We start from the raw sequence: 144,179 nt of genomic DNA, 5'->3' as shown, positions 1-144,179 counted from the left end.
TAGTTGTGTCTTAAGACTTTTCTTTTTGCATTTAGTGACTCTCGTAGGAAGTGGAAAACATTTTACAATTCCTGGTTTGGGTTGATTTTTACTTTTCTCTGGATAAAAGTCATGCGAGAGCAATTTCCAAAGCTTGGCAATTCTTGTCAGCCTGGAACCTGGAGTTAGCAATGAATGAAAACTTGAATGAGCAGGATTTGGCAACTTGACAGAGTTGTGAATGACAAGGCATGATGTTTACTAACCACCATCTCTATTTTCTGATCTGGGTCAAGTTACTAACTTTTTTGTTGAGGCATTTAGTATTTCAACACAATGGACTTAACGATAACCTAGAAAACTAAACACTGTCTTCTCAGAATTGTGGTTTTAATATTTTATGCTATTGTCAGCTTGAAAATAGAAAATATAACCAGGCAAATTCTTCAGCAAAAGGGCAAGCTATATAAATAATGTAACTGCAGTCGGGTGTTGCAGTACTCACAAATACAGGCAAATGAGCAACATATCTGTTGATTCAGATGATAGAGTAAATCTGAAGATACAGGAGCACAGGACTGGAAGCAAATGGGACTTAACGATCTTGATATTGCAGTGTGTCTGTGATATTGTAACTGCTACATCATGCGATCCCTTACAGAAACTAATCTGTCTCTACTTTTCTTCTGCTCTTGTTGAGAAGTTGTTCAGGAACCTCACTCTGAGAAGTTTTATGAGAAGTAGAGGATGGCCATAGTGCATGAGATTGAAAATCCATCCAGTTCTTTAGGTGGTTGTTATTATTATTATTATTGTTGTTATTATTGTTATTATTGTTATTATTATTTAGTTTATTATCTGAGAGCAGCTTAGGCAAGCATGTTAACATGGGCCAAGTATACACTGGTACTTCCTCAGCTGAGCCTTCCACTGCAGCAATTTATGTATTGCCAAATTTTTCTTTCCTTATTGCTCTGGTCACTTTTGGAACCCACATAACTATGTTACGTGGAGGAAGATCGCTTTGCTTTTTTGAACCTGATAACTGCTAGTTTCACTTTGTGCCCTGTTTTTCATTTTGTTTAGTGTTTGCTTCATTTGTTTTTTTTAAGAAACAACCATGCTCATTTCACCAGCTTCTGTCACTCAGCATTCTTCTTTTAGACTTCTATTCTCTCTCCCCTTTAATCATGCCTTTCCAAGATGAAGAGTTTTGGATGTGAGAAAACTTAGTACCATTAGTCATCTTTCTCTGTGTCTTTTCCAGTTCGGCTCGATTGTTTTTAAACTGAGAGGAATCAAAACTGCATCCTGTGTTCAACATACTGGCATAGCATAGGCTGATGCAGTGGCAAGATTTTGTAAAAACATTGACTTTTCCCAATTCTTAAACTAAAATTATTCCTGACATCTGTTTTTGGCCCAGTTGAGTTTTCCAGCTTAAATAGCTTTTCTTTTTCTCCACTGTTTATGTTATTTAGGTGTTTGAAAAGAGCCATCAATTTCTCTCTCTGCAGTTATTTCAAGCCCTTTCTGGGACAAGGTTACATTGAGTTGCTGCTGGGCTACAGAAGACTGTTCCCATGAGTTGTCCTATGCAAAACGTCCACTTGTTTCTAAACAGTGGGGCTGGAGGGCTGCCCAGTGCATCTGCACAGCGTGGTTGCTTGGAAACACCGAAGTCGCTGGCACAAGACTCCTTTGGAAAGGCTCTTCCAGTGCTTGCTTTGCTATCAGCTTCTTAGAGACGCACAGACCTGTCACTGCACTGCACAGCCTGGTGTAAGGACCGTGTGGGCTTGCCTGTCCTCTGCCAAACCCTTGTATCTGAGGGGTGAGGTATTTGGGTGTGGGACTAGCAGTTTTCCCCAAGGCTCATCTGCTCTGACCTAGCAGCTCACAAAAGGCAGAGCAGCACTCCTCCCTATCCAGGAGGTGGCACGCAGCCCTCTTTCCCTGGACCTTTCCTCCCCTTCTCTCCATCTTGTCCAGCCCTTCTTCCCAGCATGATCCAGCCTGGCCTGGTATCCTCAGCACAGCTATATGGGGCAAGACACTTCACTGCGTGGTGTTGGGAGAACAAGGAGCTGTTTAGATGTGAAGTCTCTTCCCCCATGGCCCCAAGTCATGGGAAGAAAAGAAAACCTATGCAATGGATTTCCCATGGCAGGGGGGAGTTGTAGTCTAGTGGAAAAAACACTGGCCTAATGCATGAGTCCCATGTCTGGTTTTGTTTACGGAATAACCTTTAGCAAATCATATCTCTTTGTACCTCAGCTTCCCCCTCAATCACATTTTACTGCTCTCTGTTGTTGAGCATTTGAATGTCAATTGATGACAGAGTCTGTGGGCTGTGCCATATTGCATTCCGGAGACATCACAAGCACTTGCACGAGGGACATGCCTGCTATTAACTGCTGTTGTTATTCTGTCCTTTCTAACATAAAGAAGAGTTCCTTACTAAAACCAATCTTTGCTCACTGATGTTACATCTGGGATGCAGCCAGTAGTTTGTTCTGGATATGGGAGAAATGGGAAACCTCAAACCTTAGGAAAACTTTTCTAGGGATTTACTGAGGAGAAGATGTTATACACTGGCCTCATCTGTGGCTCCAATACCTTCAGAACCGGGGGGAAGATTTCAAGGGAGCTCTGCGACACTCATCTCCCGGCAGCATCCTACAGAATCCTCTTAGGCAGATTTGAGCAAACTCAGGCTGAAAACCAGCTCTGCCAGGGAAGCGGTGGAGCTGTGCTTGAGCTAAATAGCAAGCTATTAGCTTAGACCTGGTGCTACATTAACATGACTACGCGTCTTCTGAGTGGTAGCTGGCTTGCTTGCGGCTGGTTCCCAGGATGCACGGAGCTTGCTTGTGTCTCCCCACAATGGGCAGACAGTTTGATGGAACTGTTCAAATCCAGTTTGAGAGCGATGATGATCTTCAGGCTTGATAACAAAATGTAAGGCTTCCTGTGGGCTGGATCTGACGTGGAATCTGAATTTGCCATCCCTCAGCTGGAGACCGCTGTGAGTGGTACCCCCAAGCCCCTATGTTGCTTTCCCCCAGCCTTGCCTGTGGTGCCTGACTGGACCTCTGCTCAGATGCACACTTGGCTGCATCCTTGTGGCCACGGTTCCTGCAGTGCCTTGAGCTTGTGGCACAACCGTGCTCCCAGGGGCTTGCTAACCTCTAGCCCATGGCGATGGATGGGATTGTTACCAGCACTGTGAAATACGGGGTGGTTGGGCTCTTGTCCCTGTATGGAGGTGGTGTGCCACAGACAGAAATGGTGTTGCCAGCAACTGTCCTTTCTTTTTTTTCACCTCCACCCTCTTCTGAAGTCAAGGAGAGTGTCTGAAATCCCTCAGTGGGATTAAGATATATGTTGGGGTAGTGCAAGTCAGACTTCTGTCCATGCTCCAAGCCATTGCTGGGTAAGTTAGTCCAACTGGAAAGTCGTAAAGCTGGATTTGTGTACATTGACTTTAAGTAGCCCCCAAAAGATAATTAGAATTTCTTTTCAGCCACAAGAAAGGACGTGGTTCCCGACCTATGGTCCAGTGTATTTATCTTGATTAAAATGGATTGATGAGTGGTCAAACAGGCTCTCATTTTTGTTGCATGCTTGTAAATACTGATTAGAGATTTAATTTGCTTGACTGTGTGTATGAAAATGCAGAAACATTTAGAGAGAAAAATTAACGTGATGTATTTTCCTGGGGCCCAGTTCATGTGCATGCAGAACTATCTGTTTATCTTCCTTCTCCCTTCTGTCCTGGGGAATAGGCAGAATCAAACACAAGCTCGTCCTAGGCTGTTAAACAAATACAGCTTTTCTAGAGAACTCTGCACTACCAGGGAGAGATAGATGAGGTGCTTAATACACAAGTGATTTAACTTTTGGGATTTGGAAACCTCTAACTTGTGTTCAGGCATAAGACTTTCTGATTTACTGGATTTTTTGGCAAAATATCTTTGCCTATTTCAACTAAATCCTTCATTTACCAAATAAAGGACTGGAACCGTGCATGGAGCCATGGTCAAAACACTCCTTGAAAAAATGCAAAGTTCTCTGCCATTGATTCCTTAATAGGCTGAATATTTTCTGAACTTTTTTTTTCATATAAAATGGTATAAAAAGGTTATGGTGGGCAGTGTACGATATAATGATAGCTGTGAAATATTAAATGGCAAAGATTTGATTCATAGCTCTATTTTTCTTGTCTCTGTTACATTCAGGAGAAAACTACTTAGATTAATTTCATGGTGTTTACTTTGTAAACCACTAACACTCATGCAAAACAAAGACCACAGTGGCCCTGAATACATTTCTGTAATGTGAAAAATGAATTGTGCCCAAAATGCTTATTGATACTGACACTGTTTTAAAATCAGATTGTTCCACTGAGTTTCAGTTAGTTTAAGATTCCCAGGATTTCTAACACAATTCAATCTTTAATGCCCAGATTTGTTCCAGAAAACGCTGCTTTTTTTTTAATGGACTTGCTTTTTCCCATTTTCTTGGCCTTTTTTATGCTTGGATTACACTGAGGAAGATGCTTTTGTTTCTCAAGGCTCTTGAGGCCAGGTTTGTCAAGTGTTGTAAAAGTGTATGTTGTACCAGCATACAAAGATTGAAGTCTCTTCAGGCTCTCAAAAGAGTTGAAAGCGACAGCAACTGAGGACCTAGCTGCTTCTGCAAATCTCACTTCTCTTATGGAAAGTTTAGGTACCTATAAAAGCTTCCTGTAGCCTAACACCACCCGAGTGCACAAAATTGTCCAAAAATCTGGTCTTTGGTGATTGCATCTACCTATGACAGCTTTTTGTTGTTTCAGCCTTAGGCTGAAATTCTGTAACTGACAGTGAAAATCCTACATATCTTTTTCTAGTTTGTTATGGTATTTGGTTATTTAATAATTTAATGCTACTTTTAATTCTTTTGGAACTGGATCCACTTTTAACTTATTATTCAAAAGCAAGGTATAACCTAGTGCTGAGGTGGTGCTGAAGGGGGAAATAAACTCATTTTTTGCCCACATGGACTGTGGGAGTGAGACTCCATCTCTTTCCACTCCTGTTCTTTCCCCTCAGTCTCATTCTTGCCACTGCTTTTGCCAGCCCACTGACCACCTCGTTAGTCTGATGCGACTCTGTGTGACAAATTGTGCCTATTCCTCTTCCATACCTGCTGCCTAAAGGAGGTTGTAAGTGGTAGCCCTCTCTTTTTTATGTCTGGACAGCCTTTCTTTTTCTGCCCCCTTGATTCATAACCCTCAGGATGTTAAAAAAACCTTGTTTGGAGATTAACCCATGTTCTACAGATTAATGTGTAGGCTTGCAGAACGCGTTCAGACAAATTTTAGTTCGTAATTTTAGTTCCTATTTCTTTGTCTAGCAATGACATGTATGTGCCGACATTATCTGCTGTGACACTGGATTCATGGAGATACATTAACTGAAAGTAAATTAGCCAAACTGTCACGGAAGTGTTCATCATCATCTTTAGCCAGATCAAAAACAACTCCCAAACCCTTAAAAGCGCAAAATTCAATTGCTTATGTATACTGTTGATCCTGGCATTTTCAATATGCATTCAGTTAAATGCCCTAAAACAATTTATTTATATGGATTACACCCTGGAATCTGCCTGTACCTTGAAATCTGTGTTTTTGCAGATATATCTCCTTCTGTAAATTTTATTTTTGGGGACAACAGGTGGTAACATGAATAAAAGCAGCAGAAGTGTGCTAGCATGAGCCTCTTGCTGCTTAGCACATTGTGCTACCCTTTCTAGCTGGAGTTATGCAAAACATTAAAAAGGAAGAATAATGATTTAATATTCTAATTGAAAGAAAGAAATGACTCATTCAGAGCAAGCTGATCTAATTTAGAATAATACAGGTTATGTGAAATTAATCACACCTAACTAAATCATGGTACAATAGATTCTTAGCAGGGTCACCAGTCCCAACAGTATTAAAGAACACTTAAAAGATACACAGGTTATAGCCAAAGAGCCTGATTATCACTCACATGAGCCCCACATTGCATGTGCCTGGCCATATTAAGGGGCCTGTGATTTATCCCTACTTGAATACTGTGTGAATTGTTTAGAGTGGTGTACAGGGGATTTCATAAACTGATTTTTTTCTCCTTTCTGAAATACTGTAATCATCTTTAAATTACAAAAATGCTGCCAATCAGACCAAACATCTAGGGGATAGAACATGTTTTGATATAATAAAACCTTCTGGAGTTTAGAGGGACCAATCCAGCTGCTATTCAAATCATGGCAAAGTAGCGAACACCCAGATCAAAAAGAGTAGGATTAGCCATTCCTGAGATTTTTGTAAGTGGTAGTGTACACAGCCTTTCACTGAGACTGATACTTGTTAAGTCATCAGATGGTCTTTGAAAATCTAGTCCATGGCTTTCGTAGAAGTGTGATTGTTTTAATTACCTTCTCAGAGAAAGTGCAGATTAATCACAGTAGGAAGACTCTTATATGAAAAAAAGCCTGAAAGTCTAATTCTAATTTCATCAAAAAGGATAAGAAATATTTTATCTCCAGGTGGGCAGCCTTCATCTCACTCTATCTGTGGATGTGCTCGGAAGGCTCTTTTGTGGAAGGGAACTATGGGGCCAAGCAATACTACCAGATTTTGTTAATACTTCAATGTTGATCTCCCCTAGTTATTTCTATTGCAGTCTATCTTTCCAAGGTTTCTTATTCTATTAATCAGCTTTCTTCCAAGTAATTTCTCAGCAACATTGTCTTGCATTTGAAGTGGTTATTTTTTCCTTTGTAAATCCTTTGTAACTTGTAAAAGGATTTTTAAAGGGTTGCAAGTACTGATCTTTTATAGAAAAATTCATCAAATAGAAGTAAATATGACATATTCTGTTCAATTGTCACTGTTGGCATTTGGTCCAACAGGAGTTATGATTTTAAGTGTATTTGCAAGGTGAGGGTAAAAAGGGAGTCATTCAATTGCTTTGCTCCAGAATATGGAATATCCAGCCTTTAAAGCCTGTAAAATGTCAGAACATATATTAACTATTTTTTCCAGTATCTTTTCAGAAAGCAAAAGCCATTCTACAAGATGTAGCAGCTATAATGCATGAAATCTACTGTCCTAAAGCAAAAGATGGATCATTGCAGTGACCTATGACAAGTGAACTATGCTGAACTCTTTCTAGGACTAACAAAATTGTTGCCTACCCTTGGATGGGCATGGGTGGCATGTTTCCTACAGTCTGCTGTCAGTGTGGTGTGGCATTTGGTAACTATTCCCAGTATCAGAGTACAAAAGGCAGAATAATCTGCCAATTAATGAACGCTGCTGCAGATCTCAAGCTCTTTTGGTGAGCTGGGTGTATGTACTGCAGCATGGCTTCCTGGAAGACAGAAGCTGTTGGCTTGAGCTTTTAAGTGAGAAGTAATGGAAATGTTATCTTGCATCTGAGGTGCCTTACCATCCATTGAGTCCTCCCGTATCCAGAATGGGACAGACTCTCTTCCCTCTGGAAATTATTGAATTATGGGGAGCAGAGTCTTGTTCCACTCTCTTCCAGATGAAACAATGGAAACATTTCTGTTTGCAGTTGGCTGTTGCCAAATGATTCCCCTGGAGATGGCAGATTCATTGGAAGGGCTACTCACTTTCTTGTTTTCTGCTGTCCAGTATGAGGTGATTTCTGTAGGTTGAGCTCCAAGAACTGTGTTTAGTATTGCTTCCATCAGCTCTGCTGATACTTAACAGGAGCAGGGTGAAGCGCTGAGTTAATATTTTTTCCTTTGCTGGTGGTAGGGTTTCTGCTGCAAAGGAGGACCGATGTATTACATCAAAGAGAAGGTAGATTTTGAGTCTTAAGTCAGCACTCTCACTGAAGCTGACAGAGGACAGGTTTTTTCACCCTGTGCCTCTCCTGAAATGTCCAGTGCCTGGAGTTCATGGTTGCTGCAGTAGCAAGAGAAATAATCAAAGTGTGTAAGGCAGGCTAGAGGGCCACCTTGACCTTTGTCTGGCTTTGTAAAATTATGCCCCTGTGCTCCTCTTTGATAACCTGAGGTGACCCAACAAGAAAGACAATTGCTCTGTATTTTTCAATCTCAGAGGCTGGCACTTGGCCACACGTATCTGAAGGAACCCAAGAAACGTTTCTCCTCAAGCTGGTGTATGTGTATTTTTGAGGACTCAGACCAGTGGAAGACATTTGACGGACTTGAATTTCTTGCATAGCTCAAACAGCAGGGAAGCAGGATTGGCATGAAAATGCAAGTGTTTGAACTTGAAACGAGGTGGCTGATACCTCTTTTTAATGCAATTGGAGTTAATTTGGAGCGGCTGGCAACTTCCACAGAGTATTCCTATGGGTCTAGGTTGTGGTGAGGTTAATCTTGGCTAGATCACAATCTGACTTGTTTTCCACTGTGAGGTGACGGAAAGTTTTCACCCCCAGAACATTAGCAATTGAGACACAACTGAGCTCTTACAAGCTGAATGCTGTTTGATGCCAGGGTTGGTACCAAAACTACAACTGCACTTGGTAATAATGAGGAGAACAAGAAAAGGTGATGATGAAAGACCAGCCTTTTTGATGCTTCACTTAACTGACTGCGTGTTGCCTTTGATGTTAAGACTGAGGTCAGTGCTGGTAAGGCTGCCATACCATGACTGATATCGATGCTTATACTAGCACTGAATCTTCTCAGCATAGCAATTGCCTGTATGATCAATGGGTCATTAGCCCACACTAATTTGTCTATTAACTGGGTTTTAGAACTTATTATTTTGGGACTGAGTTTGTTTCTTAAAGACAGAGCCAGACAGTGGATCATCAGCCTCATATACTACTTGTAATTCTTCACAAAGCATTCAGGCAACACGAGCTTCATATTGGCAGCTGCCTGTTAAGGAAAATTAGTGTACGTGCCTGACCAGTGATGCGCTGTTGTGAGGCTGTGGAGGTTGTGTTTAAGACTCCGACTTCAGGCATGGTTTAGAGTTTTCATGAACTCTTTCTCCTTCATGTCTATTATTAAAGTGTATTTATTACCTTTTGGTTTATAGCTTTTAGTAATTATCTAGTGATACCTGATACAAATGCAAAGCACAAGAAAATGGACCTAGTTTTCAATAAGCTTTTCAAAAGATGATTGGTGAATCAGTAAGTTTTCACTTGGCAAGAAGGTAGGATCCTAGTATCTTGCTTACAGAAGAGCAACAGAGCTCATTTCACTTTTTAAAGAACATTTTCTAACATAGATTTCTCTTTCAGAAATAATTTAGAGTCATTTATATAACTGAATACTTGACATATAGAACTGCAGCATTGTATTCTTTAGGAAAGAACTTTCCCTAAGTTGTATTTGATACTTGAAAATGAGTGACTGAAATTTTGTCAGATATTCATTATAGGTCAAACAGCTTAAATCTCTACTTGAAAACATAAAATTAATGATTATGAATAGAAACATTCAAAGTTATTGAGAGCATTACAGTATGATAATCTTCATATCAAAGTATTTTAATAATATTTAATGCAGCAAATCATGACTGTAAGTTAATGATGGTTCTTATAAGTGCTTTCTTCCAAAATGGTACAGCTTTCCTTGTGAATCCCTGTAACACCATAGTCTGCATTTCCCTGGAAATGCTTAGATCCAAAGATTCCCTCGGTTTTTACTTGGCATCTAGGGCTGAATCTGTTGTTTTGTGATAAATGGCTCTTTACTTGAGAAGGAAAAGAGAGAAGATGATAGTGTAGTACAGACATGTAATAACAATGTTTTGCAAATGACAAGGCTGAATACTAGTACCAATAGAAAGAAAGAAAGAAAAATGAGAATTGGACTATCAGGAAATGAAATTACTTTTATATTTTATTTCTTGAATGAAAGTGTGGAAATTACCCTGTATGCTCTAAGATGGACAATTCATTCTTGTGCAAGCTGAATAGAGGGCTAACAGCTAAAAGTTGTGCAAGGTAATAGGCCTTTTACAATTAGATAAGGCTTTGTGTGACAGTCAAAGTCTTAAAAAATAGTACAAAAATGGCGACTTAAAGTAGACAAACAAGCAAGAGTTATTCAGGATTTCTGATACATTTGGGGCTGACCAGACAGCTAGCTGAAAGATTTTAGATGAAAGAAAATATTTACTATTGGAATTCTTTCACTGTAATTGTAAATGAGGTTTACATGAAGTTTAGAACTGATTTTTGGATACGAGTAATCTGGAAATCATTGAAAGAAATGAAAAGGACATGAGGACTACAAGGAGTGAGGATATTTGCATCATGGTGCTGTCCCCATTGTTTCCCGACATTCATTACAACTGATAAGAGGACAACAGAAATAGATTTGTGGCTGGTCATGGTGAAAACTGTTGAGGAATTTGTGACTATTTCTAATGAGTGGGACTGCGGCAGGGTTTAGACTTGATATTGAATCAGAAGATGAGGAAATTTAATTTCACATTGGGGGAAACTGTGGCAGTTGATAACTGTTGGCAAAAAGTAGCTGGTTTTCTGTGTATGTGAATAAAAGAGAATACCAATTGGAATTGTCACTGGAAAGAGAAAAGATTTAGAGAAATGAGGATGGATTAACTGCTTCTCAGCACAAGCACGTGAAAGGAACTTAAAAATCTAATGAATATATGGCTTAGCATTTTGGCATGTAAGTGAATGATACTTGCACATATGTACATAATCACTACTTAATTTTTTAGATTAAACCCACTCTTCAATTAAAAAAACCCAACAAGTTAAATACTATATTTTTTTAAGCTGTGGAGCTATTGACTGTCTTCTTTTTTTTTTTTTTTGCTTCATTTGCATGACAAGAGAGAATAGGGGAGGGAAGGAAGGAGAGTAGAAGAAAACAAATACATTTAAATTCTTTCCTTTGAGTATTCTGCTTGCTGCAGCTTATTTTTGGTTCCACAACTTGTTCACTAAACATTTCTGGATGACAAATGGCAGGAGAAGTCCAAGTGTCTAAAAGAATAAGTCATAGTCCAACACAGATTTTGGGAGAAAAGTCTTCATTTGCGGTAGGAAGAAAACCCAGGAAGGAGCCCGAGGGAAGAAAATGGGGTAAAAAGTAAATGTAGGTAAGCGTCACATGCATTGGGACCTATTAAAATGTGTTCTTTTGAGGGAAGGGATCAATTTGTCAAGGTGATTTTAAAAGGCTCTTGCTCAATGAACCAATTTCTGAGCCTGCTGTACAATTTGAGGGGCTGGGATACAGTGAAGAGGATAGAAACTGTAAATCAAGTAATGCCAAAACAGTCTTAGCAACAAAGTCTTGATTTGGGTGAATAAGTACCTGCACTGGGGTGGGTTGCTACTTTTTGCCTAAGACATAAAGTTAGTCTCCATGTTAATACTTTAAGATGCATTGGTGTTACAGTTGCATGGTTCCATGGTGAATTGTTGGTGTATCTGAAGTCCTTAGCAGGGTACACAGGGGAGTTGTGCCAGGCATGCAGCAGCTGCCTGACTGAGAACCCTGCATTCTGGAGACACGATTGTGCAGCACGCCCCTGTGACAGACACTGGTGGATCTATGGTTCCTCTTCAAAGACAGGACTAGTGAGGTCAAGCTTCCCTAGCTTAAACAAAGAGACTCATGCATGCAGTAGTTCTTGTTTAATCGCTGTGTCAAATATGGCTAGCAAGTTGTACAGGGCCGTAGGGTTTGTGTCTCTCATACACCTGTGTATTCACTGTACATTAATATCACTGACAGATGGGGCTGGGTTATAAAACTAAGTGTGGATCACTAAATCTAGAGCTGTGCATGAACCCAACCATGGAGACATAAGGCTCCACAAGAATAAAGATTTTCAGCCAGCAGTGTTTATCAGCAGAGTCACACAGTATGAGACAAAACATTTTGGAGTTAGCTGGCAGACTAGGTTAACGTAATTTATTTCCTGTTCAACCACTCCAACATACTTTGCAACTGTGTGCAACTCTGTTTTAAATATTGATGCTTTTCTTAATAAATATTGTTTTGTGGAAGCTGCCTGTCATCACAAGTGATGGAAGGTAAAGCATGCATGGCATGATAATACCAACCTTGAGCTGTATCCTTAGTTACTAAGATTCTAGTCCGATTAGTGTCGAGTTTTCCCTTATCTAAGAGAATTTACAGTTTGTTTGTCTAAATGTATAAAAGCATGTAAACCTAAAGATGAGGATTTAGCCTCAGTGCTCTCCCCAAACATATGTTCTCAATAAACAGCAAATGCTCTAACTAAATTTATGTTTCAGATGCTGCTTTGACAATTCTAATAGCTACCTTATCTTTGACTTAACCTAAAATTACCTAACGATGATGGTAAGCTGTTCCACTCCTTTGAAGAATGATCCTAAAAGCTGTGGTACTAGTATGGATTAGAGGTGAGTGCATCCCCAACATACCTTTCAAAGGATCCAAGGCTAATAAGGTTTACTAGTCCTTAGTTGCAGTGGCTGTTTAAAAGCTGGTAACATGGATCTGAAAGGAAATATCTCTTCCAAAGTCTTCTGCAATGTCAAGGGAGTGAAAGAGGAGGAGGAAAGGGATTTTTTCTGTTAGTAGTTTTGTCATCTATTTATTTTGCGTGAACTAGACAATGTGAGTAGAGATTTGGAAGGAAAAAAAGTTTGGTTTAAAATTTCTGTTTTAGGATTACACAATAAGTATTTGGTATCTCAATGTTCAAAATACGTGCTGTTCACAGTTTTTACAAACTTCACGCTCAGTTTACAAAACTTATGCAAAACTATGTATGCACATTCTTTGTTGTTGGCTTTTTTCACAGTAGCCATACCCAGATCTTATTGCTTGCTACTAAAAGGGAAAGAGATGCAATTATAGCTTCTTTTAGCTTTGTAAGAGAAAAGGTTACCACCTGTGCACAAACTGACTGGCAGTATTTTTCAGTCTGCAGAAAATTCACTGTCCTTTTTGAATGAAAAGAAAATGTCATACTGATGAATCATCTAGGCAAAAAAATTAGCATATGGTGGCATGAAGAAATGAGTGTTTTTGACAGAGCGCAGTCTGTTACAACTCATATTTCACCACTTTTTGGGCTTATCAGTCTTTAGATTTGTGACAAAAGAATATATAATTTGTTTGAAATCAAAGTAAAATTAGTGGCAAACCCAAGACTTGATCTGCGTTCAAGTTGCAAGGTTGTTTCGCTGAGATTCTAGACACAGAAGTAAAATATTTCTAGATATTTCATTAGTAGGAGGATTAATTTTTTCAGTTAAGAATAATGAAAAATGCACTGTTTCTGTATAGTCAATTATTTGTTAGAATATTTTGGTATTTTCAAACCCTGCTTTATATTTGTAAACACATCACTTTCACAAATAATAATCAGATGAACAGGAAGTGCCTTGTAATTTATTATTATCTATAAAGGTGTGTACAGGCTAGTAATAGTCTTAATTTTACAGCACACTACAGCTTCTCAAATTTAGAACAGAGATTAATTTGTTAAGTATTACAAAGATTATGTAACGGCATGACCTATGTCGCATTGACATAAATATCAAAACTCTATAGACTTCAGTAGAAACAGAAGTGGATTTGAAGGCAGATGATAAAAGACATGGAAAATTATCATTAAAAACTAAAGAAAAGTCATTCAGGAGAATACAAGATATGTGTGTGTATATATATAGATATATAGGCAAGCGAGGGAGCAGTGAAGTCGCTCAAATCGACAAAGAAAGTCAGTCAATTAGGGAAAAAGAAACCCGTTTGTTTCAAAAGGCTGTTTTATACCTCTTCTTGGTTAAGAACCAAGACAGGACTCCCTTCTTACCCATGCACGCTCTCTCTTTCCATTTCTAGAGAAAACACATTTACGCGATGGGTCAGTTTACTCCAGAGCTCAATGACAGTGGGAGAGTCAGAGCAGCCCCATATTGCTTTGTTTTGTGGACTGCAGGAAGCAGCAGGGGCCAGCAGTGCCCACGGGGTGCAGGATAAAGCAGAACACTTGTTGCCTGCCCCGAAAAGCAAGGAACACTCTTCCCTACCTACCAATCATTTGTAGCCCAGGGAAGCAGAGAAGTCATTTCAGTAATTTCAGCAGGTTTTAGATGAGGTCACCTTTTGTAACTCAACCCTTTTTACTCCAAATATAATTTTATTCAGGTCAAGGAGCTGGGTAATACGATTACTAGTGATTTGCTGTATCACTTGTATGATGTCCATGCTGTTATTGCTTCAGCCAAGAGGATTCATAGTGCTCATAGAGAATGAAAGTTTCTGTAAATCCTACATTTATCTTCTCCATGTGGGTAAATATTCAAGAAAAATGTTATCTGTAAAATCACCTGCATCAAGCCTTTCTTTGCACACAAAAAACAGCTAAATCTGCAGCAGATGTAATGGCATACTTCCATAGCCTACAGCTTCAAGATTTGTTTATATTATGTAGATTAACCATTCAGACATTTTTCACTTTTAATGCTGTTTGATTAGTTGTAATGAGCAATCATGGTAATAAATTAAGAATAGATGCAAAACAAATGTCCATGTTAACCATAAACCCTGATTATTTGCAGTATTTAGGTGAGAGCTTATTCCCGTTTAAGTTCCTGATACGCTTGGATGCTTTTGCAATGAATAACACAACACTGCAGTCCACGATGACAAAGACTGGCCTTCTCCATGTTTGGCCCTTCTGTATTTATAATAGGAATGAAATCTGCTGAAATGCATCTGGTTTGTTAATTAATAGAAGAGCTTCTAAATGAGGTTTCTGTTATTAACACAGTGCTGGGGGGAGAAGAGGGAAAAGAAAAACAGGTATAGGAAAGGGTGTATGAACAGAGTACATGAAGGTGACTTTAAGGCTACACCTGGTGTAGTTAGTGTATAGTCCAAGGGAAGGTACTGGGAAAATCAAACCCAAAAGAAGTCTGTCTGCTTTAAGGAACATAAGCTCAGCAGGATCATTATAGGACTAAAAGAGCAAGCTTTCCTAGCCCACAAGGCAGGCCTAAGAGAAGGTGAAAGGGGCTGTCTGAATGTCAGGAACTAAGTTGGTCTGATGAGCGTTTGCCTTCCAGAAAAAGGCTTAAAAAGCCTGTCAGAGGGGAAGCCTGACTACATTGGTCTCAAGAGGAAAACGCAGGTCCATACTGCACCAAGGAAGGGCCCTTTCACGATGGGGTAATAAAGAGAATCTTAATTCTTTGCCATGGAGCTGTATCTTAAAAGAGGATTTTCAGCATTTGGAGGACAGGCGTGCAGATTGGAATACATACATAAGAGCGCAGGCATGGGGACTTCTCTCCATTGATTTCCAGTTAAACATTTTCTTTCAAAGATGACACAAAATATCTTTGCTCTTGTTGTGAACATTCATTTTGCTGAGAACGACTTGGTAGTGAATTCTTCCCTCTCCAATTTTCCTTGGCAAGCCAGCAACATATACCTAATAAATAGACAGCTTTTGCTAGAGTTTTCTTTATTCTATCTTCTACTTCCCTTGTACAGATAAAGACATGTACCCAGGGCAAGGAGAACCCTTTCTGTACAAAATCTAATTTTGCAGCATTCTCCCAGGTGATGTTTCCTTATGAAACATCTATCATGGGGAGAGAAAACTGCTGCCAGAACAGTTTTCCATATTGTTATTGCCTTCTCTGGATCCTTCTCAGTAATTCATTATGTGACTGATTAAAAACAAGTTGTTGCTATTAAATATATTATCATACGGTACAAAGAGGGTATACCTGCACTAGCGAGAAAGCTGTACTGGGCAATTTAAAACAGGTTGGAAGACAAATCAATGCATATTTTCAACTTGACCTCTCTGTTAGACCTCAACTCCCATTATTACCCACATTTAAACTGCAGTGGCATTTTCTCGACTACAGTTGCAGCCAGCTAGCTAAGTGCACCGTAGTAGCCTGTGTAACCTTACCTAAGTAGCCTAGCCAGTAGGTTGAGTGGGATGGGATTCTGTCAAGCCTCCTCCGGGAAGAGTGGTTATACTGCTGGTGAACATCTGCCTGGCAAAGGAATCTTCAGGAGCCTCCTGGGATCTCAGGGAGCTCAATGACCAGAAGTTTGGAAAATGACTTTGTTTGAGCTTTGGCTCATCATCACATGAGGACTGGCAGCGGTGTTGGCGCAGACGGGTCTGGAAGGGCGGATAAAATCTCCCCGCTGCCTCGTTCGGGCTGGGCACGGACCAGCAGCAGCATGACCCGCCATGGGTGGCATGAGTCTCCCCTCACGCAGAAGGGCACGTACCTACTACACAATCTCTTTTATTTCCCTCTCGGCCTGACCCAAACGTGACGAGAGGTTGGCTTAGTAGCTTCTGTTCCCACCGTGGGTATTTCGAGCCTCCGCTGGGGGACACCCGCCGTGAATGACGGCCAGCTGCCGCCGGGCTCCCGAGGGCACGGCGGGGCAGGGCTGCCAAGGGCGCCGGGCGCTCCCTCAGGCAGAAAGCCGTTTAACGGCCGTCCCGCTCCACAACGGCGGGGCCGGGGCGGACCCGCGCTGCGCGCTGATTGGCTGCCGCCCCCCCCCCCCCCGCCCGGGGCCCGCTGGCCATAGCAGTCAGCGGAGGCTGCGGGCGGCACCGCTGCCTCGAAGTTTGCCGCCGGGCGGAGCTGGTCGCGCTGCCGCCGTCCCGTCCCTCGCGGGCTGCTCCCGGCTCCGAGTGCCCCTGCCTCCGCTTCTCCGCCCTCTTCCCCGCGCTGGGTCCGGTCCGGCGCTGGCTGCTTCGCCCCGCGCCCCAGCAGAGCGCCGGAGGGGCGGCGGTCCAGCCATGGCGGGGCGCGGGTGGCGGCGCTGAGGGGGCTGAGGAGGGAGTGGGGAGGACGGCGCCATGCGGTCCCTGAACATCACCCCGGAGCAGTTCGCGCAGCTCCTGCGGGACAACAACGTAACGCGGGAGCAGTTCATCGCTCTCTACGGGCTTCAGCCGCTGGTGTACATCCCGGAGCTGCCGGGGCGCACCAAGGTGGCCTTCGTCCTCATCTGCGTGCTCATCTTCGCCCTGGCGCTCTTCGGCAACTGCCTGGTGCTCTACGTGGTGACCCGCAGCAAAGCCATGAGGACCGTCACCAACATCTTCATCTGCTCCCTGGCGCTCAGCGACCTTCTCATCGCCTTTTTCTGCGTCCCCTTCACCATGCTGCAGAACATCTCCTCGAACTGGCTCGGCGGTGGGTGCCGGCGCCGGGTCGGGCAGTCCCGGGCCGTTACGGGCTCGGCGGCCGCGGGAGGGAGGTGGCGGGCGATGAGGCGCCGGGGTGCGGCAGTGCTTGTGGCCAGCGCCCGCTGTGAGGGACCCCCCTCCTTCCCGCCCCCTCGTGAGGGACCCCCCTCGTGAGGGACCCCCCTCCTTCCCGCCCCCTCGTGAGGGACCCCCCTCGTGAGGGACCCCCCTCCTTCCCGCCCCCTCGTGAGGGACCCCCCTCCTTCCCGCCCCCTCGTGAGGGACCCCCCTCCTTCCCGCCCCCTCGTGAGGGACCCCCCTCCTTCCCGCCCCCGGTGAGCTGCGGACAGCCTCGGCCGCTGGGGCCGGCCCTCCGCTGAGGAGGAGCGCGGCCGCCCCGCTGTGAGGGGGCTGCTGACCTCCCCGAGGGCAGCGTTATTCCCGCGCACCCTTGGCAGAGCTCTTCCTCCTCGAACTGCGCTTAAACTCTTCGGTAAAAACTTGAAACGTCCGCTCTCCCTGGAGCCGCTGGTCGAGTTCAGGCGTTCGTAGTCCTTTATCGCAGGACTGGGGCGCTATCTCCAGGTGTGTAGTTCAGTAACCTCAGCCTGCCGCCAGCTGCTTTTCCGCAGAGTTCAATAATGGCTACACCACTTCCTCAGGTTATGTTAAACCCAGTGCGCTTTTGTGCTTGTTTTCGTTAAAAGTTGTAGTATGTGTGTGAGAAACTATACATTGTGTGGTGCTGATGAGGTAGTCTTGAGGTACTTTTTTTTTTCTAAGTAATAAAATCTGTCTGCCAAGTGAAATATCAGTCTTTATTCAGCTTAAGTTCCTCTGACAGCAGTCAACTCAGAGTCAGACCTCCTTAACCTTTTACGAGGAAAAAGAATGCGTCCTTGGAGAAATAGGGGAGTGAGAGAACATGCAGAATTTATGTTGAAATGATACATTATTTTCAAGATATGCTTATATCTGGGGAATTATGTTGAATTCCCATTGATGTGAAGGACCTTTGGCCAAGGCCTCCCTGATGCCTAGAAAGAATTATTGGTTTTTTGTTTTTTATACATCTCAGTTCCAAAGTAGTAAAGTAGCAAAAAGACAAAGGTGAAGTAACAGTTCAAGTGGTATTTATCTTCCTTTTCTTGGTCTTAAAACAGTGTTTGACAATCATAACTAGAAAAATAAGAGGGATGGTTTTACAGCAAGTAGCAGACATCTTGACAATCACAAATTGAAATATTTTTCAGAATATTTCAATATGAACAGAAAGAATGTTCATAAAGTGACACAGTTATGTTTCAGTTTCTAAGGCTTCCTGTGCTTCTGTTGTTGGGAGACAGTGAAGGTTACCTTCAGAACGTGGAGATTTAATTCCAGTAAATCCCGTGGACTAGAATGCAAGGTGGGAATTAACAGGTCAGAGGAGACTTGAAAAGCCTTTGGATACCTAACCCTATGTGAAGTGGGCTTTACTTTTGTCTGAAAAACAGGAGCTTTGTGGGAGAAGTGGTGAATACAAAACTCCAGGGGCCACTGATAGTAAAGATCACTGTTCTATTATGAGTTGTCTTTGGGGAAGTAACTACTGTTTAAGACAGTACAGACGTTGAACCCCAAAACTAATAAGGATGTGTAAATAAAAACAATGGAATAAATTGATAGTGCCTTTGACTACTGTAGTTCTAGTTTTCCTTGCTCAAAGAAGAATACAGCACAAAGTTAGTGGTGGCATCAAGAGATTGCATAAAGGGGGAGAGGACTGAATTGAGTAGCTTTCCTGAAAGATAAGAGATGTGATCCTTCTCACTTGTAAGGAAGACCCTGGTCTGTCAGCTTGATCGTACATCTGTCCAGAATCAACTAAAAGTTGGGTGGGATGAAGCCTCCACCTGAGGTGAATTACAGCAGATACGGTGCAGGCATGTGGAACAGTACAGGGAAAGGATGTATGTTTCCATTTACCTTCTGTTACTGAGGATGCTTGACAAAAATCTGGAAGTAAAAGGTTGCACAACTACCTTCAGATAATCAGTAGTTGGATACTTTAAAGTATACTGTTCTGGGGGTTTTACTGTACTTCTTGTCTACCCTCTTTGCTGTGCTAGAGCACCTTCGGTACAAGTGGATCCATAGATCCCATTGACTTTGATAGCAGCCTTTATGGTCCTGGTAAGATGATTAGCTTTAACGCAGTATTGGGAGGACATAATTGATGGGTATTACCCTTCACTGGTGGGGGTGTGTGTGTGTGAAGTAAAATTCAGGAAAACAAATGAGCTGTTGTAAACTGATTGTATCCCAAGGATATCTGATTCCTGAGGCTTACACTGTGAAGCATGAGTGGTGATTACAGTTATACTGCAAATCAGAGCCTGCCGGTCTGGGAGGATTCTTTTTCTTGCTAGCTTTACTGGTTTAATTTTCCTTTTGCCTTTCGTTTTACGGTCTGAAAAAGCTTACTCTCAACCACCTTAATGCAGCATCTCAGAGTAGTGTAAGCTCCAACTCTGTTAAGAAAAAGGCAATTTAACTATGTAATATATTCCTGCTGGAAAAAGTGGTGCATCCTGAGACACTTGATGCTAGAAATATCTTTGCGTTTCTGAGCATTTAGTCACTTTATATCTTGATTTAGCTTCACTTGCATCACTACAACAAGCATCTGTTCTAGGTGATGTGAATTGAAACATGAGTATGTTTTGTACTTGTCTTTGATTTGGAACTGCCCATGCTTGTATATGTGTGTTTGTGTTTCTTTATCTTCTTTTCCTCTTCAGAAACCCACAGCAGAATGGGAGAGGTGAGGGGAAAGCTGCAAACACTCTGTACTGTAGAGGCAGAACATACAAACATAAGAACACACAGTTTCAGAGAAGCTGTTATCTTTTAAGACCTTATGGGATGCTATCAGAAAGGACTAACTACCATTTTGGCCCTTCTAAAGTGAAGGGTGAAACACTTTCACCCCAAAGGGTTCCAGGTGTGCATAGTTTACAATAGGACTCCAAGGAGAATGTTGATAGCTGGTGATGTAAAGTAGTTCAAATTGTGGATGGTAGAGTGGCTCCTCTAATAGATAGTGCTTGTCAGAATTCTTTAGAAACTGAAGATTTCTCATGTTCACTGTATTATGCTTATCAGACCTTAATTCAGTTCTGACAGAGATGGGAAAAACTAAAGCACTGGCATGATGTTTTGCACAGTATGTTCATTAATACATCTTAACTTCACCTGCAGTTTAACAGCTGCAGGTTCAAGAAACTAAATGTGTGCCTCACTTTGCCTGGTGATTATGCAGCATTAACACAGACTTTGCAAATAAAATGGCTGTAATTTCTAGGGTAACTTTTAAGAAAAATCCTGCAAGCTAATCTCTCTAATGTGGAAGATAACTGTGGAAGAAAATAAAAATTGTGGCTTTGGCATAAATGGTGACTGGCATCACATTTATTGGTAAGAGGAAGATAAAATGGGAACTTGAGTAAGGGGTAAATTGATGCATACAGCAAAGGTAGTCTTGGTGCAAACTGAAGCAGTTGAGGATTTGCTCTCATATGATCATAGGAGGCAGCAGTAGTGGTCTCATTGTCATACTGATGGCAGCGGTGTTAAAGATGAATTTGCGCTTTTGTCTCTGGGCCAAAAAATCACAAGAGTCGCTTTGCTTGCTGACACTGCGTAGTTAGCTGAGTAACAGCAATATCTTTACAGAAATGCCTGGAGCGACTGGAGAATTACTTTTAATGTTTTGTAATATACTAGCCCTGGCAAAAGATAAGGGCAAAACGTGAGCTTACGGTAGACCTAGCGCTGTGCTACATCTTTCTTGTGAATTTGACATCTTATCAATTAGAATATGTATTCTCAAGACAGGTGTCAGAGGGTGGCTTTTCCTGTCATTTAGAGAGTAGTGAGTTATCGGAGGCACTACTTGAACACACAGCAGCATTTCAGATGCCCTCACGTATCTTGCCTGGCCTCCAGCTGCCACTCAGGAGAGGGGTGGGTCTTCTGTACATGGTTGTCATATCTGGTGCTCCTTGACATGGCAGTTTCCTCTTCTCTAAAGGCTTGATTGAAAACCAAGTGGCATCTTATACCCAGTTGAGAATTTAGGTACTTTCTGTTCTTCACCAAACATCTTGCATCAAGCAGTGTGTTACCTTACTTACAACTTTCCTGTGTGAGAATGCATAAACATTCCTTACTGAGGGATTAAAATTAAGTTTTAGCAATGAAAATCACTCGGCCTTTTGCTTTTGTGTCTGATATTCTTGGATACATCTGTAAAATCTCATTTCTGTTCTTCAGCGAGACATTAGAAACTTCTTCACTTTGACTTGCTTCTGGAATGTTCTTTGATACTGAAGAGTTTTCAAATACTCTCAAACTCCGCTGACATGCTCTTAGTGTTAATACTAGACAATAAAGCTGGACGTGAGAGATCCAGTTATTTGAAAGCTTTTTTTAAACTTTCTAATTGAAGTTGTCTAGACTTGCTGTAAATCACGTCAGGGACACAAGAGCACTCTTCATTTGCCTCCTGCAGTGTGAGAGGTTATGTCTCAGGATTGATCTGCTTCTGTAAGAGCAGGATGGTGATTTTTGTAGTTCTATCTGTAATGGTGAAATCTTGCCTTACCCTTCATTCTCCATGCCCTGCTATTGTGTATTTTTGGGTATTTGCTTACAAGTAGGGCAGGAATAAAATCTTTTATGAAGATGGTTTGAGAAAGGGTTATATATAATATATTGGCCAGGTGTTTTGCTTAAAAGCAGCAAAACAATGCTGACAAAAGGGGACATTCTACTCACATGTTCAGTACAGGGAATTTCTTACTGAAAGTTGTGCATGTCATTAATTAGTGTAAATATTAAACACTATGACTGATGTGAAATATTTGCTGTTGCATTGATTGGGCAAAGAAACAAAGCAAGTTTTAGGATGCGGATAGATTGTTTAGTGTTTCATGTGAGGTGGTGGTGATGTCCTTTTCCTTGGTAAAAATACCTGGTGATCTCTGCCTTGCCTCGAGTGAACAGGACTGTGTTTGCCCTGTCCTGTTTTGTTCCCTGCTAGTGAGTCCCCTTTCTCTCTTCAGACGAGATGCGTATCTTTAAACTCTATCCCTGCCAAAAATACTCACCTGTACTACTTGTTTGTACCACAGTTGCAGACAGTATGCTGCAGTAGTTCTGCGTTCTAGTAGCAGTGCTGTGCTGCACAGCTATCCTGCATCTTCTCATGTTTCTATTTGTTTTTACTCACCGATTGCTGCCTTTTTAAATAAGCTGCTGATCCAAGTTTGCCTGAAGACTGTGGTGCCCATTTCAGTGGCTTTGTAAACCCACAGGCTGAGAAGCTGCATGTGAGCCTTGGAGGGAAGGGAGAAGGAGGGTAGACAGGGTGGAATACCTTGGTCAGCTAGCCCAAGGTATGCAGTCCACACTTTGAAATTACAGGATAGAGGGAATGGTGTGGACTCCATCTTGCATCGGTAAATAAACTATAGGCTATCCGAGGTGCAAGGTCTAATTGCATGGGCTCATGCCGTACCATTTTATCTCATCTGTTGTAGTTGACCATAAACAGACTTAACTACCACAGGCCTACTACCAAGTGCTACACTCGTGCTACACTCATGCCTTTTTCTGGGCAGATATATGTATAACGTTCTTTATTCTCTATAGGTAACGTGAGAGACTTGTGCATCGCGGATCGTAAACTACTAAGGATGCAAAATTCCTGTATACCCAAGAATTGATATAAAACAATCCATTGCCCAAGTATTAAAGACCCTTAAGGATATTATCTGAAGATATAAAACATAAAACTTACCTTGCTTGTCTCAAGTGAGCTGGAGAGAACTGGTTTATAATCTGTGACAGAGACTTCAGTGCAAGGGCTTGGTCAACAACATCTTGGTAACAGAGGAAGGAACAATTTAACTTTTATCCAAGAATGGTTTTAGGATTTTGCCTTTGTTACCCTAATAAAGGAAAAACTGATGTTTTAAATGGGCGATGAAATGGCTAAATCATAGTTACAGGCACAACATCTGATATTGAAGGCATGAAGACTTGTTTAAGGGAATACCATTTATATTTGCAGCCTTCTGAATGTGTTATCATTGGGGAAACTAATTGCTTGAATAATCTATGCAGTTTTCAGCAGTGCATAAGGAAGACTTTTGAAAATGTCTTGGCTTTTTGAAAAAGAGAAACAATTGGTTATTTTCATTTCCAGCGTTCCTCTGCGATTGATTTTCTTTCCCAATTGGAAATGGTCAGTATTAAATGCTGCAGAGCTGTCTTCACTAACAATCTATTGGAAGTGTTTGCTGAAAGCCTTACCTTGTAGAAGCTAAACATTTTGATACATGTTTAAGATATTAGGTAAAGTATTATTATTAATATTATTGTTTAAAATATTCAAAAAAGTCACATGTTTCTGTACTGGGGGGATGTAAGTGGAAAATGAGCAGGCAAAAAAGGAGATACTTTTCCAGCAAGTCTTTCGGAGAAAAAATATTTTTAAACAGCCTTTAGAAAGTCTTTGAAAAATATTAATCAGATTCTTTCTGATTTAGGATACTAGATGCCTAAAATTACTTCATAGATTGCAAAAGAACTGAAGAAAAATTATGTTCTGAAAGATTCAGTGTAGCCACAGCAAAAAAACCCACAACCCTCATGAACCAGAATCTGACAAATAGACTAAAGTTTTCCCAGTGCCTAGTTTTAGCACCAGAAGGCTTCAGTGCTGGGATCATATCAGAATGCTTAATGTACTGGATCTCTGTTTATCTTTGCATTTGGAGGCATTACATACGTGTTACGTATTTTTGTGCAGTAGAGTATAAAAACGTCCCAGGTGTCTCAAAGACCTGGAATAAGTCTAGCTGTGTGTTTTGCATTGGGAAGAGGTAAGTAGCACCATTTTTCCTCAAGCTGTCTAGAGTTTGGCTCATTTAATGTTCATTAATGACCTCAAGTAGCTGGTGTCCACACCAATTTTGGAGTCAAGCTCAAGAATTTAAACTTCATTTTAAGTGAGGATCTAGCCAGACTTTTCATATGAGTCAAACTAAACATTTTCAAGAATAAGTCAGTGATTGCATTAATCCTGGATTTTTATCATTATGTCCCGATCCTGATTTAGGGGCAAGGGGGGAATGCCTTTGGTTCTGAAAGTGGCTGGTTAACTCAAGGATGGGATGCACATAAGCAGGCAATCGAAGAGGAATTTGTGTTTCAAAGTTGCTCTCACTTTTTAATCCTGTATAGTGTATTTACCAGATGATCTGTCATTGTGAAGTCTGAGAGGAAATCCAATTTGGGTCAATTAACAGCAATACATAGGGAAGCAGAGTAGTCCATGTAGACTGCTTTATCTTCGGAGAGTGGATGACTATGACTAGGACCGGGAATGCAAGGATGTGAGTTTGCTGTGTCAGGTGGGCTTTAGCTGCCAAATCCTGCTGGAATTGTATATTATGCCTGCTTTTTTGCCTGCTTTTATTGCACTTCTCTTCATTGAAAGAAGAGGTGAATTATGATTTTGGTTTGTTTTCAATGATTTAAAGGCTGTAGAGTTTTAAGATAATTAGTAATAACAGAACAAGATGGTCAGCTTGGAAGAAAGTGAATGATTGAGCTTCTCTTAAATTCTTTCACTTAACACTGGAGGTGGCTTTAGTAATTAATGATTTAAATCAGCAGTTAAGAAGCATTGGTTTATATAAATTTTTATGTTGTTTGAAATCTGCACTTCATAGCTATTTTTCTAGATAAGAGTTGCACCTTTCCAGTTAATCATTAAAATGTGAGGTGTCTGTTTAATTAGAGAGAGATCTTTTTACAAGGTAGGAAACTACTTTTTGATAACTAAGAGGATATTTTAAATGTATGCGTGTATTAAGTTTTTTCCCTTAGGGAAACTTAATTAATCACTAATTTCTAATGTAATTTATTATATGGTTGTCATTTACTCACTATTGTGAAGTTGTTGGATGGAAGTTGTAGTGTAACTGAAGTGCAGGAGTACAGCATTGTTTTCAGGAGTTACCTGTAGGCAGTGAATGTACTGTTCTAATCGATGTATCAGTCAGATTTATTTGAAGCAAATAGGTCTTGTCCTTTTTTTAGCTCATTTTTCTTCATAGGTTTGAAGAAGAGTGCATATTTCCCTGCTTCTTAACTCTGTTTCTCGCTTCTGAAGGACAAATATCTCTAATTTCTTTCTTTCATCTCACAAGCTACTTGCCTCTTCTAATCTCTTTATTACAATTTGGGGTGCTGTTTTCTTGACAGCTGCTGTAGGTTTATGTTGATGACTGGTCTGTCTCAGGACAACTTTTAAACATTGTTTCTAAAAAGCTGTCTAAAACTGTTTTTGCTTTTTCAGCATTATTTCAGTGTGTATAGAGCTAAGAAACACTTCATGTTCCCTTCCTTCCTCCATTAAAATGAAGTGACTTCTTTCTTTGGCAAAGACGACTTCTTTCTTTTAGGGCTACAAAGATGATTAGGGGACTGGAACATCTTTCTTATGAGGAAAGGCTGAGGGACTTGGGTCTTTTTAATCTGGAGAAGACAGAGGGGGGAATCTTTTTAATGCTTATAAATACTTAAGGGGTGGGTACCAGGAGGATGGGTCCAGTCTTTTTTCAGTGGTGCCCAGTGACAGGACCAGAGGTAATGAACACAAACTTGGTCATAGGAAGTTCCATCTAAACATGAGGAGGAACTTTTTTACTGTGAGGGTGGTAGAGCACTGGAACAGGCTGCCCAGAGAGGTTGTGGAGTCTCCTTCTCTGGAGATACTCAAAACTCGCCTGGATGCATTCCTGTGCAACCTGCTGTGGGTGAACCTGGTCTGGCGGGGTGGTTGGACTAGATGATCTTCAGAGGTCCCTTCCAACCCCTGTCATTCTGTGATTCTGTGAAGTGCTTCCTTTATCCAAATGCTGATTAGCTTAATGACTCCAAAAACACTGTAAGGAGTGAGACTGAAATAATGTTGACTGAAACTCACTTAAGTGGGCTTTTGTTCTTTAGTTTTGTACGTTACTCTTTCACTAATTGTCCTCTTTAGATAGCATCTGAAACTATGTTTTGAACAATATGTTGTTTAAAAAGAAATAAGTAACAAAATAAAGCTGTTCAATGTCTTTATCATAAAGATAAAAAGCAAATCCATTCTTATTTTCAGATTGGTTGGGAGAGATGGAACTTCATTGTATTCTTAATCCAATGTTGATTTATTATAAGTGAGTGTATTATGACAAGGACATAGTGCCTGATACAAATAACTAAAATATCTAGCAGCCATGTTGGAGAATGGAAAGAAAACTTGAATAATACTAGCTATTAAACCATATTCTCTCCAAGCCATGTTCTAAACAGCTACGTTTTTATCAGCTTAATTAGAAAAAAGGTGTAAACTAGTATATTCCTTTGAAATCTTCTGTTACTCTGTGATAAGTCTGAACACAAACATGTGAAAACTAACTTGACGTTACCTAGCTTGGTTTTTATATATCACAGTGTTCCACACAGCTGTTTTTTGTATTATTTTAATTGCACTGTCTAAACTGTGGTGCAGTAGCATAATTTATTTTTGTTTGATTTTTTTTTCTGCAAAACTTAACATGTCTTGCTTATAGTAAAAATCAGCTTTTTTCCTTGAGAATGGGGTTGCATCAGTTTCTTCGTGCTGCAGGTGAAGCTTGCTTTACACAAATGGGTTAAATATTAAGTGAAATGTGCATGTATTATTGGATGAGGGACTAGACATCAGTACCTGTTTCCCTGATAATTAGTATGCAAGTTTGCAGGTATTGGGTTTTTTTTTTCTGGCTATGAAGATCCGTAAGTATTCTTGTTGGATGGTCCATTTCAGAGGAAGGTCCTGACAGTGTGTTACCGAAAATCGTAATGAAGAAAACTCTCCAAACCAAATGGGTTCTAATGGTAAGGCTTTCTTCTTGAGGTTGGACAGCCAGGATTCCAGGCTCCCTTTTCCACACTTCCCTTGTTCAGTGATTACAGCATTCAATCAATTTAAGAGAAGGAAGAAGAGATGCATCATCTGTGTTTTGTGAAGGCTTAGATCTAGTAAAACCTACTTTGCCTGTTAAATCGAGTCTCACAAGCAAGGTTGTGTTTAGTGTCCAGAATACTGTGTCCAGTTTTGGACCCACAGTACAAGAAAGATATTGATAAACTGGTATGAGTTCAGCAGAGGGCCAGCCAGATGTCAGGGGTAGGGGCAGCTGCCCTATATGGGTGGAAAAGCTGAGGGAATGGAGCTTCTTCAGCCTGGAGAAGGGGCCTTCAGCCTGGTTTTGGGGCAACCTAGCAGCATTTGGCAGTGCATACAAGGAGAGGTTATTAAGAAGGTGGATCCAGGCTCTTCACAGCAGTGTGTGGCAGGAGGATGAGAGGCAAAAGGCTTCAACTGAAACAAGAAGGTCAGATGTGATATGAGGAAAATCTTTTTGCATGTGAGGACAGTCAAACAGAAGAAGAGGCTGACCCAGGGAGGGGTGTGTTGTCTTCAGCCTTGGAGATTTTCGACATCTGAATCCTCTGGTCTGGCTTGGTTGCTGATCCCGCTGTGAGCCACAAGGTCAGATTAGAGATCTTCTGAGTTTGTTTCCAACCAGCATTACTCCGTGGTTCTCCAGTTCTCTTCTGTGCTTGTCAAGACTGACTGAGACAACTCTGTGAGGCCATGCTGGGAACCTGTAGCCTGGAAGTATCTGAAGGAACAGGGCAATAGAATCAACACCTTGGATGTTAGGCAGCTAAATCCCAAAGAATAAAATGACGGCTGGGCTTCCATAAAGGACTTCTGAAGTCCTTTCAGTAATCTAATTCCAATTCAACAACAACAAGCTTTCTGTTAGGAAAGAATGTGATTTAGGGTTTGTGGACTCAGAGACAGTGTTTTGAAAAGATCTACTGAAGAGTTGCTCTCCATATAGATGTTCTGTTTCAGAATATCCCTGGAATAACCAGTGTGGTCACTCTGAGCTTCTTAGTATTCTGAAATAATAGTTTCAGGCTGTCTTTTACTTTTTTCTCTACACTGCCCCAACCCAACAGCCACCATTCTGAAATAGTTATCTTACTTAACAATAAATGATTCTCATTTTCCATGTGTACGAAAGCTGATAGTGTCTGTAGTTTGAAAAAATAAGCTATATAATTTATAGTATTAAAAGACTTGGAGAAAGTCTTTAGTAATTATCTAAGCAGTATGGAATGGCTGGTATGTTTTTATAAATAAAATAACAAAAGTTTTGAAAACTGAGAACAGGCTTTATGGGGAAAACATTCCCTATTCTGTCAAGTACAATGACCCCTGGTATCTCAGGATTGAATCCCATTCAAACACATTAAGGATGGTGGAGGTGGATCTCAAATATGTTGACATCAGATTTCCATTGAAATTGATGACTTTTCAATTGGCCATGACATTCTAAACACTGCATGTATTTCTTTTTTTCCCCAAACATATCTGTTTCAAACACTCATGCAAATGTGAGTTGATTTCCTTGCTAAATGGTCACTTAACCTTGGTGAAGTTTTGCATTTGAAACACCAGTGCCTCCTTATTTCAGAAGATTGGAAGCACTTGTATAGTGAGTGACAGTTCAGGGCAAGCGAAAGAGCCCTAAAGCAATATGGTAATGTTAATACAAGTTGATAGAGACCCTGGTCTTGGTGGCGTGAGAAGCTTCAGGGAGGCTGAAATGCTGTTATATTTTTACTATTGATATATAGAGGCTTTTTGAGTAGCTTTTAGCTATTGTCCTTCTGAAAATTTCATGTTATTTCTTGGTTATAATAACGTGTGTGGCTGGCCTCTCACTACGAGGAGGACATTGAGTTGCTGGAGCGTGTCCAGAGAACCGCAATGAAGCTGGCGAGGGGTCTGGAGAGCAAGCCTTACGAGGAGCAGCTGAGGGAACTGGGGTTGTTCAGTCTGGAGAAGAGGAGGCTGAGGGGAGACCTTATCGCTCTCTACAATTACCTGAAAGGGGGCTGTGGGGAGGGGGGTGTTGGTCTCTTCTCCCATGTAACTAGTGATAGAACGAGAGGAAATGGCCTCAAGTTGCACCAGGGGAGGTTTAGACTGGATATTAGGAAAAATTTCTTTACCGAGAGGGTGGTCAAACACTGGAAGAGGCTGCCTAGGGAAGTGGTGGAGTCACCATCACTGGAGGTGTTCAAAGAACGTGTAGACGTGGCATTGCGGGATATGGTTTAGTGGGCATGGTGGTGTTGGGTTGATGGTTGGGCTTGATGATCTTACAGGTCTTTTCCAACCTTAATGATTCTGTGATTCTGTTCAGTCCACCGAGGAACCAAAATGTGTGCCATGTGACTCAGAGCAGGTGTTTTTATTTCAGCCAACTGTGTCTAATGAAAAACATGCTGCTGTTTCACATTTCTGGAAGTGCTACTGTCACTCCTCCTTCAGCTTAGTAGGATGAATCTGTAGACGTTATGTAGATTCTTCCTTTTACAACCTTTTTAACAGTTATTTTACATATAGCTTAAGTGATCACATACTGTGCATTTGTCTTCAAAGAGATGAAATAAGGAGTTTCTGCAGCCTTTTCTCCTGGGGGTTCAGCTAAAGGCATAGCTGTAGTCTGTGCTCTTTAACAGTATAGTTATTGGGAAGAAAATGAGATGATATCAGTAAAAGGCAATGAAAATTTGGAGTTTGGGAGTTACTACCTGATGAACTCGGGTATTCTGTTTGCTCTTTGAATAGTTGGGCACAAGCTGGAAATTCTACCAGACTCTCATAACTTCAGTGAAAGTCGCTGTCTCATTTTGTTGCTGAAGTAGAGTAATAGACTGATACCTCTTTGCTTCCTAAGAATACCCTGGAATGCTGGGACTTCAGTTATGGAATAGTGCATTACAGGAAAACCCCTATAATAGAGTATAGTTCAGGTGGATTTAACTTTATTTAACTCTGATTTTTTTCAAACTATAAGAAACAGCATATGGTGAAAGTTTTCTTTGGCCACAGCTCGGGCACTCAAACTTGAATTCCTTTCTGTAGTGAAACAGGAACTTAAACATGTCTTTCATGCACGAATTTTGCTTTTCTGTTCATGATATTTGTATTAGGAGTCACTTCTACCTTAGTCAGTGAAGAAAAAACTTGAAACCAATAGTGGAAACTCTGTCCTTTTGATTCAAAGTAGTAGGATTTGGATTTGGCTGAAGATCATTTTCTCTCTGCTTTACTCACAGCAGTAAGTCAGAGATTGTGTGCCATAGCCTGTTCTTTGGTTCTGTTCACCATTTGCCATGTGCCAAAGAAGGTATGATTTGAGCTTGCTTTTTGTCATCTAACTACAGAAGTTTCAACACACTGGTTGAAGAACTATAAATTTGACTGAGTGGGTCTGGTGCTTATATGTATAGCACATACTGTACTGGGTGAGGTGAGAAACTGATGAGATGCTCATCAATAAGATATTGGCTGTGTTTCATGAGGGGTTTACTTTGTGCTTACTAAAGCAAGGAAGAAGTGGGGGGAATTTTACTGTATAAATTACAGTTGATGCCATATGTCAAGATGTCTTGTCTTGCTCTTTCTGACACCCTGTCAAAATACATACTAGGTTAGAAACAGACATGCAGCCCAGTGCATCTTCTTGCATGTAGTTCCTGCTGACCATGCTAAGATTTCATTCAAGTAGCTTGAATTTGGGCAGCATGGTATATTTTTATTCTGTTTTAAGCCAGATCTGCGTGCACATTCACGGTGTTGCTGGTGTTGAGTATGTTCTTGAAAGGTACTTGACTTCCATCCTTTGCCCCTTGCCCTCCCCTTCCCCTTTTGGAACCATGGAAAAAGTGATTTTTTTTTTTTTTTTTTGGGGGGGGGGGGGCAGGGGGAAGCATCTAGAATTCATAAGAGCAGTAGCAAACCAGTTCCTTTTTGTAAGCTACAGTGGCTTTTAGCCTGACCTAGGAGGCAGAAGTTTCCCTGTTCCTTGTTCCCTTCATGGAGGGCAGGATTAAGTTTTGGTAGTTTCCTGTTCATTTTCTTTCTGTTTTCTCTGCTTTTACTGCTTAAGGTGTCTGTGGCCTCTTAAAGCTTGACTTACAATTGGATCAGGTATTCTTTTGGCTATTTTGAGTTCATGGATTATATCTGGGTAAAGTATAATTAATGATCAAGTAAGGGAAATAACCCCAGCTATTGCTGAAATGAATAGCTGATACTGAACTGTAAGAATGTGAGGGAACTGTGAGAATGCGGTCATACAAAATTATCTCAGGGTCAGAAATATGGTCAGAAAATGAGTAAATGAGAAGTAGGTTGGGAAAGGCATTAACATAAGATTTTTGAGAGAGTAATTTACAGCACAGTTTCTAAGATGGTTGGGACTTGAGGATGAGTAATGGAGAATGACTAGTATGTTAAGAATTGAACATGTACTTTTGGGAAGCTATAGCAGCAATGAAATCTGAAGATCTGTGCTGGCTGTGCATAAATACTCACAGTGGGAACCTATACAACTGTGAAAATGCAGGCAGGAAATCGCATTTAATTTGGACAGTGTCATTAACATAATGTGTTAATCAGGAAAGAGGGAGGCTTGGAGAATGGAAAGATGATTAAGAGATTTAATTTCTCCTTTTATGTTACACCTCTTAGAGGACTTATATATATTGCTTGGCAGAATGATGGATTAAGTGCCAAAGTGTAAATAGAGTGGTATTTAAATGAAAAGAAGCAATGTATTTGCAACAGCAGAAATGGTAAAGTAAACAGATAACACTAAGACATTCATAAAACTGGGGAGTAACCTGCCAAGATAAAAATATAATAAATATCCCTGTAACTTGGCACATTTGTAAACAGATGATGGAAGAATTGATCAAAAGTGAAATAGCAGTAAGTCTCGGACTGATACAGAGCAACCACATATGTTCTTAGAAGTCTTGGTTTTGCAGATGTAATGTGTAAAATGGAAGAATGACTGCTGAAAGCTGCATTTGATGAATAGCTTAAATAGGTGACTTATATTTATTTTAACAGCTAAACTGATAAGAATATTAGTCTGTTCTTTTTGCACAATAGCACTTTAGTAATGAACTCATTATTAATAATAGCCTTTTCATGAACTGCAACAGTTGCATACCTTACTTTCTGACTATTGCAGGTGCCTTCGCTTGCAAGATGGTGCCATTTGTTCAATCCACTGCTATTGTAACTGAGATTCTTACAATGACCTGCATTGCTGTGGAAAGACACCAGGGAATTGTGCATCCACTAAAAATGAAATGGCAGTACACCAATAAAAGAGCTTTCACCATGCTTGGTAAGATTTTAGGCATCTCCAGTAATCGTGTGTATAGAGAAATAATCTTCAGTGTAGCTGGTGTAGATGACGTGACAGAACAAAAGGCACTGTTACGACCAGTGATTCAGAGGTAAAGTTAATGATAAGTCTGGTAATGTTTATCAAATAGCTCAAGGATAGTGCCTATATGTATAGTAATTACTAGCCAAAACCTTGACAATAAACTTAGACTCTGAAGTCAAAGATTTACTTAACCAAGACTCTGATAAACCTTTGGCAGCATTTTGTTTCTTTCTTTTTAAAGAAAGGTTCAAAATGTACAAGCCCTGTTAAAACAATGTCACAGCTGTAAATGGTCCTTCCATTGTAACACAAAGAGAACATACATAACGCTGCTCATGCAAATTAAGTTGCCTTTACACTTGAATACCAATAAATGAAGGTAGTTTGAGGAAAGAAAATGGATAACAAAAGAGCATGCTGTTATTGATGTGAATGTTGACTGGTGTATGCCTCATATAGAAAACTTTGTTCTTTATTTAAATTGTCTACTTTGCCTGACTTTTTAAAGATGAAGCTGTTAAACTGTTCATACCAAAACTTATGCTGCTTGTTGTACAAAGTATTAAAAATTGTATTTGTTTACAGGCATAGTCTGGTTGCTGGCAGTTATTGTTGGGTCACCTATGTGGCATGTGCAACGGCTTGAGGTATGTTAGGTGAAATGGGAATTTACCTTTTAAACTCAGTTCTTGCTGGCTCCTTTTGTACCTTTAGCAATGAAATTGAATAAACTCCTAAGAAATGAGAGTGGAGTAAGAGAAGCGAAGCTTTTGTTCTGTGTGCCAGCATGAGAAAAGCTAAGGATTAGGATGTGCACGCACTGGAAGAAGGACTACCAGCAGGGACTAGTCGTGTCTACCCTCCCCAATTATGTCAAAGAGCTGTAATTGCATCTATGACTTCCACTGTGGCTTCCTTCAGTTTATAGCTGCACTGGCACACAGCAGTGTAGGGCTTAGATTACTCTTTCAGGATGACAGTGTTCCCCAAGATTTGGAAGAGTTGTCCCTAGTTTAAAATGTAATTAGCTCCCATTATAGTTTAAGGAGTTACTGTACACTTTTGGAGGAAAAACAGCTTGTCAGAATCTGCTGCTTATAAGTCTGAATATTAACAAATCCTTTTTTTTTTTTTTCCAAAGTGACTAATATGTGAGGTTTCTCTACAGCCATCTTTACTTGCAAAATGCATAGCCAAGGTCTCCTTTGAAAATCCTCATTTAAAAAAAAAGTTTTGAGGAGGACTGCAAATCAGAGCATCTCCTGGCCTGTCTTTGTCAACTTGGGTCAACCCAACACTTCATGTGGAACAGTGCTTGGAAGAATTTTGTCACTTTGAAAAGTCTCTCTGTTGAATTTTGGTTGTTGTATTAAGGGCAAGGAATATTTGAATGTGCTTGGTTTTTACACTTGTGCTAACTGCTGTAGTGACTCATCTCCTTTACACTTGTTACAGGTTAAATATGACTTTCTATATGAAAAAGTGTATGTTTGTTGCTTGGAAGAATGGGCGAGTCCGATTTATCAGAAGATATATACGACCTTTATTCTTGTTATACTTTTCCTTCTTCCACTGATGTTGATGCTTTTTTTGTACACTAAAATTGGCTATGAACTCTGGATTAAGAAACGAGTGGGAGATGCTTCAGTTCTTCAAACTATTCATGGGAGTGAAATGTCTAAAATATCAAGGTTTGTAAAGTAAAATACATTTGGAACTTTGACTTCTAGAAATCTTTTTTTTCCTGACTGTTCTGGAAAACCAGTGCAAAAAAAAAAAAAATCTGTCTTTCCTTATCCATTGGGAAGTCTACAAGCATAGACCAGATTTTTAAAGCTAGCTAGTTATTTAACACTTAGATACCCAATTTAAGGCAACTTAAACAAATTGTTTTCTTCAAAGTATAGTATAGCCACACCTTGGAAGTGAAGCCCTTTCAATACATCTCATATTATACATTGTGAAATGCTTGTTTTTAAGAGATGTAGGCCATGAGTTAGAAGATGACTTGAGGAAAATGCTGCTACATTATTTCCATATGTTCTATGGAAAGTTCTTTATATAATTCTGAGACTGTGAATACTGCTTTATGATCCCATTACAAGTTAAATTGGCATATGGGAAAAAATCAGAATTCATTTAAAAACTACTTTGGTACAGTTTAACTTGTTATAGCTTCCAAAGAGTTTTGAGTGTTCTCAGATGTGTTTGTGTGAGACTATCCAGATGGTAATGCTCATCTGAAAAGTTAATGAAAATCAATAATTATCAGCTTTGCTATTTAGCACTAAATGTGGGCTACCCTTAATATTGCCTCATGTGTTTTCCTTTCATTTGGTAAATCAATCTGTTGTCTGATGTGCTAGAAACCTCTAACAGTTCTGCTCATTGGGGAGAGTATCACCTTAAGTATCACCTGTAAGGAAAATACTGTCAAGCAGCTTAAATGATTCCTTAGAAATAACAAAGTGCTGAAGGAAGTGGATCCTTGTAAGTCAAAACTGAAAGAGGGTGCAATCTCACAGGAATTAAGGTGACATGTAATCTTTGGGCTACTCTGCGGTTTATTTTCACACAGTGGGGAGAAGATCCTGTAACTGCTACCAGTGAAGTGCTGCTTCTTTAGCTCAGGTGAGAGATCCGTCTTGGGATCTATAAATGTAGTTATATGAATTATATATCAATTTGGGGATGATGATAAATTCATATATACCTTGAGTTTGTGAGATATTACAGTGGGGGGAAGGAGTGTGTTTCTTGCTCTTATTCCAGCACTTCACCTACCAGCAAAGGTTGAATGTTGCAAGTGTAGTTTCACTTACGCTCTGTCAAATTCTCTATGTAATTAGGTGCTGCAGGTATGGTCAGTGCTCCCAGATCCAGAAAGGGACTCTTGTTTTTTGAGCTATTAATGGTATTTCATGTGGGTTTTTCCCCCCCATCTCTTACTATTGCATCTGCCTGAATCAAGTGAAAATGCCTTGTGAGATATGCTAATGTCACTGCTTGCTGCAGCTGCAGAGTGCATTGCTTTCCCAAAAGAGAGAAATAAAAGGTATTAATTGATGTACTACACTTATGCTGCATTTTTTGTTTCAAAGGGAACTGTGTACTTCTGAGCATACTTCCAGGGTTTTATTTGCATCTGCAACCATCAGAACACATTTACAGATCTAACTTGAAGAGACACATCTACCTACCAGTCAATTCTTAGTCATTCAGTATGGAATATCTTGATGCAATTTCAGGAAGAAGAAGCGAGCAATTGTTATGATGGTGACAGTGGTGTTTCTCTTTGCAGTCTGTTGGGCCCCTTTCCATGTGATTCACATGATGATAGAATACAGTGAGTATCTGCTATGTGTTATACAATAAAGCCTTTCTTTTTTTTTTTGATAATGGAACTATGGGTTTGGAAAAGCTAGTGCTGCTGCAGCATTCAGCTATAGAACACCTTCTGCTAGCAAAGGTTAATGTGCTTATAAATCCTGGATCACTGTTGTGTAATGGAGATACATATCCAACAACAGATGAATTACTCTGAAGTCTACAAGTGATAGACAGATCTGCAGTGCTCACAGAAGATGAGTACATTTCAAAAAACCTCTTATCAGGTGTAGTGTTTGGGAGATAACTTATACCTGAGATACACTTGTGTGTCAGCCAGATCTTTTCTTCCTTGCTGTGTGAATTAGAAAAATAAAATAATAAAAAAAATCTTTGTGTCTTGCTGCAAACCCTACTGAATGTTGGTGCCCAAACTTTCTACCAGCTCCTTTAGAATGTAAGCTCTTTAGAGAGGAGATTGTCATTCCTTCTCACTTTGTACGTCACAAACCCAGTCCTGAAAAGGAGGTTTGCTAGGCCTTACAAGACTCAAGAAAAAGCAAGACTATTAGGATGGTGAGCATAACTCTGTAGATTATTTTTCTTTCTGTCTGTCATGCTATCTTCATTTGCTGAAAGGTCGAAAATACCTCTCTGGAAGGTAAAAGTTATTTCCAAGTATAAAACTTCTTGAACAAGTAACTTCTTTATTCAAATTTAATTTTAATTTAATGTGTGAAGACTTGTATTTGCATCTACTTCAGTTGTCATACTGCTTTGAGTTAAACTGCTATGAAATTTATCTCTTCACTTGCCCTGGTTTTAACGAGGTAGACATATTGGAAATATAAATACTGGACATCATAGTGATAATACCCAGTGAATCCAGCTGAACTTCTTCAGTGTTCTGGTCTGGATACTAGCTTGGAAATGCCCTCATTGCTTGTTGCATTTGCCTTTTGGTATTTGCCCTATTCTCTGGGGTCTTGCACTGTTCGTCTCCCATCTCCTGCATGGGTACTGGGATAGCATGTGGGACTATGCAGCAGGCTATCTGTAGGAACAAGAGGAATTTTTCAGTAGTTGTACTCAACTTGCCAAGGGCAGCAGCTGGTTTCTTTGTCTTCTATCACAAATAAGGTTGTAGCAGATAAATCAGTAGTCCTGCAGCCAGTCAGCTGAACCAAGTTATGTTTATGCCTGGGCAGAATCAGAAGCGCAGAAGCTGTAACTATTAAAATTGTCTGGGTTGTCCCATGTTAAGGTTGCCCATAACACTCCATGAACTGTGTGCTTTCTTTTCATTTCTAATTTCAGGAATTATTTCAGGTGCAACAAGGCCTTTATTTTACTTGCCATGTGTACCTTTGTAGTGCTTATCTGAAGTTTGGTCGCTGAGTATTTGAATTCAAGGAATTCAGTCCTCTGATCTCAATGATTAAAGACTGCAAGATGTGACCAAGGAGATGCATTTTTACCTCCATGAGCTGGTCTGTGTTAGCACAGAGAAAGAAGCCGTGTATGGTCAGTGAGAAGACAGGGATTGGTGTTAAAGTACTTACTCATTTGATATGGACATGAAATGCAGAACCAGAAGAACAACTTGAATAAAGAAGGCCTATACTTTGCAGACTGGAAACTTTCTGTTGCTTGGCCATTGGGCAAGCTTTTTTGGCTCATGAATTGCCTCTTTTGAATGACTGTCCTTATTTATGTATACACAAAGCAGGGCTATATGGTAGATCTTGGTCTTTCCTTGCTGATGAAACCCTGTTGCTAATATTAAGAACATCCAGCAAGGTAGCTTGTTGATTTTTAAACAAAAGCTTCTGATGCCAGGCTGGATATAAATAGGCTAAGTAGTAGGCATTTATGCCATTCTGTGCTTACAGCATATTTCCTTTTTCCTTTCCAGGTAATTTTGAAAAGGAGTATGATGATGTGACAGTCAAAATGATCTTTGCAATCGTCCAGATTATAGGATTCTTCAATTCTATTTGCAACCCTATTGTGTATGCTTTCATGAATGAAAACTTCAAGAAAAATTTTTTGTCTGCCATCTGCTTCTGCATTGTCAAAGAAAATGCATCACCAACCAGGCAACTTGGGAATTCGGGGATTACTATGAGGCGGCAAAAGGCAAGTGTTTCTCAAAGAGATCCCATGGATTCGGACGATGCCAGGCGGGAGGCATTCAGCGATGGCAACATTGAAGTAAAGTTCTGTGATCAGCCAGCTTCAAAAAGGAATTTGAAAAGGCATCTTGCCTTATTCAGCTCTGAGCTTACTGTGCATTCTGGAAATGGACATTAGCAGCTGTGGACATAACCATTACTGTACGTTAGGAAATGGACAGTAGCATCACAAAAGTTTTGAGAATGGAAGAAGCATTCTCTTTACATGATAACTTTGAATAAGCCATTTAAAATAGTTTTCTACTTTGCATGCTGAAATGGCGGGAAAAGTATTTTGTGAATTATTATAATTTTGGGATAATGGTTGAGAAAAAAATGTATTGTATTTTATAAGGATGAGGAGTAAAACTTTGGAGAACAGTATTACTGGATGATTTTCAGGGAGGGGAAAAAAAACCCCCAAACCAAAAACCAAAACATTTTTCTTCCTAAGCTAATTTAGGGCTTGTTTGCCCTCTGCTTTAGGTAAACCAAAAAACTATTGCTTGTTGTGTTTATTCTGTGACTGGATGCTGGTACACTGCTGGACCATACACAGCTGAATGCCAGAAGACAGGAGCTATGGAGAGAGTGCACACTTTTTTTGGATGACTTGGAAATCTGACATGGGTCTAACATTGTAAGATCTGCTCTCTGCAGCTCTGAGGACGGAGGAGCTTCGGATCTGAGTTCGGGGAAAAATGCAGACTGAGGTGCAATTCTGTTTTGGAAACAAAGTATATGAAAGAGCCAGCCAGAATTTGGCTCTGAAGAGATTAAGATTTAAAAATTGCATGCATGTTCAGATTTTGTTAACAGGAAACATATTAGAAATTAACAATGCATGCGTAATTAATGTGCTGTTTTTACAGGTTAATTCTTGGGTACAAATTTAAATGCCAGTGTACTGCCCTGTAAACTGCATTGTTCTGCTGAAAAATGTAGAAACTGAAAAAAGTGCTGTACAAGAGTGTAAAGATGCTGGAGGTGTGGTCTATAGAGTAGACACTGGGTTGAACTTAGTCATGCTTGAATTTGTGACTTAGGGGTTGAAAGTGTGGTGTTGCCATTTTCTGGAGGGATACAAGGGCGAGATCCAGAGCCTGTTGGGACTCTGCGGAAGACTTTCAATTGAGTATCACGGTCTTTTGACCAGCTACTTCTCTGAAGACATGCACAATTTTTTCTGTCTCTCCATCATCTTCAAAGTGGATTCATTACTGTCTAAGAACAGGGCCAGTGTTCTGTTATTTTTAGGCTTCACAGTAGATTATGGGGTTGAAATCCTTATAAACTCTAAACATTTTTATTCTCAGTGGGTCACACTCAAAAATTATAAAAGGATGATTACAAGTGTGGGACTGGGGGAAAAGTGTGATCTAGAACGGTGCACTGTGATCTGGTCCTGTAAGTGAGGCTTTGAAATACGTAATTTGCAACTACAGCTGAGGTTAGGTTGGATCCTTTAATAGCCTGTGAAATGTTGGTGCTCTCTTCTGTCATCCCTTGCCTCACTTAAGGGACCTTGGTGGTCCCTTGGCAGTAAATTTTAAGATGCTTTTACATTGCTACTTTACACTTCATTGTAAATGAAAACTTAATCTAAATTATCCTTGCTTAAATTTGAATTAATCTGATCCATCTGTAATGTTCACAAATTTCCATTGGGTAAGGCATGGTTTGTGGCGTACTCTTTATTTACATATATATTATTTATATTGTATATGATATACTCCCATGCAATGACAGGGGAAGATTCCTGATCTGTCCTGACAGCCAGGAATTAAGAGCACTCCTATTTACATAAGCATATGTATTAGACAGAATAACAATTTTGGAGAGCTATGTCTGGGTAAAACAACATGAGTGAGGTCAGGTTCTGCTTTATGCAGTCATGCAGACATGGCCCTGTCCATTACCTTTGAATAATGCTATAAGCAGCAGCAACAATTTTTGCCTGCAATTACAACTGTGACTTCCTTTGAAGGCCATTTCTGTCTTAGCTTGTCTTTCATCTTTGTAGACAGGGGTCTTTTACTAAAAGTTTTCTGCCCAGGAGAATGGGGGCTAATGGTAGTTTATTATGATAGTTTTCCTCAGTTGGTGTAAAGTTTATCTGGCTGATGATGAGAACTATGTGTTTTGACAGATTCTGTAACTGAAAAAAAAATACCTATTTTAAGCTTTTTATTTATTCGCACTGCTAATATCAATGACAGATTTTAACAAAAATTTCCAAGTAGTTTATGGTTTCATCTTACATGTTTCTTCTGTTGTCTCATAAAATGTTACGTCAACGAGAAACTGTTTTAGTATTGTATTAATTTTTTCATTAAAATTTCTTTCTGGTGTTGCTGGTGCTGTTTTGCACTGGGAGCATCTGCTATATACTTCATTCTTTGAGTCTCTCTTTGTTTAAAGATTCATATAAGCTTGTATGTGCTTTTTTTAGTGATTAAATTCCAGTCCTGTTACAGGTGCCAGCTGTTACTGTAATCCTGAGAGATGTGATTGAACGGTCTTTACAGAATAAGGTGAGAGAGGGGAAAAAAACTTCTGGTCTCTTGGTAGGAGAGAAGTGGTAAATGTTTCAGCACAGATATATGCAGCTACAGTTAGATTAAATATAAACCAAACTACTAAAGACAATTCTTGTTCTGTCCTTAATAGTAACTATATTATTTGTGCATTTTTGACACAATATTTTTCTCAGAGCCAGATAATCTTGTGAGAAGTCCTAGCTGCAGGGAACAGAAAACCCTTTATTGACTTAAGCGGAACCAAGATTTTGCCCATGCTTTTTCTTTTAGTACGTCAGAGCCTTGGCTTTGATTTAAATAACAAAACAAATTGTTCTATTGAATCAGGTCAATTGTCAGTCCAGGCTAGTAGCCTGTCTCTTGCATTGGCTCATATCATACGTTTCTGAGTGTGTGGCTGTAACTGAGTACTTCAAACCAGTGAAAGCTAGCGCTGCTGTGGAAAGAACAGCCCTGCTGTCCTCCCAGCTTGCTTGCTTGCTTGTTCCTATCTTATATTAACAGAATTGCACAGTGAATCTGATCAGAAAAATTTCTAGCTAATGATTTTACTGGAGAACACAAAAGATAACCATGCTCATTTCCCTAAACTGAGAACATTTATCAAAACTGTTGTGTTCTTTAAGGGGGAAAAATGCTTCATCAAAAAAGTTTCTTTCTAATATCTTAGTTACGAATCGCTTATTTCTTTGACTTCGATCAAATTAAAGAGAAACTTATTTTATTCTCAGCTGTAACAGCCTAAGCCTTAAAGTTACGATGAGATGATGCCAGGAACTGGCATGTGGATGAAGACAGGAGGCTGAAAGGACACGTTCAGCTGACCAGAGACTGGAAATTTGAAGGGACCAGGAAAAAGTGTCAGATGTGTGGTCTTGCTCAACTGAAATCAGTGTATAAACAAGGAAAATAGTGAGTAGATGGAAGTGAACCCTCTCAGTAACTGTCTGTAACAGTGCATTTGCTACAGAATTCCCATTCTTTGGGAGGAAAAAAATAAAAAGGGTAAATATTAAGTGAGATTTCTTCCTAGCAGAATTCTTTTATTGTTTTTGGGGGGAATTAGTTTCAGAGGACATCAGATGGATTCATTTGTGAATATGGTTTTAAGCTTTAGAAATAGGTACTGGGCTGATGAATAGACAGGGAACTATGCTTTTATTGAGGAGATTTAGTGCTGTTATGGCCTAACACAATGCTATGCAGTCACTAAATAATCTGAAAATGATGAACAACTAAATGGAGAACTTGCAGTTCCCCTGTAGCATTGACAATGTTTTCATAAGATATTTTTGGTATTGAGTGAGGGGGGCATTTAGGTGCAGACCAGGAGATGTCCATTTGAAGTTTCATAGTTTCATTCTGTTTTCAGGTAGGCTTTGATTGTTCCCTAGACAAGGATAACAAAGAGTAGCAGAGAAGATGCTGTGTCTCAATCTGGCAGTGTGTGCTCAGAACATCCTCAGCCAAATTCTCAACAAAAACCAAGCTCCAAAGATGATCAGACCTTGGGTTATGGTTAGCATTTAGAGGCGTGCTGCCTAGTCTTTGCAAAATGAGTTTATGTAAAAATGTTTGTAGATCAACTGTAAACCTGCAAGTTGCTGGTTCTCAGTCAAGAAGAAAAAACTTGTCTCTTGCTGAAGCTACTTTGCTCTGGTAGAATACCTCTGAGAAATTATCTGTTTGGAGGGAATGGTAGTGGTGGTAAGGATTTAGAATGGAGTATGCCCTAAATGTAAGGGAGATGTTGGAGGGAAAGGTGGACAAATGCTTGAAGGCTGATGACATGAGCAAAACAGAGATGAGCTGTTGAAAAGTACACCTAAGTAGGTGTAAACCCTTGTCCGGGGTTCAGCTGTCCAAGGCTCAGTTATGAAGCACAGATGCAAGTCCTTTCCTTAGCTTTGCTGAAAAAGTTGCTGAGCTGAGAGTACGTGTTCTAAAGACATGTAATAAAACAATTACATTTTTTTTGTTTTTTCTAAGATAGTAATGGCAACTCATGGAGATAAGAAATTCAAATTGAGGCATGAGAGGAAAGATTTTTTTGGGAGAGTTAGAAGATAGCAATTTAAAAATATTGAATATCAGCCTGTTCCAAGGAATAATGGGAGGCAGCCTTGCTCCATGTATCTCATGATTGCCAAGGCAGCAGAGATCTGCGATGTGCCTACATCAAGGGGTAAGTATGTAAGTTCTTAGCTTGGCAATGTGTTAGTAATGTCTATATGCTGATTACATGCTTAGCTAATGTGTAATGGTTGTATGTGCTGCTTGCAGAGTCTTTGAGTATGGTAGAAGCTATTAAAACAAGTGATCCTGTAGAGGGGAATGGACACCTGAGAGGTGAGAGAATTACGCAAAGAGTGTTGAAGATGAGGACAAGATTATTATTGCCCGGGAAAAAAAAGGAATAAGTAGATGAAAGGATTTAGTAGAGCTGGTGACTTAGAGAGATGGGATAGGAAGACAATCATGGCAAGCTATATTTTTATATAGATTAGGAATGATTTGATTGTTATAAAATTTGGGAAAGTCTAGAAACTATTTAGACAGCAGTTCTGGGACCAGGACAGCATCTAAATGCACAGGGCAAAAGGCTGGGAAGAGTGAAAGCTGCCTTTCTGGTGTTCCTCTGAGTGGGAGCTGTGGAATGGAGCTCAGCCAGGGCAAGGAGGAGACAGCATTGGGAGCACGGTCTGATTGCATCAGACTTACCTGGTGAGAAGAGGAGGAGGTTTTCCTGAAACAGCAGAAAGAGGAGGATTAGAATTATTTTTCCCTGCACCCTGGTTAGCAGATTATACCTCATGTTTGTTTTAAGGTTTTCAAAGCTACAGGTTTTCAAAGTAGGTTCTCCTTTATGTTGTAGATGAATTCTGATTAACAGCAACGTTCTAAAGCTTACATCTTTTAGAGAAACAGTGATTTAATGCAGAAACACAGCAGGGGGTTAGATTGTATATATTCCTTCAGAAACATTCACATAAGGATTTATTTCTGTCTATACTGAAAGTCCTGCTTTGACACCTCAAAACAGGCTTCCAGGAGTTTTGCTGGAAATTCAAGCCATTGTTAGCTTCCGCTGTTGAAGTGCCAGTGAAATTGATGGATTATGAAGTTATTTTAAAAATCTGGTTGTTTGATAAGATAAAGAATCCATGCTATTATTATTTAGCTAATAACTTATTGCAAGTGGCTCTAGTTCCTCAAAACTGTCAAGATGTGAAGTCCTGCTCAAATGTTACACAGATTTTCTCTGATCCTATAATAGAACCTGATTTTAATTACTATCTCCAATGCTGCTATTAGGATGTGATGCTGTTTTTACCAGCTTCTGATTACTGCTGCTTGCATGGGTATTGTTTCCAGTTCTGGGACTTCTGGGTTTTGCTCTGTCTTGCCAAAAGTAGCAATTTTTGTCTTACTGACTTGTCTGTAAGCAGCTGCAGTGATTAGAGCTGCCTCATCCAGAATTCATTTTATAGAGGCATGTCTGTTTTAAAAAATTATGCTTAAATATTTATGATTCTTGCATTAAAAAAGAAAAATCACACTGGAGTAAATTAGTGTTTAGGGTACTCCTTGACCTGATGCAACTGTAGGTGAAGCTTGCTGCACTTCATCAGATTGAGCAGAACTAATGCTGAAATAGGTGCTTACCTTGGATTTAGCAACTGATCTGTAACCCTGTAATAGGGACAGCTGGAGGAATAAATTAAGAGTGTGCTCTCCTCCAGAGTCATATACTGTTTTATTATGAGACTTTAACCTCCCTAAACTTTTCAGCCACATCAGTACAACAAAACACGGTCAATCAACAGCAGTAAAACCTGGTTCCTTTCATTCCTAGAAATAAAGACTAACAGTCCTGCAAGTCAAGCTGAGATAGCATCCATTTTGCTGCAGAAGTGCTGTCCTACAAGCCAGGATTGTTTTTGAGAAGGTTTAAGGATATTTAAGGCTTCTAGAAATTTAGTAGAGGTACAAACAGACTTCTAGAAATTGTATCTATGTCCTGTAGGATGCTTAAAGCTCAAATCAAGACTTGAAAGATGTCTGCTGCCTGAAAAATGTTACTTGAATTTTGTTGACAGATAAGCCTCCTGTGGAATACAAAGCTTTCTATGAAGAGCTCTTATTTCCTTATGTTTTCCAGGGTTTTTTCTCAAAGCAGAAACTTCTGCTTATTTCTCATTCTTTGGAAAAATAATCTTAAAACCTTTGTCCCAAACATCATCCATTTATGTCACTTGCTGGTGAGAAAATGGGAAAACCTCAACTTGAAATGTTCCCACTGGAGGGGGTGGGAGGGAAGGTATTTCAAGCCATATCAAAAGAAACAACTTCAGAGCTTCAGTAATGTATACAAGTATTTGTGTGTGTTTTGAAGCAGCCCTGTGTAGCTGGACAGCAGAAGCACTCTGTAGGGGTGTGTGTGTTGGGGGTGAGGGAGAAACTTGGAAATACTCAGCAGAACTTGAATTCTTTGTTTTTTCTCTAGTCTGCTCTCATTTGCAAAGGTGCCCAGATTCAGATAAGAATGTAAAAACTTCAGGTGCCAGTATAGTCCTTTCCCTCCTTCAAAAGGAAGAAATCGTTCATCTGCCTCTGCATTTTTTTCAATCCTCATGTGCTCATTCCTATATAATTGCTGACCTGTAAGAGTTATCACTTTCAGGCTTAAATTCCATGTCAGCACAGTGTCAGTCCATCCATTTTCTTCTACTGCTAACAGAAGATACCTTGTCTCACAGACCATAGCCAGGTGTTTTTACAGATGTCCTTTTATTAAGCACCTGGATAGAAAAATGTAATTAAGATCAACTGCTGAAGACAAAGTCTTTCTTGATTTCAAAAATCTTGTTCACGTTCAGAAAGCCTTAACCTGTTTCTTATACACACTGACCACAACTTTTTCCTTCTCATCCAAAATAAATCCCTGCAGCTACATATCACATTGGCCTATAACCTTTCTGGTCCCATTGCACAGTGGCCTTACCATGTTTTCACTGCCCTTTTTTTTTTTTTTTGGTCTGGTATAATCCAAGTTAGCCTCCTATAAATTTACTTTGATACCTAGTTCTGTTCATGATTTTTCTTTCTTTTACATCTATAAATCTAGCTGTTTGTACTATCACTGCTCAAACAGTTCTTGTGGGTGTGATGTGTTTTTTCCCAATTGTTACTAGGAAATTATTACATGACTTTGAAAATGGCATATCTTGGAATTTTTTACTGTTGTGAATTTATGTATATATATCTCTTTGTATGATGGTAACAGTGAAAATTAAAGTTAAATACAAAGTTAGCATGAAGCAATCATATTTAAAATACTGTATCACCATTTTCTGATACAATCTTATATGGTACCTCTAAGAGGTTTGCTTGGGAATATACGTAAGCGGTGTAGCTCACTGGGTTCAGCTGCTGTTTGTGGAATATGGTCAGTTTATGAAAGGGACTCTATCCTAAAATGACATAAGACTTTTTTAGATCAGCACTCCTTTCTTATAGGAAGATTTCTTTTTTAAATTTCTGGTTGAAATGTCTTTATAGCTTTCTAGTTTTTGTTTGCTCTTTCCAATGGCAGCACTCATTTTTTCTAAATTAATCACACCAAGGTTTCTTGGGACCCTCTCTTGTCAGGTAAGTTTAATGTTCTCTTGCTCATGGTTCTTCTCTATTCCTTTCCAAATGCGCATGATTTAAATTGTATGCAACGTTTCAGCTGAGGCTTTAACAGTGCCTCATGGAATAAATATTTAGTCTTTCCTGACAGCTATATCTTTGTTTGCTCTGTTTGCTGGAATACAAGTGCCTTTGGATGCTTAACTTTTTCGTTGTACAGAATTCACAATGTGTGAGTGTAAATGTGTATCTTTATGCTTATTTATAAACTGGAAATGCCTCTTTATAAACTGGAAGTCCTGTTTTCAGACTTGACATGATTTTTCCTACATCTTAAACTTACAGCTTTAATCACATTCAATTTCTTATTTAGACCATCTTTCCCCCTTGCCCCTGAGCAAAGCCTTAATTAAATAATTTAAGACAAGGTGTCCACAATTCTCTCGTTATGTCTTGGAAATAAATGAGAAGGATTTCAGGCTTTTTCAGTGCACTTGTAGATGATAACAGAAACTCCAGTATAAACCAAACCTGAATGACTACTATTTGCAGCAGAGTCTGAAGTAAAGCATTCAACAGAGGTGAGATGAAAAGCTAGCAGTACTGGGAAGGTTATTGGTCAGGTGGGAGCTTACATGCTTTCTGCTGTGGAGCAGATTTGATTTTAAGATAGGTGGAGGAGGGGGTATAAGTGTGGGAAGATAAGTGTTCCAATTAATATATACTGAGTTGGGATCTAGATGGAGGCAGTCTCTTTGCATGGAAACATGTACCCATAATGAAATGTCTGAGTAGGTAACATAGAATTGGGTAATAAATTAAAAAACAAAACAAGAACAAAATAAACTGTGCTGTACTGTGAAAGATCTGCTCTACAAATCAGCTTTAACAAGCTTATGAATTGCCTACTCTTCATTTTAGATGTCTTTCCCTAGTGTCCGGATTCGGCTGTGAAGGGTGAGAAAACTGCCAACTCGACTGCGCTGGATTCACTCAGTGAAGAGACTCAATCATCGTTCTCAGTTTGTATGAGGGCTACTTCCTGTACGCCGCTTTTCATATTCTAGTGACATCCTCGGGAGCCTTGTGCATTCATAGAGTCACTGAACTCTGTGGTTACCTATTGCTTAAGATCACTCTCTCCTAACAGTCAGCTTTGTTTAGTGGGAAGTTGAGATTTGGCTTCTGCCTTTTGCCTTGCTCCTTTTCTTCTTCTCGCCTCATGGGTTTGTTTTACTTTTTCACTTAGCCTCTATCCTTTTCTTTTTTTCTATTGCTTTCCCTGAAGCAATTCCTTGAGTTCCCTGTGACCCGCTTATCTCTTTTATACAGATTAGAATAACCAGGCAATGAATTTTGATGATGAAGTGACACAGTCCTGTGTTTCAGAGTTTGCATTCCATCACGGCTGACTTTCAGATGTATGAACTGCATTTCCAGTCCTTACTTCAGGCTATCTGCACCCTTGGGAAGACCTTGCCCACTGTACTGGTTACATTTGGCTTGCATATGGTAAGAAAGCTTGCAATTACTGAGACACCTGCACTTACCTAACAAAAGGCTTACATGTATTAGTGAAGCTCCAGCTCCCCTAAGAGAAGTGCATGCAGCTGTCAGGCACACTTGGCATCAGGCCTGAGTGCAGCTGTAACAACAGTGAAGGTGGTGAGGTGGGGCAGTGTGGAGAGATGTGCAGTGATGCATGATGTGGGCCGAGTCAGGCGGCACTGGTAGAGTTGTTAAGGCCCCTGTGGTAAAATAGATGAGCTCCACTTGACATCGTTGGCATAAACAAGGGATGTTTTCTGCCTTTCCATCTGGCCCGCTGAGTACATAAAGAAAATGTAACTTGCATCAGCTCAAGCTTCCAGGTGCTTATTAATGCTCTCTTTCTGGTAGCTTGCATGTAGTATCTATTGTTATTTCTGAATATGACTTTAGATATTTATATTGACATTCTATTTCTAATGCTACTTATTGACGTATTTCTATTTTTATATTCTATTTCTTTGATTTTACATATTTCTAATTCCTAGGAAGTAAGGCTACTCAATGATGTGCCAGCTGCACTGGGAGAGTTGATTTTTCTTGCTTCAAATAACAAGTGTGGATGTCCATCTTGATTGTACAGATGACAGCTGAACTACGGCTTATAAAAAGGTCCAGTAACTTTCTTCTGGGAGTCTGTAAAATACGCTCTGTGTAGTGTCGTGTGTGAGTGTGACAACAGAAATGCAATGTTCTGCTTCTCACCTCTTGCCTCTAACATATGGTTTCCATAGGCACATCTGTTAAGCACCCGACTTATCTTTGGATCCATAGCTGAAGGGTCTTAAAGACCATGCAATCTGAGAACAAATAGCTAGAAAACATATAGCCTCTCCATGGGTAAAGTATAAAAATATATCCCACGAAATATCATGTTAAAGCTGCGTCCTCAGTCAAACTTGAATTGCAGATTTGTGGCAAAAACGTCTGAAAAACGTCTTTGCCCGCGGCAGCTCCGTACATACATTGTGTTCTGGCTTCTCTCAGGCTGTAGATGGCACTGTTGCTGCACACGAAAAGCTGTCTTGGGTTTAGCTTGCTTTTCCAGTCCCGTTACTCCTAAGAGAATCGTTGTCCTACAGGCTTTTGAAAGCATCTGTTTGATTATAGGATTTGGTAAGGGTTTGATAGATCTCCCCTCTCCCTAGAATTAATATTAGGAAAAACATGGAGAGAGGTGTTGGATTTTTTTTTTTTCTTTCGTGCGATGGTGCTTTGAAACGCATAGGTTACGCAGCTCTTTCTCTCTGATAGTGCTAATAAAGACTGGGTTTCTTATTCTGGTTCCTAGTGAAAGCTGCATGTGACAAGGAATTTCTTAAAGGATTTCCTTATTTTCATCTCTGGGATTTCTGTGATATTTTCTGTGACGCTCTTAAAAAGGCTATAATAGCCATGATGTATTTTGGAGGATACTGAAGTTGAAAGCCTACACTTCTCTGATTTTTACTGGCTTAAACATCTAAATCCAGTCTTGGAACTTTAAAATTTTGTTTTTCCTTGCAGAAAGAGGATGTCACTGGCAGGAAAGGGAATGGGTCTGCTCCAATATGAGGGAGGGTGCAATATAAGGTCATTTGAGCTTAACCATGCCCTGAAACAGTGGGGGGACAAAAACCTGAGCTAAGGAATGAGAGCTGATGAGTGACCAAGGATCAACGGTATAAACAATCTGATAGAAATTGGTTTTATTGGGGTGTTTTTTTTCCGAGTCTTACCTGAGATGTTTTAAGTTTTCCTTTCTGAGAGGAACATGTGAAAGTCCCCCCCTTTGCTTTGGAAAACTTCTGTTTTCCAAAACAAACAAATACCACACTTAGGTCTGTCTGTCTTGTTTCTGAAACTGAGCACTTGAAACATAAATTAGTGAATGGACCTACAAAAAAATAGAGATCAATGCACTCTGAAATCCTTCAGACAGCTCTTTTCCAGACTCCCTGGAGTGTACTAAAAGGCCCATAGCTGTAGACATCCTGCTTCCCAAATCTGGTGATATAGTGGGGGGAAGCCAAAGGGGAAACTTGGCGAGGTGGAATATAGAGTTATTTATTAGCAATTGGGAGAAATCTTAGTTCTGAAGTGGTGAACTTTAAAGTGTAAAGGATCTCAAAAAGTGATCTGTTTTTATTACAGTCTCCACACATTCATTAGAACATGTTATGCACAAAAAAAGCCTCTAAAATCTCAAAGGGAGCGGGGGGAACATTGCTATTAAAGTTAAAAAAGAAAAAAAATACCCTTGTGTAGGGAAACAAATTTAGCAGCTTGTCAAGATCATCTGTAAAATACAAGTCTTGCCATAGTGATATAAATTAAAGCTCCACAAATACTAGGGCAAATGAACAAATTATTATTTGAACCTGTTAAGAGTGTAAATGGAGGATAAGAATCCTGGCTATCCCAGGTAACACAAACCATGAGAAAAAGTGGGAAGTCTTTGTCATAATTTGCACCATGCTCATGAAATGATAAAGTTCTTCAAAGAGTCGTTGATGTATGTTTATAAAGTCTGAAGTGGAATAAACCCACTTTACTACCTCTGCATAAAATATATGAAGCCTTATGCTAAATAGTCTTATTTTTACTCATCCATGCAGAATAACTTAGTTGCTTATTCTAGGAAATGTAAAATGACTACCTCTTAGGGATTGTATTTGGACATGTTATAGGCTGTTGCTACTGCTATCATGGTTATAATGTACAAATCAATCAGATAAAACCCTTTAACTCCACCTGAGACCATAGTCACATTTTGTATTAACTGTATACTGGGTAAATAGACCCAACATGATATATGTGCTATACTTTTTATTAAATAGTCTCTATATTATACTGGGGTGTGTGTGTATATTATATATCCTAAACTTTTTGTCCCATAAAGCCAGTATTTGGCCTGTAAGAGAGATGGCACACAAAGCCCTCATATTTCCCATATACAAGCTAGTTACAGCTATATTCCCATTTTAAGTGGAGATATTTTAAATTTGATTTTTGTTTTCTATTTTAGTTAGCAGCAGAAGTCCTTTCTATGTAACATTTTTGAATGGCATTTGAAATTATTTTATTTTAAAGGCTATGCATAAATATAGATATTTTTTTTTTTCCCCCCCCTTTGATCTTATGCATAGGACTTGGTGTCAGCCAGCATGGCTGTTTCTTGGAGAGGAACCACCTTTAGAGAGCGAGCAGCCTTCCTGCAGGAGTGTGCAGAAGTCTTCTCTCAGCGGGTCTTAACTCTTTGCTACTATCTGGAAAGTCTCTTCAGTCTCAAAAATAGTCATGGGAAGCTCTAGAAGTGTCCTTGTTCTAGCTTTCCTCCCAATCTTTTGTTCAGCTGCTGTCCTAAGCATAAAGGCAGCATGTAACCCTTCCAGTTCTATCATATGGTTGTAAGCCTTTTGTGGGTGGCCAGCAGCGGAGCACCCACACAGCTGCTTGATCACTTCCCCCCCCAGCATGCTCCCCCCAGCCTTTATTGCTGAGCATGATGTTTTGGGGAAACTTTGGTAAGTTTTCTACCTAGAAACATCTAGTTAGACGTGCCATGAGGACCTTACCTTCTGCTGTTTTTTCAAGCTCTTCCTTGCACAAAATACTTGTTGAACCATTGCCATTAGCTGGATGAGTCCCTTTAGAGGGCAAAATTGGCTGTTCAGATATGACCTTTTAGAGATGTTTTCCTGGCACAATCTTTTATTTCAGGATCTGTAAGGACAGAATACAACTTTTTAGTAGACTTAAGCCTGAACCATGAATCCACAGCCCTAATTCTTATTTTAGGTGTACAATTTAGTGCAGTTTTGTGATGACAAATTGGAAAAAAAAGCCCTGTGTGGCTTCATTCCTGTTTAAGAATCTCTGTCTGGGCTGGATTGTGTAGTGAGGACAAGGTTCATTTGCATGTACATTGCCTGCTATTGCTTTGCAAAGATTTGGTGGATTGTCTTGGCTTTCCTGCTTCTCTTGAAGAATGAAAGAAGAGGGGAGTGATCATTTAAGGGATTCTATCAAAGAAATAAGGGACAGTCCCTAAAAGCTAAAAATGAATCAACTTAGGTCGGTCCTATGCATCACAGCATGGGCATGTAGGACTTGGCTGCTTGCATTGTGTGGGTCATTATTTGGAAGCTGACATGTAGCACGGGGTGGGGTGAATTGATTAATTTCTGCAGCAATTGACTACTACTACTGGCTGCTAGGCAATAGGCAATGTAAGTCATTACATCTGGTGTATTTGAGTCTTTTTGGAGCAGGTTAGTGCTAGGTCAGTGATATGCCTCTGCACTGTTCATCTGTGAGTAAATATGTCATCTACTAAGGCTGTAAATCATTGATTTTTCAGAGAATAGGAAAAATTTGGCACTGAAATGTAATTTCTACTTGAGAGCTCTGTGTCAAAGATGTTTTTCAAATGTTAATTAACCCTTATCTCAAGTGAGATGTGATTTCCCCCCCCCTCCCCAAGAATGGGAAATATGGGGGGAGGTGGAAGGGGGAATAATTATTTGTTTATCCAACAAAGTAGTTTTGAATTCATACTTTGTTCATACAGTGTTCAATAGAAAGGACCTTAAGCGATAACTGTAAATGAGAATACTAGCGTGCCATTGTATCTGATGATAACAGATATTTGCAAAACATCTGTGTAGCTTTCAGGGATAGGTGTGATTGGTAAAAGATGGGTATAAAACTGTGAGTGATGAAAATAAAATAAAATGAGACAAAACATCTTTCGTGGTATTAGTGTGGAACTGAGGCAGAGCTGATGATTGATTTTGTTCCTCTTTCTGTATTAGGAGTCTGAAAAGGGGGCAGTGCCTCTTCTGCTGACACCCACTATGTAAAACGTAAAACCCATCACAAATTTTTTGAGCTGGTTCATTAAAAGTTGATGCCTAAAGTTGACTTGCATTTTCCATTGATCCGTATGTACTTGGTTAAGTCGCTGTTCAAATTATTGCTTAGCTGTTTAATATGCCACAACTTAAAGGACAGCACTGCACAAGCACGCTTCTGCTCAGACATTAACTCTTTTTCATGTTTTCAAAGCTGTCTATAACACGCTTCATAGGAAGGGGAAGCAAAAATTGGGGGGGATGTTTGAGGAGGATTTTGGCTGATGCATCTCTAGTGACACCTTGTGGGATGTTTCACAGAATCGTCTATAACTCATTTTTGAGGAGGAAATAAACTGAAAGGCTTGTTGGGAAAAATGTTGCCCAAATAATCCACATGGGATATGTTTAAATTTCTGCACCTGTCTATAGTTTTTCAGGATTGTCTTTGTAACTTGTAGTTAGTAGACAGGATGAAATACACAACATCAAAGATGCTGTTTGGCAACTAAGGACAGCAGAGAACTGAAAGATGACACTTTTGTTGTCAGATTTTATGGTGACTGTTGGATTTGCCTTCAATGCAGTTTCTGGAATTACTACCAGCCAAATCTTCAGGTTTAAAATTGAGATTTCAGAACTGATAAAGCAAATTGTTTGAATAAGTAGTTAATCAAATCAGCTAAGCAGAAATCTAGGAATTCTTAGGATTTTCATTGCTATAGAAATTCCATTTCTTTATACATTACAAGCAAAAAATATTAGACTATTTGTCTTAATAACAATTAAATCAGTTAAGATTGATATTCTGTACTGTTGTCTCTTGGAATAATTTATGCTCTAACTCCAGCATAAAGTCTCATTTTATATTTTTTTTAATTAGAATGCTGGAAGGAGACAGCCATACAAACTTGCCTTTGGATGAAAACAAAGCTGAAATATTTGCATGTTGCTTTTTTTATTTTTCAACCGGTTCAGTTTAAAGTCTGACGCTACCTCTTCAAGACATCCTTAAACATCACCAAAGTGATTTCTCCATTATCCTCAACATATAGTATTACTTAAATAGATCAAAATGTTCATGTTTACTCTTACAGTCCAGAGATGGATTTGAGTTTCCCCAGGTACTAGTCAGGACTGTGCAGTTCATTATGCACTGACAATGTCTGTACAGGCATTTAGCGACTTGCCTCTCTCTTAAATTGTTTGATCTTGTACTTGGGCCTTCCAGCAGACTTAGCAGATTGGCATACTCCATGAGCATGCTGGGTACATTGCCTTGTAAGAAACATTTTGCTGTTGCTACAGAGGCAGTTCGGATGGAGACTCTATAGCCTGGTAAACAGGACTTTTGCCGTTAGTAGTAAAAGGCCATAGGTGTCTCAGGGCGTCTGGCCTTTGCTGTGGATGTTGCTTAATAGCCAGGCAATTGTTTATTGCTGATGTATCTGAGCTTTGCTCTGTAAAAACTATTTATATAAATATCTGAGAACCTAGATGTAATCGTTTAACAAACAGTAATCCTTTATGTTAGTTGGGACTGGGGTGGACCGTGTTGTAATTTGAAACTTAAACTGGTAGCTGAGTACAAGAGAGTTGTCTGTGTTAAGAAAACATAAACATAACCCAGAGGGACCCCCAACACCAGTGATGAACTCCTCCCAGTGAAGAACTTGGGATGCTGCTGATAAGCTGCCATATTCCCTGGTGTTTCGGAATGAAGACGACTGGTGCTGTCCTGTTAGTTAGACTGCTAAGGTTTTAATTAAATTAACTGTTCCCCTGGACTTTAGACGTATATAGCATATACAGTACTCTTTATAGAACCGCTGAAAGTAATTACTGTTCTTACTGAATTCTTTGGTTATACAATCAGACCCCCAGTCCTGCTTCCTGGAACACAAAAAGTACCAAAACGTTTAACTGAGCTTTCACAAACAGCAGTTAAAGTGGAAATTCTGTAAACAGCCTCCTGGCTTTTGATTTTTGACACAGACTTTTTTTTTTCCTAAGGTGAAAGGATAATGTCATTTGAAGCAACTTCGCAATGCAGACCCAGCTACTAATTTAACAAGAGTTCAAATTAGACTGGTCTTCTAATGACATATTCTCAGTGCAGAGCGATAGAGGCAATGCATCTGAAATAAGCGGGTCCTGTGGACTTGTAACTGACACTGAAGCTTGTTTTTTCCTTGAAACATTAAACACAATACAGGCCAGCACCCCAAAAAAAAAAAGAGTAGATGAAGACATATTTGACTGTTCAAAGCACTTCGGCATGCTTCTTCAACTTTGTTTCCTTGTTTTCTACTGCACCAAGGTAGAGTAACTTAATTTTCATTTCTTCAGCTATGAAATCTAGTAACTCAGCAGCTTTAAAAATGATGACTATTACAGTTTCATCTTCACTGGCTATGTGCCACTGAAATTCTTCCTAGATTTTGAGGACTAGCAGTAGTCTTAAATCCATAAGAAGGCTGTAGATTGAAAGTTGCCCTTTTCCTCTGCAGGGCATGTGAGTGATATGAAAAATGACGTTTGTTTCTGCTCCAGTGAGTGTAATAGTGAACTTTATCTCTCAGTTCAGTGTGTTCAGGACCACGCTGCAGATGCAGGACAGATGCAGGGTAGGAGATGAGGGCTGGAGAAGACCATTCCCAAAGATGCTCAAAATCCAAGTGCGCACAGCTGATGAGGCAAACCTGGGCAGTGGGGAGAACAAGATGAGTGGTAAAAACAGTTGTTATTTTTTTTTGCAGGCTAATATTTGAGAAAACGAGTGTTTTGCTGAGCCAAGTCTGTTGCACCCCAGAAATAGCAGGGTCCTGTGTGTGTGTGGCATACCTGCATATACAACAAGCCAATATCTATTATAAGCCCTTCTTTAAAATAAAAAGTAACTGTTAGTAAAGAATAAGATTAATTGTGGTAATAAAAGAAGAGAAATACTGTGGTTTCACTGAACATTCCTTCCAAATTCCTGCTTCATTTGCTTTTCTTTTATATGGAGAACATTTTTCTGCTCTCTACTATTTCTGGGTAATTTGGTACTAAGTTTTGTGGTATTTTTTTTTCTTCACAACATGTTGGCCTCTCCTTTGGCATAACAAGATCCATTATGTAAAATAACAAGATTCATTATGTAAAACACATTTCAGTTGGCTGATGTAAAACTCAGTATCTGGCTCATAGTTAATAATAGGAGAAAACATAGTGATGTAATGCATTCAAGGCCTACATGAAATGGTCTCACTGAGATTATTTATACATTATTTATACATATTATCTCCTTTATAAATGCTAACATTTTCTGTGAAGGAAATATCTTTCATAATGAATTTTCTTGTCCTGCAGTGCTTTGAGGATAACTTAGAAGTTTTCTTCACTACAGCTCTGAAAACTGCTGCAAACCCTGAAAACATGAATGTCAACCTGTTAAATGGTTGATACATCCAGTTACTTGATTTACGTGCTAAGTACACTAAAAATGTCTTTTAATTGCCTGCTGGTGCTAAATGAGGGCATGAGAAAAATAGCACAATAGGGAAATTGAAGAGTAGCAGAATTCCTTTTTAACACTTGAATCAATATACGATATTATTGGGGTGATTAGTGTAACTGAACTAAAAATGCAAGGGGCAAAATTATATTGATTTCTATAGTGAATGGTATATTTTATATTTAGATGTTAAACAAATACACACACTCATGCTCCTTCTAGTGAATGTATATCTGGTATTTAGTCAATTCAGTTTGCTGGTTTGATTATAAGCTTTTTCCAAGAGACAGCCTGATGAATGGCATGAATAGGAATTCATTGCTTCCCAGAAACATGTTAAAAATAAGCTATAGAGATACACTTCCTCATGTTGAATTTGCTCTTCCTTAGTCCATTGAGGTGTTACGCACTTTATTCTGTGTATGTGTATACATATGGTATTATTTAGAAATAAATTTTAACTTTTTAAATACATTTAGATTCACTTTAGAGTGAAACATTCAGAAATAGAAATTATGAGAATCAGTTGCAGCTGACATGATTTAGATGGGTTCACTACATAGCTCATTATCCTGTCTGGTAAAGGTTTGCTGTTCTAAGGAAAAACCAGTAGGGACAAAATCCCAAACAATTACAATTTTTTTTTTTTTGTTCAAAAAGGAGTATTTAGAAAACTTTAATCAACATCTTACTATCCAAGAGTTCATTTTTTACAACCGTCTGATTTTCACCTACTGTTTGTAAGGACCTTTTTCCCTATTTAGTGATACTGGAGTAACTATTTTGGCTACATGTGTGTACAGCACCACTTATGAAATGGATCTCTTTTCTGTCCTCAGTTATACACTGGTTGCAGCTTCACCTGTCTGGCATCTCAGCCTGCTTGCCTTGTCAGAAGAATATGAATCCCAGCTAACCCTGGGGGAACAAAGCAGGTGAGACTGAGCAGGCTAAAAGAGGCTGCATCAAGTTCTGACACTAGCAAGAGCCTGATCTCCAGCAGCTTGCCTCTGCAAATGGCTCTTGATGTGAATTCTCACACTGGAGCTTTTTGCTGGCAGAAGGCCCTCGCTTGGCACGAGCTCTGTCATTTGGTTGGGCACCACAGGAGAGGACTACTGGAGAATAGACCTCAGGAGCTCTGATCCCAGAAAGGCTTGCAATCGAGTGTGTTTTGGATGTATAGCTAACTGATTTCAGCGGAATTTTGAAGCCAGTTGCAATGGTTTTCCAGATGCGAAGCAGTAATACTAGACTGGAGGAGGATGACCAAGCAGAGGCTATACTGCATGCACACTCAGAAGCAGGTAGACGACTGGGAACACAAAATGAGATGCTGCCTGGCAGGCAGGCTTTCAAGCCGTGGACATGATCAGAGACCAGCATAAGAAAGCCTGTTTTGCCTGGGGAGGGGAAGAGTAGTTGTCTTTATCTGGATTGCGTGATTTAACACAATTGTAATAATAGTTGGGACCTTTTTAAGGGAATATTTTTGCAGAAAAATGCTGACTTGGTGAAATAGAAGCTAGTCCCACTGTCTCTTGCGGTGAAGAAAGTTCTTTTCTCAGATCTAACGAGGAGTGAGGGAGGACTGGGCTGCCATTGCAGGGGCTGCAGGAGGGATGGAGGTGCGAAGGATACTCTCCAAGTGCTGCTCTGCAACAAACGGTTCAGGAGCTGGTTGAGACACAAATGCAGCAGGGGCAGCAACAAATTTGGAGCGAGGCTGTTAGTTCCCAACAATTGCCTTTTCTTGTGCTTGGGGTAAGGAGGTCAGAGCACCTGGCTGCATAGGGGGCTGGAAAGGGGGCAAATGGGTGGGTAGCAGGTTCCAGTTTCTTCTTGTGCCTCACTTTGCCTGAAAGCAGAAGCACTGATCTCAGTTCACTTTTCTGCAAGGTGGGGGGGGAGGCAAAGTACTTGTCCAGTGTGTGTGAAGAGTGGCAAATTAAAGGCTAGCTGTTGTCTGAGCTAGAGTGCCCAAAGCATATGCATATTGATTGATCTGAGTCCAGTGGTTATATGTCCTACTCCTTCCCTTTGGCCCAGTATTTGTTCCCTTTTCGTTTTCACTAGAAAATTAATTCTGCACCCAGTAAAACTTCTGTTGTAATTAGTATGTTTCTGCAGAAGAGTTATGGTTTTAATGAATTATCATTTTCAAACAGACCAGTTTTTAGAACATTTTCAACCAGCTTTATTGCTGGGCCTACAGGTGAGGAGACTGTAGTGGGGGAGGTGTAGCAAGATAAATTGCTTGAAGAAGAGCGATTGGAAAAGAAGACTGAAAAGAGATTTGAAAAAGATTTACTGTTTCTTTCTTGCCCAGCAGAATGTCTTATCTGCTTGTGTATAAATATAATGAATGTAAATTTAATTTGCTCCTTTACTGACTGAGAAGGAAGAATTGGAGACTTCCAAGAAAATGCTGTGGATTCTCTTCTAGCATAGCATAGCTGTACTGATTTTTTTCTTTTTTGTTGCTTTGTCTCAACACACAGTCCCTCCTTTCCTTGCCTCTGGCATTTTCCCCCTCTCTTCCTTAGCCACCCCAGGCCTCTTTGCTTCTATGGGGTTGTGTGATTAGTCTTTTAATTGATTCCCTTGATTCCATTGATAGTTTTCTTTGTTTATGTGTCTTTTCTCTAGATGCAAGCATTGGGCCATCTGAGCCTGAGAAAAGTAAAAAGGAGTCTCTAATACCTGAATCTAGAAGTCAATCCAGAGGACCTGTTCTATTAAAAAGCCATCCACAAAACTCTGCTATGAAATAACAGTTTTATAAAGGGGTGAGTTTGGCCTCTTCTGATTTATATAGTCATTAAGACTTCAGAAACAAGTTGGTGAAAGTGTTGGCCAGTTCTCCTGCAGGAGCTGCTGTGGAGAAATAGAGCTGTTTGATACCCCTCATACTGCTTTCCTTTTAATTAACGTACACTCGCACTGCCTGATTACCTCTCGCTTTCTATGCCTGGCATTTGAAAGTGAGATATTTGAATTGTTGCTCAATTTCATGGTGTTTTGGTTTTGTGCTAACAGCACAGGTAGATGGCAGAGACAGAAGACATTTTGCTATTGCCTCCTTGTTCCCATCTCACTGTAGTGAAGAAGTAGAACTTACGTAGCTAAACTCAGTACAAAGATGATACCTAAAAACAACTATACTCAGTCAGCAGTAATATCTTTTGTTGGAGGATACAGCGCAGTAGGAACATTAAGCTGCACAATTTTCTTATGCCTCCTGGACGGAAATAGACAGATGGTGTGACTTGGTGAGGTAGCACTGTGGTTCAGTGGCAGAACAACCCCCAGTTTTATCCTCTGCCTGCTGAGCTTCCCCCCAATTACAGGATGCCACCACGAACGTACTGATGCACCAGTGCTCTGTGAGAACCTCACGCACTGGGCTGTCACCCAGTTACTAAAAATCCTAATTGCTGGCATTTGTATTCAAGGCAAAAGGCGTCCCCTGTTTGTACAGCCTACATATGAAACATCCCACATAGTTTGTAACCATCCTCCTGCTTTCACTGTGTGTGGGAGTTTATCTTTCCTAGAAACAGTAATTGCAAAAATGACCTTCATACTTACTGAAAGCAGTAGACTGCTCCGCTCTGACTCATGGAATGAGCCCAGGTATTGGTAATGGCTTTCTGCTTGATAACATGTTTCTCTACTGTCTTGTGCAATAGTTAAACCGAAGCCTAGTTCTGTGTCAGATACAATATTGTAGGCGATGCGTACAACGGTTCTGTCTCTGCCAGAATCTAGGATGAAGCAAAAACTACAAAACCGCTGCTGACTGATGATAGCAGCCTTGTGTTGGCTCAGCTGGGTTTCAGAGCGAAGGCTCACATTTCAGCATGTCTTCTAGTTTCGGTTTTAGAATAACAAATCCAGTTTGGATCATGCATCTCTAGCTGAAATAAAAGCCATTACTTTTATCCTGTAATCGTATTGCCTCCCTAGTAGATCCTTGGGCTCCCTCTTTGCTGTCATCTTCGCTGATTTTTGTTTTCTGTAATGTTCATTGGTGTTTTACTTCAGTAGGAAACCCCCTTTTTTAAATGCCTTGTAATGAGTCACTGCTGCTGTTTGCTTCAAACTGAAGGGGATTCCAACTATAAAATTGTATTATTGCTAAAATATAATCCTGTTCCATTGCGTAGGTTGTAGTTTAAAACAGAGAAAGGTTTGGGGGATTGTAGGGTAAGCAAGCAATGCTGTTGCTAGTTTTGTTTATTAAATCGGGGATTAATGGCAATTCCAGTAAGAAGTAAGCAGCTTAGAAGTTTAATAGATCAAAACCAATCTCAAACTGAAAATATTATTCAGCAGTTATGTATCTCTGGAGTTCTGTACAAAAATAAAACCCTAAACCATAATGGTTCATGTGTCCCAGTAATGAATATTAAGATTTGTTCAGCAAGAAGCACAGTTTGGTTTGGCTTATTTTGTGTGTGTGTATGTTCATTATGGATTCAAAATTGAATTGCTTTAAAAATGTTTCTTACAGGCATGGAAGATTGCTTTGAATTTCCTTCTTTCATTATATATCTGACTATCCTCATATCTGTATTACTGTTGGTTTAGCCCCTGTTGCTTTAAGCTGCAGTCTTCTGAAACCATCATCTATTGCTTTCTTTTATCTGGAGTAACTGCTGCAACTCTCTGTTACGATGGAGTTCTGATCACATTTCAAATCTCTACGTGTGCCTGTGTGTGCACACAGGAGATGGAAGTTTCAATTTGCAGTAGTCTTTGGTCCTGCCTTCTCATGTCCACAGAGGCACGCAGGCAATCCAGGTGTATTCTCTGAACACTTACTTTGCTCCCCCTTTTAGCTCTGGATTTTCTTCCTTATTTTCAGAGTGTATTCTGAGAGTTTCTACAGGCTTCTACAGTAATCCAGATGCCCCCATTCTGGTGACAGCTACCTCCGCATTCAGCGCTAGGTGAGACAACTTGTTCTCTGCTGCTTTTGGATTCTGAAAGTCGTCCTGGCAATTCTTCTTTTCCTTGTCCCTTTCTGATTTTTAGCTGTTACTTAAACAGAACTCAGCAATTCCGGTTTTACTCTAGGCTGTCTAAGGATGCCAACAAAAAAAAAAATCCCACAAAAGGCACCATTTAAAAGCAAATTCTATCAATGTCTTCAATATTAAGATATGGAAGGTGGTGGTTATATATTGAGATATGGTGGTTATTGAGCATTGAAAAGGACCATGAGGTTGTTGAAGGCCCCACAATAACATTCGAGTTTAAAAAGAGTCTCACTACTGGTTTTACAGTGTATTGCTGTAAAGGAAATAAGTTAATAAAAGCCACAAAGATGTACAATTTCCCATAGCCTTTGACTAATGCTTTAAGAGAAAGAACATTTAAAAAAATACTTTTAACTGAAGGTGAGGGGATTTCCTTAGGAAGAACACTTTTAAGGGGCCTTGCTCTGAACCAGTGACCTCAGGAGGCAGTCGTTTCCTAACAGCGTGAGGAGTGTCTGTGTAGATGAATGGGAGGACATAGACAGCTCCATCCCTCAACCCCCAAAATGCTTTTGGGTTTACCTTTCTCCAAAGGTATTTAAGTGCTAAAGATTCAGAATCTTGCACCAATGCCCTAAATTGCGTAATTTGCTTAGCTGCCATTCTGTTAGGATAACAGGACCAAAGGAGCTGGGCTGCCCTGCAAATACTGTGAACCAGGGTGGTGTGGTGCGGAGGCACTCAGGTGGGTCCCTGTGGAAACGCTCTGGGTCTGGAAGCTGACCGGCTTGGCCAGTGCAGGTCAGGCTTCTCCAGTGAAGGTCACTGGTGAGTAAAGCCAGGCTTCCTCATTACCCCATGCAGGTGAGAGTGTCTCAGGGTCCAGCAGTGCAGACTCATCTCATGTTATGCTGAACAGAAACCGTTAAGCCCCATCACAATGCAACACCCACATGGGCCTGGGGGGTCAGAACTAGGTTTGGGTGGAATGATTTGTCTGTGTCTCCAGGGTCTGGAGGCCTAGCTGCGGAACCGAGACATTTGTGTGAAGTGGCAGCGTGGTGGTCCAAGCTGGCTGTTCATGGGAGTCGGGTTGGAAATCTGTCTGTGGTCTGGCTTGGACTCAAGCCTGGATAAAACGCGGCTACTGACTGCTTGAGTGCTCTCTTGACAGTTCCATATGGTGTTTAGGTGCATAGCATGGAGTCTAGCTGGTTTGGAAAATTTGAACTCGAGTGCTTTTGTCACTTCTGAGAAGGGAAAAGATTCCATGCATCCTCTAGAAATTTTGAAAATAGCACCCCATTTATGTAGTGAGATCTCTACATAGGCAATTAAGGTCACCTTGGCACTTCGATTAGGCTGTGAACTGCTAATAGTCAAATATTTTTTTCTCATTTCTATGACCATTACTATTTTTCTTCTGTGGTAGAATGTCTTGTCTGAATAATCTTCTCATATGTATTCAGTTGCTTTTCAATGTCCATCTTTGGTTTGCAAATGCTGAATATGCCTTTTTAGGAAATCAGGTTGAATTAAACTTGAAAGCTTGCAAATATTTGAAAGACTTACAGGTAGTAATGGGATATTTATCAGACTCAATGGCGCTCTGCTGTGATTTAAGACTTCCTTAAAAGTAAGATGTACAGAGTGATACTGCAAAAGTTTAGAGTAAGGTTATAATTAATAGGTAGATATATATCCCTACTTTATAAAATAATCTTCAGTACTTAATCTTTTTTCTAGGTTGTAATTGCCAGGAAAGTACATAAGGGAAGTAAAACTGTATGTTTGCTACAGCATCCTAGTGGTCCAAGCAATTGTTGTTCGTTCTTTTTTTTTTTTCTTTTTAAGGTAAAAAAGAAAGCAGAAAAGAAGGACCGTATCTCCACTACAGCAAATGGCTTTTCCTTACATCGTTTATAAGAATTAATCATTTTAACAACATTTTTCTTTACTGCTCAAAGAATTTTTACATTTTTCTTGATTGTTCCCCAATGCCTATACACTGCCTCTGTTGATGTTTTATGAGTAAAATCTGAATAACACAAGGGTACAGTTTCCATAAAATTAAGGTCATGAGTTGGAAATAGCAGCCTAAGATCAGGAGTTCCTTCATTTTTATAGTCCTTTCTTTTGGTAACAGGAAACAGCTCTAAGGCAGTTTTATTCTAGGATGATATATAGGAATGTTTGCTTTTATAGATTTATTTTTGTGTGTGTGTGTCTGTGCTTATGTGATGGAGAGCTGCATTAGAAATATTTGGATCTGGCTTCTAACAACAAGAGCATGCTCTCTCTAATGTGGTTATTAGCTTTACCACACACTTGTATGTCTTGTACAACCATAAAGCAAAGTTGTAAGCAGATATTATTCTTGATTTCACAAAAAGGGAAAATTAGATTCATATGCTTGGGGGGGGAAACTTCTGCTTCAGTGTTATGACGAATATTAGTGTTTGTGAAAAGGTCATCAGATCCTCCAGAGAAGCTGAGAAAGAGTACAATTCTCATCTGAAATGTAGTAGATGTGTCACTCCTCACCAGCTTCCTCTTCTCCAAAGTGCCTTTCTTCCTGTCAACCACCACCAAGGATACCTCCTATGAGATGCATTCGCTTCCCCTGTTTGTCCTTGGTCAGCTGCAAACCCAGGTGAAGGCATCTTCCTCTATTCAGCCACCTGTGTGATGGCAAACACTAGCTCTCACTGTGTACATCAGGCCTTAATTCATTTTTCCTTTCATTTTTAACCCCGACTATTGTAGCTCCTGTGCTCAGTTGACAATTTACAATCTATAATAGTGGTGGTAGGCTGACAAAGGCAGGCTAAATTTACTGTTCAAGGGAGTACAATACTGATTTATATTATTGTGTATTACCTTATTCAGTATCATTCTAGAGTTTCCTTACCATGATCATCAACTTCCAATACCGCTTTAGTTAATGTGACCAAAACCTCTGCTGTACTTGAATTCCATGGAGCTCTCTACAGAGGGACAAGCAAATGTAGAGAAGAGAGTGGCTAGTTTTTGTAAAATTTTTTGACATATTTTGAAACACACATTATTGTACAATCTATCTTAGAAAGACAGGCTGGCATCAAGAGTGTGCGCCTTACACTTAGGGTGGGCAGCGATGGGGTTTGTGATAATCCTTCATTCTTTCCATGATCTTGAACTTAGCTTTGAACATCTTGCAGTCTTTCCTTGGCCCTTCCTGTGGAGGTATCCACTGTTACAGGTGAACGTAGTAACTCACTGCACTCCCTTGCTGCTGAGAAGAAAATCAGAGACCAGGAACTTAGTTTTCTAGTAGATCATCTTGTTTAGAAAATTCTCTGTACTATTTTGTAGTAGTATAAGGTAAGTTAAGTCCTCCAGCAACTGTGCCTGATCGTATTGTTGTAGCTCAACCAAGAAATAGCAAAGGCAGAAAAGTGTCTGCAACTTGCAGTTTTTGACAGTCCCTGAATCTGGGTGAAAATGCTTTGCCTCATCCAAAAAAACCCTGTCTCCATGAGGTAAAGGTCACATTTCTGTAAAACAACTAGATGTTGCTTTAAAATTTCACTGACATATAGGGTAGGAAACTTAGTATGGCTTCAGGGTTGACTTTTCTCTCTTGTTACTTGTCAAGCAGGTTAAACTATGTATGGATAGGAAAGAAATCTTTTGGAAGCTTATGCAGAAAGAGAAATCCCTTTCATGGAGGATTCAGACATTGCCTAAAATTAGATTTAATTCCAGTTTGGACCAGAATTTAAACACTGCAACATTTCAGTAAAAAAAGTAGTGGTAGAAACCAATGCGTGAGCAACCAGCTGGAGAACAAGGTGGCCTTACTGGACAGAAAAAAGGTTTGTAGTCAAACTTCCTTGACACTAAGCTGCGTACTTAAAGTTTGAGGAATTGGCAAATGTGATGGAAGTGATGTTCTGCTGGAACCTGCTGCTGGCCTGCTGTAAAGCCTGTTTTCATACTTGCTATCGTATCAGCTTCATGAATATCTTCAAGAAAATACAGTGAATATGTTTGAGTAATAATAAGTAATTGATTGAATTGCCATCTAAGACCTCATAAAGGACCTACGGCATGTCCAATTTTTCCATAAGGAAGGGAGAATTTGTTGTGGGTGGTCTTTCATTCGTGGCTAAGCAGTAAGCCACACAGGGAGCAGGAATAAAATGGGTGGGAAGTGCCTTGACTTTTAGTACATCTCAGGCAAAAACTGTCTGAGTCCAAACTAAAATCAAAGTGGTTCACTAAAATTTAGGGTAGAACTGGGTAGTAGTATCTTTCTCCCTGAGAAAGTCACTTCTGTGAGCACAAAAATGTATTTCAATTCTGTATGAAGTGTGGCTAAGAGGTACCCTCACCTTTAACTGTTTAGTTTACCTCAAAAACGTGACAGCTAGGACTGACTGTCTCATATGGCTACTTCTTGATCTGGGGTATGTGAACCTATTTAAGAAATATATAAATAAAAAAGAGGATAGTGGCCAATCTATTTCTGAGTGAAGCACAAGCGAGTATTTTAGCTTGACAAAAATGTAAGTGCGTGGGAGCAGTTCTCACTCATGCACCAAAAAGAGAGGAGGACAGCTGTAGACAGTACGCTCGTGTCGAGAATGGCAGGCTGCCTTGTTTCAGCAGAATGAATTCCTAATGCCCTAAGTGTGGTATCAAAGTATAAATGTAAAACTAAATCTCAGAAATTTCCTGGACAGCAAATCTGTCTAGCTTCCTCTCCAGAATACTGGAGTCCTAAACTGTTTTAAGCACTTTCGAAATTGCTTTTTTTCCAGTCTCCTTTCTTCCTTGTAGGGGTCTTTTCTCTCCTGAATAATATTTACATGGCAATTAAGCCCTTTACAAGACACCTAGGATCTGGTACTTTAAGCTGCTGTCTTTGCATTATATTAAATTTTCTCCAACTCATTTCCTAATTTTTCCCCTGTGGAAAGCCCCTAAACAAACAGTTCTTCAGTGGACAATAAAATAATTTGAATGGCAGCCATCCAATCTGGACTTTCTCTAGATAAGTGGCTTGGGTATGCATAAGAAGCAATGAATTTTTTATTATTCAGTTACGTATGGTATAGCCAAAGGGGTTTTCCTCATCTGAATGGGGGGAGTGGGGAGGTCAGGTAAAAAGATGCATATGCGATTTCTGCTGTACCCCCACAATTTTCCACTGGAGGTTAAGAGAAAGGGTTCCCCCTTCAATTTTTCCATTGACTACTTTTCTCTGCCTCCACAAAACATTTTGTTGTGCCTGCTTGGCTGTGATGAAAATGTCATTACTTTCATATCACTAACATTTACAGGAGTTAAAAATGAAACAATAGAATTGTTTGAGTCAAGGTGGCTGTTAAGCTGATGTTAACAGGAAAGGAAGAGCCCACGTTTTCCATCTCCTCTCCTCTGGAAGCTGCAAGGATGCTGTTCCCTATTAATATCTGCAGAAGGCAGCTGTTGCTGCAGCAGACAGAACGACACATCCCTCCTCATGCGTGCTTCGGGTGTGGCTGTTGAGAGGCGCTAGAAGTAGCCCAGCATAGCAGTAAATGTGTGCAACTCAGAATGACTCCAGTTAAAATGTTTGTAAGCATTTTGCATTTTATTCAGGGAAAGCTTCTCAGAATGAATTGGCATCTTTCGTCACTTCTCTTTACTCGTGGGGTGGCATGCAGCCTTTCAGATTAAGAAGGCACCTGACCTCAAAGGCTTAACAGGTCCTGGCTTTGCCTGGTCCTGGATGAGGAGAAATCTGATTATTCCTGGCCTCCCTGGCAGAAACCACAGTGGTGCAGTTGAACAGGTGATGGATATTAAATCCAGGAACAGCACACATGGAAAGCTTTAATTTAGCCCCATCATTGTTGCTGAGCTGACAGATGATGACAAAATGACAACAGCCACCCACCGAACTATTTCCAGTCCCACAGAAATTAAGCGTGTTGGTCAGTCCAAAGTTGAAAACTGTGTTTGAGTGCAGTGAAAGCCAAAAACATAGAAGGCCAAATTCACCATACTCTGTGTGAATGCATTGCTGAGGAAGAAGTAATGCTATTCCCTTGTTACTCAGTCATCCAGTGGAAAAAGCATTTCCCTTCAGAGGTGTATCTCTTGGCTTTGATTTCTCTTGCTGCTTGGAAGGATTTGAGTACATGCCACTCACCTCCTGAGACAGCACTCTAGCAGTTTGCTACTGAGCTTTTGCTGGTGGGTTGCTTTCAAACCTCCCCTGTGGAGGCTGTTCTGCTTTTTCTAAATGCTTATATAAAATTAAACTAGGGATCAGAGTAAGAAAAAGTGACTGATGTGGAGCTGAGTGGATAACACACTGTTCTGAGAAGTGGAAGATGTTGGTGGTGTTGGTTTTTTGGGTGTTTTTTTGTTTTTTTTTTTTAATATTTTAACTAGGCAGACAAAATCTGAACTCTGTTGGTGAATGTCTGAACCACCAAACTGAAGTCATTAACATTTTCTCCAACAAAGTAACAGTAAATATTTCATATGTGGTGGAAGACTATTACTGCAAAAGACTGGAGAAATCACCCTGCAACTCCAGCAGTTAAAACATTTATCCAGGAGGTACAAACGCAGTTAAACTCCCTTCAGGGAAAGGCAGGGGAAAGAGTTGAACCTTGGGTCTCCCACATCCTGACCCTGGCCTGTTGTTTCCTCTACTATAATTGCAAATGCCTCCAGAATAGTTTTGTTTCAGCGAAACTGCAGTGAATTGAACATGAATTTGCAAATGATTACTGTCTGTGTGCATGTGAGAAGCAGAGTGTAAATGGTTTGACAGAAAAAGATCCACCCTGCTCTACTGAGCAGCTGTGATATTTCTGCTAGGGGGATGAAAATGCTCTCAGGGCAGTTAGATACCTAGTAATTTCAACCCAAAAGACAACAGGAGTCACCTAAAAATGTCAGAATGGTTTTTACTTCTTGGTGCAAACTGCACAGGTTTTGTTGTCATCAAAACTGAAAGTGATAGAAGAATCAGTCTTAAAGATGAACCTTTTTCTGAATATACCTATCATGAATCTTTCACTTCTAGGTAACAGCGTGACAATGTTAATTTTTATCATCTGTGAAACTTGATTAATCAACTCCTCTGTGCACTGGACTATAGCCTGAAATGAATAGTATACTCTTGAAATTGCTGCATCATTTCTTCTTGTCTGAGTGAAGAAAAGACGTTTCTGCAGTCTCCACCTCTATATGCCCTCTTCCTCAGAGAGAAAATCAGATATGATAATGTAATGTTTCTGGTTGGGGGCAGAGCTGAACGTCACTTCTGATGAGGAGACTGTAGCCGGTTGAACTGATGAGCACTGATTCTGTAGGGAAAGCTTTAGAATAAATTCTAATTAAAATGCATTCCTAGAAATGGGTCCCTGACCTATCTGCCCCTTACAGTAAGTTATTCTACTTCTAGATTAATATTTGTGTTCTATACCTTTTGAGTTGATGCAACTTTTCCACCGTGTTAGACCGCCGCTTTTCCCACAGAGCAGCTTTTGCTGGTGCGTGGGCGTACCATTGTGTCACTGTTCCATGGTAATCTAAAGAACGAGAGGGAATCCTCTGTGGTCTCTTACAAGCAGTGCTTTCAAGTAGATCTGTGTGGGCTGTGTTTGTTTGAGAGATATGAATATGCTCTCAACGTTAGAATGACTTTAAGAAAGGGGTTTCCCAGTTTCCCTAAGCCTGGGGTGTAGGTTAAACCTTGAGAGAGAGAGTGCTATATATATATATATATGCGCACATACATATTTGCCTCCAAACCACTTAGGTCTCATTTGATTCAGAGAGCCTTTATTGAGACTAGTACATCCTAACCTAGCACCACGGAGACGAACACCTTCCCTAAATATGGTGAGTAACTTCTGCATTAATTTGAAGCTCTTATCAGTGGGTCTCTGCCTAGCCTCAGAAAGAAGTCATGTGCCTCTCTTCCCTTGTCATGTACCAAAGAGATCTCAAATCTAAACCCTCATATTTTAAAAGTTTTTTTTCTAAATGACTTTTTAATTTCTTCATAATTTTTATATAGAACGACTATAGCAGAGTCCTTTTACTTTCTTTTCTTGCAAAAAGCTGGACAATCAAAGGTACAGGAATAGTGAAGGATTATTGTCATACAGAGCATGAAGGCTATGTCAAACAGTTATTTTGGGGTAAATCTAGTGATACAAAGATTCAGTGCACCTGTACTGGGTTTGACCCGCATTCCTTCCTTGGATAATACTTCTGCTGAGACCTTCAGAAGTTTTACCTGTTCTGTAGAATTTGGGATGTTCCCTGTGCTACTGCCTCTGACTGAAGCAGGCACAGGATTCCCTTAGCTGGGTTTGTCATTAGGAGATGGGCCCATTACCCACACCTGGTACAAATTGTTTTCTATAATCCACATAGCATTTGAGGGTGGGCTAGGACTCTGGGCTAGGTGATATTTTGTGTGCCTTGTTGCTGTAAATTGGCATTAATGCTGTGTCCCAGAAAAAAAGTTTTGATGCATTCCAACCCTGAGTAAGGAATACTTGGAGCCATGGTATTATAAATTTCAAGTGGTATGTTTTGGATTAATAAGTATAAATGAGGTGAGCTATGAGGACTAGTGAGATGAGGTTTGTGTAGAGGGAGAAGAAAACAAACGTGTGCTTTTTCCCCTCCTTGTTTTAATTACTTCTTTGATAAAAATGTAAAGCTGCAGTACTTCTGTCCATCGTAGTGAGAAGCAACCCTTCTGTTTTCAGAACCAGTGTTGTTTGCTGCTGGAGGGCAGGCATACCCATTGTGCTTTGGCAGCTGTAGGAACTCCAGACCATTCTACCTCCCCCCTCTCAAAATGAAGCAAAGGTTGTCGTACACTTGTGAGCATTACAAAATGCTCACAGCAAACCATTTAAAACCTGGAGAGAGCTTCTTCAAGGGTCATCTTCCCTTGACTTGCTTCTGGATCCTTAGTACACCATGACTCTGCTGGCAGAGTCCTAATTTCTAGCAGCAGTGATACTGCATTTCCAGAAGCGTGGGCACACTAGAACATATGGAAAGCAACATTCATTTCTGAGTTGCTTAGGACTGGTGTTCCTGCCAGCGAAGCAATGCCAAGTTTTTTTTGCAGCTGGCTTGTTAGATTGTTCCTACCTTTCTATGGGCTCTTCTTTCTCTTTTTTGTCCTGGGATTTTGAAGCTTGGCTGGAGAGCATGAAATTTAAATAAAACAGAGCTGCATACCTCATCTAAATCAGATCCTTCTTACCTTCTCACTGTCAAACTTCTGTTCTTGTAGTTGCACAACTTTTTGTAGGTAGGTCTGCCTGTATCTTGAATTCTTTTCTCACAGCCTCGCTTCCTTCCCAGCCATGTGGGCCCTGTACTTGGAGCGATCTCCCTTCTGTTACTGCTCTTCCTCTTTATACTGCAGAGACTTGATGCCAAAGTCACTGGAGTTGATAGATCCTAAATCTTTTCTCTCTTGGCTTGGATTGCACAAGAAAGTTCCATCCCTTCTCTTTCCTATCACAACATCACAGTTTCACTGTAGTGAGATCTCCATTAGAAATTGTTCAGAAAATACATCTTGGGCACTATTAATGAGTATCATAGTTATCAATCTTTCTTTTATCCTGCAGCACTTTTCCTTTTCACTTCTGTATTTTATCTCTTGGAAAGTTTCCTGTCCATACTTTGGCAGTGAATAATAATAAAGAACCATTTTTTAACTGCATAATTTAAGGCTGACAATTAACAAATACTTAAGTACTTCCTTCCCATCTTACCCACCTCCAAATAATTTGTCATGCTAATTAAAGTTGGATACAGATCATGAGAAAATACCATTGGAAAGGCTCATGCAGTGCCATTCCATGAAATATGCCTAGTTTGCAAGTGTTTTTTCTGAAGATCTGTATATTTGGCAGATTTCTGTATATTTGACTGCGATTGCTTGATAAATGAATTTTAAACAAATCAAAGATATTTATTGTTGAGGGTTTTACTTTATCAACATATTTTATACTTTTTTGGAATTAATTTGTATTCTATTAACAACAATTGGCTTTCATAGAAATTGCATACAATAGGGTATGTTTAAAGTATCATTGACTTTGCTCCCAGACCTGTGTACACTAATTGGCATCAGTCAAACCTAACATTTTCTAGTGAAGAAAAGATCTCTAGATTTCTTCTAAATGTATTAAAAATGAGGAGTCTATGTGCGGTACCTGAAAACCAGTGACAGGCTGCATTTAAGTATCAGAGGGGCTCAGATAACTTGAAAGTTAAAATTTGTTTCAAAACACAGAAAAATGTTGGGATTTTCTTTAGGTGACATCTTTGGTTGTCATCATACATCTTCTAGCAACTTTTTAACATGTTGTAAACGTGTAAACAGAAAAGCTTAAATCCTCCTAACTCCCGAACTCATAACCTTCAAATAATTAGAGGTTAGTATTTTCATTTTTTTATGGCCTCTGATGAAGGAGAGAGAGGGTGATACAGGAATTCAGAGGAGTACTGAGGGTGTTTTGAGGTATGCTGTCTGTGGCTTTGATGGCTTGATGATATGTACAACTTCCTCTGGTCACTTCTTATGTGACTCTTTTGCATGTTGGAAGTGTAGTCATGGTATTTCTGGCACTGAACTTACGTTTTGTAGCCTTTCAAATTAGCTTGTATGCTCTAAACTCATCTGTGCAGATGCCAGTGTGGAGTGACTGACATGGTAAGCTCAAATGCAGAAGTCTGTGTCACCCAAGCCCTGGGCATGACTGTGGTTGCTTTTTGTTAACATTTCTGCCACTGATTTCTACTCAAAGAAGGGATTTATACTCATTGGGGAATAATTTTCTCACTCTTAGATGTAGTTCTCGAGATCTTTTGATCCAAAGATGTTTAGAAATTGTTATATGAACTGATTTCCAAAGAGAGAATTATGCCTGAAAATTGGTTTTCTCTCTCTTTTAATTTAAGCAAAAAGTGATACATTGATTTTTAACAAGGTCATGTACTTTAAAACAGTGTTTTGTACCCACCACTTAAACTAGTTTCTGTCTGTCAGTGGAAGCTGGTGGAGGACTAGCACTCGTAGGACCGAAGAGCTATACAGCAGGCACTGTCTGTCTATGTGAAGTCACCCTGCTACATCCAGTACGACAAAGCAAATGCAGAGATTACGCTGCGTGTTTTCCTCTCCTGGACCAGAGCCAAAGAACCCGCAGTGCAGAGCCTCTCCAGAGTCCCATCTGCTCTATGCCAAAAGCCAGGCATTCAGTTCTGGGTAGAAATAGTGTGTTCAGCCTTTAATATGGCTCATTCCTCGGTCTGGTCCACTTCAAGGGGTTTCTGTTGTTTTGGGTTTTAATTCACTTCAGTTGCTGCATAGTTTGAGATTATCTCAAGAAACGTAAATAGACTGCTTATCAAGTTGTGGATATCACAGCTTCATGGGAGGGCATCTGTGAATTAAGTTCTTTGGAGTGATTGCTGTTCTGAATCTACTGGTACCCTAACCAAGGAGGATTGTACTTAATGGTGAGATCAGTTTTAAGTATTCAGCATTAAATCTTCCTGCATCACACAGGGCAGGTACCAGTTTCATTTTATCTGAACCAACTCGGGCAAGACAGAACTGAGGAGCCTAACTACTCTTTATTTTAGGCAAAAATCAAGCTTCATATTTTAAATTTTGATGAGAAACTGTCTAATATTGAAGTTTCAGCACTTTATCAGGAAATAATGGGGGGAGGAGAGAACTGACAGATCTTGCTGTGTTTGTCTGTGGCTTTTTCTTGTGCTGCATTTACATGACTGCAGCTGCATTTTCAGCGAGGAGCGTTGGATGCAAAAGCAGAAAGACATGTAATGCAGTGGCTGGCTCAAGGCTGGCTGCACTGCACACTAGCGCTCTTACGAGTACCAAACCTGGGAATATCTAGGTAGGAGAACATCACGGAAATGTTACATGCTTGACTTCTTCAGAGCAAAAAAATCTTGAAGGCTTTAGTCCTGTTTCAGATCAGTTTCAGTGAGCGTTGCTTAGGATCTCTTTCACCAAATGCTTTTTTATTTCTTCGGTCGTTCTTCCATTTTGATCACATTTACAGTAATAATCCATTTCTCCCTCCCACTCCTCCTACGCAACAGCCACACTCAGATAATGTATAGCCTGCTGGCTTGTTTATCAACAGCATTTATGATTATATATGTTCCACTTTGCTTCGGAGCTATTTTGCAATATGGGTAATACTTAAATGAGGTAAGTTTACTTGGCCTGGCTGTGACAACCTCTAGATCTTTCGCAATACAAAAACGGGTATCACTGAAAGGGTAACTTGTTAATGGGTTTATTCCTTATGTATAATTTGCTAGTATGTATTTCCATTTATTTGGCATACTATCTGTTTTCTGCTCCTTCCGCTGTGATAATATGTCCATTTATGGTGGTGGTCTGTAAAATTGAGCTGATCTACGCAGGAAAAACAAAACAACCCCCTTTCCCTTCTCTGCCTCTTTTAGGCTGGCTCATTTCTGACATTCATTTTACATTGTATTCCCACAAAATATTACTTTGGTACAACTGAAAAACAAGTGAATCATGGAGCGGGTTTGGGGAAAATGAGCAAAGTTTTAGGAAAATAGGATGCTCTTAAGCTATTACTAGACTTGGAGAAAGAAAAAGAGAATGGGGCATGAGCAGTGCAGGATTTAACATTTACAATACAGTTGTTTGAGAAATGCATTTTGGATAACATTTTGGAATGTGTGCCATGTGAATGATGAGTGCCTGTCTGGCTGTGATCGTTTTAATAATTAAGATTTTATTAGAATTAGTGAGTCTTGTCATTCTTGAATGATGTATTTTTTTTCTCTCCAAATGTGGGTTTTTTAATGTGGAAAACTTAATGTTTTTAATGCAAATTAATACTCCAACCAAAAAGTGCTTTTTTGGCCTATTTGGGTATATCTAGGAAGTACTTAGGGCTTGGAGCGCTTATAAATTTGGTGGGCAAGCACCAAGGAAATTTTGCACACTTTTTACCAAACATTTTCAATTATTGCGAAACCCCATAAATCTGTGAGCAAGTCTTATCCTGTTTTACTTCAGGGTGTTCCTGTTCTTAAAAGCCTTGGCAGAAAGCAGAAAATTTATGTAATTCTGAGCAATTCTTTACATGACCATTATAACCCGCTATTTTCTACAGAGCCTTAATTCTTTGAAGTGGCTGAATTTTATCCATCTTGGCTTCAATTTGTCTGATCTAATAAAAACCTACAGCATTAAATTGCATATTATAGTTGTAAAAACTTATGGTTGTTTTAATAACAAACACTTGCACGTTGTACAATAACCTAGTTGCATCTCTTGCGTTCAGGTTCATAACTGTAGATTTAGATTTAGCACAACTTGTGCTGCCAACACAGGTCAGACTCATTGCAGTAAATTTTTTGTTGTGAAGAATAAAAAATGATTTTTTTTAAAGAATAATAATTAGAAAAAGCCTTTCAGAACCGACACTCTACCAAAAAAACCCGTAAGAAATGAAAGGCAACGCTGTTACTCTGCATCAACAGCCCCTTGCGCATCAATAGTTTGGGAAACGGTGGAGGCAAATCAAAGCAGGTGGCAATGCTGCTTAGCTGGCACTAGCCTGACCGTGCCGAGCTGGGTGGATGATGCCAGCTATCACTGCAGACAACTTTTTACTCCTTTTTCCCGTATCTTGGGACTGGATAGAAGAGGGTGGGTGCACTCACATACTACGGTAACGGAACGGCTTCTGATAGCTGGGCTGGCTTGTGTAGACATGCATTAAATCAAGGTGCCCAGCGCTGAGGGACATGCTGCAAAATCTGCATATGACTAAGAGTCAGGAGATACGTACAACAGACCTTGTTGAGCCACAGGGGAGGGGACGCCCCCACCCCAGCAGATGTTAGCAGTAGGACTTCTGGAGAACTGCTTGTTTATGCTGGCTGGGTGTGTGTAGCTGGGCCGTGCAGCGGTTTGGGAATTGTCGGTTTTAGCAGTTCCTTTCCGTGCACTTCCTCGGCTTGGCAGAGCAGGGCCATGGAAAACCCGCAGCTCCCACTGTGCGATCCCAGAGCACTCCCCAGCAGGGAGTGTGCAGCACCCTGTGACCCCTGAATCTGGCTTGCCATCCTGTCACTGAAGGACCAGGAAGTGACATGTCTAATAAAGAAATACCTTTTTCTGTATTCTTCACTGCTTTTTTTGTTTTTCAGAGTTTTCTTTGCTGCTTACATGAATTTTATGAACATAGGTATCTTCTTTTCAGTAATATCTAACCTGCATGCCTTTAACGTGGCCTATTTTTCAGCACGTGGGCTGCAATACTGTGTGTAACTTGGCAAATGCATCTGAGACTGCTGAAATGTCTAAGCCTAGTGGGATGAATTAGAGATGGAGTAGCAGTCTGAATTCTGTGGTTTGGGGGTTTGTTTTTTTGCTTCAGACAAGTATGGTCAGATTTCATTTAGTCATTTCATTTTATTTTGTTGTTTCAGTGAGGGTAGGGAGTGTTCATTGTAGGTCAACATTTTTTAAATTTTATATTTTTTAAGTTAGACACCTAAAAGCCAAGTTTTAGCACTCCAAAATAAGGCTTAATTCTCATTAGTAACCAGTGTCTGCAGCTGCCATTGAAATCAAACAAATACAGCTTTCCATAATTCAACATGTTTTTGTTATGATTAAACAGACACTCATAAAACTCAGACAAGCTGGAATCAAGTTTCACATGAAACTGAATTGACATTTTTTCTTAATAGGATCCTTGTAATTAGTGATTACCAGATGCATTTAAAATGTGTGAAATGCCTGCAGGAATGGGAATTAAGAGGGGGGAGGGATGCCAAACACCTCAGATCTTCTCCTGGCAACCCTTCATTTTAAATTTCTGCTCTGCACATAGATGAAGTAGCATGGTTTCTATAAAATGTTCAGCTGTAGTTTCACATTAAGTTGATGTTACCAATAAAGAGAGTGAGTTGTAATTGAGAACTTACTTGCTTATAAATAGCAGGTTTCGCTCTTGATGGCTCCCCACTTTATTTCAGTGGTCACATTGCTGTCCTTACGATAGGTGTTATGAAACCTGCCAGTTTTCTAATTCTAGCAACTATCATAATGCTATTGTTTGTCATTTTGATCTAAAGAGAAGAATGAAACTTCTGGGCTTCTTTTCTGATGAACTAGGGATGTCCCACATAGCCTGAAGAAACAAGCCTGCAGCACAGGAGCAGAGTGACTCCTCTGGATGAGGTGGCATAGGCTCACTCTTTGTACCATCTGTTCTCCCACTTGTGGTGGAGAGGTGGTGGTATGTCATAATATGAAAAAAGCTTGCTTTTTTTCCTGTTTGGAGTTTTGATCCAAAATGGAATATTTAAATGTGGACTGCTTACTGTTACCCTGAAAAGTGTCCTTTTCTCTGGGAGGGGTGTGGTTTTTTTCTTCTCTCCTTTCTCTTTGGAAATGCAGTGCTGGACAGTAGCTGGCCCTGACCAGAGGGAAGCTTGTTAGGAGCTTGTATAGTTCTTGAACAATGCACTTGTGCACAATAACTTACACATGGCTCCTTTTCTTTTCTCTCCAAGTGATCTCGATCAGACTTATTACTCAAATTCTCTTACATTTAGAGCAGTAATTTTACTGCACGCTTCCAGGATGCATATGAATTTTCTTGTCAATGTGAGGACATGCTTGAACTCTAGAGTATTTAAGATAGTTGATTCTTTTAGGATGAATAATAAAAGCCCTTTTTGCAACACTTCCAATGTTCCTGTGACTGCTGACACCTTTGCTCCTTGGGTAGATTCTTGCCACTGCAGCCAGAGACTGTTATTGCTCCTACCGCTGCAAAACTGTTCATGACAGAGTGGTAGACTTAAGACAGGATGATGCTAGGAAGGAGGAAGTAGATTCTGGGCTTGCTTGTCAGCCATTTATGGTATATGATGAGGAAAACAGAAATGCAGGCAAGACATGGTTATCTTTTCTCATTGTAATAATGTACTTAAATTTTTCTTCCTAGGTTGTTAATCTTTTTATTTCCCCTTCAAGTCTGCTTTTTTTCCCTCCCTGTTTCTAATAGATTCACTGTGAACAGCTCAAAAGGAAGAATAAAGATGCAGAGGATCATCTAGAATTGTGCCCCCATCAGTGTGTTGAGATGGAAAGGTATTAACTATCTTTATTTTATGTGGAGAAACTTCTTTTATTTTTTTAAAAAGTAATTTACATTACATTATTGGAAATGTATAGTTGAATGTTTCCTGCATACGTCAATCAATTTATCTTCCAGAGACCCAGGTTAATACTTTTTTTTTCTGCTTTAATCAGTCTTGTGGAGAACTGTATCAGTTCTGTTTAAATAAGTGAAACATAAAAATTTTCTATAAAGAGAAGAGCAAAATCATAGAGAATAAATGTCCTTTGGAAGGGACCTCTGGAAGTCATCTAGACCGACCTCCTGCTCAAAGCAGGGCTAGTTAAGTCAGGTTACTCAGGGCCTGTCTAGATGAGTTTCAAATATCTTCAAGTATGGAGATTTCACAACCTTTTTGGGCACCTGCTTCTTCATGAACTAATATTAGTTCTACTGATAACGTCAGTAAAAGAGGTTGTACTGTAGGATATAGAGATAAAGAGTCACATTATGGCTACAGCCTCTAATGAGGCTGTGATGATGGCAATGCCTTTCTAAGACTGTCAGTAGGTAATAAGGAGCTTTAAGAAAATTAATAGTGCTGAGTAATTCAGTGAATACTGCTGTATTCAGCAAGATAACCTCTGGCCAAAAAAAAATTCGAGGTAGCTGAGAATGATTAAAAGGTAGCTTTAAAAAGTAGTAAGTATAGTGTGTGGATTTGAGAGAGAGATAAAAAGAAAAATTGTTTTAAGGTAACTGTAGATTGTTTAGGGAAGCTTAAGAAATAATACCCTGTTCTTCTTGCTTCCTGTAAGAAGCATTTTTTCCCAGGCTAGTTCATTGTGAAATAACTGGATTTGAAATCCCTTGCGGACTGGGATTTCACGTTTATTCAAGACATTGTGAACTGCTGCCAGTGTAGTTTGACTCCAACCTGTCTCTGTGAAGGGAGGGAGGCACCAGGTTCCCTTCTGGCAATGGCATCCCTGGTGAAACCGTATGCCAGTCGTTGGCAATTCAAGCCCTGGACCTGTGACGCAGACAGCCGTGCAGTGAGCTTCCTCTGCCTTTCAGCTTGGCTGCCTAACAGCTACCACAGGCAAGAAGTTAGCTTGATTTAACAGAGCTGGTTGTCCTCTGTCAGCTACTGTATGTTAAATTTCCTGGCTGCATTTCCAAATGGTGTTCATCTGTTTATTCTGCTTGCGCTGTTACTAGATCACTGAAAATATCTCAGGTCTGTGTGGGAGACACTGACCCAGATGAATCATGGTCTTGTTTTCCTCTAAGGGTGCAGCCCAGTTGTGAGCCCAGGTCAGTAAGGTGTTGGTGACGCATCCACATCCTGGCCAAGGCTAAACTAGGAGGCAAAATGGGCTGTGCATAGGTCTTGTTCTGTTTGTGCTGATGCCTGATTCGGGAAAAGAAAGAATAGTGGTGTAAAGTACCAGTTAAAAATGTCAACTGTGTAATTGCATGAGAATCCCAGCTTTCTGCAGAAATGAGTACGTCTAAGATCTGAATAGACTTGTGGTGCTCAAGCTGTATCTATGGAGTGAGCAGGCAGTCAAGCTGAATCTGTGAGGCAAGCAGCCAGTCCAGAAAGGGCTGTGGGAGGGGACCATTTCAAAAAGGCACCTACTGAGGCCAGGAGAGTGTCCTAAAAGGGGTGCAAGCTTTTCTAGCTGTTGGTCTTCATAAAAAAGAGCAAGCACTTGAAAACATCTAGATTTGTCTCCCTTCTTGTTTTTTAACTCTTAGTTTTCAGTTCTTTCAACACTTCCCTGCCATCTCCCACCAGCTTTCTGCATGTGTGCATTTCAGTGGGGGAATTCATGTGCTCAGAAAGCACATGCTACTTGGTGGCTCTACTTGGCCGAGTTTCCATTTGATTGGTTTTTATGGCAAAGCTTCAATTCCTTTTCTACTAGTGATCGACATGCAGCTACATGAGTCCTGGGTGATGAGTCTGGGTGATAGTGCTCCATTTACTGCTTCTCCAGAGAGACAGTCATCTGTAACTCACTCATGGCTTGTTTAAAGCCCGAGAAAGTTGGTAAAAATTATTTCATTGGCTTTCCTGAGGTTTGAACTCAGCCCAAAGGCTGTCCATCAGGAATAAATTCAATTATGGTCTTGGTAGTATAATTAAGCAGAAGATCCAAGTCAAAGAGGAATGATGTTATTTTCCTGATGTACAGGCTGTATAGGGTACGGAAGTGAGGCGGCAGCATTGAAACCCAGTCCCAAAGGACAGGAACCTCCAGGCACAGAGGGGAGCAGCACTGTGTGATAAGTAACGTGCCATTTAACGCAAACCAGCTAGTCGTTGTCATCTTGCATATTGCATATTTGTTGAGGGGAACAGTCAAATCTGGGAGACGCTAAGTGCCTGTATATCAGTAGCTTTACTTCTCTTTTTACTGAGATGGGACAGATTATAGGTACAGCTTCAATTAATCACTGGGCCCTTTTTTTTGGCTTATTTTCAGAGAAACCAGATGTGTTTCCATTAAGAACATGCAACTCTTTTGTTGTTGTGATTTGTGTAATTCTTAAAATTAAGCAAAACTATTAAAGAATAATTGTTTCTGTTCACATTAACAGCACACAGCTTCTCCAGATGTGGCATTTGACAGCCAAACAGCTGCTGGCTATTAAGTGTGCCTTAAAAGCTCCATTCCTTTGTCGTAAAGGGAACAGAAGTGTAGGGACGTTTATGGGGTGATAGGCAGATGTTTTGGCTACATCAGATTTGAGCGAAAGTTTAAGTGGTTTCTCTGCTATAGTCACAGTACGTACATGTTTTAACCCCTATCATACACCTTGCCTTACGGAGTTTGGGACTGGAGTGAAATTATTTCTAATCTCACACTTGCCTCCCAAGCAACAGTGCCAGCAGTTTTTTTGCAACATCCGGGACATCTCACTCCGAAGATAATGCAGTTCTGCTAGGTGAATTTCAGCTGCTGCTGGTGCCTGGCTTTCCAGCTATGCTTTTGAAATACTGGGTGAATATTTTTTGGTGAAACTTGAATTAAAAAATTAAACTGGAAATAATGTGTTGCTTTTTTTAAACTTTCTTTTTAAGTATATCCTCGTAATTGTCGAAGGCAAGTGTTCTTTTTGTGTTTGTACCAGCGCAGTACGCTTTATGCCCAATAAACTGTTTTTATAGTGGTACATGTGAGGTGGAACGTAGAGCTAGTGGAGCTCAATTTCAAGATATCTGGCTCAAATTCTCAAGCCTAAACTCTGAGCAGAGATCCGCTCACTGGGTGTTGAGTACTGGAAGAGCAACACTGATCCTTAGGGAGCTGCACCACATTGTAACTATTCTCTATCAGCTCAGAATCTACTAAACTTGTAAGAGCTCATGAGGCTGCAAAAATTTTTTTCTGTAACAAAAGTCTTTTTGTTGTCATGGCAAAATTTTGTTCTTCCCATTGCTTGTTGGACTGGAAATTCTTTGTCATTTAGTCTTAACTAGGTAAGATTTTAATATAAATAATTTTATTCCTATTTTAAGTTTCTTTAGTACAAGTTAGATGAAATATTCTGTAATCCAGGTCTCATTCTCTCCCATATTCTAAAGGCCTTTTTCCAAAATGAAGTGCATTATCATAAATAGGGGAAATATTAGCTGAAACAGTTTGCCTTGAATTTTCCCATGTTTTTTAATTTATCCAAACCAATTCATCCTCCATAATTCAAATGCAGAAATTTATTTCTTTCTGTGGATCTGCTCCTTAGGCTTAGCCAAGCAAGAATCCTACATCCCTAATGCCCACCCAAGGGGATGAAGCATGTGTTTAACCCCTTGACTCTGGAATTCATTTCCCATCAAAATATGACTCTGTGGTGTTGGCGTCTGGCTGTAAATCCTGGCTTAAAACCTTTATTCACAATTGTTTATGGTGTGTATTTGTGCTTTCACCAATCATAGGAGAATGACCCCAGCACACCAGCCTTGAAATTATTATTTCAAATATTAATACTGAAACCATGTAATTCTATTTTGCAATAAATGCCTTGGGACATGTTGTAGGTACATTGTTGCCATATAACGGCTATTAGTAAGTAATAATGCCAGTTTCCAGTGAAAACCAGGAAGAACCAGGAGCTCACAAATGGTACCAGCTGCAGAGCTGAGACTGCATGGGGCTCATACCTGGCTATTTGATAAACATATATTTCTTCTCGACCATTAATCTGTGCTGCTACAAGCCTAAAGTATGTGGCTCATCAAAAGAGCATGGGGCAGGCCATCAGGTGCTGAACTGGTTGCTGCTCCATTACGAAAGTGTGTATTAGTGGGAGTTGTTGTGTCGTCTTGCTACTTCTCCTGTCCAGGGACTGCAAGGAGTGCCCTTGATGCTATTAGAAGCCACTGGTGTCCACACCTCTCCTTTCCTTTCTGGTGCTATCGTATTCTGGCTTTAGTGATAGTTTTGGGCCAAATACAGGTTTTGCTTTGGCTCAGTTACATACATAATTTAATAAAATTTCCCCTGTGTGTGCAACCAGCACTTCATTGCCTAGCCCTGTGAGGACAGACAGACCAGCGTGGTTTATTTTTAGTTGGGTGGCACTGATCTGCATAGGAATTTCAGTCCCATTCACATACAAAGCATGTGCTGAGCACAATTTTTGTTCTGGCTCCCAGCTGAAAAACTGAATTGCTCTAAAAAGTATGCAACCATTTCTAAATCATTAATTACAAAAAGCTGATAGAGCCTAGAGACTGAAATGGTGCAAAGATGCACCATAGAGCAAAAAGTGAAAACCATTTTAAAGGCAGCTAGGTGAATACGTGGGAGAAAGGAAAATATCTTTAATGGGGCGTGCAGTTAGTCTCTAACAGTGAAATCCTGCATGGATATGGCAACTTGCAAACCACAGAGAACAGACCTAATTTTTTATTCTTGGAGGATATGGCTAGAAGGATATTGGCTACTACTTTTCAGATATGACATTGAAATTATGAGTAAGGTTGGGCTTTTTCCTTTTCCTGCAAGCTGCTAAAACTTATGCTGGGAGACCAGCTGCCTTCATTATATTGCTGCTTCCATGTGAAATGTTTTAATTTTCCCAAAAATGGAAATTTAGCAACTAACTCAAAGTTTACAAAGAGGAGTTAATATTCTAATCTTTTATTGGCTTCTGCATTAATCATAGGATGCTATGTAAGTAGGATGAGTTGTGTATTTTTTATATCTTCATATACTTTAGAAAGCTTTTGCACATAGAAGGGATATACTTTGTCCCATATGACCACATGAAAATGCTTTTAATATTCTCTGATGATTGATTTTACAAAACAAAAATTGATCTCCCAAATTTGAATGGATTTCATTTTTCTGATTTTTTTTTTTCTGACAGATTGCCTATTTGCTTAATTTAGTTCTTAAAAACCGAAATACCTAATTTTAGAAAATGTTGGCAACAGCGTAGAACAGTAAGGGTATTAATGGTGCAGAAACATACCTGTGAACTTCACAAAACCAAAAGCAGTTTTGAGAAAATTGCTTTCTGCAGAAGCTAAATGCTGTGTGCCCTCTAGAGCTCACCAGGGGAAGCTCAGGTAATCATTAAGAACTCTCTTGTTCTGGCTAGCTCCTAATCACCAGTATCTTGAAGATGTATTCAAGCACTCAGATCATCTGTGTGCTCTGAAAATCCGGACTGTAAACTGAACCTATACACCAGATGTGATTAACGTTTTACATCACAATAAATATATCCTTCCAATTATCAAAGTGGCTAATATTAAAATACAGATAAATGGAGTAATAGTTTCTGGTCAGAAGAGCTTGGTCAGAAAACTGAGGGAAAACCAAATGCACTGAGAAATTCAGTCAATGAAGTAACTTTGACTTTCGTGATGATGTCAAAACACATGGATATTACAGCGCAGCAATCAGTTTGTTTGATTTGAGTCTTTTGCGGTTCCCTTTCTTTTACCCAGGCACAGCTGGTTCCTGCTCCTGCCCAGGTACTCCTAAGCCCAGAAAGGCAAATGCAGAGACACAGGGTGGGAGCAGCCAGAGGTGAATATCATTTACAGCCACAGCATCAGACAAACTGTGGGGAGCAGAGGAGTGAACACTTCCTGGCTGAAAAGAAATATTTAAAGCCAACCCACCATCTTTATGGGGTATTTCCCAGTTTGATTCACGCTCTGATCTCAGGAGGCTGTGGTCACACATCTCACCTCGCTGTGGCTGAACCAGCAGCAGAGATGAGTGCAGCCTGCCTAAATAATTGCTGCTGCACTCCTGCCAAAGATTGCTGCTCATCTTTTACTGTCCTCATGACTGCACCTAGACATTGCTCCTTTATTTTGAATAGTTGTTTTAGTCTAAGCTGCTTTATTTGACTTAAAAGAGTTTAAGAAACCTTGACTACTTTGGCCAAGCCGGGTGAGTGGGTTGTGCTGGCGGTTGGGGATGCTAATTTGCAGTAGAGAGGTAGTGAAGGTGGAAAGTGGCTGGGGCTGTAGAGGAGTTAAACTCTTTGTCTGGCTTTGCTGCAGCTGGAGCAGGATGTGTGACTCCAACCCTGGGCAATGAGCAAAATACTTTTTACTAAAACTGTAAGGCCAGAGTTTTTTCTCTCACCGAAGTGGTAAGCTGATTGCTCTACTGATCTCGCACGGGAGGCATGTTGGGCAAGGAAAGAGGAGAGCAACTAGCCTACCTTTGGTTGGTTGCCTAAGCACAGAAAAACCTGAAGTTTTGAAAGCTCAGTCTGAAAATACTGGTCTGTGGTTTTAGCAGTTCTGTCCTAAATCCCTCAATACTACTCGGTAACGTTTCACCTCACTTTACTTAACCTCTCCCTTCCTTTTGCCACATTTCTAGGGGCTCTAAGGAGGCTTCAGCAATGATTTCTCCCTTACTATGCAAATAAAACTGCACCATGAGTGACTGCTGCTGTGCTGTGGCTTTTCAATTCTTCTGAGCATCCTCAAAAGCACCGAGTGCTCTGCACAGCATATATCCAATTCTGTTACACAAAGCATTCTTGGGCTGGGTCAAGTATGGGAGTCCAAATGAGCTGAAGATGCTGTTTTCCGGGGAAGTGCACTTGAGAGAAAAGGGGTGTTGCTACTTAGGTTGCAAAGTTTGCATTATTGTAGCTTGTTAAAACTGAAGGCTATAAACAGAGCGCTTGGTCATGCTGCTGCCTGAGAATTTATTGTCTGGGAACCTTAGCACAGAATTGCTTAAAAAAGAAAAAGTGCCACTTGCAGTGGTCGATCCAGGATTTTGCAATGTTTAGTGAGACAGAAAAGGGCTGGACTTCTTTCACAAGGTTCATTGTTTTCCTTCTGTAGTGTTCTTCACGAGCTGCCTCGGGGCACCCGTGCTGCTGGGGCTCACCTGCCACCCACACACAGCTGAGGCTTTGAAAACTGCCACGAGTGTTCAGAGCAGCTGCAGCCCACTGCACCCGCCTTGAGGTTCATGAAAATGTGCATTGAGAAGGTCTTTCTCTAAATTGTCATGGCTTTGAAAGGGAGTTATGGCCAGTGAAATTGGTCTAACAAAAGACAATACTATCATCTGTTGGGTACTCTGTTTCTTTGAATTCGCACTAGTTGCTATATTGGTTTAGGGGAAAAAAAAAAAAGGCAAAAGGTTAGAACAAAGAAATATCTTTCTGCAGAGAAGAAAAATCATGTGACGTGTTCTAGAGCTTCAGGACCTTCCAGCGCTAAAAACCCCTGGTCTTGGTTCCTTGTATAAAAGTCTTACTTCCCTATGCCATAGGTCTAGCTCTCAAAACACATCTAAATATCTTGTTTCTGCCATTAAACTTTTTCTTTGCTGCAGTCAGGCTTCACAGCAGCTCTGAAACTGCTATGAAATTCCAGCTTGTCCAACTAATAGGTGGCAAGTAAAAAAAAAAAAAAAATCTCTTGAGTTTTACTTGTCCTTATTTCCTACTGTTGGTATTCTATTGTAATACCTCTGCAAATGATTTTGCATTCATGCTTAATGAAAGTACATTTCTGTTATAGTCTCTGCGTCGTAAATACCAAGAATAAAATGAATCATTTTATGCTATCAGCACAAAATTTGCCACACTTATTTACTGTTATGATTAGGATAGATGGGTTTGTTTAGTGGATAATTTTATCAGTTGCCCTTCAAGAGTTTCCTCAGAACCTGCAGTGCGATCCCTGTGGATTGCCTGTCTAAACTGCAGTAAGTATAACTGATAAATTCATACTGCTTTCAGTTTTTCTGGCAGTTCAAATGAAGAATTTAGTATTTTCTGCCTAAATCAGGCAGTAGTCTTGCTGTAAAAGGTTGGTAATGCTTTTGAGCCTTGCAGTTTGTTTTCTGGTCATGTGTTACTTACATTTCGAGTTGGTTTAAGCTGATTAGGAAACAAAGGTCTGGGGTTGCAAAAGACATGAGTATTTCTTGAAAACTTGGGTGGGTCTAGGGGTTTTTGGGGTTTGTTTTAATTATGCCTCGGTCCATTCTCTGAAAGTCATATTCCACCATTATGGTGTATCAAGTGAATCAGCTCTAATTGCTAGTTAGTTCTGCGAATGTGGAGCAAGCTCGTAAGTGCACATAAGTCCTGTGTGTCCTTAGCAGAGACTGAAAGAAAAGAATTTTCCCACCAAACAAATACCATTTTAGTGTTCACAACAGAGTGATTTTTACAAGGTATGAATGTTTTTAAAAGCAACTTTCAGGAAAAAAAATTTTAAAATGCATGTCAGGTATTTATTACGAAGTGTTACAGAAAACAAAATGTGACATCAAAAAACTTTGTGAACTGGGCACCTAGCTTTGGAGTTCAAAATCAATTTAACAAAAATGCAATCAAAATGATTAAAGTTGAATATAAAATTCTTGAACCTGCGGGTGGGTGGGGTTGAGGGCACATGGCAGTTTTCATATAATCCCCAAAAGGGTTGACTTGGATTTTGTAGACACAAGGTAGTAAAATTCAGAAAGATTGCTTGTTTAAATATTTTAAATGAATTTCTGCTATAAAGCACTTAGAAATTGCCTGTGTGACACTGCTCTAGTGCTCTCTGATTGTGTACCAGGAAGGAAGGTAGCAGGAGCTCAGTGAAGGACCAGCTCTGCTGTCTGCATTGTCACATTCAGAAGACAGCTGACAAATTTACCTGTGCTTCAAGTTTTGGCATAAAGTTTAACATTGCTATTTCTTTCTAAGCAGGTGTGAAAGTAGAGAGCTTGATGTTGAAATAAGGAACCTGATAGAGAAGAATAATGCTTACCAGTCGTGTGAGGACCCTGAACCTATTGCCCAAGAGAGTCCGAACCCTCAGAGAACTTCATGTTCCTTTAAGGTAAATGCAGTCCGCTTTTGCAATGTTTATCTGCCAGGAAAGAACATTCGGGGATGTTCCTGGGTGATTTGATTATGCATGAAACTTTTTGATTTCTGAAATGATGCAATGAACTTGCTACACTTTTTTTTCCTGATACAGCTACTTTCTCTTATGAGGAAGACTGAGTGAGAAGATATGTTTTATAGTGCTTTAGAAGGTCAGCTAAACCCACTGATTATCCAAAAGTGCCACCCTCTGTAGCCAGCTGTGCCTTTTGGATAACACAGATCCAGAAAACTTGTATACCCCAAGAGCACTGACATTTCTTTAGGTTATTGCATTTGGTAGTTCTGATTTAACTAAGGATAAGCAGAGGTGGGGGGGACAAAGATCTTTGGGAGTGTCAGAAAGGCTTTTAGATAAATAGGGAAAGAAAAAAAATGATGATTCAAGCCCACACTTCTGTGGTATTACAAACAGAAAATTGCAAGCCACGTGCTAAGATGGTTGTCTTTGCTTGCAGTGAAGCAGCGGTTAACAAGCATGACAGAACCTTGTTCTAGATTTCCCTCTTGGTCTCCCTCATCTCCCCTGAAATAGCAAGCTGCTTTTTATCGTGCAGTAGGAGGACAAAAGGAAATTCCTGTTTTCTGCAAACTGGGAAAGGGAGGGTGAGAGGTGTGGAGGAGAGGAGTGATTTAAGCTGTGGATGCCATCCACCTGCAAGGGATGACACACCTGCTTGTGTGACTCCACTACCAGGCGGGGGGGTGGGGAGGAAACCTCTGAAGGCTGCACCCCGAGGCGTGATGCAGGAAATTGATGAGGAGGTAAAGGAGAGATGACTCTCTTCTATGAAATCCGAAATTACACGTAGCTCCTTTCACATGTAAACCGCCATCTCCAAAGTGACTCATGACCTCAGGGCATGAAGCTGAGCTGAGCCTGAGGAGATGCCCCAGGGTCAGACTCGTGGGATTAGAAACAGTGAGAGAGAAGCCACAGGGAGGAGTGGGGATTCCCGGCCCCAGGGGAGGAATAAGCAAGGTGAAACAGAAGCCAGTGCAGAATCAAGTAGCACTGAGCTATGAAATTACAGGGCAGAACAGCAAGCCACAAATGGTCTGTGGAAACACCTGGTCCCCCATATTAGCCTGCCTCCAGCAGAAGGAGATGTAGGAAAGGATTTGAGGGGTGTGGGGAGGAAAAAGAAAGGATGTGCTCACCTCAACTGTTTCCGTGGAGTGCTTCAGCACTTCACACAGAACACGGTGGCAGTATTTCATCTGTAGTGCTTTTTTGCTTTTTGCATTTATAGCACTTGTTTGCCTGTGAAAGATGTGTGTGTGTGGTTTTCATAGGTTACAGGAGGAAGGTTTATGCTATTTCCGCTCTAGAAATATACTGGCTATTTTTTATTTATACTTTTAAGTCAAGCAGCTTTCCACTTGGCTGGTTATTGACTTGGACTTCAAGTGAATGACAGCTTAACAATTGTGATAAGCTCCAGCAACCTCAGTTTAAGATGCTAGGAGTACATGTATCGGATTATGTGTTTTGGAAAAGGAGGTAATATTTTTAACAAACCTAGTATACTTTCAGTTATGAAGGTTATAAAATAGTATTTAAAAAAAAACCAGAAAATGTCAGTTTATGAAATGAAATGCTGACTTAGACTTAAAATGAGGGGGGGAAATTTTATATTTAGGAATTAGAAAAAAGTTAATAATGAAACAGAAGTGTATCCTTCCCTATAGTGTTGGTCATTCATCACGAAGTTATTTGGCAGAGCCAGCAAGTAATTTTTACTCTAACTTTTTTTTCTCTGGAGTGAAGAGTATAAATTGCATGTTGCAAAATGGCATTTCCTTCTGAGCTTAAATTGCTTTCGAGACTGTTATCTAGAAATGTCTGTAAACAAATTCCATTTTTCACCAGGATTTTTTTTTCCATAAAAATATATAATATTATTGTGGTTTTAAAGGCAAATATTTGAGAGAGAGAAAATATAGGTCTGCACAATGAACTAATTCTCAGCACATCCTTCAGCCTGTGATTGCTTTATCTGTAGTACTGTAATTGCAGCTTGTCATGATGCTGTGTTCCCTGCTCAGGGAGAGGGAAAAGAGGGAGTAGATTACAGAGAAACATCCTTACAGGCAGGTCACAGCAATTAGAGCCTGTTGGTGTACTGGGGTCCCTGACATCCATATATTGTTCATTGGTCTAATATAAGGGACTTGAGTGTCTGTGTCCCTATATCTAGTTTGTCTAGTTGAGCAAACTGTCTGGGGTTTTTTAAGTGCTAAGCTGAAATGAGAGGTGTGGCATCATTATTTTACACTGATTTAAGCTCTTCTCAGTTTAATGAAATGTGTTTACTTTTGCCAGAGCCATTGACCAAAAAAGGGAAACATATGATGAAATCTTTTACTGATTAGAACAATTGATAATTTCTAATTCATATCTACTTATCTATTTTCCCTGTCCTCTGTAACATCACTTCTTGCCTGTGATGTGCAGCAGGAGTATATGTGAACAAGAAGGATTGCAAACTACAGTCCTGAAGAGGCCATAGTCTGTGAAAATGCCTGTCCTCAAAACGTGCCTCAGGAAGGAAAAGGGTTCCTTGTTCTGTCTTCTGCAGAGGGGGAAACTAAAGCCCAAAAGAATCAAGCAATTTGGTATTTCAATATAAGAAGTCAAAGAAACTTATTTCTTACCACAAAAAAGCAGCTTCCTTTTTCAAATTTAAGTATAAAGCTGATTACATTCAACTGGAATAAACTAGACTAAATATTATGCATCAAAATACAAATATTACTAAAAAGTACTAATGCAGAGTGTTTTCAGTATGTTTAGGGTTTCATCAAGATTTTACACACAAGAAGGATGTTTTCTGGGGGATGGTGAAGGTGGATAAAAGTATCAAATAAGAAGGAAAGAATAGCGACTAAAATAATGAGAGGTGTGTCAACATAAAGTAAAATTGACAGAGATAATATGTTTTATGGGATCAATTGGTAAAAAAACAACTCCAATAAACTTTCAAGCACCTGTTTTGGGTGGGAAGTGAAAAAGAAAAAAATTTCATTTAAGGACTATATGTACTTGCAACAACTATGTTGTAAAACTCAAAATACCCTGTTTTCTACATTTACAAATTATCATCCAATTACTGTTCTGTGAAACTAGGATTTTCATCATCAGGCCTGAGTTTGCAAATGCTTAGTTACTTGAGTACCTAAGAGAGCCATGCCCTTATGGTTAGTCTCATTGGCGATGATGGAAAACAGTGGATAAAGGAAGTCCTGAAACAGAAGCCTGTGCTATGTTTTACTTTCTCTGAAACCACATCTTGCTCTAATTTTATCTGGTTCCCACATATTAAGGCACATATTTGCCTCTGCACATATTTTTCTGCCAGAGTGAGTACCTAACCGAACAGCACAGAAGGTTGAGGCTGACATAGTCACTTAAGGGAAAATCCCTTTCTAGCACACTTGTCTGGGTGAAGCACGTGGACCAGGTTTAGACAGGAAGAGGTAGATTCTTCTGGTTTAAGAGCTGATTTTATCCTTCAAATAAAATCTCTCGTTTTTTACCATTTACCATGTGCACCAGAATAGGAAAAGGGGTTACAATGGATATTGTAGCAAGCACTGCTGGCATAATAACAGCTTCAGGAATAAAACCAAAAGCAAAGCTGAACCAAAATGTAAGCAAACAGAAGGCTCCCCAGAAGCCACCAAATTTTAACTCAAGTAATCTCAGAGTAAATCTAGCTTCTACAATTCTGCAACTGAACAGTACAATAAATAAAAAAAAACCCAACCAAACAAACGCCAACAAACCTCACAGCAGATACCTCATCAGCTAGGAAGAAAAAAGAAAGATATATGATTTTACGATCATTTTGTCATCATCAAGGAAAGATTCACTTTTACTTGAATCAAGCATTTTAATGGTTCTTGGTTTCACTGCAGTTACTGAACAGATGGAATTTTCAGATGTGACAAGTGGCTTTCATTATGTTAATTTGTGAGTGCCTATTTTGTAATGTTGTAACAGAAGCCTTTCCTATAATAAAGATCCAGTACTCTGAAAATGAGAACTTTCATCTTCTTGTGGTGCTGATGCTTGTGAGAGGATTCAGTGTTGGCCACAGCTCCAAAGCTTTGACTTTCTCCCATTGCAAGCTTCCCAAAAATGACTGAAAGGCTTTTATACTCAGAAAGCTCAGGTCTTCTTAGAATACAAACTAAAATAATTCTCATTTTTAAACAGGGAAAAAAAACCCCAACCTCCAAGCTGCTACTAAAAGAAATTAGAGTAGCATATAAATTAATAAAAGGCTTCTAAGCAGTTCAGCCCACATTGCCCTTGCAGGCTGGGTTGTAAGCTGCTGCTTGTGAGTTAACTCGGTGAGTTTCTGAGGGGCAGCAAATCCTGCCTGGTCCTATTTGCTTCCTGGGAAGCTTTTTCCATACCTGGTACCTGACTGGCTTATTCTTGCTCCTCACAGCACTCTGTCTACAGGAGCTTCTGGCTCCCAGCTCCCTGCCAGGCATTCCTGGCAGCCACACTCCAAAGTATCTGAAACTTTCTTCCCTGAGTGTGCTCAAACTTCTTGCCATAAAAGAGGATGTTTCCCCCTTCACCCCAGTCTTTAAAGTAATACAAGACAGCCGTGAACAAAAATGAAAGATAAAACAGGTACCATCTGTCATAGTGATCGGAGCTGCCTGATGAGTTTTGAAAAATGCATGGCCAATTCTCTTCTGTCACCATTGCCCGTAGCATGGACAAAAATCGTAACTGCCAAGGGTAATGCTTCATAGGCTAAGTATGTGAGTATAAATAGGGAGAAAAAAAGGAGTATGAAGAGTGGGAGAAAGTTGGGTAAAGGTCTTACTAAGAATTCATGCTGATTAAGAGAATTTAAATGTTTTAAATTATGATTCACAGACATTACAGAAGGTTTCAGACTATAAGTCAAACTTACCGGTGCAGGTTTGCTCCCTATAATATCTTCTTAATACATTTAATTATGTTTTGATCAGTCACTGTAATAGAGAGCAGTGGAAGTCAAGGAACAGAAGGGCTCATGTGGGCATTAAGGAAACATTTTTATAATACACATAGAGAAATTATCAGCCGTCCTTCTAGGAGGAGCCAGACCTGACCAGCTCTCCAAAGACAGAAAGTGATCGTTCTTGTTGTGTTAACTTTATTTTCTTAAGCTACTGAACTTAACTTGCTCGTTTGGAGAGCAGACTCTGCTCTGTTTCTCTCCTTTTCTTTTCCATGTTTACTCGAACTATGCTCAAATGTAAAGAAACGTTTTTTTATGTTCAGTGGTGGTTGATGCTACAATTACACGTCGCAGCCCAGCGGCAGGAGTAATGACGTTTTGTTTCCTCATTTGGGATGGATAGAAAGAACGTGCAAAGGAAGTGACTTTCTGGACAGAGAGTGGAAGGAGAAGTAAGGGCTGAGAAATGGATGAAAAGAGAATGTAAATTACTTACCGTCTTGCTCTAAAATGTGTGATGGACCCCAGCTAGATAAAGGCCTATATGTCTGTGTATTTTAGGGAGGCTATAAAAAGTAACACAACTCCATCCACTGCAGACTATCATGTGGTTTTATCTGTGTTTATGGAGATGTCAGAGGCAGTTATACTGTAAGAGGTTGCCAAGTTTGTATTTCTCCATTCAGAGACTATTCCCTGCATTCTGTTTTCTTGGCTTTTCTTTTTTTTTCAGTGTAACCAGTAAATGCCGTGACACAGACTGACTTGTTCATTTAAAGAGGAAGAGATGAAATAATCAGGGAAATTAAGGTTCATGCAAACATTTATAAAACTTGCTGACCAGTTTGTCACTGCTGTTACATCACATTTAGTAAGTCTTAATTTTGCATGTTTGCAGCTAAAGTAGGTACAATTTCACCACAGTAAAATCTGATTTTTAGTTGTCTGTGACAAGAGAGTGACTATATTTTCCCCACAAGCCCTTTACTGCAGTGTTAGAGGTGGTGCTAATTTGCACTGGAGTGTCCAGCCTGTGTGTAGTCAGGGGTACTGTCCACGTCTGAGGTGCCATTTCACTCCGTGGCTGCAAGATTGGCTCAGACAGCTTCCAAGGAGCACTTGCCTTTGTTAGTGCTAATAGACATCCTCTCAGTACAGCACACGGCTGACATCGTTCCCACTGTGCAGAACAGGCACACTTGATTTCTCCTCAGGTATCTTCTCTGCTTTTCTGTAGACTTTTACCAAACCATGCAACACCTAGCAAACATACACTGCCTTGCCATTGGACAACACTGCTAAGTCCATGTTTTCCTCCAAAATTTACTTTCCTGGTGTTTTGTGCAGACCTGTTCACACTTTGCAGATACCTTCTTCAGGTGTCATTTTTGCTTCCTGTGAAGCTTCCTATGACTGTGTAGCACTAGGACAAATTTTCCTCCAAAATCTTTAACTTGTATGTTTATGTTTTGCAGGTTGGAAAATTTCAACAGCTTTTTGAAAGTTTGCTTGGATCTGTAAACAGTTTTTTAGGTTTGTGTCTGCATTTACAGTCCGGTCTTCAACTGGAATACTCCAAGCAATTTAAAACTGCATATTTGATTCAATAGCTTCAAACCGTATATAAATGCCTTAAAAATACTTTTCTTTTTTTAACTTCTAAAGTCTGATAGTTGTCAAAAACAGTCCTTCTTTCAAGGATTTTTATATATCTCAGTGCTGTTGTACAACTAAGTTGTTCTTCATTGTGTAGCAGTAGACTGATAAACAAATGTAGTGTCTTTATCTCCACAATACCAAAGAAAATGAATGTTGTCATCTCCTTGTCTTTCTTTTCAGTGCTATTAACTGTTTTCACAGAGAGAGACAACAATTTTGTTTCAGCCTCTCCCAGTTTTTGCTGGAAGAATACCACCACCTCTGAAGAGCTTGAGCTTTTGTTCCCTACTCATTGACATTTCTTCTATTCATATAGATTTCAGACATACTCTTCTCTTTCCAATACCCCGTACTGTTCTTACGTGGCAATCAGTACAGAAAAGCGCTTGTGAGGGAGGGGACAAGGTACCTATCTCTCACTGAGCTGCTCGCACAACTGAACAGTGCCATTGTTCTTGTACAGCACGTTGTTGCCCTTGGGATGTATTTCCTATCAAGTCTCTTAAAAGACAGTTGACTTTAGTCACTCTGTGAAGGGGCATCAGTGTTATCCATATGAATGCTAAGCTTGCCTAGTTAGGCACTGAAGAGTACTTAATGTCATTTCTATTCTGTCACATTTTGTATAAAATACTTGTAATGAAGAGCAATAGCGAAGATGGTGCAAGAAAATTTGGCACTGTTTTTAATGTGTATACATAGGGTGGAAGGCCAGTAACACAGCTAAGAGCTTCCACACAGGCATGCCTAGCTCAGAGCTTATTGATTGTTAGGGAGCAATATGTCTTTCAAACAAGATGGTAATGTTAGGTGAAAGATTTGCCCAATAAATGAGGCTAGTATAAATTGTATTCACTTACAGTGCCAAACTGCATGCAAACAACAGCTATTTCGGCAAAACTTGACTCAATACTCTTACGCATACACCTAGTGTGGGAAAGGACAACAGTTGCTGCTGCTCAGTCACTATGGTAGGCTGACAGAGAGTGAAAATGGAAAAACGTGCAGGTCATTTTGGCATGGAAAAGGGGAGATGCTGTTGCTATTCCAGCCTCTACTCTTCCAGGAGCTTCACCTTTTCCCCTATGTCTCCCCAGCTCTTTCACAGCATCATGGGAGGGGGTGGAGAGCAGAAAGGAACCATGTTTCAACTAGTTAAAATCCCTTTAAGTGGCACCTTCAAATCCTCCAGTCCAAGAGAGAATCATTCCCTTTCAGTAGTCGTTAATACGGTCATTAAGATATCAACAGCAAAGGACTTGGTGTCCTAATGTCCACCTAGCTTTCCAGGAAACTACTCAGCTTTCCAGGAAACTGTTTTGAACTAAATAATCGTAACAACTGTGTGCACTCCAGGGTCTTAGCCTCATCCTCTCTTCAAAGTAATTTGAGCACTAATATTTTTCAAGTGGGAGCTGTGATTCATGAGTAGGGCTGTGCCCTGGGTTTGCTCGTCTGTCCCCGCTGCAGGGACTGCTCAGCACCTCACATAGCACATTGCAGCGTGCTGTTGTGAGGAAATCGGAAACTGGGGCTGGTTTACCTTAGCAGGCCAGACTGTAAAATGCAGCTGTTCAACCTAAGCTTTCTCCCAAAGCTTAGCTGCTGCTGGAACGGAGATGGGACTGCTGAGCATAGAAGCTGGGGTAAGGGAAGGTGTCCATGCTTGAGAGTCATTGCCCTTGAGAGCAGACGTTGCAACGTGGAAGTTTTCTGATTGTATTTTTATGAATTGCATGCTCAGTGTTGGTACTTTATAGACAGACAGACTCTGTTTCAATGAGTTTATAATCTATAGACCTGTAATAGGCCAGTGCAAGGTAGCGGGACATTGTGAGAAGATGATAGATAATTGCTATTTGTGTCATTTGTGTCTAGTTACAGTATCCTCTCCTTCAGCAGCTGACTCTTGACTCTTCATGTGCCCTAACTTTAGTATAGTCAGAACACAAAATAATGGAGTGGCACCCTGCTAATGGATGCTGCAGATGTGGCTGTGACAGACAGACCGTGGGTGAAAGGAGACATCATCATTCTCTGATCTGACACTAACATCTGGATGACCTTTAGCATTCATTTGATCAGTTTCCCTATGTGTATAATAGGGTTATTGCCTACTTCTGCAAACAGCTTTGAAGTCATTAGATGTAAGCTTTGATTTGACATAAACTTTTAATAATATTATAATACTCGGTCTCATTTTTAAAATGCGTGGTGTTTACTCTTTCTTCTCCACTATGGGGATTTTACGGTTTAACTATTACTACGTTCTCTCAGGTAGCACGGTATGTTTATTCATTTTAGAAGTTGGCCTTCTCGCACGTCTGTTTCCCGGAGGATGGTCTTCCTGTTTCACTCAACCTTGCTTTGGTGGTACAGAGGTTTACTTTGTTTCATTGCCTGACAGCTGCTGTCTCATATTTCTTACAATATATTAATCACTACAGAAATGTCAAGAAATGCAATTGTGGAAATTGCTGTTGTGTTATCAGCCAGTAGTTCTTCCTTCTTTAAACCAATGCTGTACCTGGGAGGGATATGCTCAGAGACTAGTTTTGGTATAGGTACGGATGAAATGCTTTTATTTTTAGATGGGTAGGATGACTGCTATGTAGAATCTAAAATGTCTTTATTAAAATAACATTTGTGTTTTAATTTCTCTGTTTATACCCCATGAGTTTTCCAGCTGCTCCATAAACCAGGAAAAAATAAAAAGAACATCGGGGTAGGGAGGATATATTTCATATGCAAATATTATAAAATAGTAGCTTTCTTCCAAATTGGGGTTTGTATCTTGCAAAAGAGGAGTTGCTTAGTCACCCATTATGAACCAGAGATCTGGAATGTGGCTGTTAAATTCCAGCATTTCACAGGATTACTTTACTTTGTCTAAATCCTTTTTTGGAAATTGAAAGAACTCCTACAGATTTATGTTATTTTATGTCAAATTTCACAGGGTAGCTTTCATTCCGTCCCTCTAAAAGGACATAAGCAACCTCTGCCCCCACTGAAAAAGCCTCAGACCCAGGGATCTTTTCACAATAAGGAAAATGATTTTTCTTTCATGCTTCATTCTCAAATCCATCATTATTCAGAATTCCAAGACTGAAGACGACAATACTTTGCACTTTTCTGTTTCGTCCTGACTTTGTATGTGAAGTCTGTGGAAGCCTTTTCTTTGTTAATCTTTCCTGTGAGTTTAACTTGGTAAGGTTAACCTCTTCTTCCAAATGAGAAACTAAGACACAAGTTTGAAGTGTTGGGTACCTTGAGTACTCAAGTGAAGACTTGAGTAGCTTGAAGCTAGATCCATGCTTTGGATCCAGTTTTAGTACTGGTAAGTACTACAACTGCAAATACCATGTCCTTAGGAGAAGAATAACAACACCTGTCATTCTTCATCTTTGTGCAGCTTTTCTTCAGGGAAAGTAAATCAATTTTCCAATTATGGTTTTCCCCTAAACATCTTGGGGTTTGTATGGCTGTGCTCTTTCCCATAGCCGTTAACAGACTTCGCTATTACTCCTTTATAAGCATGACTCACTAATTTTTCTATCATGATAGTTCACACTGTCTTAGTGTCACTTAATACTTGTCATACTTACGTAATCCCTTTTTTACAACTGGAAGCAGGGATAGAAAACCCTTTCCTCTTATTTACTGAAAAAACATACCCTTCCTTCCCTTATACATGCAACTTCCTCTCTCGGGGTGAACTGGCCAGTTGATTGCAATTTACATGCACACTAAGCAGAGTACTGCCTTGCCAGGCGTATTAGTCATAGGCAGTATGCTTCTGGGAAGCCCCAGCCAGGAAGGAGGAAAAGGTTAAAATCAAAATTCCACCACTTATTTCTGAACCTCAGCTGCTTCCACAGGCAGTACTCGTGGGTCTTCTGGGTCTTAATGCAATTCTCCTGCTCCTTTAGCCAAGGTAAAATATCTGTTTCATTGCTCTTCTTCCAAAGATCCGTAGTGAAACAAATGCTCAAGGCCATCTTGGATGTACGTGGGCAGATGTGAGTGACATGGAAGCCCCAGCAAACCCACTAGAAGTAAGTGACTGTTTTGGCTCTCCTCTGAAATGCTGTCTGATTAACAGGAACGGCTTGAGCTGGCGCACGTATCATGTGTGTCACTTTGTAGATTGACAATTATGGGCCCATTTTTGTGTTCCAGTAGATTTGTCTGAATTATTTATGCTGTTTAAGAGTGGAAGGAAATGTTAGAAATATTTTTGGATATGGTATTCTTAGAAAGAAAACCTTCCCTAGCATTTTTCCCCCCGCTCCCCAAAAGTATCTGGTCATTTTAATTAGTTGTTATATAAAGGGTAGAAAGTGGTTCATTTTTGTGACCCAGCAACTTCTGTGAGCAGTATTCGGGCCAGCTGGTGCCAAGTGTATACATAAGCTGTTAGCTTTGTGAGTCGTCCTATTCACTTTAATAGGACTCTTAAATACGCACTTAAATACATGCGTAAGGCCCAGATTCTGAAAACAATGCAACATGTGAATAACTCCGTTGACTGCCAGGTAATTGCTTCAGATACTTTAAGTTAAACATGTCGATGAACTTCTACAGGAAGAGGGATTAAGTGTTTTCTGGCATGGAAGTCAAGTACTCCACATTAGAGCTCAGCAGGACTGTCCATGGGGCAAATACATGGTCAGGATTTTTGCCTGTGAAAAGACACAACAAAACTATTCTTTGATCTTCTTCATTGGTATTTGGCATTAAATTCTCTAGCTGAAGAAAATAAATTTACTTCAGGAGATTTAAGACCTCTGAAGTGCTCACACTTTTCTTCTAGTTTCTCATATATTGGTTGAGAATTTAGGGAGAAAAAAAAATCCCTGACCAGGTATCTGAACATAGTATGTTTTATTTTTATGAGCATGTATCTTTTTTCTAGTACATTCTCTTGATATGTATCTATCTATCTATATATCCCTCTCTAATAGATCACGTTTGTTCTCATGACAATCGGTAGAAACTTCTTGGAAGTTATGATATACGACATCACCATTATAAAAATGAGGGTTTAGCTGCTGTTGTGCTGCATGGCCAAAACTCCACACTATAAAAAAATGTAACAATTGCAGACCGATTTCCTAATTTCTCCAAATGGCCTATTTGTTTGCTGTATTGCTTGTTTTGAACCCATTGTGCTAAAGTTTATTGCCTTGGGCCTGCAAGCACTTACCAGGGGCAATACTACTAATTATTCTAGTTCTTGTAAATGAAGGGAATTACTTATGCCCACTTCAACTTACGCTCAACTTTTGTGGCTTGTACTACTTGTTTGTATTACCATCTGTAAGATAACTAAAATCCTATTTTGTGTTCTATGTCTCAGATGGTACAAATAGGTATAATTTTGTTTATTTCAGTGTCCATTTGCATGATGCTTCAATTAAAACACAGAATCTGCTGTCAGCAGGTGTAAAGGTACTGAAATGCAAATGCAATGTAAGAAAATGTTGCTGTTTCAGTTTCTTTACATGCACATGGCAGGGTGGATGGGAGTTTTATATGATAATCTTGACTTGAAGAGAGGATGCTGAAAGCATTCATTTTTGAACATTTCTTTTTTCCAGTCAAGGCACGTATTACTGACCAAAAAGAAGACTATATTAGCCAGTTCTCTGGAACAACAGATCCTCTCACTGGAAGGACAGAGACGACAGGTAATCTTAAGTTCACCCTTAACCTTTACAGATATATCCTCTAAGACAGACATTACAATATCAGTAATACACCTGGGGCAGGAAATCACTGAATGTGTTATCACTGTTACTTACACTGTGTTTATACTGCAGTTGGTTTTACCTGCCGGTCCAGCAAGGCCTATGTTTTTCCTGTGGGAATCTCATCCTGCGCTCTTGTGAGACAATTTCTATGTGGAGACTTTCTGCTTTGCATTTCTTCACAGCCCAAAGCGTGCAAGCACTTAAAATTGTGTTTAAACTAGTTCCTATAGTCCTACTTCTCTCTACCAAGATAGGCAGAGTTACATTTGGAGAACTGTTCCTAAAAACAGATGACGACTTATTGTAACACGGCTATGAATCTAGAAGAGCAGAGATTTATACAGTACAAAGGGCAAATTTTCGTAACGATCGCTATTACAAAGGCCCAGAAACCACTGTGAGTAGTAGCCGGTGGTGTCTTGGTCACAGGTAGCAACAAACTGGAAGCCATTCTTTTGCTGAGCATCCTGAAGAGTGACTCTATATCCTACAAAGCAAAATGCTTCAGAGGGGCCTATTTGGCTTTCTCCAATAAAAATGCGTGCATGCTGACTTCACTCCTACCACTTAGATGCATGGTGTTAGCTGATCTTCCTATTCTGCATGCGTATGCTTGCTTGGTTTAGTGGTACTGAGACAGGCAAGTAGGGTTTGCACCCTGTAGTAATTGCAGTCAATAGGAGTCTTCAATTCACTTGTTTGAAGTCAGAGACCTTCTAATTGGAAATATGTTTATGGAACTTAAAGCAAACTAACAAGAAAGTCCTTGGCCATTTAGGAGTTGCAGCTTGGGATTTGCACAGCATTGCAAATGATTCACCTGTAGCTTATTGTGTATTTGCATGTTTCCTGAATGTTACTTCCTGAACGTTCATGTACTTTAACTGAAACACCAAAGCACTGGCAGATGGGCTGGAAAGCTTGCCAAACCTTTTTCTGAAATGAACTGGCCAGATAATGAGGGGGTTGTGAACACTCATAGCTGGAGGATTAGAATGCCAGTCTATTTTTTATTTGTTGACAATGTTGAAATAAGGGTTATTTACTGTGACTTCCTGATAATTACAGCTCCTGGAGGTGAACAAGCAATGGGATCATCAATTTAGAAGTATGAAACAGCTTTATGAAAAACAGGTAACAATTTTGACTACTTCTATTAGAATATGTTTGCCACCTGCTGATAGTTACGTCTGTGCTTAAATACCAACCAGCCATAGCTACAGTAAATATCTTAGGGAAGAAAAGCATCGTGTTTACTTTGTCTTTAGCTCACAAATTAAAAAAGCTTCATCACATAAAAGCAAAGCTAATGTGTGTACAGTCTTCAGTAGGACAAAATAAACAGAAGCAGGGCATCTCTAAAATAATAGGGGCCAGGGTGGACATGACAGCAGATATTTTCATGCCCTCCACAAGGTAATAAAAATTGCTCACACTTCAGAGCACAATTAACTGAAAATTAGCCTACAGTGCCCGGTGTGCCCAGCTACTGATCTACATCATCATGTATCTGTTGGTTCTTGTCCCATCTCTTGTGGCTGGCTTGGGAAGCCTGGAAGCTCACTGGGGCTCCCTGCAATGCGGGAGCTGTCAGATAAATCCTCCATGAATACTGCCTTCTATAAGCAGAGAGACTTTTTTGCTTTTGAGAAACTGCTCTGTACAAAAGCTCTTCATTAAAAAAAAAAATTGTAAATAAATACTTCTTATTTCCTTTTTTTGTCAAGATCCCATTGGCACAGCTTTTCATTCCTTGCTTGCCACTGTGTGGCATCTTTGCTGCAGACATTATAATCAGCTGCCTAGTGAAGCTGGCTGCTTAGAATTTTGCCTGGTATTCCAAAAACCGTGTTGGTTAATTGACTGACACTTGTCACCTCCTGTTTCCTTCTATGAAAAGAAAGTTTGCAGAATGACCTCATGCGCTTATCAGGAAAACTTTCTAATATTTTCTAGGAAGCTTCACTGAGCTCTGGATCATTTCTTTGACTTTTTGGAGGTGGGGAGGGGAAAGTCAGTGGCTGGGGACTTTACACGCAACCAGATCCACTCCTTTACACCAATCTGCTGAGAGCTGAAAGGATTTGAAGGTACCTTTGAGGTGCTGTGCCTTTCAGGATCCCCAGTCAGCCCACCGTGGTCTGTCACTTGCTTTTCAGCTGGCAGAAATGAAAACAAAACTGGACGTGTCAGAGAGGAGAGTCAGTAAACTGGAGGAAGAGAGACATCGACAGCATCCAGAAGATGAAAGGTTGCGAGCCCTGGGCGGAGAGAGGCCGTTGCAGGAAACGGTAGGAGGGTGCACTCTGTTACCCTGTTTGTGTTCAGCGTTGAACGCTGTCTTGCCTTTCCTCTTTCTCTTCTCACGAGTGGCAGGCCGTGGGTTGTCGCACAGCCGTGAGATGAGATTGTGGTGTTAAGTTCTCAATATTGTACCCAAGGCAGTAGCTGATCTTCTCTCTGATCAGAGAACTATGGAGAGAGAGAGAGAGTCAGTTCAATAGAAATTGGTAGAGAGCACAGCATGAGTGTGTGTGTGGGAGAAAAGAGCAGATTGATCTGAATACTGCAGAGATTTTCTTCTTCACTGTTCAGTTCAGGGTGAATTTCTTTGTGAACGAAAATGCTACAGTGATTTCAAATGGAATAGGAACGTCACTGCAGATGTTACATGAAGTGCTTGGCAATAAATACTTGAACAAATGAATTCAGCTCCAGACACCCACATTTTGGTATTGACAATATAGGCTTTTATATGTGTGCTAGCTATCTCAACCCCCTGTAAATACTAGTGATGTAGTCAGTGCAGTTATTAGGGCTGAAAGTGCCTGGACTGATGAGTTGGTCTAGAGCCGTGTTCACCTCACTCTGAGAGTGGCTGGACACATCTCTCAGGACTCCTTAGGCACTGGCTCTTGTGTAGGCATTTGCATTTAAAATTAGGTCCCTAAGCTGAATTCCCACCACAGTAAAATCACCAACCTGAGTGATTGGCAGGTATATGCCCAACCTATACATGAAACTTTGTGCCCCCTTTTACAAGCACCACAGAGTGGCGCTTCCTATTCTCATGCTGCTTCATGGTATCACAGACTTCATAACCTCTTGTGAGAGTTTCTGGATGGTGCTCTGACAGCTGAAGTTGGGCTTCTCTATTTGCTTGATAACATGAAACAAACCCGAAAACAAGTGGCAATCGCATCACTTCCAGGCTCAGATAAGATGCACGTTAGCTGCTGCAGGAGAAGAAATGCAAAGCCCTTAGCTTTTATTTTCATAAGCCAAATATTCATCTTACTTTCTTATCAGTTATGGTATGGTCTTAGCCAAGCACGTGCTTGATTTCCAACCAATAGGACCATTTACATGTTTTAAACCAAACTACGTTGTTACATACTTGCTGAATCATTGCCTATATTTGCTCCAAATGTACAATCTATCTTCCTGTTCATATTACTAAGGTTTTTACTGCCTGCCCTTTAGTATATGATAGCTGTGAAAAATAGCCCTAGCTACCTTTTTGAGAAGGTAAGGATGAGCTGTACACTCTCATAATTTTTTTACTACATACATGAATAATGAACTAAATGACAATATAATCAAAAAATCTCTTACAGGGACAGGGTGACTTGCATGCAACTTCAGCCTTAGATCAGAAATTTCTTTAAAAATTATATACTCAGCCAGTAAGTGCTTCTATTTACTCTGAATTTCTTTACTTTTTGGATGTCATGCAGGGATGCAGGAGGTATACACCTTTGCAGAGGTAGCTGCCAAAAGTAGAGATTTTTGAATGAGCAACAAGGATTGTAACACCCATGTCAGCAGCTGTGCCAATTCAAGTTATCCTATGCTGCCTACGGAGCAGGATGAAGAAAAAGCAGTGCCAGGGGATGATTCAGAACAAAGTATAAAGATATGTTCAGCTTGAAAGCACACGAGCAGGCTTGTTGCTTTATAGTTCAGGAGATGCGGAAGAGACCCAAGCTGATGGATCTAGCAAGATTAGATTTTTAGGTTTGGGGTTTTGTTTTTTTTTTCTTCAGCAATTAACATTCTTCATACCTGCATTTGGTTTTTTACATACGTGTGTGTGTGTATATATATATGTATTTTTTTCTTTCTTGAAAGGTAACAACTCTTTCTTTTCTAAATGTTTTACTTACCTGCCTGTAGCCACGGAGCTGGGATGGGCTGTACAGGACAATTACCAGAGCAAAGTAATAAGATGTTTGTTCTCTACTTGCTTATCCAGTCCAGCAGGCTGACAGTACCTTTTAAATCTGTTTACTCAGAGTGGCAGTTCTCTGGGTGCTCTGCTGAGCCATTTAAGGAAAAACAGCAGCACCAAACAACCCTGAGACAGATGACATGCTGCACGCTGCTGCTGTCTTACAGAGCTGTTTTGTTTTGTTTTTTTTTTTCTTAATGCACCTGGAGGTTTGGCTCTCACAGAATCAGAATGTTGTGAACTTTATCTGTCCCCATGTCCTCCATGGCCCATGGAGGAAAACTGACTGTTTTGGAGATTTATATTTTTTTTTTTTGTTCTTTTTGGGCATGACTGTGTACCCATAGACAGGAATCAAAGACCAACCTAGTCACTGGAAAGTCTAGGTGCCATAACACCTAAGACTTAGTGTTGAATAAGAAGGCATAAGACGTAAGAATTCAGGTGATTCAAAAACCTGAACAAACTGGAAATCTTTAGTTATAAATGGCCATGTTCCCGGAGGTGTCAGAGGATGGCAAAGGTGAAGAAAGGAGCGTAGCTAAAAGCCTATATGGATTTCAGTGTTTTGTTTTGTTTGACTTTAATATCTTAAAACATACATGCACATGCCCGCTTAAGCTAGCTCCTGGGTGAGTATCTATACTTAATGCAGAGATACCCTGCTAATCTTGCCCAGTTTTTGGAGAAAATGAAATGTTCCAACTAACTTAGAACACGGGAAAATAAAGCTACCTCGTGTGTAAGCAGCAGTTTCTCAAGGGTGTTTTTCAGTTTCTCAATTAGCATATGGTGATGCATTTCTCATGAGCCTGAACCATAAATGCCTAGTAGCTGGCTGCACAGAGATATGCCTGTTGCACAGGAAAAAAAGCATTCATAAGGTGTCCTGTGCATGTGATTGGTGGGTGTCATTTTTTTAATCACATAAAGCAGCTGCAGAAGAATATTTGAAATGCTTTCTTTTTTTTGTAGAAAGGCCATTCTGTTTCATATGTCTAAATGGCTTTGGCAAAAGCAGGCTACTGCGGAATGCATTACCCTGCGAGTGAAGCTTACACAATGCCATTTGCTTCAGGGTCTTCAGATCTTAGCTCCCTTCACTGTAAATTGAAAATAGCCATGCTGAAAGTGATAGGAGAAGACAATCAAACTTAAAATTTGGCAAATCTGTCCTAATAATTCCTGTAATACCATCTTGAAAAACTAGTGTGTAAATCCTGTTGCAAGTAGGGACATCTTCCTTGTAGTGTGCTGGGGTGGCAACAGTGTAGGCACGTGCTCTAGGAAGGGTCAAGCTCAAGTCAACAGCAACTGTGATGGGGTCAAAGAAAGTGGATTTTTAGGTCTTGGTTGGTAGCTTGGTAATTCTTGAGCAGGCTGAGACCTTGCGTAGTGGAAGAAACCCTCAGACTGTGATACCGAGATCTGGTTTTGTCTTTAATGTTGTATGACACTGGGAATGGCTGGGACTCCGCCAGCGTTTAGCCCTGGCCTTACGCTATGAGTACATAAGAGTAATGCAAGTTTGGGGTAATCATCTGTACGGTACTGATCTGCTTGGCCTGCCAGCTTTCTCATGCCTTTGTGCAACCGCAGACTGTAGAGAGCAGGGATTTAGTCTGGTATGTTGTCTCTGTTTCATCATATGGTGAGTGGTCAAAACAATTTCAACAGACTTTATCATATCTGGGTTTTACTAACCATCCGCCTTCCTGTTCCCTCCCTTCCCAGCTGTGTTTGGGACAACAAAAATGCAGCACATCTGCCAGACAGCAGATATGCTGAAAATTGTTCTTGAAAAATGGTTCCATCTGCATTTCAGCAGCATCTCTCTGTATTTTTGCATCCCAGACAGAAACAAAGGTCCTTAGTGAAGCTCTCCTTGAAATGAAGGAAGAGAACAAGCTCCTGAAGCAGAAGAATGCCTCAATGATCAGAAAGAAAGAACACTATGAGTGTGAAATAAGTCGTCTCAATAAGGTATGAATGAGAACGAGCCACTGACCAGGACCTCTTCCTTTAATTCTAGGGTCTCTGTTGTCAAGCAGTGACACTAGCAGGTGCCCATCTTTTCAATCCTGGGTGAACAACCTCTTCATGCTAGCAAACTCATGATCACCATTAGGGACCTGAGGAAACAAGCAAGAACTTACTTTAGCTAATACCTCTGCATGCTGTTCTTGGTAGGTAGTAGGGTTGCATTGTAAAGAGGAAAGTTAAGAGAATCTTTGGCTCTGCTGTGAAACCTCTCTATGTGTTATATCTAAGCTCTTTCTACATTCCCCCTCCTTAGAACAAAAGGGAAATGGCACAAAGATGCTTTCATATGCATCCAGTGAAACACTGTGATTAAAAAAAATTGAGACAGTTTAAAAACTGTTGTTTTACATATATTACGTGTTTGAGAAAAATGGCTTCTCTCAACAAGACATGCTTCTGTCTTACTTTTTATATACGTACATATATATATATATTCATACATATAAGTATGTATGTGTATATATGTCTCATTGAGGAAATTGCCATAAAATAGCTAAATGGGATTTTTTTTTTTAACTGAGGGAAAGTAATAAATGTAGCATTGTTTAATCAGAAGATCACATAAAGCAGTGGGTGTTTTCTAACAATTTCGTATTTCATGGTGAACCACAAACACTTCCTAAGGAAATGCACTGCAGTAACCATTGCTGTGTAACTTTAAGTGATACACAAGCTAAAGGGCCATGATGTGCAAAAGTCAAGGCAAAAAAGTAATGTTGCCATATTCAAAAAATCTGACACAACGTATGATCTCCAACTCTTTTTGAAATGTATTGACAGGACTTGCTCAAAGCCTCAATGTAACTTTCATTCAAGGTCTTGTTTGTAAAACAACGTATTTCAATGTTTTATTTTGCTGTCTTTTCTTATGATGTGTTTGGAATGAAGACAGATGGGTAAAGAGACCATACTTTTAAATGAAACATCAGTTTCATGTAATGCACTTTCCCACGAGTAATACTTTATTGATTTTTCTGTGTATTTGCGTTCTTCAAATCTCATGTCATGAATGCACGTAAGACTGGAACGGAACCTCTGTGCCCTTTTAAGTCTAGTCCCCTGCTATTGCAGACTCAGTGACTTGAAGTTCTTAGAAATTCTCTGAAATCAAACAACTTTTTTGTTAAAATTACTTAAGCTCCTTCTAGTGTGCTTCTGTTGGAAGGCTGTTCTGGAACTGTAACCCTTCTTTCATTAGATGCTTTCATCTGTTTCAGTTGGGCTGAATTTATTCTGGCCAGATGATATTCATTTGTTCTTCTGGTAGCAGAGTCAAACAGATCTGCTTCATTCCCGGCGTGAAGCAGAACTGTCTTCTAATGAAAATGTGATTGCTCTCAGGGGTACTTGCTCCTTCCCTATAGCTACAGAGAGCAATCATATTTTCACTAGAGGACAGTTTAGCTAAGCTGACCCAGCTCTTTTGGTCCTTTTAATATGCATGTTTTTTCATCGTGGTCATTTTAAACTGCTTAGTTTCCAGTTTATGGAAGATACTAATACTTGTTTCTAAGTACATTAACCTTTTTACTTTAAGTACATTGATCTTTTCACCTTTGGCTTCATCCCACTTCGATTCAGTCATCCAAAGTGCCCAAAGTGTAGAGTCTGATCTGATCCTACTTTGATGTCTGCAGCATGAAAGTGGTGTTGCAATGCCATAATAGTTTGCAATGCTGTATCCCAAGATTGTTGCCTTTCCTGTGGTTGTTTCCTTGTTCACTATATAGTTCAAGTACAAGCCAAATTTCTGACTTATTTCATAACTTTGCAGCAGCACCATCTCAATTGTTATTTAAACATAGATTAATAAGCTCTAATGTATTTACCCTGTTAAGAAAATCTGTTTTTTATGAAAGACATCAGATTAAAGAGTGCTTTACTTCATCCCATCTCTCATGTCTATAAGGCAATTCTTGTCAAAATTTCCTCCCAAGCCTGGCACACTCTTGAGGTTAGTCTAAGAGGTTTCTAGGTGCATGGACCACTTATCCTTTTTGTAGCTTTGGAAACCAAGGTAGCTATTTTTCAGTCATACAGTTCCATTTTTGATGTTGAAAAATTTAGAAAACCTCTGTGCTGCTTGTCTTGCAATTTCAAGTTTCAGTTCTCAGTACTTCTGAATGAATGTTATTTAACATCTCATTAAGTTAAGCTCAGTTTAACTTAGAGAGCTGTGAGTTCTTTCTTATTGGTGTGTCTTCCTTGCTGTTAGCTGTCCTGCCACTACCACAGTGCTCTACGTTATCCTCCTTACTGGAAATACTGTCTTTAGTCTTGCTTTCTTGTGTAATGCCTTCCTTCTTGTACTCATTTTTATAGTGGAAAAAATATATTTTATAGTTAAATGTATATAATTTATAGTTTAATTTCTTTTGCAACATACAGCTCAGTGTGACTGTATCTCTTACCCTGCACTTTGATCTAAAAGCTACCAAAAGTGTGGTAGCTTTTGTTGGGATCAAATCCTTTCTCCAGTCCCTAAAGGCATTTTAATTTTTCTTTCATTTTCTTGAAATTATTTATCTAGCTGTCCCTTGAGCATTTTTCTATACAATTTTTTTCAGCTTCCTTGAGATATTATTTTCTAGGGGTTAGGGCAGTGGTTTGTTTGGTTGGGGTTTTTTGTACTTTGACTTTTAATGAAGTAGGAATAGCCAAATGAGCTGCAAAAATTGCACACAGGACCAATTATAGAAGGTGCCTAGAAGTTATTTGTTATTTTTCAAATTTGCTAATTTGAAATTACAAATCTTAGTTACATATTTAAAATAGCTGATTTACTTTTAATTTGAAGTGTCTCATGATAATTTTATTCACAGTTGTCTTTTAAAACTGGTGGAACAATATCACCTTCATTTCTTCCATAAATTACTCTAAAACAGCCCCACCTTTTGTCAGTTTAGAGTGATGGGAATTTTGAAAGAAAAATATTCCAGTTACATCTTTGAGTATTGGCTTTAGTAGTGTTTGGTCTCTGTTTTATACTTGGAAATGCTAATCTCCTATAATGACATAATTCTCAATAATTTGCTATTGATTTTTTTTTCCCCATACCTAGCACTTCTCAGCATGTCTCTTACAATCTTTCCTCAAAGATTTTGATCCAGGTTTAGTATGACCCTAAACCAATTCAGCTTTATTCATGCTACAGTTTGTTATTTTATTTGAAGTGATAAAACGGGGTCTCACAGCATTGCTTCCAAATGTGGTTTAAAAAAACCCCCACCTTATTTTTCTTTACTGTTAACCTTTTGAAGATGAAGTTTTCTGGATTTTTCTGGTTTTTTTCACCATCCTGAGATGTAAAACCTCTTCAAAAAAACCCCAAATAAACAAAAAAACCTGAAGAACTGCCCAAATACCTAATACGTCTATATCATTATATGATTTTAGGAAGCGAGCTGCAAGAAAAATAGTTAATATAGTGACATTTGTTCAAGAATTAGGAGAATCGTCAACAGCTTTTGACCTTCAATTGTAAAGGTGTGTTACCATTTGGTAATGTCGGGATGGCCATGATCGGTAAGATATGTCCTAGTGAAGGAGTTTTAACAGAAGACAGAGCCAGCAGATGACTGGGAAAATGGTATGTTGTGAGGGAAGCAGGACACTCAGTTATCTTTGAATTAGGGCATCTGAAGCACTTTTTTTTGAGGGTGGTCAAATATGAGAAGTGGTTGCCTGGAGAGGCTGTGAAATCACCCTCCTTGAAGGTGCTCAATACTGAGTTGACAGGCCGTGAGCAACCTGACCTCCCTGGCCCGGCTGTGAGCTGGGGCTTGGACCTCCGGAGATCCCTTGCCACCCAAATGAGTCTCATGTTTCTGTGGTTGTCAGCAAGATCGAGATGTATTCCACGTAGGCAGGGGGGAGCAGAAAAACACATTTCACTCGTCTTTGTCCTCAGCACTACACTTAACAAACCACACGCCTGAGAAAGGATTTGGTTTGCAGTCAGCCAGGGAATGTATCATATGTACCACGATATTATCAAACTTCACTGACTCTTGCTGCTGCTGGCGATCCATGCCCAATCTAATTGCCAATGTGAAACTTTGCTTTTATTATTTGTTTTACTATTTCTGCAGAGCACTGCAATGTCATAGCCTAAAGGGATTAGCAGTGGCTCAAAGGGGCAAAAGGAGGATTAATCAGAAAGCTGTCTGTATCTTCATCCTCCCATGTTTATGTTCAACCTTATTTATGTATTGACATGGCACGCAAACTTTGCCACTATTATACCAATTTCTCTTCTGCGCAATTCTTAGGGACAGTAGATAAAGTCTTGCTTTTCTCTTCTGTGCTTTCCATGGGAAGTGCTAATTCTTAAAAACTTTTTTTGTTGGCCTTTTGATAATTAATACTTTTTTTGTTGGCCTTTAATACTAATCCTTGGATTACTTTAGACACTGGTTCTTCTGCTTGGTCACTTCCTCCTCTGCCTCTTCCCCCTCAAAATTATCTTCCCTCCTTCCCTTATGGCATGAATAGAGTGTGGCCCCCCCAGCAAGGGGGAGCTGGGGATCATTAGCAGGAATTGAACTTTCTAAAATAGATGAAGTTAGCTGAGTCCATATCTTACGTGAGAGACATTGAAAAGTACTGAATGGTGAATATTTGTGCAAGAGTAAATAAGAAATATGTAAGTGTAGCATGTGGTTATTGATAGAGAGGGGTAAGAGTGATTTAAAAATTATCCCAGTTCACGGGACAGCTGTGTAATACTGTTAAATAAAGTAAATACTTGTTAAATAAAATCTACAAAGAACTGTGGTAGAATTCGTCTGAAAAATAGAGTAAGAGCCTTATCAGTGTAGTGTGTGTATTCATAACTCCCTCTAGTGACAAGCTATAGAGACTACATAACTTCCTCTCAACTGGAGGGTTTACTTTGGTTCCATTTGAAGAAATATGTACTCTTAGTGCAAAAAATGTTTCAGTCAGACTTTACTGTAGTCACATTTTAGGCTATCTTTGAATATTGCTTTTATGTTCTTGGAGTTTTTTGTTTGCTTGTTTTTGGCCTCAGTTGAGTTTAGACACCTGTCTTTGTTTTCCCAAATTCTGACTTGTAGCAGGAAATGGTGTTTATGAATGAGATTTGCAGCTGTGATTTCCATAGGTAAATGTTGGTTATAGTTATAAGTAAAAGCACAGTCCCCTAAAGGACATTGTCTCAAATTCATGGATGTAGTGTGGGCACTTTGAAAATTTGGAACTAGTCATGCATATGTGTTATTCATGGGGTTTATATCTGGTGTGTATAATTGAAGCAACTGCAAGTGAAGGGAAAACCCCCACAAGTCTGTGACTCTAATCTGTTTATTTAGAGGGCAAACATTCTAATTTTTTTTTTTTTTTTTTTTTTTTTTTTTTTGATGTAGCGAATCTCTGTTTAGTAATTCTGCTGTTTGACGTTGCAGGCTCTTCTGGATGTCTTGAAAAAGCAGCACTCGCCTGTTTTTGGGACTCCTTCAGAGAAAGGTGACAGGAACAGCCTTGAGGACATGAGAACCCAACTTGAAGTTCTCAGACAGCAGGTGAGAACAGCTGGAAGTATAAGCCTGGATGGATTTTATGCAGCATGATTTTGCCCCCTTTCCCAAGCATTGTGCCTGGTAGACTTGCTATGTAGAGCTTTTGAAAGGAAGAACCAGTTTAGCCATATCCCATTCAAATGGTGTTTCCTAAGATGCTGTCATCACAGCAGTGTCCCCAAAGTGAAACTGAGTCTTTGCAAAGGACTGGAGCAAGGACTTGTGTAGGACTCGAAGCAGCAGAATGGCTCTCCTGACTCTTGGAGATGTCCTGCCAGCTCTCTGCTGGGGGCTGAATTTCATCCAGAGGGAATGCTAAACTTCATGAGTTACTGATTGTATCTTCTGCTCCTTTTTTCTTAGAAGTGGAAAATTTAGTGAATTATCTAAGAAACCTAGTCTTGGAAAACTAGAGTGTTGGCATTGAGTGTGAGGTAAAACATTTGCATCCGTAACCTGCATACCAATCACTACAGAGAAGTGTATTATTTTTTTTTTTTAATCCTTGTTCTGAGTAATTCAAGTGCTTTGTGCACTCTTTTTCTTTCCATATGAAAGAATCTGTTTAAAAACGTGATACTTTTCAGATAATGTTACATTTTAGGTCTGTCATCCTGGACAGTGTTAGGGTTAACATTATTGACACACAAATGGATGTGATCAGAATGGGAATTTTATTCAATGGGAATAAAATACTTGTTTCTGTCACGTTTGACAGCAGAGCCAGATTTTGCTCTCTAATGTAATGTGTGCCACATGCTGGAGAATAAAATCCTGTGCTTGATTGTACAGTAATGAGTTATTTCATTCTCCACAATAAAATAGAGTAAACCAACTTTTTCCAGAATTCTCATGGGGTATCCATTTTATGAATGTCTTTTTCTAGTTTTGTAAATTGGTACAGTGAGTCCAGACTTCCTTCTGCACAAAATGGAGCAGAAGGCTCTAACTGTACAGAGGAGGGACTCTTGGGACAAACAGCGACGTGACAGAGTCTCACCAGAGCTTGGCTGTCATCAGCCCATCCCTGGCCACGACAGAAGGGATGAAAGCATTCATTCCTTGGGAGATGTCCCCCACTTTCTCAAGGCAACAGAATATATGGCAAAACTGTGACAAAGTGGTTCCCTTGCAGCTTCAGCAAATCGTACAGCTGGGGAGCGGGAGGGAGGTGGGGCAGCAGAGAGGGAATCAGGAGAGAAGAAATGAGGAAATACTGAGGAGAGAAGCATGTAGATGGACAGGGATACAAGAGACCTAGATTTCCGCAAGTGACAGCTTTGCCTTTGCTTTGGAGGGTCAGGGGCACGCGTGCCTCCTCCAGGCACAGGCTGTGGAGCCGAGTCCCCATGCGGCCACACAGAAAGCCTTTGTTCCTTTTACAGAGTGTTATTCAGGAAGGGGGTTTTATCTAGTGGGGGACCATCGGGTCTGAAAAAAACCTTGCAAAAACTAGCTGCAATAGGCAAGTCGTGAAAATAATTTATAGAGCCCTGTGTTGACTTTTTTTCTTCCCCTGAGGTATTAACATTTCTTTAGTCCTCTTGTGAAGTCATAGTGCTGCTGCCAGCAAAAAGAAAACTGGATCTGTACTACAGGCAGGGCATGAGCCACAGCAAGCAAGTTCTTTGGAAATAGATGGTCAGCGGGCTTTAGTGACCAACCAAGAGGACGTGAAAGGATTTCTGAAAGTTCTGGTGGTGGTTCCCACCCCAACGTGCTTTTGCTGTTATTTGTCAGTAGAAGTGCCACCAGCTTCTTCCCAGGTGGATGCTTGTCTGTTAGCAGAAGAATTAAGCCAGTCAGCTTAACACCAATTACTTTACGGATTTGTGTTTTGCTTCTGAATCCGTGCACTCGCTGCCTGTGCCTGGGGTGGTCAGATATTTTTTTAATGGGATGAAGTGCTATGATTCCTGGCGACATAAGAAGAGCTAAGCCATTGCGTCCTTCAGTATTTGAAAGGCAGCTTATCTTCTAGGGTCAGGGTCAAACCTCTGTATTTCCATTTTGAATTGCGTACATAATGTTCCCCGTACTTCTACACTGGGGTGGATTGGTTCTTTGGGCTGCAGTTTGAGAAGATGAATTAGAAGTCCTATATTGCAGACAAAAGGTACACAGACCAAATATTTTTTCCACATACAGTTTCTAATATCTGCAGCACGATAGCCTCCTACAGGTTTTTTTTTTTCCCCACAGTGCTCCAGCCAAGGTCTAAATTACTTGACAGTCCTGACTAGTCCAAGTCTTCTCTTCATTAATATGCGACCACAGCTCTAAACACTATCACTTTTTCTGCACAGATTATTCCTTTGGGCCACACTTCGGTTAGACAGCTAGCGCAGTGGGTAAGGTAAAGCTGCTGACAACCACGAAAAGGCATAAAGCAAAGCAGGCTCAAGGCGGACGGTATTCAGTGGGCTATAAAAAGGCAAGACGTTATTTGATAATAGTTGGCTCATCATTAGGTTGGATAAAGCGATAACGTTCTGTGAGACTGAATGCTAGAAGTCAGTTTTTTGTGCTGTGCCAGCACCTCCCATCACCACCAGGATGCTAAGTGCTTGCATCTGAGATACAGGGGAGAGTTAAAAGTGCTCATGAAGAGAAAACAGGAAAAAATGTTGGTAAAATATTTGTCCTGCTACTGTTTATCTCTTAAAAAGATCGATGTCTTTAGTATTTGCTATCTTATTTATAATACTTAAAACTGATATCTGCCAGTCAGCCTTTTAAATTACAAGGGTCTATGAATACTGAAGCTGTGGACTGTTTCGATTGCCATTGGACAATAGCCATTGCTTGTCACTTCGGTCATAAAAAAAACAAGGGAAACTTTTTGTTGCAGGATTGTAAAGAGGAGGGATCCTTTTGGAATGCACCCCACTGCTTGGCCAGCGTGTAAAAAGAAACCAAGCAACAAAGTCGATGAAAATTTCCATTGAGCCTCTGCTGAAATTCACATACTTGGTCATAATGATTACAGGTACAAATATATGAAGAAGACTTCAGAAAGGAGAGATCTGACAGAGAAAGACTTAATGAGGAGAAAGAAGCATTGCAGAAAATTAACGAGAGATTACAGTCTCAACTGAATAAACTAAACTCTCAGGTATGAGTCAAAAGAAAGTTACCATTGCCAGCACATGTGTATTTTATTTTTATTTTCTCACTTTCTGCACAACCCAAGGCTTTCTGGCTTCCATTAATTGACATTGGATTTTATATGAGGTCACCACCTGGGATGAAATCATTCTGAAGTAATGCAGTAAGAAGATGAGAAATGATAAGAGATGTCTTCCAAATTAGGTAGATGAATGGAGTATTTATTGCAAAAACTCTTCAAACATATCTTAAAATGGAGGGGGGGGGGCGACAAAAAACAAATCCAGAGGATTGTTGATTGTTTCACTGGCACTTGATGTAAGAGTTGTAACATCAAACCAACTTTTGAAATAAAAGCTTCTGTAATGAATCCTGACCCCTGCAGTGGAATTACAGAGTAATGTTAATATCATGGAGGAAAAAAAATTGTCTCCATCCAAATTAGCTGAGCAGCCGCTGCAATAATTTTTTGTTGCAACATCCTTTTTATCTCTTCACAGTACTGTCAGTATTCTGTTCACAGACATTCAGGAAGCCATAGTAAAATAATGCAAAACTCTGAGCTTTCTCAATCCCGTTTAAAAATGATGAAATTTCGAGGTTTCCTGTCTCGACAAAATTGTGCAATGTTTTAAAAGAATGGCTGATTACCAGAATGTTCTGTGATGATTTATTGTCCTCCCCAACATTGTTGTGAAACAGAAACTTCAGTATTGGCTTATTCTCAACCAAGCCAATGCATCGATACTAGTAGGGTCTTGCAATAGTATCAGAGGCAAGGTGCTGTCAAGTGCCCCTCACTCCCATCAGCTTCAACGAGAGTGGAGAGCAGGTTGAGCATCCTGACTGATGCTGGGCGCTGCTGCAGTAAGGCCCCAGACTTGTCAGTGCTTTTATGGGTACTTGGAAGCATTTCGTGCAAGTGTAAAAATAGCAATGCCAGAGGGAATGCCGTGATTTGCCACGCAGGGCATCCCAGGCATATAGAAATACCTTGAACAAATCTGTTAGCATTGCATGCAATAACTTTCAGGTATATTTCCCCCACCTACCGGCCCCATCCTGGGTGGTTCAATAAGGTACAGAAATTTTTTTGTAGGAGACAGAGTACTCAAAGACACCTTCTTCATATATATTTTTGCATTGTCTGGAGACTGTAAAAGACTAAATTTCTTGCACAACCCCAACTGGTCAATGGATGCTGTGAGAACCTTCACGGCAGTGACAGTGAAGAGGGGGACTACAAATGGGGCTAAAAGGCCTTTTCCACTCCTTCCCAGCTGCTCTGGACCCGGAGAAATGCCAACAGCACTGCACATGTACAACATACCTGAAGGGCTGTATAAGTGCTGCGTAATGTATATGTACAACTTGACTGTCCCTGCATTGCATCGACAGTTTACACTAGAGATCTTCTTGTTTGTCTCTTCCTGCCTTGAGATTTGATTAAACAGAGCTTGTGAAGGATTTTAAACACGAGAGGAACCATATAGAATATTTATTAGTCTGTTTTCTTAAGTAAAATTATTTAGTTGTGACTCATCTTTTACCCCTCCTTGCTCTGTCCTTAGGCAAATTCCCATTGACTCTGCTGGGACACAGAGGGCCTAAGAAAAGGCAGACCCAAATCTCTCAGCCATCGACTTTGGTCCTTTACCAAAATTATTTCTTTCTTGTTATGCAAGTGCCTGTCTATATAGTTCTGCTTCAAACTATTGAAAGTTACTGTGTGCCATGAAATTGTTTATTGAATGTAGAAAACACCCAGAAATGTGCTTGCCATATCTTGAAACCAATATTTTCTCATATGAGAAGTGTCAAGACTCTGGTGTGGCACAAGTCAGCTTTCTTAAATAACTTTTTAAATCACGAACAGTCTGAAGGGTCTAAACGAGCAGCATTGTGACCCATGCTGTAAAAGGAGGGTTTCTTCCCTGTTGCTTTTTACTGATGAATTTGTAAGTGAATCTGTTGGTCATCGCGTCCTGCTACTAATGCATTTCTTCTTGCTCTTCTTATTTTTTGACAGACAAAACACGTCCCGGTACAGTCTGAGAGGCCCAGCTACCCACCTCCCCTCTTCCTCTCACCATGTGTTAATTATGGAAGTTGTGGGTTGGTTCTTCACTATCAAGATCCTCGAGTACATCCAGCATCTCACAGGGCACATGAGCAGCAACAGCACTCGGTAAGGTTCCCATTGTCTCCCATTTCACAAGGGTACTGATTTTCTCACAGCATGGTGCCACAGGAGAATAACGTGGTGCTATCACAGTGCCATCCTCACCAGTAACTAAATCTGTTGTTTCACAGTTTGTTGTCAGTTCCAGATCAAGATTTTGTACTAGTTTTAGAATTAGACCTAGGTCTGGAACAGCCTTCCTGATCTCTGTACAGTCTCTCTTCCCTTACTATCTGCCCCAAAATGCTGATTTTCTCTTGATAGTTGTGTTCTGTTCTTCCTTGCTGTTCCAGTGTCTTCAGTACTGAATTGCACAGAGTGCTGTCATGTGCAGATCAAAGCATAACCAACAGAAATCTGTGCACAAAGAGGAAAAATAGCAGCAATTTAAATATATTGTTGATGAGTTATACTTTAAGTATATATTGGTATATATTTTAAATTTACTTTGGCAAATACTATTTATCTACAATACCACTAAGAAGAAAAAGGGGATTATTGTACATTTGTTTTCAATGATACTGGTGGTCATTCCTTAATTAAAAAAATAAGGTTGTTTGATTGGACTCTTGCTGATTTCTTAGATTAATTTAGTTCCACAACACACATTAAGAGTCCTTTCTAGCTATATAGTTACCCAAATTCATAAATATGGATCTGCTCTCTGGAGCCCAGTTCTGGGCCTTCAACATAAATGATAGTAACAAAAATGAGAACGTAGCTGTGGTCAGTATTATTCTGGTCTCTTCCCTCTATTCGGTCTAAGAAAGCTTGTTGACTTGTATGTCTTATTTTCATGTCTTACACTGGGTGTTTCTTTCTCTGGCCCTGTCTTTGGAAAATGACTTTCCTTCTTCACTTATGGCTTCTGTATTCATAGGTAATATAACTGTCCTGCCATCAGGCAGTACTGCTGTAGCCGGAGTGCACAATCCCAGGTTCCCTGTACACCACCTGGGACAGGCAGACAAGCTATCGGCAGGATTCACAATGGTGCTATTAAACTGTAAGGGCAAAATCCCAGATGCTGTTGCTTGTACCCAGTAGCATCTTACCTCTGGTACGCTGCTGTGAAACAGAATTACGTGAGGAATAAGGTTCTACTGAGACACTCAGGCTGTGAATGCTTTAGGAATGCAATTTTCCCAAGCAAACCTGTGTATTGCAAAAAAAAAAATAAATCAGCAGAAGTGGAAGTTATATCTGAGTGTGGCTAACACAATGGGAAATTTGCCTTTCTTCCTGGCACAGAACAAGGTCCTGTCTTCCTCAGCATGAAGAAGAATAGCTTTGCTTTAGAGCAGGTTATGTGAGGAGGAGTTCTCTATTTCAAGGAAAATAGTCCTTCAAAGAATGATATTTTTGAAGTTCTTTGGGTTATCTAAGTGGGCTGTGCTTGTTCAAACCTAGTGAGAATGTATTTAAACATGGTGAATGTCATTTTAGATACACAATATCTGTTTCTGGCTATAAAGCTGTCACGTATGGAAAGATGCTCATTATTTGAGAAATTATAGCTGAATTTTTGCAAAATGCATATAAAGCTTTCACACTGTTGAAATCCAACGGAAAAGCTGTGGTCAAACAAGTCATTTCTATGCTTAGGAGTGTGCTTATCTGCCTATTTATCAAAGCTGGAAGAATTGCAGAATGTTTTTCACTGCAATTTGGACACTGTCCCAGATTATTTTGGCTCTTCTCCCTGAACTTTCATCATCTGGGTTTCTAATTCTGCGAGGGATCACTGGGTTTACAACTTTGCCATTCCTGCCGGAGCACTGGGGTCAGTTTGACTGGTTGCTTTGTAACTCCCAGTTTCATTCTGAGTTTTCTTTGAAATTCTTTGTCTGTGTGGGCGCAGCTTTGCTGCTCTGAGCTTTTGATACCTCCCTGAGCAATTTGTTTAGCAATGAAGAAAGGTGTTAGAATTTAACGAGTGTCCTGAGTTAATGTACGTAATCCTGTGTGTTTAGTCTGTGCTTTTGCTTTTTCCTTCTTTTTCTATCTTGCACCTTTTTGTTCCTTTTTACATTGTTAGCTGAAACATTTTGTTTAGTCTGACATGAAATGCACCTTGTTTCTGAAATTCATTCAAGTTTGCATAGTGTAAGTACGTATGAAAGAGAAGAGTAGATCAGAGAACAGAAAATTCAACGGAAACTCAGAAAAGCAATGCAAATAATTGTATTTTGAGCCATTGGTGGAAAAACTACTTGTGCTTAAAGCAAAGCAGAGTCTTGCTTTGTATCAAAGCCTATTTTGTTTGCCCACAAGCACAGAATTAGTTAATAATTCCTGTGGATGGTATAATTTAAGTGAAAAAAGGATAGCTCCTTTTTTCCTGACAGTGTCCGAGAGTGATTACTGCTATGTAACTATGAATGACAGCATACATAAAAGTTGAATCTGTTTTCTGTGTCTAGAGCTTTATCCTGCTGTCTTAATTTAGGCAAAATTTCTTTAGAAGTCTATGAAATTTCTTCCCTACAAGTTGAAATCTGCAAGAGTCTCCTTGGGGATACTCAGGATTTTGTCAGAGTAATTTCTGCAAAACAAGAATTATTTTCCCAGTTTAACTAATTTGAAGCAGTAATTACCTGGAATTTGACAAGCTTGCATGTACTACTTAAACCAGATACACAGCTTAGTGCAGCTTCCGCTGAAATGTCTGGTCCCAAAATTGTTTTCTCTAGTGGTAATTTGCTACTCATTTACCACGGTGTGTGGTATAAGCTATAATGCAGTATTTCTTTCTTCCAGGATTTCCCTGGACAAAACTATGTTTGCATGGACATAACCTTCCCAATACTTCCTCTTATAAGAAAGATGGGAATTTTTCCCACCCCACGTATTTTCAAGAAGTTATTTGATAACAGCTAATGTTATAGCAACGCTAATGATAACCTGTGGGGAAGAGAGGAGGGGGAAGAACTTTATTAAATGGGTTATTCCTGTCACACTGAAACATGTTACAGATGTTACATGTATTCAAACTGGAACAGCTTCACCTGTCAGGTCGATGTGTACCAGGTTTCTCTGGTGTTCTTTAGTACAGAGAATGTGATGCCTGCTAGTATCTTCTGGTGCACTTTACTCCTTAGCCCTTTTAAAAACTGATTTGTTTCTGTTAATGTTTCTTTTGATTTGTGGGACCTAAAAAGGTTTACAACAATACTTCTAATGAGTGCAGCAGCTAAACCACACGTCATAAAAAAGGAAGCAAGCTGAAAGACTCGATCAGTGGAAATGCAAAGCTAAATATAAGATTTTTTTTTGTAAACTACTTTTGTGTGACTAATAAAAAACTTCACAGCACAATTATATTTTTATCATGTCACTATTCTTTTGTTTGAAGTGTCTATGAGGTCCATATTGCTGTAATAATGTTTTATTGTTCTGTGCAGCCAGACTATCAGTGGTATGTTCCTGACCAGTTTCCGCCAGATGTGCAGCACAAGGCAAATGGTAAGACAACAGCTGTACAGAGCATGTTTTAAATGTACTTTTTTTAAATGGGGGCCTTTGAGGGATGTAGAGTAAACTTTCCTATTTATCTGTTGAGTGCTTGTGTGACAGCTTTGCCTCAGACAGCCAAGGTTGGTGTATGAGCAACACAGGTGAGGTTTCTTATGTAATATCATCTACATGATGGCTTTCAGCTTCTTTGCAATTCACAAAATATCTCTATTGCACATTACAGGATCACACATTTGCCTCATGAAACACCTAGTAATAGTCCTAAAGAAAAGATAGCCTCAGAGTTGTCCTTAGAGCTTCTGTTGCTCCAGCTAAGACTAAATTTAATGGTGTGCTGAACCTGGGGGCCAAGATGGGGCAGATTTTAGAAGTCCTTGGTAACAAAGTACAGGCTTTAGGATGTTTTTTCACCTTAAAGGTAAAATGCCCATTGCTATTCTTGATCTGCTCTGACAGTTCAAGGTGCCAGGTCTGAAAAATAAAACTGTAAATGGACAAAGTTAATTAGTTGCCAAAGTGTTGGTGCAAACTATCTTTTGGGAACTAGGAGGAGTAGTTAATATTTGTACCTGGATTTGAAATCATGCCAAGTTCCTGGGTGTTTTGAAGTACTTGTTTCAGACCACTCAAAAGATAGATGCCAGAGAGCACAAGGAAGAAGGGACATTGTTTTGGGTGGGAATCCACCCCTCCGGATCTTCTCCTTTAGAAACTCCCCTAAACAACTCCTTTTCTCTCAAAAGTGGTTGAGAATTATGGCACCTAAGTTTTGTGTTTTGCTCTGTTCTTATGTCTTGTGGCCCTTTTGTAGAGATACCACCTCAGATGAATGATACATCATCCTGTGTTGCAGGAGGACCAGCGCAGCTTGCTGGTGTGCACTGCACGAGCATGTGTGCTTCATCTGTCTGCCATTTCACGGTGCGAGTGGGTACCATTTGGGGTGGCAGGGACTCATCACCAAAAGCTGTTTTGTAACATCTAGAAGAAGATGGCTACAGAGGAATTATTCTGTTTTTTATTGTCATCCACATTTGCACAGAAGAGAGGGTAGGGTGGGAACATAGCTCGCCGAAATGGAGGATGAGCTTCCCATAATTACATGGCGACTGTTTGGAGGGTTCTGATGTGGTCATAGGGAAAGTAGTGCTGTGACTGCAAGAGAGGACAGGAGATTAATTTTGTAGTTCCTCCCACGTAAACTCAAAGTGATTTACTGCACCAGAGAATACAGGGAGGATGTTTATAACAGTGAATGAAACAAGTCCGGCCACCAACTGCAGCGGTGGTCCAGGGCAGTACACTTAGGGGATCTGAAGAAAAGTTCTTCTTTTACCATGCTTGATTATATGGCTTGACTTCTGGCTCCCTGAAAAATCTTTTCTAAATCTGTGTTCTGTCTTTCTGTTACTGTTCCTTGTCCAGAACATCCAAATACTGCCTTCTCAATGGGACAGTGAGTAGGACACTTGGAGACTTTTCCCTTCCCTTTTTTCTTCAGTCCCCATAAAGAGGAATTCTCAGCAAGTCCCATCATAGCGCTGTGTAGGATGTCTGCTTTAACATCTTCGGGGCTCTTATTCTTTTAATTTTTGCTGATAAAACAAAGATTATTTTATTAGCCATTGATCACAGAGAAGTCCAACTTCTACTATCAATTAAAAGGCACTAGCCTGGGTTTATGTAATATATATAGTCACCTATATTAAATCTGCATTTAGGTGGTTTGAGAAAGGATTCAAAGATAGAAACTCCAAGAATACATAATGAAAATATTCTTGATGTTCCAATTTCTTTGTTCTATTTTGTACAAATGCTAATTACAATGGTGGGTTTAAATGAGCTAGTATGTGCAGCAGCATTCCTGAGTCTCATTTCTCATCTTTCATTTCCTCATTAGGTGATAGACTGACCAATAAATCTTATCTGTTCTGAGATAGGGCTTCATTGTAGAAAAACAAAACAGCAGTGAAGCAACTTTTAGGCATGAGGCAGTTTACTTTAGGAATGCTATTTCAGTAGATTGATGTTTCTGGGAAACCCCTTAAATTTTCCTTAACTGAACAAATTTTCCTTTGACACTGGGTATTTTTTCTTAAGGAGTAATTACAAAATACAGGTCACAGGTTGTAACTTTAGAGCTGAACACAAGTGAGATTAATCGGGGAAACTGGTATTTTTTATGATACACCATCAAAAAAGCCTGTTTTAATGATATCTCAAATCTATGAGAGTCTCTACATCAACTCTAACTAGTTTGCTGTAATGTTACTGGGACTGCAAAGGCAGTCACCAAGGAGGAATTATTAATTTTTTCTGCAGTTTTGTATAGACGTACGTGGATTGTGTTTTCCTTTCTCTCTCCCCTCCTTTATGAGGGAGGAAGTTATTTGCACCCAGGTGCTTTGGCGTTTGAGTTAGTTTCTCTGGGTCTTTCTGTAACCAGCTGTAATCTCACGTTTTCTGCTTCTCGTGTAACCATATCTGTAGTTTTCTTCTGACTGACACCACTTTTCTTAGCTGCTCCCATGTTCAAAGAAGGCTATCTTAAAGGACTGCTGCCTCTGTGAAGCCTAGTTTGTCTTTCCGTTTTCTGTAAGAAACATCTCTTTGCCTGTAACTATGGAAATAAAATAATCACTGAAATATTTTTAAAATTAAAAAAAAAAAAATCTGCTACAGAAATTTGATCAATCCTATTTGATCCTATTTTCCAAAGTTTCTACTCCAGTCTATTATTTTCCCCACAGATCTATGTTTTGGTAGTTGGCAGAGGATCATTTATGCGCAAGTCTGAGGAGCAATGTTGCCTCCAGCAATGAACTTTCACAGTAGTGTGATGGTTTAGATCTGGCACTTTTTGATTTGAGCCCTTTCTAATTAGCCTGGAAATAACTCCATCAGAATACAGGAAGGATGAGAGGAATAGGGGGGCAAAATGAGGGGAAAACAAAAAGCTCAAAAAACCTCTGTTCTTTTTCCCATTAAGCCTTTCTTTCCAAAATGAGAATGAACAAGAGATGTTCCATGGTAGCAAGACAATGGTAATTATCTAAATGAAATCCTTGCAATTTAGCTTTATGAAGAAAGTGAAGCTAAAGGGAGCTGCTAACATTACAGCTATGAAGTATGGCTTTATGCAAAAACTTTGTGTCTGTTCAGAGTTTGGAGTAGTGAACACTGCTTGTTACTTAATCAGGGCTACCTCAGTTCCCTCTTTCCCAAGAAATTTGTCAGTTAAGTGAGGTTCAGCAATGTGCTGAGCAGGCCTTGTTTTTTTTGACTAAAACAGCTCAGAGCTACCCTAAGCTTCTTGTTGGTGAAGTAATCCATGTGTCTCTGTATTTTGCAGCTAGGGTATCTAGGGGGCATTTAAGGATTTAATCCTACTGAAAAGAGCATAAGGAGTTGATTTTAGTGATCTACCTCTCTGTTTTACAGCCAAGTATCTATGGACCAGTTAAGAATCTGGATGAAGAGATGGGTCTTGTAGCCCTCGTGGTACATATGGCTGAAGTTACTCTATAGAGAGAGACAGTTATTTCCAGAGTTGCCACAGGCTGGCTGCTGCAGCTTGAGAGACCAGTCCTCAGCCTTGAAATCACATCAGCATGTCCTTGAACACAGAGTTCAGAGCGTGATGCAACAGCATACTTGAGTATCTTATCCCTGCCTTGGTTCATGTAGGGCATGGAAACGTGATGGTAGAAGTGTGTGTGTATGAATATGTGGAGGTGACCAAACACAACTAGCAATCCTGGTATGTGTGTTTGATTACATTTACTTAACATTTTTATTTCTCTGTATGCCTAAATAAGTAAAATAAAAGCTACTGGCTGTATGTAGACATTCTGGCATCCAGGAAGGGATTCTGTGGGTAAGACTTGGACTTTCTTTATATTTTTGATTCAGTCATCAAGATTTAAATTATTTTATCAATTTTTTTTTAATTTGTCCACAGTTGCCCACAAGTTATTATTGAATTGCCTTCTTTAACCAGAAGTTGATAATCCCCCTGGCTGCATAAAGCCACTCAATTTGTTTTTAAAAACATGTCTCTGGCTTCAGGGAGTTTACTTAAAAGTTAACAAAGAACCATTCAGGCCCCTCTGGCTTTGGGACCCTAGAAACAGTTTTAGTAGGCTTCATAGGTTAAAAAACACGGCCTCTCCATTGGTAAGCATGGAGACAGCTTTGTCCTGCCAGGGGTTGCATGGGACAGTGAATAATTACTAACCATGTAAAATACAATTTTTCAAAAAGGATGGGAAAAAAATTCTGTCCTTGATGATGTGTTCAGTGAGTTGATGTATTCCACACCCTTGCACATTCGCAGTGCAACAGCTACTAAAGGCATGCCTATGGTTTGGGGTGGCTTTAATGCCAGGCTGCACTGCAGGATGCAGTTGCCTGCTACCTGTATGTCTGCATGGCCACAGGAAGGTAAGAGTTTAACCCAGTTCCTCTCCTCCTGCTCTTCCATGCTGCAGTTTCATCAAGACTTCAGTTCTCCACGCCACCACTGGGATCCGAACTGAATCCAGAAATATTCAACAGGTGGTTTGCAAATAGGAGGGTGTGGGCTGTATTCAGGTTTATTGGTCTGATTTTACTAGCATTTTCTTCCCATTTGTATCCAGAAAGTTTCATGTTGCACCTCTTGTTAAACTGCTTAAAAACTCAGATAATTCATACCAGAGTTCAGTTTGTCTGTGAACACAAGTATTTCTTTTCGGTATCTTCCCAAACATGAAATACTCCAGCTGAAATCAGACAAAGTGAAGAGATGGATAGGAACGTTTTGTGTCCAGCCATGCTCCATAGGTGGGCTGCAATGGAGATCAGGCTGCTAGGGAAAGACCACTCAGATAGTCCTCAGAAGGCAACTGCCTGTCTGCAAAGCAGGATTAGGGGAAATCATCAGGCTTCCAAAAAAGCAAAGGTGTTTCCTTGAAGGTCACAATAAGAGAGAAGGGCAAGTGGAAAGGTAAGCGATGGGGGGAAGGTAGAGATTAAGGAAGATGTTGATGAGATGAGATGTTGTCTCACTGCACCAGCAATGTATTTCCAAGAGAATAACTCTTCCTGCCTGCCTCTGGGCTGCTCCCTCCCCAGGCACTTAGCTTTGCAGAAAGCCTGATCCTAAACTGTGCTTAAATTCTTCCAGCTTAGCCTTGTTTGACCAGCAATGCTGCCTTTGGAGGGACATTAGCTCCTAAGTCTCTCCATACTCTGTCACTCAGCGTTCCTGGAACCAGTTTCCCATCTTTTCCTTCTTGGTTGTGGGGTTCTTCTAGGTTATGTTGGGTTTCTGGGTGGGGTTTTTTTCGTTCTTTTTTTCTTTTTAAGGAGCAAAGCAGAAAGATTTCCAGCAAGTGTACTTAATGTCACTTTATTTGGCAAGCAGTGTTGACTTCCTTATCCAACTGTGCAAAATTGAAAAGACAGTTAAAAAAAAGATTGATTTTGGAGATTTTCCCTCAACCCAGTTTTTTAATGAAAAATTCTCTGGAAAAGAGGTTTATTGCTCAAAGCCTACTCAGAGCAAGAACCCTTTTGCATGCCACAACTGCTGGCATGTATTGCGTTTTTCACTTCCAAAATTAATCTTACTGTATTTGTTTTCTTGCCAGAAAGATTCTTGGTACATGTAATTAAGAACCCCAGTTACCCCTTCAGAACATCGGATATAACTACCGGATTTCTTTGACCCAAACTGTATGTTTTTATTTTGGATCTAGTTATGCCAGGCACAGGGAGAAGCCAAAAGGTAGCCCCTTCACCTGCCTCTCGGTTCAAGGGGGAGCTCTGGAGCCTTGTGGGAGAGGCAAGAGCAGCTGGTAACCACTTCGTCTTGGCACGCCTAGGGAAAGCAGAAATCAACCTGCAAAGCCCTAGGGATGCCCAGATGAGCACATGAAGAAGCATGATGTGTCCGCTTACTTTCCTTATAATATCATCTCTTGTTCCCTTCCCCACTCTGCTGCTTTCCAGATTTTTGCCCTCAAGGTACCTACTTTGCTGCTAATGTTGTTGTAATTATGGCTAATTGGAAGAAGAGGAGGGAGAAGTGTGAGGTTTTCCACTGAAAATAATGACATCGGGGGGGGGGGGGGGGGGGGAAATGAAAAACTGAAAAATGGATTTGTGGAGGTCTGCAATGAAAACCAGACAGAAAAAAAGTCAATTAACTGACATCTTAATTTTCCTGGAAAAAATCCCAGACCCTAAACACTTGTGGTATTAGCCTGTCCTCAGTGCATACATTACTTTAGAAATTATCAGTGCTCCCAACTAGTCAAGATAGATTTAATTAGCAGCTTGCCATCCCCACTGGGAATGAAAAAGTGATTATTTTCAGGATTTTTACTGATACAACTTGATTTCTGCTACTGCAATGTAACAAAAAGGCCATTAGCACACCATTAGTTTCTGACTCCAGAACATGAGAAGTTGCGTTTTTTAGACAGGTATTGCTTTTAAAAGTCAACTTGAGCTAAAGATCACAGAATGTCTTGTAGTTTTTCAGAGTACCAGACAGAAACGTCTCATGTGAAGAGGAACAGGATATGTAATTTAAACAGCTGCATGATTTGATAATTTTATTTCTATGAAACAATGTATCAGGATTTATCATTCAGTACCTGTTAGATTTTAAATGGCTTCACACACACTGGCATATTTTTCTTCCTTTGAGAAAGAAGCATAGGGAAGAATCAAGGCATTTAAGGCAACTTGCCTGAAAGAGGACGTCAATGGTGGTCTTCTGGTTATAGGTGACGTGGTGGCTGTTTTCATTAAATCTTCCTCTTTCCTGGTGACTTGATGAAGCATTCATCTGCTATCTGGAAAAATCCTTAGTTCCTCATTGATCATCTAAGGAAGCGATGTAAAAATTCATTCCATGCCATTTGCTTGTCAAAGTAGCAGCCAAGTGCTACCTACCCTTGTTATATGGAGTCCACCTTCCGTTGCCTATTGTATGTGTTTTAACTGTAAAAGTATTCTGTGCTGGGCTCTGTAGCCTGCTCGTACTGTGAAATATCCAGAAGGTATTCTGAATGGTTAATGCCGTCCTCAGTGAGAGACACTCTTCATTTTTGCGAACTATGTGTTGTATCATGTTTGCCTTTCTTCTCTGGCAGACCATGCCTGCAATGCTGTGGTATCTGCTGGTTTGCACGAGCTGGGCAAGAACTTTAGGAGCCAAAAGCATCTTGGCATAAGCAGCGTGTCCTCAGTGTGTTCCAGTGGTGTTCCAGTGGGGCTCGGGACTGGGAAGGAACAAAAAGAATTGAAGGACATCTCCACTGTATAGCTGCCTGAGATGTTTGAATATCTGTCATCTCTTCCCTGCCCGCCCCCCCCCCCCCATTATATTGTTATATGAATACTGACATTTGATGTGAAGCTTGGAAGCACATTTCTTGTTGGAAAAGTTTTGTTCCACCCTCTTTGCTGTTATAAGGGTCTCTTAATGTGAAATGAAATGAACACACTAATACCTATATTTATCTTTCTTCCACAAAGAACCGGTTTGCTAATTGTTGCTCTTCCTGGCTTTTGTGAACAAATAACATGAATTTTAGCTCTGATAGTACCTGCAAGGAAAAGGTATCACCAAAATCGATGATTCATGACATTTGTAGCCACTTGCTACAAATGTGGACCTTTTGGATCGAGTTTTCTTTCACATACATTTGGATATCATCAGCACTGTGGGTTTGGACGTGAATGATGGGGTTACTGCATAGCAGCTGCAGAGCAATTCTCCTAGGCAAATTCAAAACCCTTCTGGAAATATTTCACTCTTAATGTTTCTCTTGTAAGTGAAATACTGTGTGCACTTGTGTGTGCGCTACTAGCGACATGTTACAGCATTTCCAGAATCTTTTGAAACTTCAGGAAGGAAGTATGTGTTACACTGGCAATAGTATATTTCCTTTCTTCAATTTTATTTTGTTTTCCTAGCTCGAGTGAGTTACTATCGAACACGTCTTTGAACCACAGGCACCTACTTAGCCATAGGTACTACTACCTAATTCTTCCCTGTGTCATACTTATCTACTCTCTTGGGCGCACCTAATGCTAATGTATACCTGTGAGCGCTGCTGAACGTCAGCTGTTCTTTTTAGAGGTCTAGAAAGATCTTACATGGGGGCTTTAGGTTATTAGACCCTACTCTTTGCTCTGTATCAACAATCAAGACTAGATGAAAGTTGAGAGAGAGAGGGAGAGAGACTGCTAGTGCACTGTATGATATTCCTACCCTCTTTTGCTTCTTCACACTTACTGCTGTTTGTATTGGATTGATTACAGCCTTGTAACGATGTAGAGTATTGGCTCTGGGTGTGTGTGTGTATGTGTTACAAAATAGAGGGAAATTAATTATAAGCAAGTTGTATTTCTCAATGTCAAAATAATTTGTATTGATTTACTTTTGCAGATTCATCCTCAGAGAAGGGAGCCAATTGCTGACAGCCTATGACCTAGAGAATTGTACACCAAAGGCTGCAAGCTAGTCTTGCAACTTCATTATTCTGTTTTGTTCTGGGTTTTTTTGCCCCTAGCTCCTTATCTCTTCAGTGCATGTTATTTATGCCTGGTGAAATCCCTGCGAGGACAATAGAAAAGCAGATCATACAGGCTAGTGATCCTCAGGATCCAGTTCAGCTCTGCTGGGAAGCGTTATTGCCCTTTGTTCTGAAGATGCTGTTTGTGCTGCCTATGAGAATCTGTTAAAAAGCCTTATGAGAAAAGATGCAGCTATTGCTGGGGATTCCGAGACAGTCACATCTGGTTTGAATTCAAGAGCTTATAAGCCCCATCGTATTGTGATATTTTTTTGTTTGAGAATTATAGTCTTTTTTATTTGATTCCAGGGAATGATTTGTTGGTGTACCATCTTGAATTCTGTACTCTTTTTCTTGGTTGTTTGGTAAAAAGGAAATCTGCTTCACTGTTTTAACACATTTATATAACTGTAAGCAGGGTAGTGCTGATGCCAGGACAGGTAGAAGGTGCCTATTCCCCTTTTTGAGTCAAGGCCAGCTCTCCTTTTGTTTTGGCTCTGGAATTATATGAAAAATGTAATTGCAGTTTTTTCTGTTCGTACTTATTTGTATCAGAAGAATTTTAGTAGAAATATTTAATGGGTTTAACTTCTCAGTGAAAATGGCTCTGTATTTCCAAATGATTCTTGTAATGAATCTGAACATCATTGTGTAACCTCTAACCTGACAATAAAACCTGGCTTTTTAAATGAAATTGTATTTAGACCATGTCATTTTTTCAGAAAATTGTGGTGAATGGGTGTTCAGCAAACATTACTTGATAATCTGTTGCAAGATTGTCTCTTCCCTTCAGGCTTTTAAGAGGACAGCTGTTGGGAGACAGGTACCCGAACCTGCTGGGATCCCACCTAAAAGAAGGAACTGAGATGTCCTGTGTGCTTTCCTTATAGCTCAGAAGTAGTTAAAACGAGTTTAAGTTCTCATACAGCTTTTTGAGCTGTGTAAAGACAGAGTCATCAGTTACAAGATCGCCTGCGTGTGTCATTTCTGCTTTTAGAACAGGTATTTCCATTCCTATCAATATACAAAGGCGTGTGCATTAAAGTAATAACCTTATAGGATTACACATGTTCAGCATTTGATTTTGGACACAATGGGGAACAGTTCATGGGAAAGGATTTTTCCACTGTTACATTTTACAGCGATGCTGCTTTTGCCTACACTGATCAAAGAATTCACACTCCTAACTTATAATACGGACTCAGGAAGAACACGAGGAAAGCACTGAGCGAGCTGGCCTCTGGAGAGAAATTGCTTTTTCATGAACTATTGAAAATTAGAGTTTGACTGCAACATTAGCTACAGAATAAATTCCCGAGTCTCTGTTAGAGAGATAGGAGGTTTTTATCTCTGCATGAATTTGGAGCTGGCTTACAGACACTATAGCAGCAGATAGTTTAACCAGCAAACAATATAACCGCGCTACTCCTGATTAGCGATTTGGCTAATAAGGGTGAGATCATGGAAAATGCTAATGTGGTGCCTTCAGAAAATCCAATTATAATGTAACCTAATTCAATGCGATCTCTCAGCAGGTGACCAGTGCTGTGGGCACAGCACCCCGCGCTCAAAGATGTCATGAATCCTCAAAACAGACGAGCTTCTGTGTGGTTGGTGTGGGAGGCTACAACCCCCGTTTCATTCATTTCCACTGTTTTCCCCAACTAACCGCGAAGGTTTGTGCCTTTCATTTGTGGCGCTTAACTCATTATCTGACAACTTGTGCAAGTGTTATCTGGCCCAAGCGGATGATTCAACACAAGCCATTCACAGTAAGAAAATAGAGTTTGCAGGACTATCTTTTTTTTCTCTGTTTAGTCACAGGCTTTTAATGTTTGGCTGGTTTAGGCACAAGACTCTAAACCTTGTACTCACACAGATCCTAATTGTGCTAAGTGTGGGGTATTCCTTGTATATGATAGGGAATTTGTATCTTTTAAAACGCATACAAAATGCCTGTACAGTTGATTTTCCTCTTGATTTTCTTGTAATGATGTATGTTTCTCAAATGCAGGTGCCGTCATCTATTTGAATTAGCGTTTTAAGTCTCAAACACCCCCAAAGGATACACTTTCTGCAGTGACCCGGACAACTTTGAGGGGGTGAGTTATTTTAGTTAAAATCAACCATAGTACTCATAACAGGCATTTTTCCTTCCTCGAGCTTTGCCGAGACTGGGTATCAGCACTCCCACTTCTTCCTCTGGCCTTTTAAAGACCCTTCTGGCATTTCCCAATCTTTGTTACATATTCTATTTTCCAAACACCTGCCAAATTTTCCATCTGATTCTTTCCGTTTAGCTTTCCTGATATTTTTGTGTATCAGTGGTGAGTGGACCAATTTCACAGTAAGGGCTAATGTATTTGTGAAAGGCCTTTTCTTTTTTCCTTCCTTTTCATGTAGGAACTGCTCAGGGTTTGGGAATATTGGAATTACTATGCACATGGCTAGAGGAGCAATTCATATACAGAGAGTAACTTTCTTTTCATACCGGACCAAGCACTTATTTGAATACCTGAAGCTGTAACAGCAGTAATGAGCTACACCCGCGGTTTGTGCCCCCCTATTTCCCCTCTCACAGTGGCTTGGGGGACACAAGACTGTCAAAACTTTTCAGCAGTTTAAGGGGATGTTTCACTCATCGAGCAGAAATACCAATGTGACCTGGCCATGTTTGTCCTGCATCAGTGCTGACCAGTCTGCCCACCAGACGAGATGTATCGGGAGCGCTTGACTTGTATCCCTGTGTGACTGACTCAACTGCCATATTAAAAATGCTTACAAGGTGATGAACTTTTAGGTATACGATAAGGAACTGACCCATAATGAGGCTGATTACTCAGCATGTTAAAATGATGGAGGAGGTCCAGGCGTTGGTCATGATCGGCCTTTGGAAAGCCTTGTTACTTCTGGTGGGAGCGTGCGCGTTGATGCATGTTTGTACGCATGTTCTGAGTGGTGAGTTAGGGCAGGTAATAGACACACAAAATTTTATTGAATAACAGATCTGGGGGAATATTTTATGTATCTTTTGGCATGGGTTTCTATACACTTTTTTTCTAAACAGAACTTCTTCCATTTGGTTGCAGTGTTACATACTCAACATGTGGAGAATTTTCATTTCTCTGAATGAGAGCAAGTCTTCATCTGTCAAGTTAAATTATCTGCTTACAATGTTATTTTATATTATTTTCAACATGATATGCTGGATTCACTAAATGATGTTTTGATTACCATAACAGTAATTATCCAACATTAAAATAGGAGCACGTTTGAACTCATGGAGTCATTAACACAAATGAGGTACTTACTTAAAAGCTTGGGGTCTTTTGGGAATTTTTGTCCTATCCTTTATTTATTTATGTTGGGTTTTTGATTTTTTTCTTGTGGAGCTAGCAGATGTGACACCAGCATTTTGCTGACCTGAAGTTTTTTGTTTTGATTCACCACTATTTTACTTCCCAGGTATTTTAAGCTCTGTGCCTTGTCAAAAATTTATATTGTTTTAAAATTGTCTTTTTCTCTCAAGGCCTGAAGTGCTATTGGTGACAGTCACACCAATGCTTATTCCATTCTATTTCTATAGATATTTCCTTCTACTCTTATACACAGATAATGTGTGGCATGATATGAAGATTTCACTGGTGATAAGTAAGTTGTCTGTCTTTATAAATCACTAAATAGCATCCCTCCTTAGTCTCAGGCTGTCATTTGTTTTAGGAAGGAAAAATTGTTACTTTGAAATTGCTGGTAAAAGCTGGGAGCTTTTTTAATTGCCTCAGAAACTCTGGGTACAAGAGGAAGTGGATTCATGATAATGCTGTAGGCAAAGCACATGGGGTGACCCAAATACACACCTACACTATCCTATGATAGGAAGTCTAGATATCACAGCTGAGGATGATTTTGACAGATCACAAGCAAAATCCTGGATCACATTACTTTCCTCCTTGAATCCATTTACTAGTTTTTCATCTTTTACTGCATCAATATTCTTGTCCAAATAATAAACCTTTATCTCTCATTCATCTCCCACATAACATTTCGCTCTCTCAGTTTCTTATCTTTCCTCTTGCCTTCCAGGGCATGGCATTTGCGTCCTATATAAGACGATGTGGCTATTGCAGAGTATTCAGCTTCTGCCTGTCAGAAACACTTCTGTCTTCCTTCAAATCTCTCCTGTAACCCCACTTCCCAACTACTTCTCTGTGTGATTCATTACCTTACTTGCAATGGCCTTTCAAATTCTGGCATGCCATTCTTGTTTGTCTCTTAAAAATACCTAGGAGAAGGTCAGGGCTTTGTTTTCTAGATCCACTGGCAAGGAATGCCATTCTACAATCCCGTAAGAAGGGTTAATGTGTTATCCACTGCAATGCAAAGTGTTACATTGTTATATAGTCTCACAAATTCTAGTAAGAACACATCATCAACAAAAATATTTCTTCTGAGATTAAATGAATTATATAAATAGTGGAGCTAGAAATGCGTGGTGAATGCTGTGGATGAAAGAATGCACTGTACCCTTTGGCTCTGGTTCCCCACACCCAAAGACTTGCCCTTCATTAGCTCCACATCATATTCCCAACCTCCTACCAGTCATTCCCCTGTCAGCCTTTCACTTTCCACAACAACATGTTTTGGGGGAATTAGGATTATGAGATGCCCAAAATTTCCGGTCTTCATCCCCCTCTCCTTTTCTGTAGTCTAGAACAGAATGAGAAAAAGCTCGTGGTGTATGACGATACCTTTTGGTCAAGTGAGCTCAGCTGCTCCAGCTCCCCCTGTTCTTCCCCCTTCAATAGACTGGGAACACAGCCTTACCCTAATGAGCTGGAAATTCTGCCTTGCCCATACCACCCTGTGCTGACCTTAGAGAGTATTTCCAATCAGGTTGAAGTTCTCTCTTTTGTTTAAAAAAAAAAAAATCCTCAAGTTTTAAAAATGGTTTCTGTATTTTAACTTTGTTGTGAGAATGACAGAAGAATTTCTCTGATTTCTGCAGATGCAAGTTTAAAGGTCTGCAAGACACCACAGGGTGGAAAGTATTTTTTTGATTAATAAAACACTTTCCCACCAGGAGCCAGGATGCTGGCTAATGCTGTGTTTTCACTTACGGCAGCAACAGCCTCACTTCCACCTGCCCTATAAATGGGGAACACCCAGGTGCTTCCTGTTCAAGGGCTGCTTATGCAAAAGCAAAGGGTCCACGCTGGCCACCGACTGTGAAATGGGCTGGTGGTGGCAAGAGCAGGGCTGAGGGCAACGGCGGCAGGCAGGTAGAGTACGTGATGGGGCATGGTTCCTGATACAATCTGTTGATCGCTGTAGGAGTTAAGATCTTGCAAGACTGAGGCTGTAGATTGCAGCTTTGTTGGTCTAATTGGACGTATCAGACCGAGGCGGGTCTGGGGCTTTTCCCATGGCCAAGGGAAAGGACTCAGAGAAGGGAAATCTTGTGGAGCAAAAGCAGGATGTTTGGCACACAGAACCGTGTGCCTCAGCCAGAAGCCTTTTAATACAAAAGAAGTGAAAATATAAGAGCACTGAATCCGACATCACACTTCTTAGAAGTACACATGTACCCGCTGTTGCAGAAGATTTAGAAGTAAATGTTCAGTTAAGGAAGATAATAGCTGGAAAGCAAAACTGCAAGCCAATACACTGCCTTAGGAATGGACCCAGTGAAGTGCTGATGTAAATATAAACAAAAAAGGTATATACAACTTCAGATTCTCTGGTAAAGCAATAGAAAGAATATGAAGAGCTAGCTTTTGTCTACTGTCTCTGTCTCATATGTGTAGTGATCAGCTCCCCAGAAAAGAGGCTGGACTGGTTATAGGTGTGCCCATGGATACCCCAGCTGAGTGCCCAGTAGTGGCAAGGAGAGCGCTAGGAAAGGCAGAGACCCTTTGTCTGACCCAGCACCACTGTTGTTGTGTTCTTAATGCATTTGAGGCTTGTTAGTATTTGCGCACATATTTATTGTAACGCGGGGCATCAGTCAACAGTCACGACACCAGTCAGTCACCAGCACGTTTTTCATATGCTTCACATGTAGAGCACTTAAACATGGAATGGCTAACTTATAACATTATTAGGTTAATATCAACTTATCCTCCCTGTCCTGATAGCAACGTTTTCAACAGAAACAGGCCAGAACTAATGTTTGTATTGCACAACCTGATTAAGAGAGAAGTTACAGCTTTGATGAAGGGTAAAGCTGCTTTGTTGGCATTTTCATCATCAGGTTGGTTTCTTTCATTTAATTATTTGGTTTAGTTGAGAAGAGAGAGGGAGATGTCTTAATTTTCTTGGAGGAAGTTTTCATTTTGTGCCTTCCTGTGTTCAGGCATCCTGTATCTCGTCTCTTAGTCATGTAAATCCCAAGTTAATCCATTTAAGGCAATGGCATTACCCTGTACAGCTGGCACATGCATAGGTCCTTTGCAAGTTATTCACAAAACCAGCTATCTCTTTGACTAAATATAGTAGTCACTTAAAACTGTTACTTAAGGCTAGGGATAAAGCACCAGCCAGATTATTTCCCTATGCTAAAAGTTGGAAAAGAGCTGCATTTTTCTGAAGATTGAAATAAGAACTGGTCTTTTTGTAATTCCTATTCTTTTTCCCTCTTTCTCTGCAATGCCAAATTTGCAGCCTGTCCTTTCTAGTCGTGACCCAGCATGGAATCTGTAGAAATAAAGTGTCAGAAGAAACAATACTGGTTGTGCTGAATGGAAGGACTAGCAACGATACCAGAAAAACATGGTCAACAACACCAAAGAGCAGGATATTTCAAATAAAAGTCTTTCTGCGTAAATGACCTGTTCAGACACCAAAACAGCTTTGAAGTGGCAGTCAATATCCCCATATTTTCAGCTTTCTTTTAGGAAGGAACATTATGGTTGTACAGAAGAAAAGCCGATCACTTATGAAGCAGTATAACAATGCTCTCTTACATTGGCAGTAGCAAGGGAGGGATTACTTTATTCCCTGTTATAATTCCCCTGTGGTCAAGAGTTAGTGAGGGTGGGGGTACCAAACAGGGGACTTGAAGCCTCCAGTGATGTACTTGCTCTAGAAGGGAAGAGAACTCGCTGAAATCAGGTTTGAGGCATGAATATTGCATTCCGGTTAGCTAAAAGCAGGCTGGAGTCTGGCTCAGTAATGCCAGCAAAATTGATTGCTCATAGGGATTGTTCCTAATCCTTAATAGTGACAAACAAAATTCAAAGCGTGTTTGTGATGTGGTTATCTCACTGTTCGTGACTTCTGAAGAGACATCTGACTTCCCTGAGGATTTGGGTGTGGTTGGGTCAGAGTGCTGTAGCCGCTTTTCTATTTCTGTCTGATAAATTAATAACTTGGGACTTTGAAACACAGCTAAGAAAAAGCTGCAAAACCGGAAAACCTCACCCCCAAATCAAACCCACTGTGTTACAGGGTGACCTCTGTGAACCACAGTTCTGCATTACAAGATACCTGTTGGGCAACTGAAAAAAGAAAAACAACCAAGCCTAGAAAAAAACCCCCACAATTAATCTGAATGTGCTGTTAATTTAATAGTATTCCCATGGGGAGTCTTAGACAGTGCTACTATTCACAAGCTTACCATAACTTCCTACTGTTCCACAGATGCTTTAGACAGGCTCCACTTTTCATGCTCGTTCCTCTGAAGTCCTTTACTTTGGAGTCACAGCAAACCATCTATTTCTATTTTATGAGTCAAACATGGTTTATGGAAAGTAAAATTCCCATTGGAAGTGAACTTAGAAAGGTGGTGCTGTACCGCCAGGGAACTTTTCCAAATAATTGAATTCTTATTAATAGAAATTTTCACTTTGATGAATGCAAACATTCAAGCTATAGCATGTTGTGAGGCTTTCGGTACCTGAAAGCACAGATAAGAGACGTGGGAAAGGCAAACAAAAAACCCTCTGAGTACTAGGGAGTTAGAGGATATGAATAAGAAAGGAACATCCCTTACGAGTTTCTTCTTTGTTCTGATTCATTCAGCCTATTCCACCCAATTTTGTTTAGTTTCTGTATGTAAACATCACTACTGTTTATGAGCTGTATTTCATTTTGTTTTGAACAGCTTGATCTTATGAAGATAGTAAGCCTTTCTTCATCTGGGAAGAAAATGATACAGACATTGTACCTCTGTTTATGTATACTAGTAGGGCATAACACTGACATGATGTTTCATGACTACTAAGCAAATGCCATTCATCTTGATCAATCGTTCTCAAAAATATTACATTTCACTTGTGAACATCTAAATCTGCATTAAATTCTTCAGGCTACTTTAAACTTCTACAGATTAGTCACTGAAATTCTGCAGACTTTCTGCCTCTGAAGTCCCCAGAAACCTGGTGGGGCTCTGCAGAGCCAGGCTGATTCTGGCTTTGCTAAACTGCAGGGGTTTTCCTTGCTCTATAGGAAAAATGTGTGTCGATAACTCAGGTTTTTTCCAGGTGGTCTAAGGACTGTACGTGCAGGTGGTGACATTCATGCACACGTGAACACATCACAGTTTGTGCTAACGTGCGTACTTGCATATTTATATTATACACATAGAAAATAAGTGTTCGGCTACAAAGGTTTGAGTGTAAGAGCTAAATATATAAATATACATGCTCTTTGCTCTAGGAAAGAAATCTAGTGGGATTGCTAAAACTTTTAACCTGGCCACATAACAAGAGTCAGTATGCCGTGTCCCCAGGGGAGAACATTCTAGTAAGAGAAAATGAAGATTTCTTTTTAACCTGGAGTTCAAGCTTCACCAGGCTCTAATTTTTTAAGTCGTCCCAGGCTGAGAAGCTTTGCCAGTGTTAACGACGTGTTGTATTCCAGGCTGGCACAGTCCACTCCCTGCCACCATGCTTACTGTCTCAGCGCTGGCTTTCTGTTTATACACTGGTGAGGGAAAAGTACATTTCCGTTGATTTTTATTTACTCTTTTATAAGAGTACTTTGAGTTTACTAGAACAGTTTAATTGGGCTCCAAAGCAGTCTGTCCCGCTCACAAAAGCGTACTCTTGTTCCACTTCTGCTTTTCCTTTCGGGATGAGGGGCCTCCAGAGCTAAACCACTATCTCCTCTCTGCCCGCAGGCTGCGGACAGACTCGCGGTGCACCTCTGTGAGTGTTGCTGGAGTGGCGATGGGCAGCGGACTCCTTTCCTCTCCTCCGCCTCCTTCGCCCAGCAGTGTGCGGTGTTTCAGCAGGAGGGAGAAGGTCAGTGCCTCTCCAGCAGAGCTGTGCTCACAGCCGAGAGGAAGGCTGGGTTTGCCTGAAATCACATAATTTTAGAGAAGCCTGAAAAACTACTGCTGGCAATTTGAACACCTTCCCTTTGTCATGAGAAAGTACAGTATAAAAACTGTTTTCCCCAAAGGCTTCCTGGGCTATTCCCTCACCTCACAGAGCTGGTTTCCACTGTGCAAGGCACAAGCTCTTCGTTACAGGAAGTGGATAATTTTTAGGAGTTCCCAAACACAGGTATGACTCCGCCTTACCCTTGCACGGAGGGGAAGGGACCCAGGCAGAACAGGTCTATGCTTTTTGCCTGGTCTCCTAGGGATCAGTGTTTATGAAGCTATGCCAGCTGCATGCATGCATGTACCTGAGTGTGCATGCATGCGCCTGCCAGGCCTTCCCAGTGACTTTGTAACATCTACGAAATGTCATATTTACCAGCTTCAGTCAAATTTAATAGAAAGCCAGCAGGTCTCAAGGGTGTTAGCTTCCTAGAGGTGGGCAGGTAGAAGATCGGGGAACCTCTTAGCTCAAGGATAACGCAGTGTGATAACTCTGTGTTTATTAGACATCAGAGAATCCACACAGGAGCTCAGCCAGGTGAGACCTGTCCCTAGGTGACCCAGCTTCAGTGACCCAGGGCCACGCTGCCTCTTTGAGCTCCATCCCTGGTCCTGCAGGTTGGAGAGCTGGTGAGATTTTTCTGAGGGGGAGAGGCAGGCCATAACAAATAAACGTGGGATGTGTATGTTGCACACTGTGGACACTCGGATAATTATGGCGTTAGTGTAATGTTTTTCTTGATATAACAGTCTGCATGATCTGAATCTTGCAGAGTTAGGCACATGATCAACTTCTGCCTGAGTGATACTACAGACCATACAGACGTTTTTCAGATATATGTATTGTTTCCATAAGAGTATTTTGCTTCATACTCTTCATTTTGTAGAGGAACAGCTGTCTTTCAGAAGGCTGTCTGATAAAGCCATAAAAGGCAGATAGGTGGGCAAGAGTGATCAATCTTTATTTCCGTTATGGTCATGTAACACAAGGCAGGGTTACAGAAGGTTACGCTCATGTAACATGATAGGTTGGTGTTCCAGTGTTTCCAGTTGACTAGTGTTTCAGCGAAAGAAAGCTCCATCTTTATTCAGCACTCTGAAGATGTATCACAAGGGGAGTGCACACCAAAATAGTGTAACCTCATATATAAAATCAAGCCTGGTGCATCCCTCTATTTAGGGAACTGAGGCTTTTATATTATATATTTTTGGTAGTCATTCATTGATGAAATTGTATGTCAGCAGAACAGTAAAATAAGAACATAAAATGTCAGTAATGTATGTGCACATTCATGTATGTATACATAAAAATCAGGACATGTTCAGAAGATGGAGTCCAACCTGCCTGTTTTCATCAGTGGGAACTTTGAATAAGGGTATCAAAATATAGTCATTGCTGTACAGGCTTATCTCTGCTTTGGAGATCATAAAATTCTTCAAACATCTGCATATGTGACTTTATGCTGGGAAGGAGCTTTATTGACTCTAGAGGGAACGAGCATGTAGAATGTAGAACATTTGTAATCCAGATCCAGGCCAATTCAGAGGAAATCTGTAATGTTATCAATAAAGCAGGAGAACATTATAAATTAGTGCGTGATAAATGAGTTGATGGGCTGGCAGCTAATCTAGGCAATAAATCGAAATGTCGGTGTTGATGCCAGGCTGAAGTTAGCACAGCTGAAATGCTTTGATTCTGGTCTTCCCTTGATTTGGCAATGGGATTTTTGTGGACGTGGTCATCATCGTCTTGATGGTTTCACAAAGAAACCACGCTGTCTTCTCTGGAAAAGATAGCACCTGAGGATGCTGCCTTGTCTGTGTAGTGCCAGACCTTTACTGAAGCGGCATTGCATTGCTGTGGCTAAGCTGTAGCTGGTGCTAATGCTGTCTCCCTCTTTAGTTCTCCATCATCCCATTTCTTTCTTAACAGGAGTAAAATATCATTTGCAAACAAATGTGCTGCATCTTACCCCGCTTTCAAAGATTATGATGGTGATGGGGAAAAATGAGTGGTTTCGAAGCTGTACGTTTCCTATTTGGCTTTTGTTTGGTTTTAAAATGCTGTTTCCTTTCCCTTTCTCCTTGCTGAGCCAACACTCACAAATCTTAGAAAGCAGCCCTGCACCCTTGAAAGACCTGTTCTCTCAGCAACGCTGGGGATATTGCCAGGTAGGGGATGTCCTTATTTTTGGGGACTTGTCCTTGGGACAACTGGTAGCATCAATTGTTGGTTGTACGCAAAGGCATTGCATGACTTTGTCCTCTCTGCCTGTGTTAGCTGGGTAGCACTGTACAAATTCTCTGTATACAGGGTGATGGAGCGCTTTCCTCTCCCAGGGGGTACATGTTTGCCATGAGACCTCCTTTTCCAAGTTTGGATTCCGATTATCCCCAGAAACATTGGCAAAAGAGGAAGAAAAAAAGAACAACTACCCGTGGACCCCAGGAGAAAGTAGATTCCAGTAGGAAGCTTGGGGCTTGTGAAATTTTTGCCTGCATGTTTCTTGCATTCAGTGTAAGAGTGTTTTAAGCAGTGATCTTAGTAACATTCCTTAGAGCCTTCCGGCACAGCAGGTCATGGTGTTTACAGACAATAAATGCCGGTTCTCTGTGGAGAAGAAACTGGGGTTGGAAAATATTTCATTGGCTTGTACGAAAAACCTTAAAGCTGGTGCTGAGAAAAATAATTATCTTTAAGCAAACAATTCCATTTGGAATAGTAATACCCCAAAAGTATTTCCAGCCACTTAGTTCAGGGGTGCTCTTTCCACTCAGACTCTCTGATTTAGTTGACTCTCTGTGTTCCTCCAGCTGGTGTTGTAAAAATGAGGAGAAAGATTAAATAAATGTAGCCCGTCAATTCCTCCTTGGCCCTTACGGCTTCGTTAGAAAGCTCATCTGCACAGATTTCTTAATGTCTTGAGGCCAGCTCTCCCATGGGCTTTCCTGAGGACCACACACAGACATTCAGTTCTCTTCTTGCAATTTTCTGTTAATTGCCCATCTTCTAACAAGCAGTCCTTGCGCTTATCAAGAGTCGCAAATAACTTCTTTTGAATAGCTCTGATGTGCTTAGCTACAAGGAAATTGGAAATAGAAAGCGTCTCCGTTGTGCCTTTTGCTCCTCACAACATATGAATACTATGAAAAAACAGACAAACTAGTCGGGCTTGTTGACTACACACACACATCTGAGGCTATGTGCAAGCCATTCACATAGCCATATGAATCTTGCTATCCTGCCCAATTTGTGGAGGCTCCTACCAGAGAAAAACACAGCGAGTGCTTCTGACGGCAAACAAGTTACGTGCGTTCCCACATGCTGTATTCTTTAGGCAGAGACAAATTTCTGCTGTTATATAAGATGTTGGTTTTTAAGCTTTGCATAATTGTGTTCTATATCATTTTGATCTTGTGTGTTTTTAAATTTTGCTTTTCTGGCCAATGCAATTTATTACAATTAACTTTTAATCTTCTGCATTGGTCTTTATCATCTGTTCACTTGAGACGGGAAGCAATTATAGATCTTTGAAATAGATGTCCTACTTAGGCTCAGCAAAATATCTTTAACAGGATCCGGTGTTAATAAGAGAGGATTAAAAACTATGGTAACATCCTAAAGTGCAAACTTGGGAACTTCGTGGTTCCTGAGCTATGCTGTCTCCCGTCGATGCAGCCAGGGTGCCGGTAGCTTGAGAAGGTGCTGCGGGATCAGGGCTCCTGTCATTGGTTTGCCGTGTGACCAGAAACAAGTCCCACCTGGCTCAGTTTGTTGTCTAAAGACAGTCATCTAGTGCCATCTGAGATGCCACTGGGTATCCAAAACATCTGCAGATACGGTACTGGGCAATGGAAGGCTTATGCCCTTCGGTACATGCAGCTGTGGCCAAATAGGACCCCCAGAGATATCTCAGAGTGTGTTAGGTGCCTCTCTTCAGGAAATTGAAGTAGCCTTTAGTCTTCCTGTGTCTTGTTTTCTTCATCAATAAAGACCATGATACTGGTTGCACAAGGATGTTGTAAGGCTTGTCATCGGAAAATGCGTGTAAGACAACTCCATAGGTTATTTTCAGAGCACAGAAAGTCAGAGACTCTCTCTGACACAAATCTGGTTACGACTTTCCTCTGCGAGAGCTGAACAGCCGGGCAGGGTGAGCTTTCGGTTAGTTGTCCTTTGAATGCACAGTCAGGGTGGGGCAAAGCGAGACCAACTCTGCAGCAAAGCGCTGATGCTGGATGGCCGGTCCTGTCAATTCTCGTTGGAGGGGTTTGTAACTCTGGGTTTGACCCTGAGGACCAAAATCAATCCCCTGAAGTAAGTCATGGCTGAAATGCCCATGTGTCGTTGGGACACCTGAATTTGGCCCGGGGAAGGCTGGACGGATGCTTCAACGTTTTGGGAAAGCCCACCAGATGGAGCTCTTGTTTGAGGGATAAAGCTCCAGCAGGCTGCTGCAGAAGCTGAGAAAATGGGACCTAGACCTCGGTTTTATTGGATTGTTTCATGTAACGGGATTGAACTGAGCGAGTCTGGCTTCCCAGTCTCTAGCTTTTAACGGGAAATGTTTGACACTAAAGATGCGGAAAAAGGAAATGTATTTTTGTGGCTAGAAGTCCTTGAAGTTTTCATCTTCTCGTCGCTGACTTATTTTGCTGAACTGTTTTAGCCCTCATTCCCTCAAAACTGTCTGTCCCTTAGTATGCTTCCCGTATTTAATTATAATAATTACACCCCTTAGCTATTAAACCCATATAAAATCAAAGCACCAGAAAACTTGCTTAATGGTTTAGAGGAAAAAAATATACGATTAGGGTGTGAGAAGGAAAAGTACTCAACCTTAAACTTAGTTAACCTGAAAGACAGCTAATAAAACTTTGAAGTGCAGCAAAGAAAGCAGAATTAAGCTTGTCTTAGTCTGTGAAGTTTTCTGAAAGACGTAATCTGTGAATTCAGAGGTCCAGCTACACACCATTGCCACCAGGACCGCGCTAGTTTGGTACGCACGTCACCTCTCGGATTTGTGCCTCAAAAGCTTTTAAAAACACATTTTTAGAAGCACATTTGTTATTCATGTAATCAAACAACTACACTAATACATCACAGAGCAATGTAAACACTCCAGCTATGAGGACTTTATGCTTATCTTCAACATGGGTGGTACGAGCACGGATGAGACTTGGCCCCTGCTTCCTGCAGCTTGAGGTAGTATTAAGCCACGTTCTTAATGGAAAACAAAATGAATGGATATCACTAATTTCACCGTCTAATGAGACAGTCAAGCCATTGCAGCCCACCTCCATTTTCCTTAACGCAGCGTAGCCGTCCTGATGGCACCGGGGTTGTCCTGGGGGTAATGTAAAGCTGAATTTGACTCACTTCCTATTGGATTTATTTTAAGCTCCACCAACCAACCAAAAAATGTGTTGATACCGAAAGGCCTCTAGTTTCAGACAACATGAAGCAGGCCTACTGCCTTGTACCACGGGATTTCTAGGTTTGTGAGAGGAAAAACAGTCAGATGATCTTTTATTCTAAATCATGTAGGATGAGCTTTCCTTCAATAATGCCTTTAGAAGAACCATTTTATAGCTTGCCACCCCATTCTGTTGTTGCCTGGGGCTCTCCTCCACTCTGTGTAAGTGAATGTCAGCACACAAAACATCGCTACGAGTTGCTGGGTGCTACTGGGTACACTTGGATAAGAAAAAAGGAGCATATGTGAGTTAACGTAGCTGGATGTATACTTTAAGTGCTGTGTGGCGGCTAGTTGTAGTTTTACAGGAGCCAGACGTTGCACCATGCTTAATTTAACCTCTTTTTGTGTTGTTACAGCCAGTAGTGCAGACTTTGAAAATGGATGAAGTTGAAACCTGGGGCTCCCCAGAGGAGAAAGGTTAAGAGTTTGTTTCCTCTTATCTGTCCTTATCAGTAATTACTGAGAATCAAATCTTAGCTCCAATCTATTTCAGATTCTCCCAGCAATGGTGTCATCTGGTCAATGACTGACAATTTCCCTTTTGCTCGCTCTTTCTCAGTATTTTCTGTCTACTAAGTAAATTGCATATTCCAATTTCCTAGGAATCATGGGTGTCTGATGGTTAAATACACTCAGTGACATGGATCACCGCTTATTCAGGGCTATTCTATCAAGAGAGAGCCATGCCTACTGCACACAGCAACGTTATGTGCCGCAGATGTACAAAAATGCTAAGAATTCTGAGCATCTTCATATTACACTCAGCTTGGGACCTTCTGGGAAAGCCCAAAGGGAAAAAAATGTTGTCGTGAGGGTTATTTGGGTGTTTCTGCTGAGTAGAGTTTGTAATATTTTTTTTCTTCTTGTCATTGGTGAACCAGAAGGGAAGAAGTCTCAGTCTTGAAATGGGAGCTGAGAGTATTGAAGGCTGGTCTTCACCTTGAGGGAGGAAAGAGAAGAGGAGGGAGAGGTTGACGCCATGGATTTTTCAGTGGCCTGGAAGGAGTTAGGACACTACGGACTCCCCTTGTCTGTCCTGTGTGAAGGCAAATCCTTCTCAGCCAGGTGTCATCAGATAAACCCAAAAGTTCTCCAAATCGGTTCTA

At 40.2% G+C, this 144,179-nt stretch overlaps 2 protein-coding genes across 2 annotated transcripts; both read left to right on the top strand.

The window, feature by feature from the left end:
• The first annotated feature begins 16,855 nt into the window (after positions 1-16,855).
• Positions 16,856-38,247, top strand: QRFPR (pyroglutamylated RFamide peptide receptor). Its single transcript, XM_059826925.1, has 6 exons — positions 16,856-17,195; positions 32,404-32,562; positions 33,193-33,254; positions 34,063-34,298; positions 35,856-35,953; positions 37,850-38,247. The coding sequence occupies exons 1-6, from the start codon at positions 16,856-16,858 to the stop codon at positions 38,245-38,247; spliced, it is 1,293 nt and encodes a 430-aa protein (XP_059682908.1).
• Positions 38,248-42,778: 4,531 nt separating this feature from the next.
• On the top strand, positions 42,779-128,173 carry TNIP3 (TNFAIP3 interacting protein 3). Its single transcript, XM_059826727.1, has 16 exons — positions 42,779-42,833; positions 42,932-42,997; positions 46,245-46,300; positions 77,007-77,141; positions 77,286-77,371; positions 86,553-86,685; positions 97,330-97,416; positions 98,962-99,051; positions 100,183-100,248; positions 101,274-101,405; positions 105,200-105,328; positions 110,815-110,931; positions 113,918-114,043; positions 116,066-116,224; positions 119,623-119,683; positions 128,142-128,173. The coding sequence occupies exons 1-16, from the start codon at positions 42,779-42,781 to the stop codon at positions 128,171-128,173; spliced, it is 1,530 nt and encodes a 509-aa protein (XP_059682710.1).
• Positions 128,174-144,179: the final 16,006 nt, after the last annotated feature.

This window comes from Gavia stellata, chromosome 19 (assembly GCF_030936135.1).
Source record: "Gavia stellata isolate bGavSte3 chromosome 19, bGavSte3.hap2, whole genome shotgun sequence".
Taxonomy (NCBI): domain Eukaryota; kingdom Metazoa; phylum Chordata; class Aves; order Gaviiformes; family Gaviidae; genus Gavia; species Gavia stellata.
The sequence above is the reverse complement of the archived record's forward strand: the minus strand, read 5'-3'. Positions and strand labels throughout refer to the sequence as shown.

Excerpts from the sequence above, each read along its gene's own strand:
- TNIP3 (XM_059826727.1), top strand. The coding sequence starts at position 42,779 with ATGTATCTCATGATTGCCAAGGCAGCAGAGATCTGCGATGTGCCTACA. Across the intron at positions 77,372-86,552 it reads CAGTGTGTTGAGATGGAAAG|GTGTGAAAGTAGAGAGCTTG; the intron begins GTATTAACTATC and ends CTTTCTAAGCAG. Across the intron at positions 114,044-116,065 it reads TGAATAAACTAAACTCTCAG|ACAAAACACGTCCCGGTACA; the intron begins GTATGAGTCAAA and ends ATTTTTTGACAG.
- QRFPR (XM_059826925.1), top strand. The coding sequence starts at position 16,856 with ATGCGGTCCCTGAACATCACCCCGGAGCAGTTCGCGCAGCTCCTGCGG. Across the intron at positions 17,196-32,403 it reads CTCCTCGAACTGGCTCGGCG|GTGCCTTCGCTTGCAAGATG; the intron begins GTGGGTGCCGGC and ends TGACTATTGCAG. Across the intron at positions 33,255-34,062 it reads GGCATGTGCAACGGCTTGAG|GTTAAATATGACTTTCTATA; the intron begins GTATGTTAGGTG and ends CACTTGTTACAG.